Genomic DNA, 116746 nt, shown 5'->3' on the forward strand with positions numbered 1-116746 from the left:
TTTATTTGACAGACAGAGCACAAGTAGGCAGAGAGGCAGGCAGAGAGAGAGAGAAGGAAGCAGGCTTCCCGCAGGGCAGAGAGCCCGATGCGGGGCTCGATCCCAGGACCCTGGGATCACGACCTGAGCCAAAGGCAGAGGCTTTAACCCACTGAGCCACTCAGGCACCCCTCCCCCCCCCTTTTTTTTAAGATTTTATTTACTTATTTGACACAGAGAGACGCAGGAAGAAAGGGAACCCAAGCACAGGGGAGTGGGAGAGGGAAAAGCAGGCTTCCCACTGAGCAGGGAGCCCGATACATGGCTTGATCCCAGGAGTCTGGGATCATGACGTGAGCTAAAGGCAGAGCTTAACAACTGAGTCACCCAGGCGCCCTGAGGGAGAGAAAGAAATCTTAAACAGGCTCCAAGCACAGCACAGAGGCCAACACAGGGCTCATTCTCACAAACCTGAGATCATGACCTGAGCCGAAATCAAGAGTCGATTGCTTAAAAAAAAAAAAAAGTCAGATGCTTAACAGACTCAGCGACCCAGGAGCCACCAAAGAAATAAAGTTTATTTATTTAATAATAAATATTATTTAATAAAATAAAATAAAGTTCAGATTCTTAAAATAAAGTTCAGATTCTTAAAAAAAAAAATCGTTCCAAACTTCTTTGCCTTTCAGGAATACACTAACAAGATTTTTTACTGAACTCCACTTGTCTTCAATACTCAAATGCCTTTAGAGATCCCTGATTTTTTCCCAATAATAGGTAGGATTTACTGAAGTCTGAGAAACCGCTAAACACTCTGCATAAGCCTACTAAGTTCCCTAAGCAAAAGGTACCACTTAGGGAGTGTGTTAGAAAAGTAAAGGATTGGGACGCCTGGGTGGCTCAGTGGGTTAAGCCTCGGCTCAGGTCCTGATCCAGGTCCTGATCTCAGGGTCCTGGGATCCAGCCGCGCATCAGGCTCTCCGCTCTGTGGGGAGCCTGCTTCCCCCTCCCCCTCTGCCTGCCTCTCTGCCTACTTGTGATGTCTCTCTCTCTCTCTGTCAAATAAATTAAAAAAAAAAAAAAAAAGGTTTTTTTTAAAAAAAAAAAAAAGAAAGAAAAGTAAAGGATCTTGGTACAAAGCCCTGGACATGAACCAGAGCCTGTTTTTCAGTGTTATGATTTCATTCATTCTTTCATTCATTCAACACGTGTTTATGAAGCATCCCTGTACTGGTGTCTGTGTTAGCTACCAGTGGTACAGCCTTAAAGAACTCAGACTCAGAATCCCAGTCTAAGAGGGGCGCCTGGGTGGCTCAGTTCAGCAACTGTCTTCGGCTCAGGTGATGATCCCAGGATCCCTGCGCCCAGATTGAGTCCTATGGGGCTCTGTGCTCAGTGAGGAGTCTGCTTATCTCTCTCCCCCTGTCCCTCCCCCTGCTCTCTTGCTGTCTCTCTCTCAGATAAACAAACAAACAAGAAAACACCTCAGGCTCCCAATCCCAGTCTAACAGAGATCAACAATAAACAAGCGAAGAAACACACAAGATAAATACAATGTGTGAAGAGAGCTGTTCTGTACATGACACCATGTACAGCATGGTGTAACAGAGGCTTATTTTAGATGTGGTTGGCAGGGAAGTTTTTTTGAGGTGACATTCAAGCTGAGATAGAAGAATGAAGAAGCTATAACTGTAGAAAGTTGGGGGTGGGGGGGGGGCGGAGGAAAGCACTCCAAGGCTGAGTAAACAGCAAGTCCAAGTACCCTGAAGCAAAAAGCTTCAGACAAAGTAACCTGATAAATCCTAAGAACAAGTGGATGTTGTCAGGCAACTAGACAGATAAGACTTGGTTGGGGAGCCTGGCTGGGTCAGTCAGTAGAGCATGCAACTCTTGATCTCTGGGTTGTGAGTTCAATCCCCATGTTGGGGGTAGAGTTTACGTAATGGAAAAAAAAAAAAAAGACTGGGAAAGCAGACGGGGGTCACATTAGATCCGAACTTGGTAAGTTAGTGTTTAAATTTTATTCTACGAGCAATGAGAAGCCACTGTAGAGCCTTTAAATAAGAGAAGAAAATGACATCTGAATTATGGGTTTTTTTTCCAAAGATTTCATTTATTTATTTAACAGAGAGATCACAAGTAGGCAGAGAGAGAGTGGGAAGCAGGCTCCTGCTGAGCAGAGAGCCTGATGCAGGGCTTGATCCCACATCATGACCCGAGCCGAAGGCAGAGGCTTAAGCCACTGAGCCACCCAGGCACCCCTGAATTATGGTTTTTTAAAAAAGATTTATTTATAGGGGCGCCTGAGTGGCTCAGTGGGTTAAGGCCTCTGCCTTTGGCTCAGGTCATGATCCAAAGGTCCTGGGATTGAGTCCCACATCGGGCTCTCTGCTCAGAAGGGGGCCTGCTTCCTCCTCTCTCTCTGCCTGCCTGTGATCTCTGCATGTCAAGTAAATAAATAAAATCTTTTTTTTTAAAGATTTTATTTATTTATTTATTTATTTATTTGACAGAGAGAGATCACAAGTAGGCAGAGAGAGTGAGAGGGAAGCAGGCTCCCTGCTGAGCAGAGAGCCCGACGCGGGACTCGATCCCAGGACCCTGAGATCATGACCTGAGCTGAAGGCAGCGGCTTAAACCACTGAGCCACCCAGGCGCCCCTAAATAAATAAAATCTTAAAAAAAGAAAGATTTAGGGGCGCCTGGGTGGCTCAGTGGGTTAAAGCCTCCGCCTTTCGCTCAGGTCGTGATCTCAGGGTCCTGGGATCGAGCCCCACATTGGGCTCTCTGCTCAGTGGGGAGCATGCTTCCTCCTCTCTCTCTGCCTGCCTCTCTGCCTCCTTGTGATCTCTGTCAAATAAATAAAATATTTTTTTAAAAAAGATTTATTTATATACAGGGCACCTGGGTGGCTCCCTGCTCAGTGGGGAGTCTGCTTATCCCTCTCCCTCTGCCTCTCCCCCCCCCATGCTTTCTCACAAGGGCACTTTCTCTCTCTCAAATAAATAAATAAATAAATAAAATATTTAAAAAAAAAAGATTTATTTATGGGGGGAGGGGCAGAGTGAGAAGGAAAGAGAAAATCTTGAGCAGACTCCCCACTAAGCAGGGAGCCCATAAGGGGCTGATCCTGTGACCCTGAGATTATGATCAGAGTGGAAATCAAGAGTGGGAAACTCAACCAACTGAGCCATGTAGGCACCCCTGAATTATATTTAAAAGATCACCCTAGGTGCTGTATGGAAAATGGGTTAGAGAGCACCCAGAAAGACAGCAAGATGATAAATTAAAATGTGGTTGCAGTAATTTAGCTGAGAGATGGAGGTAAAAAAAGATTAGGTTATAGTGGTAGAGATGGAGAGCGGTAAATAGATTCATGATATACTTAGTAGGTAGAACCGAGTTCTGGATTTTATGAAGAGGATGAATCCTTGTTGTTTTTAACTAGGGGATGCTATTTAGTATGCTGGGGAAGATTGTGGGGAAAAACAGGTTAGGCTTTTTCTTTTAAAGATTTTATTTGACACAGAGAGAGAGATCGAGATCACAAATAGGCAAAGAAGCAGGCAGAGAGAGGGAGAAGCAGGCTTTCCGCTGAGCAGAGAGCCCAATGCGGGGCTCAATCCCAGGACTCTGAGATCATGATCCAAGCTGAAGGCAGAGGCTTAACCCACTGAGCCACCCAGGCGCCCCAACAGGTTAGGTTGATAAAATCAAGAGGTCCAGTTTAGATATACTATATCTGATACGCCAGGGAGACCTCCAAAGGGAGAGGTCTAAGAAGTAGTTGAATATATGACATAGGAACTCAGAGGACAGACCTACCCTACTGTGGAATTATACATTTAAAGATTATTGGGGCGCCTGGGCGGCTCAGTGGGTTAAGCCGCTGCCTTCAGCCCGGGTCATGGTCTCAGGGTCCTGGGATCGAGCCCCGCATCGGGCTCTCTGCTCAGCGGTGAGCCTGTTTCCCTCTCTCTCTCTCTGCCTGCCTCTCTGTCTACTTGTGATCTCTCTTTCTGGCAAATAAAAAAAAAAAAAATTAAAAAAAGATTATTAACATTTAGGTGGTATTTGATCTTGAAGAGATTATCTACATAAGGAGAGAACAGTTAGTTAAAGAGTGTCTAGAAATGAGCTCTGAAATATCTCAGCATTTATAAGTACTATAAGGGAGGAGTCAGCTATGGAGAAGAATCTCTGAAACAGGAGAAAAATCATCAGTGTGGTGTCACACAGGCCAGTGAGAAAAGTGTTTCATGAAAGACAGAGGGCCATCCATGTGGAAGGATACTAACAGGTAAAAAGAGTTAATTATAGAGAAGTGTTTATTGAATTTTGCAACATGTGGATCACTATCATCCCTGGCAAGGCATCTTTTAAGAGGAGAAGGGTGGACAGATTAAGGTGGATTTAAGAGGAAATTGAGGTGAGGAAACGGAGACCTCTAGTGTAGACAACTTGTTTTAGTTTTCTTGTAAAGAAGAATGAAGGGGCGCCTGAGTGGCTCAGTGGGCTAAAGCCTCTGCTTTCAGCTCAGGTCATGATTCCAGGGTCCTGGGATCGAGCCCTGCATTGGGCTCTCTGCTCAGTGGGGAGCCTGCTTCCTCCTCTCTCTCTGCCTGCCTCTTTGCCCACTTGTGATCTCTGTCAAATAAAATCTTAAAAAAAAAAAAAAGAATGAAGAAATGAGATGAACGGATAAAAGTTTTGTTTATTTTGAAGATGGTTGTGTCTCAGTAGAAGTAACTGAATATACAGCAAGGAAAAATCCTTGAGAAGACATTCGGGGGTTGGGTATCCACAGCTCTAGAGGAGGGGTCTGCCCTTTGATAGGGACAAAGACACATCTTTTGTGGTATCAGGAAGAAAGACAGAGAGGATGGGTACAAATACAAGCAGGCTGGAGGCTTTCCATCTAGATGAGAGTGTTCCTCTCTGATGATTTGTATTTTCTCAAAGAAAATAGGAAAATTAGTTATGGTGAAGTGAGAGAAGGTGTAAGAGTTTGAAGAGAGAAAGCATGAAATACACTATCTCTGGAAGTGGGGAAGTGGGAAAGTGAATTTACTAGTGAGATTCAGTAAGATTGCCAGAAAAGTCCAATGCACTTTTGAGGTTTGTGGTCAAGAATTTAAAGTGAAAGCCTCAGTTCTTTTAAAGAAAGTGAATTGTTGGGTCCACTTAGAATTGGGGTTTTATCAAGTGAGTACAATGGAGAAAGAGAAAAACAAGAATTGTATTTGTAAGCAATCATAACATCTAAGCCTGGTGACCGATGTTATGAATATAAGAATGTGAAAGTGAAAAAGTAATACATTTAATGATCTGAAGGTTTTGAGGAAGTCAAAAATATCAGAGTTACTATTGTTCAGACAGTTGAGATGCTTAAAAGGAGATCTTAGAGACGGTATAGTTACTAGCAATAGCAAACACTGGATAACTATGAGGAGGGTTAGGTGGATACTATAGGATGGAAGGGAAAATTGTTGGAGGTGAAGAATTAACAGAATATCCGGCAGTCATCCAAATAGATGTTGAATGATGAGCAGAAGTAAAGATGGAAAGAAGACAAAGAGCCATGAGCTAGTATTAATAATGGAAGGAATGATCCATCAAAAGGTCCATGGATGACAGTAACTTGGAAGGGTATTAAGGGATATGGCTGGGGTACTTCAAAGTTACAGGGCTTTTTTTTTTTTTTTTAAACCAATAGTGGGGTTTTTTGTCTTTTTTTTTTTTTTTTAGATTTTTATTTATTTGACAGGGATTACAAGCAGGCAGAGAGGCAGGCAGAGAGAGAGGAGGAGGAAGAAGGCTCCCTGCTGAGCAGAGAGCCCGATGTGGGGCTCGATCCCAGCACCCTGGGATCATGACCTGAGCCGAAGGCAGAGGTTTTAACCAACTGAGCCACCCACGTGCCCCCAAAGTTAGAGTTTGAAGTAAGAAGGATACTGTCCATTGTTTGATTCCCTATAGATATTTTAACATTGTAATTTTAAAGTATCTTAATCTGTTCACAAAGTGTTGAGTGCTAGTGGATTATTTTATTTTATTTGAGAGAGAGAGGGAGAGAAGCACAAGCAGGGGGAAGGGCAGAGGGTGAGGGTGAGGGAGAAGCACACTCCCCGCCCAGCAGGGAGCCCAACGCGTGGCTCGATCCTAGGACCCTTGGGATCATGACCGGAGCTAAAGGCAGATGCCCCAGTACTAGCGGAATTAAAGAAAATGTTATATTCCTTCTGTGATTTGTGTTTGTAAATTACTAGTCTATACACACGCATGTACACAATTAAAACTTTTCTTTTTGAACAAAGAGTGCACTAATTTAGCCTATTCCGAAGTTTATATTGCTAAAACAAACCTGTACTCCAGTGAGGTTCCAAAATGAAATAAAAAAGACTGTGTGTGAAATCGGTAAGATTTTATTTCTCTACTTTAGTTGGCCCAGCACAAGGTAGAGTAGGTAGTAAGCACAAGTAATTTATGTTTTTGAACCGGAGAACATCTGTTCCTTTCGGGCAAGAATACCGGCAGGCAGCTCTTGGGGGGTAATCAAGAAAAGAAAAGGGTCCTCTAACATCTCTCCCCAGGAGCTGATAGGGCCCTGGCTATCAGGGAAAATTGCTCTGGCGAACCCATTCAAATTTCTCACAGCAAATCACAGTGGCCTACAGCCAACTCCTTTTCCGCTCATTGGCCAACTGGAAACTTCAGCCCCTCCCCCTATGCCTCCCTCCTCTCATCCGGAAGCCAATCGGAAAGATTAGCGCTCCGTAACTTAGTGTCATCAAGTACCGTACTTGCAATTGGCTATTGGAGCTACCGATCGAGAAGTAGGCGGGGCCATACCAGCTGGTCTATATAAGAGGAGGACAAAGGCGGCGAGCCGCCTGTGTCATCCGCCATCTTGTGCGAAGCAAGGTGGCCTCCACGTTCCCTGAGCGTCTTCTCCGCTTCTGCCTCGACCGCCCCTTGGTCACAGACATGTCTCGGGACCGGTTCCGGAGCCGTGGCGGTGGCGGTGGCGGCTTCCACCGGCGCGGAGGAGGCGGCGGTCGCGGCGGCCTCCACGACTTCCGCTCCCCGCCACCCGGCATGGGCCTCAATCAGAACCGTGGACCCATGGGGCCCGGCCCGGGCCAGGGTGGCCCCAAGCCCCCGATCCCACCACCGCCTCCGCATCAGCAACAGCAGCAGCCACCGCCGCAACAACCGCCACCACAGCAGCCACCGCCGCTTCAGCCGCCACCGCATCAGCCGCCGCATCAGCAGCCGCCGCCGCCACAGGACTCGTCCAAGCCCGTCGTTCCTCAGGGACCCGGCCCGGCTCCCGGAGTGGGCAACGCTCCGCCGGCCTCCGGCCCGGCACCGCCTGCCACTCCTCCGACCTCCGGGGCCCCTCCGGGGCCGGGCCCCACCCCGACCCCACCGCCCGCTGTCACCTCGGCGCCCCCCGGGGCGCCCCCGCCCGCGCCGCCGAGCAGCGGGGTCCCCACCACCCCGCCTCAGACCGGGGGCCCGCCGCCTCCACCCACAGGGGGCCCGGGCCCCGGGCCTAAGCAGGGCCCAGTACCCGGAGGCCCGAAAGGCGGCAAAATGCCAGGCGGGCCGAAGCCCGGCGGTGGCCCGGGCCTAAGCACTCCTGGGGGCCACCCGAAGCCGCCGCACCGAGGCGGCGGGGAGCCCCGCGGAGGTCGGCAGCACCACCCGCCCTACCACCAGCAGCATCACCAGGGGCCCCCGCCTGGCGGGCCAGGCGGCCGCAGCGAGGAGAAGATCTCCGACTCAGAGGTCAGTGTCTCGCAGAGCTACGCGTCGGTTTCTCTAAGATGGCGGCGGCCCCCTCCTCTTTCCCTTCCCGGCCTCCATTTTGTCGGAGACCGGAAGGCGCGTGCGCGCGGGCTGCGGAGGGCGGGGCCGCTGCCGGAGCGAGGGGCGGAAGGCGTGGGTCTTCTTCCTGGCCCCGGGCTGAGGACCAAGGGTGGGTGGCCTGAGGAGGCAGCCATGAGAAGCTGTGCTGGGCCCTGTTAAAGCTAGAGGATCCTGGGGACGGGGTAGAGCGTGAAATGCAGGGTTGGCCAGGTGGGGGGAGACCTTAAAAGCGCAGGCACAGAGGTACGGGCGATAGCAGGATTTTTATCACATCCTTTTTCCACTTAATAGTTGATGACCATTTTAACTTAATGCGTGCTACGATTTAGGTTTGCCAGGAATACTTAACATATACAGCTAATGTTGATTGTGTAGAGTCGAGTTTGGAGAGGGCTATAGGTCTATTCTCGAGTGTTCTGAATGGTTTGGGCTATTTGATGTTTGGATAGCTAATAAAACGTTGGAAATTCCTCAGATACGGATTCTTGACTTTGACTTTAAAAGGAACGGAAAAGCAACCCGATTGGTGGTATTACCCGGTCTGGGAACAGCGAACATTATTATTGGATTTTTCTATTTGGTAAGGCCACTGGTTTCTGAAAATTTCCTTCCTTTTTCATTAGGGATTTAAAGCCAACTTGTCTCTCTTGAGGAGGCCTGGAGAGAAAACTTACACCCAGCGTTGTCGGTTGTTTGTTGGGAATCTACCCGCTGATATCACAGAGGATGAATTCAAAAGACTTTTCGCTAAATATGGAGAACCAGGAGAAGTTTTTATCAATAAAGGCAAAGGATTTGGGTTTATTAAACTCGTGAGTTCTTTTTTCTCTTTTTAATGTGGATTTAGAGGAGTTTTTCCTTGTTTTTTGCTACTACAAACTCTAGTGTTCAAGCCAACAGCAGTAATTTGGTTTTTAAAATTTTCATCGTTTTTTACAAAAAAGGTGCAGCTGTTGTATTGTGAATAATTGTTGGTACTAAAAAAGAGAGGAGTGGGTGGGTAAGACCTTTACCTACCCTGGGTGGTGTCAGGGAGAGCTGCCTGCGGATCTTGAGCTGAGCTGGAGAAAGGGAATGGGAGTTAAGCTTTTGACAGTTTTAGAGTGGGTGTTAACTGATGTTGAAGTTATATTAACATGACTATGTCTGATACTTTCAGGAATCTAGGGCATTGGCTGAAATTGCCAAAGCTGAACTTGACGATACACCCATGAGAGGTAGACAGCTTCGGGTTCGTTTTGCCACACATGCTGCCGCCCTCTCCGTTCGAAATCTTTCACCTTACGTTTCCAATGAACTGTTGGAAGAAGCCTTTAGCCAATTTGGTCCTATTGAAAGGGCTGTTGTAATTGTGGATGATCGTGGGAGGTCTACAGGGAAAGGCATTGTTGAATTTGCATCTAAACCAGCAGCAAGAAAAGCCTTTGAAAGATGCAGTGAAGGTGTTTTCTTACTGACAACGTAAGTTCATATGCTTATACTAATTTTTATTTATTAACTTGGATGAATAAGTTGGGATAAAACTGAAAGCAGTTAAGATGGAACCATTTCTGTTACTAGAACTCCTCGTCCAGTCATTGTGGAACCACTTGAACAATTAGATGATGAAGATGGCCTTCCTGAAAAACTTGCACAGAAGAATCCAATGTATCAAAAGTAAGATTGATTTAATCTGAGTAATTTTTAATTGCAAATAAGAACTTGTAGTAATTTTTTCAGTTTCGCTTAGAGAATGAGAAATTCTTTGAAATGCATGTGCTTGATAGAAATATAAGGGTCAGGAAGTTTAGAGGTTTTGAAGCAGAGATAGTCAAATGCTTAATGTTTGTTGCTGAGATAGGTATGTTTTATATGCAGTTTTGTTTGGCCTTTGAACAACTGCATGATGAATACCTATCTTTTTAAGGATTAAAAAAAATAGTACTTGAGGGATTCCTGGGTGGCTCATTTGGTTAAGCTGCTGCCTTTGGCTCAGGTCATGATCCCGGGGTTCTGGGATCAAGTCCCGCATCGGGCTCCTTGTCCAGCAGGGAGTCTGCTTCTCTCTCTGCCTCTGCCTGCCCCTCTGCCTGCTTGTGCTCTCTCTCTGACAAATAAATAAAATCTTAAAAAAAAAAAAATCCTGAATAGGAATTTGGTTAGAGGAAATAAAAGTCGGAAATGAGGAAGTTGGGATTTATCTCCCAGGATTTGTTGTCCTGGGATCTGTTACTTAGTATTTGTGAAGATTTGTTTATTAGCACGGCTGGGTGCATGTGTGTGGTATGGCGGCGGGTGGGGGTAGGAGGAGAGAATCTTAAGTAGACTTTTGCTGAGGCAGGGCTCACTCTCATGGCCTGAGCCAAAATCAAGAGTCAAAATGAGCCAGCCAGCTGCCCCTGGAACATGCCATTTTTAATTTAGGCTATTTTACATGAACCAAGGGGGCCATTGCCTTTTGGGATTTCTTACATGTGATAGGCCCCGGGGGACATCTGTGTTTTTAGGGCAATCAGGTAGCAACTCTTGTGTGTGTCCACAAACTGGTTCATGTTTAAATACTGTCAGGGAGAGAGAAACACCTCCTCGTTTTGCCCAACATGGCACATTTGAGTATGAATATTCTCAGCGATGGAAATCCCTGGATGAAATGGAAAAACAGCAAAGGGAACAAGTTGAAAAAAACATGAAAGATGCAAAAGACAAATTGGAAAGTGAAATGGAAGATGCCTATCATGAGCATCAGGCAAATCTTTTGCGCCAAGGTAAAAGACCCTTTTGTGTAAATTTCACTGATAGGATCAGTTGATTTTTTAATTTTTTTTATAGTCCTGTTGACGTGAATTCAAAACAATTTTCTAATGTTCAGATCTGATGAGACGCCAGGAAGAATTAAGACGCATGGAAGAACTTCACAATCAAGAAATGCAGAAACGTAAAGAAATGCAACTAAGGTAAAATTTTGTTAAGCTAAGAATACTAAGCCTTTGCTTCTGGATTAACATTCAGAGGAAAAGATGGGCCTAAATTTTGCAGGCGAGTCTAATGGACTACAGAGAGGTTACATACTGTGTCAGTGTTGGTTTAACACAAAGTTGGAGTAGAATGTAAGGTTTTGATTGAAGACGTCTGTTTTCTTTGCCAGAATGCTTCTAAGTCTATTCTACACTCCACGCTTTCATGTATGTTTGCTGTAATCTGGACTTCGTAAAGCTCTGAGGCACATTACTAGTTTTCTTTAAATTGGCTTTTAAAAGATGCGTAGTATGACACTTTAGTTTAAATGCTTGATGAATATTTCCAGGCAAGAAGAAGAACGACGTAGAAGGGAAGAAGAGATGATGATTCGTCAGCGTGAAATGGAAGAACAAATGAGACGCCAAAGAGAGGAAAGTTATAGCCGGATGGGCTACATGGATCCAGTAAGTAAAATTCTTTTGAAATGTAATTAGAGTTGTCTACAAAACTTGGAGGTACCTAAAATGAAACTTTACTCAAATAATGACATTTTATTACACGGCCCTTTATACAAGTGTGTTATTATGATTAATACATTTTTAAGTTTTATTTTCTTGGATGGGCCTAAAGATTTCACTGGTTGGGAAGAAGCCTTACAGGTTTTCTGATAATTGAGTTCTCAACATTTGGTTTAAGAATATTGGTTTTACATGTAGTCTTAATCTATTTTTAAGTTTTAGAAATTTTTTAAGTGTAGTACAGGTGTATGAGAGGGTTTATTTTTTTCTTGCAGAGAGAAAGAGACATGAGAATGGGTGGTGGAGGAGCAATGAACATGGGAGGTAAGCAGGAAAATCAAATTAGCAATACCATTAGAGAGCAGTGTCCTGGTTGAGTCGTAACCAGCATTTTTGTTTCCTAGATCCCTATGGTTCAGGAGGCCAGAAATTTCCACCTCTAGGTGGTGGAGGTGGCATAGGTTATGAAGCTAATCCTGGAGTCCCACCAGCAACTATGAGTGGTTCCATGATGGGAAGCGACATGGTAATGTATCCTGTATGACGTAGTACGAAGGAAATTCTCATTTTTCACAACTTACGTGTGTGTGTTTTGTTTTTTGTTTTTTGTTGTTTTTTTCTTTTTTAAGTAGGTAACTGGACCTCTTTTTAGTTCCCTTATCACGTAATTCATAATATCGAGGAGTACTTTGGCAACATAGAAGAACTCAGTGTGTGGTAACCTAAACAGAAATGGTTGCCACCAAGAAGTCAATGCTGTCAGTAGTATGTTGGAGTTCTCTTTGGCAATAAGTAGACATAGGTGCTTTCTATTATATTGCTTGTATACTTTTGCACTCTAGCACATGGCAAATCCAAATTCTAAATGTTAGATGATGTACCTGATTATTCTACATCCAAATGAGAGTAATCAAATGGCAAACTGTCATTCATTAAGCTGATATTTGCCATAAGTATGAATCAGACTTGTAGTTCATAGTTCCAGGCATGTTCTAGTGATGTGTAGGACTTTGATCTATATTTGGTGTGGTTTCTACCCATGAAAAGGGAGTTGTTCACTGTTTTGACTCGTCGTTTCCCACTTGTTGGGCCTGTCAGTAGGTGCACCTTCTAAAATAAACTGACATCTCTATTTTGCTACAGGATAGCAAAAATCATTGACAATTTTAAGCATACTAGTTGTGTGCATTTGATCTGAACCTTCTTGATGCTTTCATATTTTAACTGTACAGATAGCCTGTCAGGATGCTTTAGAACCACCAAGTGAGTTAGTCTGAGTTGCTGTGTTAGGGCTTTACAAATCGTAGGAAAATTGAATATTGGATTTAGAGGTGGGTTTAGAGAAGAGTGCATTTTCACAACTGAACTGAATCTGATTGGTTCACCTGCAAACTTTTGGCAAAGGAGGGAAGCTTCAGCACGAAGCTCATTAGATTTATTTTACATATAGGAGTATAAGGATTTAGTATGGGGCCTAGTCTATTTAAAATCTACATAAGGTTTTTTGAGAATTAGAAATATAAATACCTGGTTGGGTTAAAACATAGTGTTACTAGCTTTCTTTAAGTTAAATTTTAAAAATACTGTGGGTAACATTTTGGTTTACATGCTTTTTTAAAAGGTAGATTGTAGGTCTGTATCAGATTTGTAAAACTAATTTGACGTGATGTTCCCACAGTTAAGGTTCTTTGTATGTCCTTTGTAACAGGTAGGGTTTTAAGATGATGCAATAACATAATCGTGAAACCCCAAAATTTTCCTAGAGCTTTTGAGATACACAGCATAATGTGCTAAAACCCTGAAATTTTTAGGATTTTGAGAAATAGTTTAGAGGGTTGAGGTTTAGTTCTATAGTATTTACTGGGAAACCTATTGGAAATATGTATAGGAACAGTTAAACCCTGATGCTCCCCCCCTCCCCCCTGCATTTTTGGAGTGATGCTCTCAGTAATTTATTTTGAATGGAATTTGAAAGATAGTTGAGGCTTCTGTGCTTTGCATATCTATAGGGTTTTTCTGTTTGGGGAATATAGATTTCTCAGATTAGAAGTACTTAAAACTAGGTGGAATCATGAAATCCTGCTTTATTGCAGTTACTTGAGCTTGGTGTTTAGGTTGTTGGAGAGAAAGCCAAAACGTGGAATCATAGCTAACCAGTGGACTTTCAAAGACCTGAAGAAAAAGCTGGGCTGGTGTGGGGGGTGGGCTTGTATATTCAATCAATTTGCAGCAGTACAGACTACTGTGAACATAATTGTCTCTGGTTACGTAGTGATGGTTCTGAAGGTGGTATACCTGTGAAATATGGCAACACTAATGAAGTTACTGTGCCGGTTAAGTGACTAAATCTGTTAGTCTTTTATGCTTTTCTTTTTGTAGTCTGGTAGCATTTTATTAAAACTTTGAACCTTTTAAGTTTTCTGCAAGTTAGCAGATGTGTCTTAAGATCTTGAAAAGCACAAGGTTTCTTATGCAGCTCATGCCACTAACTGGTGAGTAGGTCTTTGTCACTTCATTAAGTGCATTGAATCTGTCTGGTTGGGCTTGTTAGGCTTACTTGGAAAATAAATTTCCTGTTCAGACCTTGAAAGTGAGAAGTTTGCAAGCTTTTTCAGTGGGTTAATCTGATGTGAAATTTCTTAAAACTCATTTTGGAATGGGTTTTCACATCTGCACTAATTCTTAAATTTTTTAGCACTACAGGGAAGACCTATTCTTTGAAACAGGTGTATGAGAATGGCTCAAGTGGGAACATACCACAAGGCATGTATTATCGTAAACTAATTTTCAAATTACCCTTTTTTCCTTTCTATGTTCCCGGTACCTGTGGATCGACTCATTGGTGATTGTATCGACGAACGTTGACTACGGAACCTTCTAAAATATTTACTTAACACACATGGACATCAACTACATATAATGAACTGTTAATTTACTGTTCCAATAGCGTACTGAGCGCTTTGGGCAGGGAGGTGCGGGACCTGTGGGTGGACAGGGTCCTAGAGGAATGGGGCCTGGAACTCCAGCAGGATATGGTAGAGGGAGAGAAGAGTATGAAGGCCCAAACAAAAAGCCCCGATTTTAGATGTGATACCTAGGTTTTCATTCCAGTTTGTTTTTGTCTTTTCTTGTTTAGATACCAATCTTTTAAATTCTTGCATTTTAGTAAGAAAGCTACCTTTTTATGGATGTTAGCAGTTTATTGACCTAATATTTGTAAATGGTCTGTTTGGGCAGGTAAAATTATGTAATGCAGTGTTTCAAACGGGAATTTTTTTTCTTTTTATTTCCTTTTTTTTTTAACTGTATAATGTCCCTCAAGTTATGGCAGTGTACCTTGTGCCACTGAATTTCCAAAGTGTACGAATTTTTTTTTTACTGTGCTTCAAATAAATAGAAAAAATAGTTATAATATTGATCTTCAACTTTGCCATTCATGCTTCTATGCACATTAGGCTAGGTATTCCACTTTGAAAGCATGAGCGTGTCTAGGCCTTCAAATGGCACGTGCCATTTCTGGGAAATGTATCTGTAGGCTAAGTATTGCTTTCTACAAACAAGTACCCCCCTTGTTTTAAAAAGAAGAAATGCATATTGAAGTAGTTTCATGATTTGATTTGTTTGGCATTATAGGAAGCAAGCTGGTGCTAAGTATTTTTAAATGGTTATGTAAGCAAGCTGAACTGTAAATCTTCCTTCGGGAATGTGTATTAAGATGATGGAATGGGTGAAAGACTATTGGTAGGGAGAGAAAGTGGGTATGACTAAATGGATCTTTATGGCCCTATGATCTATCCTTTCCTTGAAAGTTTCTGAAGACAAAGTGGAAAGATCATTCTGTTGCATTTCTCCATTCTTGTTTTTAAAAGAACAAGTCCCAAGCCCTACATATGGCTTGTATTGAACTTTCACATTTGAATTAAAGATTGTTAAACATGAAGCCTTTTCATGTATTACTTCAAGTGATTTATGAAGATGGGGTTTAGTCTGAAAAATGCAACTGGAAAGTAAGAAGCGTAGTAGCCATAAAGTAGCTTTAGCTATGTATGCATTTGTACTCTGTAACTTTTACATCTCCCTGTGCTACTGCTGGTGGGCAAAATCTGTAGGACTGTAACAATCTACTTGTTCTCTTGTCTAAGAACTAGTGGTGACTGTTAATGACAAATAGGGTTGCAGATAACAATTCTTACTGTAAAATATTTGTTAACCTGTTTTTCCATAGTTTACTTTCGATGTAGCACTAATTCTGGAGAGAGTTGCTTATGCTACACAGTACAAATAGCCCTTCTTCCCACCATAAAGTTTTGGAGTGTTTCGATGGTGTTGTCAGTTGATTGTCAACTTCATTGAATCTCCTTCCATTAGGAAAGACGTTTTGACTTTTATTAAAGTAGATCGTTACTGTTGTCTGTTAGTATAATGGGAACCTGTTTTCCCAGTGCATATATGTTAGCAGAGGAACAGTTTCCTAAAAGTAGGTAAAGTAATTGAACAGTTTGGCTTGTTCTTAGTTACGTTTCCATTCAAATTTGTACATTACAGAGCTCTCACTATGGAATGTGTCTTCCTCTTTTTCACCTCTGTTCTTGGTGCTAATTGGCAAAAGTAAAATTCTAAATCAAACCTTGGTTAAAATGCTGAAGTTTAGTATTGTGCCTGAGTACAAAGGGAAACTTATTGTTGAAACAGTTGAGCACTTTCTGCATAGGAAGCTGGATAATACTAAAAGTAAAACACTAGTGGAATATAATTATAGGCGTGTCACCCAGTTCTGCTTGTGTGACTGACAGGTACATGGTGTGCTAATTAAGGAAGAGTCTCCTTAGAAAATCATCATTTCTTCACCAAGACACTTGGAAATGGGTAGTAGTTCTACCACTATTCTATCAATAAGGAAGTTTTGTCCTAAGTCATCAATTGGTGATATGTATGAGGTTATCTGTATGGAAACAAGGGTGTGGATTTGAAAGGAGTCCATTACAATCTGAATTGTATGGTAGGGACTCCACTGATAATAAAATAAGGGGTGTTCATGGGACACCCACAGAGGGTGAACTTGAATGTGTGTGGGCGGGGGCTGGTGGGGGAAGTGGGAAAATCTGCCTATAAAATTAATGTTTCAGTTTATTTTTCAGATTACATGCCTTTCTTTATAAGGGATGCTGGCACAGACCCCTAAAATAAGCTTTTGTTAGTACTATACCTTTGAAGAGTGGTGAAGGATGCTAATGGATAATCTCCTGAAAGTTGTGGCTTTTATCGCCTTACTGTGGGCTGTAGAATTGCTAAACATTGTTTAGCAAATAATGTTGCTTAGTTCCAACTAAGTTTTGCCCTTCATCACTGAAACCGCAGTGTACTAAAGGTTGTAAGCTACTCAAATAGACTTTCAATAAGTCTTAGAATGCATATGACAGTTTTTAGACTAATGTGAATTTAAATCATCTTAAAAAGGAATTTCCTAAATGCTGATAATGAAATGTGGGGTGGGAAAGGGAGTGTAGTACCTTTGAAGTATTTTAGTCATTTTTCTCATTTAAAGTAACCACCTGCCCCCATTTCCTCTCCTCCACTTTCTCTCATAATTTTGTGTTAAGAGGAACACTGATCGTTTTAAGCTTATTACGCCTAATCTTAAAAAACTGCATTCTCTAAGAGACCCCTGTGTATTTAGTAGGTACCTTCTAAGATTGACCCAATGGCTCACATTCAGTGAAACCCTAATCCTCTTGGCTTAGAACACTAATTAAACTCCTAAGTAGAAGTACTATAAACCCCACCACTCTTTATAGATGTATTATACCACTAATATAAACATGATAATTTGGGAAATTGTAACGGTACGCCTGTGCAATTTTTTATAAGTGGCATATTATGGCAGACAAAAATTTAGATACTTGGCTTTTCTTGGGCGCCACTATGTTGTGGCGGAATGTTTTCTGGTGTTCTTGGACTGCAATTATGCACTATTAAAGTAGTGGCCTGCTACATAACTGCGTTTAGCCAGCATTTCTGCAGTGCGTAACTGTGAGGAACGTAGTACCGCAAATGGCAATGGACATTAGGACCCGGATGTAGTATTCCTGCTTGCTCCAAGATTCTCATTGCCGACTGCATACAGGTAGGTAACAAGCAATATAATCTAACTTGGTGACTTGCTATGTACTTTTATTCCGTGGGCATTCTGACATCACACTTCCGACAATGAAATTACAGTGCAGCACCTAACACTTGTATGGTAAAGCTAGTTTCTATCAAAACTGCGTGGGTTTGGGCTTAGAGCTGTAATTTGTCAGGCAGAATTCAGTGCTGTTGCAGTTCTCAGATAAAAAGTGCAAACTTGATTCTTTGGTATGTCTGATTCAGTTGCGTGGTTTCCTTTAGTTGCATTGTAACTGAAGAGAACCTGGAGCATATCAGTGGTGTGGGGGAGAGGGAATCAAACCATACTTGGGAAGTAGAGTGCTTTTAAGCATCTTGACACGACGGTATAGCATGTGATACTGAGTCTCTGTTGTAGCAAACTGACCTCATAGGTCAGCAATATCGATTTCAGAATGCAATCTCGGTAATTTCTGTAGGTTGAGTGAATTAAGACAAAGTACAGTTTTTTTTTTGTCATGTGATTTAATTTTTTTTTTTTAATGGGCTTCATGGGAATACCTTTGTTACTAATGTGGGCTTAGGTGGGAATCTAATGTGTATAGTTCAAGTTACGTGACTTATCTAAATATGTCTCTGCTCTAAACCTGGGGGAAAGTGGTGTGGCATGTTGATTTGCCTGCAGTTGAATACATGGTTGGGAATCATTTCCCAATCTAAGCCTTCGTCGTATTCTGTAGGATAACTGCACATGTTCAGAGTAGCTTTTCGAATTTGTCCCTTATTAGCTTTAGGGATGTGATGTTATATAATCCAAAATGTTCACCCAAGAAAAAGAAAAAAGTCTTCAAAAGCACCTTCTTTTGTTGCTTAGGACTTAAGCTTTGTAAACTTTGCATCAACTGTTGTTCCAGACCTCAATTCAACTTAACTTTGGTCTCTGAGCTGGTTTTTAGATAGCATGCATGAGAAACAGCTATCATGTATAATGCTTTCTGTTCTGTAACTGGAAAGTTCGGTTTACTTTGCATAAATGCCGGTGAAAACTCTTCATGACTATGAGAATTTTCTTCGACTCTATCACGAAAAATGGCTTGTTCTTTGGCAAGCAATTCACAAGGTGGGGACAAATTGGTACTTAATATGTAGTCTGTTCAAGCAAATAACTTGACTCTCCTGTTAAAAAAGCAAATGGTGACTAGTTTAGTTCTATATTGATAGTACAATGCAGTGCAAACATAATGCTCAGTATTAGTGACCAGAGTGTCACTAAATTGACATAAAACCCTGATGGGGTTTTCCTGTGGCATAATTCATTAAATCGGTGGCCAACACTTGCTGCCGTGATTTAGTGATTCGAGTGCTTAGAAATAAAAGCTCAGGTTTATTTCCTAACAGCCAGTAACAATTTTGAGAGAACGTACTTGTTATAATCTATGGACTTGAGGAATGTTACTGGGGAGGGCGGTTAATTTTGCTTCATTTCTGCTTATTTCAAGATGAATAGGTTTTTGCACTTTGAAATGAGAAACCTGTGACTTAAGTCGATTCTTACTAGTTTCGATTTGTATGTAGCTATAATTTGTGAATCTTAGTGTAGAGGGTCTCACTCACTCAAAAAGCTGGGAATAAATGGGTTGCAGTAACAACACTATACCGAGGTGCTTGCATTGTATTTCATAGTCTTTTCTTGTTACAAACCAAAATTATTCTTTTTAATGAGAATGGTCTAAGGTTCAGAGGTGTGATGCCAGAATGCATTTTCGTACTGTTAGGCCCTTGGAACAGATACCGGTGCTTTCTGAAAGATGAAAGAAATGGAATGGGTGCTCTTCACACAGGTTGCAAAACCTACAAAGAATGCATAATAGTCTCATTTTTTCCCCTAGAGAAGAGATGCGTGTGACTAGTTTTGGACTCTTAACCTAAATGGGGGTTGCATGTCTCCTATTGTTAATCATTGTCAGCTGCAGTGACATGATCCACAGTCCTGCATTTACTGCCTTTCCCTTAATGATTTTGGACAGGTTTGAGAGAGCCAGGATGTTTGTTCTGGGCCTTTATTTGGTTTTGGCTTTAGCTGATAATGTTTCAGTGTTCTGTCAGCTAGTGCAGTTCTCAAATGGCTGCCTATTAGGGAAAGAATTCTGAGGATTTGACTGTTCCTAATCATCTGTCATTGCTGCTAGATAATGATTGGCAATTTTTAAGACTCAACTGTGGAAATCTCACAGTTGGTAAACCATCAACCATAAAAATGTTGCTTTTGAACACCAGTGCTGAAAAGATTTTATTTGGAGGGTGAGAAGGGGGCTGGATGCAGGATAGGATAATCTGGAGAATGGGGGAGAATGCAAACGATATAGTATCCCTTATGGATGGTACATGTGCAACAGGGAGCTCTTTTTTTTTTTTTTTTAATCCCCTTGGCAGTAACTGATAATCAGGGAGGAAGAAAAACCTGGAACTTGAATTAAGGCTGATCTTTCTGGTTTTTGTGCACCGTGGCCCTGCCAGGCATATATAGTGAAGGTGAATGTCTTCTCCCTCAGAAAAACTCAGGTTCCTTGCTGTCCCGAATAAGGCCTAGCTTCCCTGCCCTAACTGAAAACTCAGTGAGGACTTGGAGGGAAAGAACGAGGCAAATACAGAGGATTGCAGGATAACAACTGCATTGTTGTGTACTGTGGATGGGGGAGGGCACTCTTGGAGGACTCCTGCAGCAGGTGGTCAGCCCACCTGAGACCGGAAGACAATACTTGAATGGGGAGCAGGGTACGTGCTTTTATATGAAAAGAGAGCTGATGTTAAAACTCATTTGGTAAGGTAAACGTTGTCACATACCTTCACATAAGGGATAGTATATTTTGGGTTGCAGTCAAACTTGATTGTGCTCAGACTGGTGAAAATAGCAGATAGGCTTTTGTATTTTAAATAAGATACAGTTTTTATTCTTTGAATTGAGCTGTCTACTTTATTACTTTACATAAAAATAATTTTAGATTTTTTCCCCCCATCAAGTTTCTTCCTGTTTTCTTTTTTGTTTTTTTTTCCTTTTTTCTTTTTTTTTTTTTTTTGGTTTTTTTTTTTTTTAATGCTGTAACTTGCCCCTAATCTTTGTCTCTGGAATTTTACTCTCTAAATTTTAAAGTTAACTAGCATTTTCAAACCTTTATACCCTTGTCTTTTATATTAACTTTCTCTTATTATTCTTTAGGTAAGAATGATTGAGGTTGGCTGATACTGGAGTACTCACTCACTTGAAGTAAGTTTCCTTAGAAGTCCTAACCTGTAGAAGACTTTTGAATGTGGTTTGTTAACGACGGTTAAGTAATGTGATTTAGCTGTGTGGGGTGAAACATGTTTGATTTTTTTTTTTAAGAACTTATTTATTGGGGCGCCTGGGTGGCTCAGTGGGTTAAAGCCTCTGCCTTTGGCTCAGGTCATGATCTCAGGGGCTCTCTGCTCTGCGGGGAGCCTGCTTCCTCCTCTCTCTCTGCCTGCCTCCCCACCTGCTTGTGGTTTCTCTCTGTCAAATAAATAAAATATTAAAAAAAAAAACCAAACTTTTATTTATTTATTTGACAGACACACAGCAAGAGAGGGAACACAAGTGGGGTAGGGGGGAGTGGGAGAGGGAGAAGCAGGCTCCCTGCTGAGTAGGGAGCCCAATGTGGGGCTTGATCCCAGGAGCCTGGGATCATGATCTGAGCGGGCAGCCGCTTAACGGCTGAGCTACCCAGGTGCCCCAGATGTGTTTGATTTTTAAGATGTTTACTTCTCCTGAGATAAAACCCATGGGTTTTTATTTTTGAAAACAACATGCAGGGGGCATCTGGGTGGCTTAGTCAAGTGTCTGCCCACGGTTCAGGTCATGATCCTGGGGTCCTGAGTTCAAGCCCTGCATCAGGCTCTCTCTGCCAGCTTCTCTTTCTCGCTCTACCTCACCCTGCTTATGTTCTCTTATGCGCTCATGCTGTCTCTCAAGTAAATCTTTAAAAAGAAATGGGTGTGTGAGCTAAAATAGTGGGGACTATTTTATTTTTAAGTGTCAGATGATAGAAGAATTGACAAGGTACATGGATGAAGCTGTGTTGTATACCTGAAACTAATAGACAGTTGTATGTCTTATGTTTCAGTTTTAAGCAAAGATACAGGATTGGGGCACTTCGGTGGTTTGATTGGTTAAACATCTGCCTTTGACTTGAGTCATGATCTCAGGGTCCTGGGATTGAGCCCCGCATTGGGCTCCCTCCTCAGTGGGGAGCCTGCTTCTCCCTCTTCTGCTTGCTGCTCCCCCTGCTTGTACGTTCTCTGTGCCAGATAAATAAATCCAAAAATAATAGAGATACAAGATTATGTAAAGGGAAACCAGCTTGAATTAGTGGAGAAATGCCATATTTTTAGAACTCTAAATTCCACTCCTGACCCATTCAGAATCTCCCTTAAGATTCTCTTAGTGGGGTGCCTGGGTGGCTCAGGCCACCCGGGTGGCTCTGCCTACAGCTCAGGTCATGATCCCAGCGTCCTGGGATCGAGCCCCACATCGGGCTCTCTGCTTGGCAGGGAGCCTGCTCCACCCACACCCTCCACCGCCACCCCACCCCCATCTCTGCCTGCCTCTCCTACTTGTGATCTCTCTCTCTCATAAAAAAGAAAATTCTCTTTTACTTACCCAGCCAATAGTAGAGAACAGGCCAGTCTTGGGTAGGAGGAAAAATCTTTAGTGTGTGTGAGGAAATTTAGAAGACTATAACTGTAGTGTGGACCAGGTTTTTTCTAAGCAATAACAGAGCAAAACAAAAGAAAAAAACCACGGATTGGGAGGGCCCAAAAATGTGCCTCTTGGTGATACTGAGAATAAGATGTACACACTATAGTTAATGAAAATGTAGTATGCTATGCATGTTATTTTAATAAGATTATATTTTTAATGATAGGTGGATAAGCTATTAGTCTCAAGACGACATCACACAACGTGAACCAAGAAGGAAAGCCACAGCCTGTTAGACTGAGGAACTGTCTAGGTAAGTTGAAAGTTTCTTACTCTGTAAACTCCTTCAGAAGAACTCTTGGGTGTTACAGACATAACTACTTGTGTGTGAATATTTAATTTTAACTTACTCTTGTGTTAAAACTATGTAGGAAGTAATGTTGTTTTTATACTACTAAAAATATTTACAGTCCTTTTAACAGCCCTCTTGAGGCTGTAGGCCTTGGTGTTGGTTTGCCTCAACCCTCAGAAAAACAGGGACTGTAGGGACGCCTGGGTGGCTCAGTCGTTAAGCGGCTGCCTCTGCCTTGGGTCATGATTCTAGGGTCCTGGGATCGAGTCCCGTATTGACCCCCATCTCAGGCTCCTCCTCAGTGGGAAGCCTGCTTCTCCATCTCCCACTCCCCCTGCTTCATTTCCCTCTTTCGCCGTGTTTCTCTCTGTCAAATAAATAAAATCTTTTAAGGGGGGGGAGTGCACCTGGGTGGCTCAGTCATGAAACATCTGCCTTCAGCTCAGGTCAAGATCTCAGGGTCCTGGGGTCAAGCCCCACATCGGGCTCCCTGCTCAGTGGGAGGCCTACTTCTCCCTCTCCCACTACTGCTTGTGTTCCCTCTCTCTGTCTCTGTCAAATAAATAAAGTCTTAAAAAAAAAAAAAAAAGGAAAGAAAAGGGACTTTAGTTTTCTGTAGGAGTTTGTATGTCTGTTTGCCTCCATACATAGAACTGTGCAAAAGAGGGTTTGGAAAATTGGAAATGGCCCGTTTTTTAACCAAATACTTAAAAGATGGGGTCATCTAGAGTTGATGGTGTCCTAGAATGGTTGGCAGTTTTAAAGGGCAACTCAATTCTGCTGTTGTAGCTGGGAAAGCAGTCATAGACTGTATGTAAACTAAGGGACAGGGCTGCGTGCCAAGAGTTTACAAAAAAGTAGTAGGTAGACAGTAGCCTGTTGTCTCATCATCTAATACAAATGGATATATAGTTAGATTATAGCTCAGTTAAAGGGCTGTCATAATCATTTAAGAGTAAGGTAGAAATAGCATTAAGTAATTGACTGGATTTTAAACCTAGGGGGAGGTGCCAGGTAGTGGAGTGTCTTAAGAGATCTTTCTCAGTGGTTGGAACTAAAGTTCTAATAAATGGAATTAAATGTGAATCAACTAGCTGGTGACAAAGGCTGGTGGTAAAATAATCTGCATCTTAATCCTTAACTATATAGTACTTAATGATCTTTAAGTACTGTTAATACCCCATTTCTTGATTAGTATTACTTTGATATTAAAAAGTTTACTTGGTTGGTGCTAAACGGTGAGTGTTTGACAATTCTGATTCTTAACGTCTTTTGGAGTAATTGTTTCTTTTAATTGGCAGGATCAGGTGAACTCTGTCCAGAAAACCAATGAAGAACAGGGCAAAGAGGAATGAGCAGCCTAATTGTTAATAAAGACATTTTTAAATCAGATTGTGCTTTTATTTGTTTTGGTTTTTCTGTTTAAGTAGGACTTTTTGTTTCTAATATTCTTTATATGTCATCACCTTGTTTTTAGGTGACATGGGCATGGAACATGGTCATTCAGGACTCGGGCTTTCTGGCTGAGCTGCTTCAACATTAATTACTGATCAGCCTGATGGCCCTTCTTGGCTCTTGTCCTAACAACTGATTAAGCCATCAATATTTTAAAATTGCCTTGATTCTTTATAGGTTTTATTCCTAAAATCATGTAATGAATACAGGAATTATAACTACATGCCCCTCCTTGATTGGGTTTCAGGCATAATACCATTTTGTATCCCGCTTTTGTATTCCCCCAAAGAATTTTCGGATGACGGTTATAGAGTACTGACATGACTTCACAAAGAAGCACAGACAGAATTAGAATTACATCTTGCCAAATAATCATGTTTGGGTTACCCTGAGTAGCAATTTCTTGAAGTTAAAATGAATTGGAATTTCATACGCAGTGTGAACTATGAGTAGATTCTTTGACTAGAAGTGGAAGGGCAGGATTGTTGGAATTGACTGTAAAATCTGCTTAATAAAGAATTTTGGAAGTAAAATCTGCTTTTCTCTATTTTGTTGAAACTTGACAAGGTTAGTCAAAGGGTTGTTTGGCACCAGCTTAATTAAGCATTTGTTCAGGAAAAGGTATGATGCACATGTATAAAAAGGTAGTTCTGTTGCTTTGTTTCTGTGGGCCACGTTACTTATAGTGCAGAATTTCAAAAAGCACTAATCTGTTAGCTTGCTATAATTAAATAGAGGAAGCTCAGAATTTAGAACATCTTGCTCAGTGTTACTTGAGAAAGCACAAAGGAAGAGAGTTGAAAGCCAAAGCAGTCACTGCTCCCATGGGATTTGCTTTGAAAACCTGTGCAAGAGGAAGCCTAGCACTTAAAAAAAACTACCAAGAGGTTGAGCATGAAAAAGACTGGGAAGAAATTCAAGGTTCATACGGAAAAAAAAAAAAATCCCATGTTCATGGATTTAAACTTAGCAGTTGGAGCTCCTTGGTGGCTCACTTGGTTAAGGGTCTGCCTTCAGCTGGGGTCATAATCTCTGTGCTGTGAGATACCAGGGTTAGTCAAGTCAAACTTAAACGTGGCAGCTGCCTTCCCTCAGAGTAAGCATCCCAAGAAACCCTGATGGAAGCTGTATGATGTGGTCTCTCTGACCTAGGTTTGTCACTTCGGCACTTGGTAGAAACAGTCACAGTCCCAGTGAGATTAATGGGGAGGGGAAATACCCCCCACCCCTCAATGGAAGGAGTGTGAGAATTTGCAGGTACAGTTTTGGGGTTTTTGTTTCTTTACTTTAGTATGTATGTATTTCTTTTGAAGATTTTATTTGATCTCAAGTAGGCAGAGAGCCTGATAACGGGGTTGGACCCCAGGACCCTGAGATCATGACTAGAACCAAAGACAGGCTTAACCCACTGAGCCACCCAGGCACCCCTATTTTTTAAAAGTGCAGATAATGTTTTGAGACCACTAGAGTCTTGAAATTCGTAGGCTAGTTATTTGTTCATTTTTTTTCATTTATCAGCAATGCACTTGATTTAGCCAAAAGGACAAACATTTATTTGCAAGACATTTTGTCTATTTTGTGCCAGATACATACTTAAAATGGAGATAACAGAGATGAAAAGATGTCCTGTCCTCAAGATGTTCTGGTGGGGAGGTCTGCGTAGGTGTAAAGGGGGAGAAACAATATTATTTGTTATGTAGGTCACATAAGTTAAATGTCACAACCATTCACTAGTCCTAGACATACGCTGAAGCATGGAAATGGAATGATCTATGTAAGTAGTAGGCAGTTGGGTATTTTTTTACTTTTCTCAGCTCTATGCCCAACAGAGGGCTTGAACTCATGACCCCAAGATTAGGATCTCATGCTCAGCTGACAGCCAGCCAGATCCCCTGGGGTATTATTTTGGATGGAGACTTAACAAGCAATGCACTCAGCAATAACACATGTAAGGGGTAAAAGGAAACAGGCTTAGATGGGAAAGTTGAAGTTGACAGAACAGGTCTCAGCCAATCCATGAAATGGCCCTTCAGAGTTGTCGGAAATTGATGTAAGGTGCTGAGCCTTTTTGTCCCACTGGATATTGACTGTCTCTAGTGGAATGCGGGGAAGGGTGGGCATAACTCAGAAGAGGCCTCTCTTTGAACTGAGGACAATTCCCAGAAAGGGATGGAGTTTTGAGCCTATAGGAAAGTTGGTGGAGCAAGGGACTCAATTCTGAAATTCTGTCTGGTGGCATACCAGAATCCAAACCCCCGTATGTTCACAGGAAACTCAGGGAAGAACTAGTGTGCTTGTAATATGTATTTGGGGCTCATCAGCCTATAGGTAACAGTTGAAGTCATGCGCTCAAGTAAGATTGTCTAGGGAGCATATACAAGATCAAGAATCTGAGGATGCACCTCTGAGAACACTAGGACTCTGGTACTAAGAGTTTATGAAAGAGGGTGTCTGGGTGGCTCAGTTCTTAAGTGTCTGCCTTCAGCTCAGGTCATGATCCCAGGGTCTTGGGATCCAGCCCTGCATCGGGCTCCCTGCTCAGCTGGGAAGCCTGCTTCTCTCTCTCCCACTCCCCTCCCTCTCTCATTGTGTCTCTTTGTTAGATAGATGATAGTTCATGAAAGAGGGTTGCCTGGGTGGCTCCGGTTATGATCCCAGGGTCCTCAAATAAATAAAATCTTAAAAAACAAAAAACCGGGTGCCTGGGTGGCTCAGTGGATTAAGCCACTGCCTTTGGCTCAGGTCATGATCTCAGGGTCCTGGGATCGAGCCCCGCGTCGGGCTCTCTGCTCCGCAGGGAGCCTGCTTCCTCCTCTCTCTTTGCCTGCCTCTCTGCCTACTTGTGATCTCTCTCTGTCAAATAAATAAATAAAATCTTTAAAAAAAAAACAAACAAAAAAAACCAAAAAACCTCATGAAAGAGACTAAGGACAGGCAAGAAGTTACTCTGTAAAACGGAAGTTTGGAGCTTTGGAGGCAGAGGAAAGCATTAGAGTCTAGAGTGCAAGTAGCTGGATCACTGTTGGCAGGAGGATTTTCTATTTCTCTGAAACCAGAGGGAGGAATAGGGAGGGCATTTGGTGTTACCCTGCTGTTTGCTGTGCTGTGAGTAAAAAAAACCCGTCTTGGGCTGTCTGCCTGGCTTCAGTCGGTGGGGCATGCGACTTGATCTTGGGGTTTTGAGTTCAAGCCCTCTGTTGGGCATAGAGCTTACTTTATTTTTTAATTTTGGGGGGAAGATTTTATTTATTTGATGGAGAGTACAAACATGTGGAGCAGCAGGGAGAGGGAGAAGCAGGCTCCCGCTGAGCAGAGAGCCTGAGTGGGGCTTGATCCCAGGACCCTGAGTTGATGACCCGAGCCAAAGGGGACACCTAACTGATAGAGCCACCACGGCACCACTAGAGCTTACTTTGAAAAAAACTTCTTGAGTGTCTTATTCGGATCCATTGAGTTTCAATTTTAGCACATACGGAATTTTGGCAAGCTCCTGAGCTTGTTTGGTTAGTCATCTTTCTTCTGTGAGATATGCCATCCTCTAAGATTTGAGTTATCTCTCTCTTTTTTAAAGATTTCATTTATTCACTTGATAGAGCGAGAGAACACAAGTAGGGGGGAAGTAACAGAGGCAGAGGGAGAAGCAGGCTCCCCACTGAGCAGGGAGCTCAATGTGGGGCTCAGTCCCAGGACCCTGGGATCATGATCATGATCATGACCTGAGCTGAAGCCAGATGCTTAACTCACTGAGCCACCCAGGTGTCCCTAAAGTTCATTTCTTCAGGCACTATATTGAAGTTTGCTTTTTCAACCAGTTCGACAATCTTTATTTTTCAGTTGGCGTCTACTTTAGGCCATATGTTTAATACAATTACCAATATGGTTAGACTTAAGTCTCCTATCTTACATGTTTTCTATTTGTTCTGTTTCCTTTTCCCTCTTTTCCTGCTATCCTTTGGCTACATTGAATATTTTTAGTATTCCATTTTACTCCTTCTGTTGACTTATTATTTCTCTCAGTTTGTCTTAGTGGTTGCCCTGGAGCTTTAGTATGTGCCTTGAACTTACCGCTCCTTACCATCAAATATATGCCTCTTCACAGAGAGGTTAGAACCTTAAGACAAATTTTCCCCATCCTTTGTGTTATTGTCATATTTTATTTCTACTTGTGTTATAACCCCTAGAAAAATACGATTTTTGCCTAAATACTCAAATATATTTTAAACAAATCTGAAAATTAGGGAAAATTACATCTATATGTATATATAGCTTTTCCCCAAGAGCTAATTCTAGTGTTTGCCGGATGCCCCAGGTGTGTAACAAGGTTCTTCCGTTTTGGATAGACAGAATGCCAGTGTTTCCCAGGTCTGTGGAAGCTCTAGGTTCGTCTTACAGTTCCTTGGCTGTTCAATTTTAAATAGTTGTTCTTTGACTGACCTGATGGAGTCTCATTCTATATGTGCACCGTTTAGTGTTCTGCCAAGAATGCAAAAGAAGCTTTATACAGTGGCGCCTGTGTGGCTCAGTAGTTAAGTGTCTGCCTTTGGCTCAGGTCATGATCCCAGGGTCCTGGGATTGAATGTTGGGCTCCCTGCTTGGCCGGAAGGCCCGATTCTCCCTCTCCAACTCCCCCTGCTTGTGTTCCCCTCTCTCATTGTGTCTTTCTCAAATAAATAAATAAAATATTTTTTTAAAAAAGCCTTACACAGATTTCTTTCCTTGCATAGCTCCCTCCATTCTAGTAGTCTGTTCCACAGATTCCAGCTGCTTCAGCCTCTTCAAACACCCATCTCTTCTCAATGCAGCAAGACCATCACGCTCTGCTTGGGGCCTCCTTCCTATGCAGAGAATTGAATAATGCCTCCAGGCAAATGGCTGTGACAAGCACTTACCTCATTTATTACTCTTTTCTCATGGATCACAGTACTGCATAGTCTGTTTTCCAGTTTGTTTTGCACTGACTTGTATCCCTCCCAAATTCATATATTGAAGTCTTATCTTCCAGTACATACAAGAATGTGACTGTATTTGGGAGACAGGGCCTTTAAACAGGTAATTAGGTCATAAGTTTGGGCTCTAAACCAGTAAGACTGGTGGCCTTATAAGAAGGGGAAGAGATACAAAGGTCATATGCAAAGGCCATGTGAGAACACAGTAAAACAATGCTATTGGCAAGCCAAAAAAGTAGACCTCAGAAGAAATCTAACCTCCTGACGCCTTGGTCTTGGACTTCTGGCCTCCAGAATTATGAGAAAATTAATTTGTGGTATTTTAGCCATCCAATCTGGTATCTTACGAAGGCAGCCCTAGCAAACTAATGCATAATGTCCAATCAATAGTCATTTAATACACTTTGTGTAGTTCTCTGGTTGTTTACAGAGGGAGGACAGATCTGGTACTAGTTCTTTGAGCTGGAAGCTGAATCCAACAGATTTGTTTTACCAGAGGACAGAACAAGTTGGACAAAATATTCACACACGTCTGTTTTACACTGGAGAACACGATGAATATTTTAAAAAACAGCTTTATTAAAGTATAACTGATACATAACAAGCTCATATACTTAAAGTGTAAATTTGATAAGATTTGACATGAAATCATCACCACAATTGAGTTAACGAAGGTGTCCATCCCACCCCCAGAATCTTTCTTGAGCCCATTAGTCGTCTGATTACTGCCCTTTCCCTTATCAATCTGCAGGCAACCCCTGGTCCGCTTTTCTCCTTAGTTCACTTTCCCCACTCCTTTACTTCTTCCCAGGAGCTTCTCCCAAATGAACTACATACATCCAAGCCCTTGTCTCAGGCTCTGCTTCTATGGAAACAAAACAAAACAAAAGAAAAAACTAAGAAACTCACCCATTCTGTCTCTAAGGAGTGTGATTTGGATATGTAACAGATGTTCTTGTCAGTATACCTGAATGTCTATGGAGTTCCTAGTATGTGAGACTCACTAATTCAGCCAACATGTAACTGCTTGATTGAAATATAATTAAGACACAATGAAATGTACATATATGAAGTATATAACTTGGTGCGTTTTGGTAGTGTGTGATCATGCGTGAAACCATAGCTGCATCGAAATAATAAACATATATATTACCTCCCAGAGTTCCTATTGCTTCTTTGTAACGCAGCCTTTTCTCCTCACTCAGGAAACCACTGGGATGCTTTCTGTCACTCTATATTAGTTTGCCTTTTCTTTTTTTTTTTTTTAGTTTGCCTTTTCTAAAATTTTATATAAATGAAGTAATACAGAATTTACCTTTTTTTGGCCCAGCTTCTTTCATTCAACAAAATTATTGAGATTCATTCATGTAGTTTTGAGTATCAATAGTTGGTTCCTTTTTACTGTTGAGTTGTATTCCATTGTATGGATATGTTTATGCATTTACTTGATGGGTGTGATAGTTAATTTTATGTGTCAGTTTGGGCTAAGAGATGCTTAGAGAGCTGGTAAAAAACATTACTTTTTGGCATGTCTGTGAAGATGTTTCCAGAATAGATTAGCATTTGAATTGGTGGACTGAGTAAAAAGATCACCCTCATCAGTGCAGTTGGGGATCAGTCCAATCTGTTGAGGACATGAACAGAAGCCTCTATTCAGAGAAGGCAGAGGAAGGGTGAATTTGCCCTCTGCTTGAGTAGACATACACTCTTGCCCTTGGAGCTCCTCTTGGTTCTTCAGACTCAGATTGGGACATTCATCATCAGCTCCCCTAGGTTTCAGGCCTTTTGGACATGGACTGAATCAGATCACCGGGTTCCCCGATTCCCCAGTTAGCAGAAGGCAGATGGTAGGACTTCTCAGCTGCCATAATTATGTGAGTCAATTCCTATAATCTCATGTATATTAATATAAATATTATTAAATTAATACATTGAATATTAATATATAAAATATTAATAATAAATTATATTATGTCTGTATCTCCTATTGGTTATATTTCTCTGGAGAACTGTGACTAATTCAGTGGGCATTTGGATTGTTTCCAGTTTGGGGTATTATAATAAAGCTGCTATGAATATTTGTGTACAAGTCTTTGTGTGGACAGAGGCTTTCATTTCCCTTAGGTAATAACTTAGGAGCAGAATAGCAGGTCATATGGTAGATATATGTTACTTTTTTTTTTTTTTTTGAGAGAATGAGAGAGAGAGAGCATGAGAGAGGAGAGGTCAGTGGGAGAAGCAGACTCCCTGCCGAGCAGGGAGCCCAACGTGGGACTCGATCTGGGACTCCAGGATCACGACCTGAGCTGAAGGCAGTTGCTTAACCAACTGAGCCACCCAGGCACCCCTATATGTTACATTTTTAAAGAAACAGACTGTTTTCCAAAGTGCCCATACCATCTTTTAGCCTCACCGGCAGTGTATGAGAAGGCTAGTTGCTCCACATCCTTGCTGACATGTAAATTTTGCTAGTCTTTTTAGTGTTACGTGTTCTAGTAGATTGTATAGTCGTATAACTTTGAGGTCTTAATTTGCATTTTCCTAATAACTAATAATGTTTAGTATCTTTTCATGTACTTATTTGACATCAATATCTCTTCTTTGGGGAAGTATCTGAATCTTTTGCAAAGTAAAAAAAATCAGATTGTCTTCTTATTAAACTGTAAGAATTCTGGGGTGCCTCGTGGCTGAGTCAGTTTGTGTCTGTCTTCAGCTGTTCCCTCTGCCTGCCACTCCCCCTGCTTGTGCTTGCTCTCTTTCTCTGTAAATAAAATCTTAAAATAAAAAATAAATTGTAAGAATTCTTTATATATTGTAGCTACAAATTTTTGTTGGTTCTGTTTGGCAAATATCCTCCAATGTGTGGCATAGTTTTTCATAACAGTCTTTTGAAGAGCAAAAGTTTTTAACTTTGATTACATGCAATTTATTATTTTTTCTTTTATAGTTTGTGCTTTTCGTGTCTTATTTAAGAAATCTTTGCTGGCGGGGCGCCTGGGTGGCTCAGTGGGTTAAAGCCTCTGCTTTCAGCTCGGGTTATGATCTCAGGGTCCTGGGATCGAGCCCCACATCAGGCTCTCTGCTCTGCAGAGAGACTGCTTCCCTTTCTCTCTCTCTGCCTACTTGTGATCTCTGTCTGTCACATAAATAAATAAAATCTTTTAAAAAAAAAAAAAAAAGAAAAGAAATCTTTGCCGGGGCTCCTAGTAGATCAGTCAGTTGAGTGTCTGACTCTTCATCTCAGCCCAGGTCTTGACCCTGGGGTCATGAGTTCAGGCCCTGCCCTCATGCTGGACTCCATGCTGGGTGTGGAACGTACTTTAAAAACAATGGAATACTATGCAGCCATCAAAAGAAATGAAATCTTGCCATTTGCAATGACGTGGATGGAAGTAGAGGGTATTATGCTGAGTGAAATAAGTCAATGAGAGAAAGACAATTATCATATGATCTCCCTGATGAGAGGAATTTGAGAGGCAATGTGGGGGTTTGGGAGGAAGGGAAGGAAAAAATGAAACAAGATGGGATCGGGAGGGAGACAAGCCATAAGAGACTCTTAATCTCACAAAACAACTGAGGGTTGCTGCGGGGAGGGAGGTAGGGAGAGGGTGGTTGGGTTATGGACATTGAGGGAGGGTATGTGCTATGTTGAGTGTTGAGAAGTGTGTAAGCCTGACCATTCACAGACCTGTACCCCTGGGGCTGATAATACATTATATGTTAATAAAAAATTAAATAAAAAATAAAAACGAGAGCAACAACAAAAGAAAAACAAAACAAAAGTTCTCAAAACTTTTAAATTGTCTTCCTTTCCATCCAACTTGTTCATCTTTTTGCGGCACATCTTCCTAGTCCATGAACTTGCAGGTTTTAAAATCTATTTATAGCACAGCTTTATATAAATGTAACACTGTTGTAATCTTATATATATATATATATTTTTTTTTTAAAGATTTTGTTTATTCATTTGACAGAGAGAGACACAGTGAGAGAGGGAACACAAGCATGGGGAGTGGGAGAGGGAGAAGCAGGCTTCCCACTAAGCAGAGAGCCGGATGCGGGGCTTGATCCCATGACCCTGGGATCATGACCTGAGCCAGAGGTGGCCTATTAACCAACTGAGCCACCCAGGCGCCCCTGTAATCTTATATATTTGATCTGATTCTTTTTGGGGGAGAGCTCTTCCATCTTTTATTTTAAAAAAGCTTTTATTCTATTTTATTTTATTTTAGAGTGAGAGGGCACATACACATGTGCATAGGGGGAAGGGCAGGGGAAGAGAATCTTCAAGCAGATCTCCCAAGCGTGGAGGCTGACACAGGGTTCAGTCGCAGGACCCATGAGATCATGACTCAAATCAAAACCAAGAGTCCCACGCTCAACCAATTGAGCCACCCAGGGGTCCTGTGAGGTCTTTCATCTTTCAGATTCCTGTCATATGTTGCTTCCTGTCCTTTACATCTTCCTGACTATTGGGCCTTTTCACCTCACCATCCTTCACTTTCTCTCATTACTCATTTTGTTTCCTTCTCTTTTGAGCCTAAATTTCCTCAGGATCCATGTAGGATCCGTGTAGGATCCACAGGCTGCTTGCAGTTCTTCTCTTCTACCATTTTCTTTTTCTTCCCTGGGCAAAGCTGTTCATCCTTTTGAAAAGTAGCCACTGTGGTCATTTCCTAACCCCCTTCTATCTTGTGGGTCTCCATCCTCACTTAATACCCTTCCTCTTTCTTCTTCTCTCCTCCCCCCCTTTTCTTGTTTTTTGGGTTTTGTTTTTGTTTTTCTTATCATGTCTTGTTTTACACAGTCATTACTGGAGCCTGGTTTCTTGATAAGATGCTCTAAGAAGTGGCTTACAGAACCACAAAATATCATCTCATCCATCTAGTTCCTTTTGGTTATGAGGAAACTGAGACCCAGAAAATATACCAGGTGCCAACCAACAAGTTGCTATACTTGGTGTTTGCACAGAGTACATTTCTTCAGCTCATGTTCAGACAAGCTGGTTAGAGCAGAAAGAACACAATGAATTTAGAAGTTGTGCTCTACCATAGTGATTCCCAAAGGTGACTGTGCCTCACAATCACCCGAGGAGCTTTTACAACTATGGTTTCATTAGCTTTTCCCAAGACTTACTGAATCAGAGCCTCCAGGGGTAGGGCAGACGGGACTCCATCTGAATAGCTTATGCCTTGCCAGGTTTGGGAACTGATCTTCTAGGGCAATAAAAGAAAGAGGTGAAAGGGGCACCTGGGTGGCTTAGTCAGTTAAGTGTCTGCCTTTGATTCAGGTCATGATCCCAGGGTCCTGGGGTCGAGCCCCACATCAGGCTCCCTGCTCTGTTGAAGCCTGCTTCTCCCTCTCCCACTCCCCCTGCTTGTGTTCCCTCTTTCGCTGTGTGTGTTTCTGTCAAATAAATAAATAAAATCTTAGAAAAAAAAAGAGAAGAGAAAAATTTTACTTGCCTCTAAAGTAAAATTCTCTTGCTAAAAAATGAATTTGGCAAGCTCATGTGAAGACAGTGGCAACTCAGGTTGTGATTAAAAAGTAGATGACAGGGGCGCCTGGGTGGCTCAGTGGGTTAAAGCCTCTGCCTTCGGCTCAGGTCATGATCCCAGAGTCCTGGGATCGAGCCCCACATCAGGCTCTCTGCTCTGCAGGGAGCCTGCTTCCTCCTCTCTCTCTGCCTGCCTCTCTGCCTAGTTGTGATTTCTCTCTGTCAAATAAATAAAAAATATTAAAAAAAAAAAAAGTAGATGACATTTGTTGAGTCCTTATAATGTACTTAGCAAAAAACCTTCTCACACATCAATCCATTTAATCCTTATAAAAACATTATGAGTTAGGGTCCTATATTATCTGTGTTTTATAGATAAGGAAACAGAAATCTGAAAAGATGAAGTAAATCACCCTGGTTCACATAGTTGTCAAGCGGAAAGGAGGATGACCCAGAGCGGGCCAGAGTTAATGTTGGAGATTTTTCTAGAACTTTTGTATCCTTTATCTGGAAACCTTTAGAATTTGATCCATCCTTCTGAATATGTATTAATAGGATTAAGTTCTATTCCTTTTTTTTGAAGGATTTTATTTTTTAAGTAATCTCTACACCCAACTTCAGGCTCAAACTCAAACCCTCAGATCAAGAGTCACATACTCTACTGACTGAGCCAGCCAGACTCCCCAAGTTCTCTTCCTGCGTCACTTAGAGTGGTGCTTAAATTCCATAACTCATATTGAAGTTTATATTCTTTAAATATGTAGATTACATGTGAAATGTGGTTTAAAAGTATGGGTTTTTTTTTTTTTAAGATTTTATTTATTTATTTTAGAGAAAGCGAGAGACAGAGCAGGAGCAGGAGGAGGAACATAGGGAGAAGCAGCCTCCCCGTTGAGCAGGGAGCCTGATGCAGGGCTCCATCCCAGGACCCTGGGATCATGACGGGAGCCAAAGGCAGACGCTTAACAACTGAGCCACCCAGGCACCCCAGCCACTCTTGATCTTAAGGCATGAGTTTGAGCCTCATGTTGGGTGTAGAGATTACTTGAATAAAAGTAAAAAAGAAAAGAAAACAGAAAAAGGGCTGCTTTGATTTAGCATGCTGAAGGTGAAGAACACCTGCTAAGTGTTTGCTTCTGCCAAGAGGTTGTTCTCTCTGTGGAGAACTTCTTGTTTCTTACCAAGAGAACTTCTATTGGCTCTTAGAGGTTTGCCTCAAGGGTCACCATTTTTTTTTTTTTAAGATTTTTTTTTTTTTTTTGGACAGATCACAAGTACGCAGAGAGGTAGGTAGAGAGAAGGGAAGAAGCAGGCTCCCTGCTGAGCAAAGAGCCTGATGCAGGGCTTGATCCCAGGACCCTGAGATCATGACCTGAGCCGAAGGCAGAGGCTTTAACCCACTGAGCCACCCAGGTGCCCCCAGCATATCGAATTTGTTTTGTGGGGGCACCTTGGTGGCTCAGCCCATTAAGCATCTGCCTTTGGCTCAGGTCATGATCCCATGATCTTGGGATCGAGTCCCGTATGGGTCTCCTTGCTCAGTGGGGAGCCTGCTTCCCCCTCTACCTGCTGATCCCCCGATTGTGTTGTCTCTCTCTCTGACAAACAAATAAAATTTTTTTACAAGATTTTATTTATTTATTTGACAGAGATCACAAGTAGGCAGAGAGAGAGGAGGAAGCAGGCTCCCTGCTGAGCAGAGAGGCTGATGTGGGGCTCGATCCCAGGACTCTGAGATCATGACCTGAGCCAAAAGCAGATGCTTAACTGACTGAGCCACCCAGGAGCCCCCAAATAAATAAAATCTTTAAAAAAGTTTGTTTTGAGGTGACCAAATTATACTTGTCTTACTACCCATAGCCTAGTACAGTAGCAGGTATTTGTAAGCCCTAAAATATATATATATATATTTAAGTGAAATTCAGAGGAAATCAGAACACAAACTGGAGAGCAGATCAATTCAAATAATAGAGTAGTATGGAGCCATTTGTATAGGGATGGAATGTTCTCTGTTATTTAGCTCTGAAGAAGGTACTTTCTGCATATGGTGACAAGGTTTTGTGTAGTACCACTTGTTTAAGGTGGACAATCTCTAGCACTATTTTAAAAAAAGATCTATTTATTTTAGAAAAACAGAGAGAGAGCACGAGTAGGGGGATGGACAGAGGGAGAGAATCCTCCAGCAGACTCCAAGCTGAATGTGGAGCCCAATGTGGGGCTCAATCCTATGACCCATGAGATCATGACTTAAGCCAAAACCAAGAGTCCGACACTTAATCGATTGAGCCACCCGGTGCCCTTAGCACACTTTTAAAGAACTCATTCCAAATATGAAGATTAAAAAGACCTCCCCTTATGCCCAGGATGGAGCAACAGGAACCAGATTTACCTGACTGCCTAAAACAAAAATAAAATAAAACAAAAACAAAAACAAAAAATAAAGGAAAATTCAGGCAGCATATCAGAAGTAATGGTTTTCAAAGCCCTGGACGTCAGGCAATGAAGGACAAGAGTTGCTGAGAAATGAGAAACAAAGGAGGAGAAGCTCCTAATTGTCCCAGCACATTGCCTTGGAAGAGTTTCCAGCCTCTGGTGCAGGAAGAGGAGCCAAGCAGAGGTCAGCGAACTGTGAGGTACGGGAGACGCAGCTGAGCATCCCAGATGTCTAGAAAAAGAAAGACAGCCTTACCCAGAGAGACAACCCCAGACACTCGATAAAACGAACTGAAGCAGATAGTCCTTTAGTGTGATGTTTTAGGTCTACCTGGCTAGGAGTTAGGCTGTGTTTACTGTTTCATGCAGCTGTGGTATTAGAGGCTGAAATTCCCTTGGTGTCCTTGTTTTCTTTCCCTTGCTGTCTTGGGTATTTCTAGAGACTCCTTAAGTAGGGTCTGGGTTTGCAGTCCTTTCAGCTGTAATCCTCTGCTATTACACGGGAACACTACTGAGGTGGTGGTGAGGTATGGGGGCAAAGGAGGCATTCTGTAGTCCTATGATTAGGTCTCAGTCAGTGAGCCTGGGTTGGGTATTTTCCTTCCCCTAAGTCGGTTAAGCCTTGGCAAAACCCTAGTCAATTAGGTTCTGGCAAAATGGTTTCCCTTGAGGGCAGGCCTTGTTAGTGAGAACAGAAGGATCTGGAAGAATTTCAGAATGGTTACTTTCCCCCTCCTCCTGCTGGAAGCACAAGAGAGATTTTTCTCTAGTCTTCTCTTTGAGAACCAGTGGGATCCCAGAGGTAAAACTCACAAAAGCATGGAACCTCCCCATAAGAGCAGGAGGGTGGGCCCCTGGAGTTTTGAACTCTCAAGCTTGTCCACAGTTTGAAGTGTTCTACAGGTGCCGGCTTCAGCGGCAGGCTGCTCCTCCCAGGCTTCTGCTCTGTGACTTTCTCTGTCTCCTGTCACATTCTCCAATATGGGGGCAGCAGTTTGCCCTCTGACTCCAACTTTCTGATGGATCTAAGAAGAGCTGTTGACTATCAGTACGTTGAGCTTTGTCTTGCTGTGGGGACATGAGTATTGCTTTCTAAACTCTGTGCGTTAGCCTGGAAACTCTGGATGTTTGTAGAGGTCTCCCTCAAATATTCAGCAGAGTACTAATCAGCTCTTGTGTGTGAAGAATCTTCCTGAGGTCAAGATACAACCATTAGGGGGCGCCTGGGTGGCTCAGTGGGTTAAGCCTCTGCCTTCGGCTCAGGTCATAATCTTAGGGTCCTGGGATGGAGCCCCGCATCTGCTCCCTGCTCAGCAGGGAGGCTGCTTCCCCCTCCCTCTCTGCCTGCCTCTCTGCCTACTTGTGATCTCTGTCTGTTAAAAAAAAAAAAAAAAAGAAAAAGATAACAACCGTTAGAATGGGTTAGAGAACAGTGCCTCGCACTCACAGAGGACTGAAAATAGTGCCAGGTCCCACCAGCCGGACTAGAAAATCATAATTTTCACTGGGAGAACACTCAGGAAGGTCTTGCCTCAGTCTGATTAGCCCTAGACTGAGCACCGCTTCAGACCACCAAGCCAATTATGAAAACAAGGACAAAAAGGATCAAACTATCTACAAGTAACTTAACTGAATCAGAACAAAGATCAACGAGGTTGAAGAAAGTACAAGAATATGCGGTGCCCAACAAAGTAGATTCACAATTTCTGCCATTCAGTTGATGATTAGTAGGTATGCAAAAGAGGAAAATATGACCCAGTTTGCAAAAAAAAAAAAAATAATAATAATCTTCAATGAAATGCACGCACACATAGAGCTCACATAGATTATAATTTTAAATCCTAAAAGCAACTTATCCTGGTGGATTCTGTTTTCTTTCTTTGACCAAAAAGAAGTGTTCTGGGACTTGCCTGAGGCTGCCATGCTAATAGGTGCCAGAGTTATGATCCAAACCCTGTCCAGCGGGCCCCAGAGCTGGAGCTCCTTGCGCTACGTGGGGCTGTTCCCTACCATCGCCGCCCTCGGGTCCATTCTGCAGGAGAGCGGACACAAGAAGGCATACTGTCCTCTTGTTTGACTTCAGCTGGGAATGTGTGTGTCTACACATGTCCATATGCCCTCAAAGGACTGTGAAAAAGCTGAAGTATTGATTTTTTTTTCACTCTTTTGAATTTTTTATTTTTATTTTTTATCAACATATAATGTATTATTACCCCCAGGGGTACAGGTCTGTGCATCTTCAGGCTTACACACTTCACAGCACTCACCATAGAACATACCCTCCCTAGTGTCCATAACCCAACCATCCCCTCTCTCCCCCACTCCTCCTGGGCAACTCTCAGTTTGTTTTGTGAGATTAAGAGTCTCTTATGGTTTCTCTCCCCCATCCCTACCCCAATCCCATTGAAGTGTTGATTTTTGAATTATAAATAAATTTTAAGGAGTAGGTAAATTGGCAAATATGGTCTCCGTGAATAGTCTTTAATCTTTAAAGTATCTTTATGCCATCATCATTTAAGAATTATTTTATTCATTTATTTATTTGAGAGGGAACACATGAGTGGGGGTGAGGAGCAGAGAAGGGAGGAGGGAGAGGAGAAGAAAAGTCTCAGCTAAGCTGGAAGACTGACTCCATCCCAGGCCCCTGAGATCATGACCTGAGCTGAAGGCAGACACTTAACTGACTGAGCCATCCAGGTGCCCCTATGCCAGTGTCGTTTTGTTTTTTTTTTTTAAATATTTTATTTATTCGACAGAGAAATCACAACTAGGCAGAGAGGAGGAAGCAGGCTCTCCACGGAGCAGAGAGCCGGACGTGGGGCTCGATCCCAGGATCCTGGGATCATGACCTGAGCCGAAAGCAGAGGCTTTAACCCACTGAGCCACCCAGGTGCCCCGCCAGTGTCGTTTTTGAAGGGTATTTTTTTTTTTTAAAGATTTCATTTATTTATTTGACAGAGAGAGATCACAAGTAGATAGAGCGGCAGGCAGAGAGAGAGAGAGAGAGAAGGAAGCAGGCTCCCTGCTGAGCAGAGAGCCCGACGCGGGACTTGATCCCAGGACCCCGAGACCATGACCTGAGCCGAAGGCAGCGACTTAACCCACTGAGCCACCCAGGTGCCCCTGAAGGGTATTTTTTACTGGATGTAGTATTCTAGGTTGTCGGTTACTATTTTTAAAAGATTTATTTATTTACTTTTAGAGATGGGGGAGGGATAGGAGAGAATTTTTCAAGCACACTCCATGATGAGCGAGGAGCCCAGTGCTGGGGCTGAGGGGGATGGTGGTAGAGCTTCATCCCAGGACCCTGAGATCATGACCTGAGCCAAAATCAAGAGTCTCTGGCTTAACTGACTGAGCCACTCAGGTGCCCCAGAAAGTTTGATTTCTTGAATCTCTGAATTAATGTCTTTCTTCATTAGAAAAATTCTCAGGAGGCACCTGAGGGGCTCAGTCAGTTAAACATCTGACTTCAGCTCAGGTCATGATCTCAGGGTCTTGGGATTGAGCCCCATGTCAGGCCCCTTGCTCAGCAGGGAGTCTGCTTCTCTCGCTGTCTCTGCCCCTCCGCACCCCTTCCCACACGTTCTCTGTTTCTCTCTCAAATAAATAAAATCCTTACAAAAATTAAATGTATTGGTGGACAAATATTTTTCTTATATCATTAATTTAAAGTGAATTAAACGGGTGGCTGTCAGTTAAGTGTCTCCTTTGGCTCAGGTCATGATCCCAGGGTCCTGGGATAGAGCCCCTCATTGGGCTCAGTGGGGAGCCTGCTCCTCACCCCGCCCCCCCACCTGCCTCTCTGCCTACTTGTGATCTCTGTCAAATAAATAAATAAAATCTTTAAAAAAAAATCCCCAGGGTGCCTGGGTGACTCAGTGGGTTAAAGCCTCTGCCCTTGGCTTGGGTCATGATCCCAGGGTCCTGGAATCGAGCCCTGCATCAGGCTCTCTGCTCAGCCGGGAGCCTGCTTCCTCCTCTCTCTATGCCTGCCTCTCTGCCTACTTGTGATCTCTGTCAAATAAATAAAATAAAATAAATCTTAAAAAAAAATCCTCTATGACTAGGATGACTAATTTATTGCCCATCATGGACAATAGTGTCCTTCCTGGGACACTTACAGTAATACTTAAGTTATTAGTAGTAACTATAAGTACTAACCTCAGGACAATGGGCATAAACTGGACTGCCCAAGCCACCATGCTATATGACTACTTTATGTCTTTTATTTTTCTCTCCTATTTTTAGAATATTCTTTTAGGGGTGCCTGGCTGGCTTATCAGTAGAGTATGCAACTCTGCATCTTGGGGTTGTGAGTTTTTGCCCCACATTAGCAGTAGAGATGACTTTAAAAAAATATTCTTTTAAAATTGAGACATAATTTACATACAACCAAACTTAGTGTTTTTTAGTATATTCACAAGACTGTACAACCATCATTACTATCCAATTCTGGAACATTTTTTCCATCATCCCAAAGGAAACTCTACATTGTCATTCCCCATTCCTTTCTGTTCCCAGTCCCTGGCAATCACTAATCCACTCTGTTTTTTTGGGTTTCCTTATTCTGGACATTTCATTTAAATGGAATCATAGAATATGTGACCTTTTGTGTCTGGCTTTTTTCACTTAGCATGTTTTCAAGATTCATCCATGTTCTAGCATGTACCAATATTTCATTTCCTTCTATGGCTGAATAATATCCCATAGTATGGATATACCAATTTTATCTGTTTATCAGCTGATTTGGGTTGTTTTCCACTTTTTAGCAATTACGAATAGTGATGCTATGAACATTCATATACAAGTTTCTGTGTGAACTATGTGTTTTCAGTTCTTTGGGATCTATACCTAGAAGTACGATTCCTCATGGTAACTTTTTTTTTTTAACATTTTATTTGATTATTTGACATAGAGAGATCACAAATAGGCAGAGAGGCAGGCAGAGAGAGAGGAGGAAGCAGGCTCCCTGCCGAGCAGAGAGCCCGATGCGGGGCTCGATCCCAGGACCCTGAGATCATGACCTGAGCTGAAGGCAGAGGCTTTAACCCACTGAGCCACCCAGGTGCCCCCCTCATGGTAACTTTTTAACGTTTTTAAGAACTGACAAACTTTTCCACAGTGGCTATACTATTTTATATTCTCACCAGCAATGTATGAGGGTTCTAATTTCTCACATTTATATTTTTAATTTTTTGACTATGGCCCATCTAGTGGGTCTAAAGTAATTCATTGTGATTTTAAAAAACAGTTCTTGGGGTGCCTGGGTGGTTCAGTTGGTTAAGCATCTGCTTTTGACTCAGGTCATGATTCCACAGTCCTGGGATCAAGCCCCACATCCCCTGCTCAGTGGAGAGCCTGCTTCTCCATCTCCTTCCTGCATGTGCTGTCTGTCAATATCTCGTTCTTTCTCTCTCTCTCAAATAAATAAAACCTTTGAAAAAAAAAACATGTAGTCCCTTAATGACTAATGACATTGAGCCTCTTTTCTTATGGTGATCAACTATTTGTGCATCTTCTTTGAAAACATGCTTATTCAAGTCCTTAGCTCATTTTAAAATTTATTTTTAATTTAAAATTTTTTATTTTTAAATATTTTATTTATTTATTTATTTGAAAGGCAGAGATCACAAGTAGGCAGAGAGGCAAGCATAGAGAGAGAAGAAAGCAGGCTCCCTGCCGAGCAGAGAGCCCGATGCGGGGCTCGATCTGGGATCATGACCTGAGCCGAAGGCAGAGGCTTAACCCACTGAGCCACCCAGGCGCCCCTTTAATTTTATTTTTTTAGAAGATTTTATTTATTTATTTGACAGACAGAGGCACAGCGAGAGAGGGAACACGAGCAGGGGGAGTGGGAGAGGAAGAAGCAGGCTTCCCGCTGAGCAAGGTATCCGATGTGGGGCTCGATCCCAGGACCCTGGGATCATGACCTGAGCCAAAGGCAGATGCCTAATGACTAAGCCACCCTCATTTTTTTAAAAAAGATTATATTTAGTTATTTGAGAGAGAAATAGACACAAGTAGGGGAAAGGAGAAGGGTCAGAAGGAGAGGGACAAGAAGACTCCCATCAAGCAGGGAACCTGATGTGGGGTTCCATCCCAGGACCCCGAGATCATGACCTGAGCCAAAGTCAGATGCTTAGCCAAATGTCCCACCCAGGCACCCCTCAAATCCATTGCTCATTTTAAAACTGGACTGTCTCTTTGTTGTTGAATTGTAAGGATTCTTTTTTTTTAAGTTTTTATTTATTTAGGCTATCTCGACACCCAAAATGTGGCTTGAACTCATAACCCCAAGATCAAGAGTCCCATGCTCTTCCAACTGAGCCAGCCAGATGCTTCAAAAATTCTTTACATATTCTGGATAATGTATCTTTATTGGATACGATTTGCAAATATTTTCTTCCATTCTGTGGTTGTCTTTCTCTTGAATTTTTATCTATTTTTCTGTGCTTTCTTCAGCATGGTTTCTTCTGATCTACTTTTCAGAACACTAATTTTCTCTAGGTCTTATCTAAACTGCTGTTACTCATTTATCCGGTTCCTAATTTTACTTACAGTATTTTTCTAGAGGGCAGAAGAAGGGGGAAAGGGAGAAAATCTCAAGCAGACTCCCTACTTAGTGCTGAGCCTGACTCGGGGCTTGATCTCTTGACCCTGAGATCATGACATGAGTGGAAACCAAGATCGGTCACTCAACTGACTGAGCCACCCAGGCGCCCCTCCCCCATTTCTGTTGTTTGTACCTGCTTTCTCTTTTTTTTCTTTTAAGACTTTCTTATTTGACAGACAGAGATCACAAGTAGGCAGAGAGGTAGGCAGAGAGAGAGGGGGAAGCAGGCTCCCTGCTGAGCAAAGAGCCTGATGTGGGCCTCCATCCCAGGACTCTGGGACCATGATCTGAGTCGAAGGCAGATTTTGACCTACTGAGTCACCCAGGCACCCTGTACCTGCTTTCTTTCCTGCTGTCCTGCATCCTCATGTATCTGTTTATGCTTGTATGTTGATAATTGTATTGTAAAGTTATTTGTAGAAATAACTTTTGTATTAGAAAAGCTTTCCAAGGATTTTTGTTTGCATTTGCTAGGTACCTAGGGTACTAAAGTTGGGCTTTGGGATGTTAATTCAATTCCCTTTAATCCAACTTCAGTCTTGACTTGGTGCTTGGCTTCAGGATATTCAAGGTCTGGTTAACCTGCAGTACCCTCTTACTCTTAGGCTGTATCCCTTTGCCATTCCAGCTATAAGATTAGGGGTTTTATTATCTTCTCACTCTTGGTAGGCTCTGGACTCCAAATTTTGTCTTCTTCGCCTTGGAAAGGTGTCAAAAAATTACTCTTAGCTCTTTTTGATTAGCATTTGTACACTGGAGCATGACTGATATCAAATGTTAAGTTCAAACTCTTCACATTTTTGCCCTGAGTTCAGTCTTGGCCTGGTATTTCCTCAGCAATTTGATCCTTTCAGGAAGATTAAAAAAAATGTTATATTTGGTCTTTTTAGTTGTTTTCAGCTGGAATAATGATCCAAATTTCCAGATTCACAATTAACAGAAGCTGAAGTCAGCGACATATGTTTAATTTAAAAAAAAAAATTTTTTTTAAAGATTTTATTTGAGAGAGTGTGTATGTACACAAGCAGGGGGCGTGGTAGGCAGAGGGAGAGGGACAAGCAGACTCCCTGTCGAGCAGGGAGCCAGATGTGGGACTCGATCCCAGGACCCTGAGATCGTGACCTGAGTCAAAGTCAGACACTTAACCAACTGTTCCACCCAGGTGCTCCTAAAAATCTATACTTTTAAAAAATAATTTCCTTGTCATTGAGTTATAGATCAATTGCACTGTGATCAAATAATATTGTCTAGATGATACCAATTCTTTGAAATTTGTTGAAACTTGATTTATGTCCCAGTGGTCAATTTTTGTAAATGTTCCATGTGTGCTTGAGAATATGTGTGCTCTAATTTTGGGTGGAGGTTTGATTTCTATGTATTGACTCAAACCTCCTGTTGGCATTCTTTAAATCATTTGTAACTTTCATTTTTGTCTGTTAGTTTTTCTTTAAAGATTTTATTTACTTATTTGATAGAAGGAAACAGTGTGAGAAAGAGAGAGATCTTGTGATCATGAGTGGGGGGAAGGGCAGAGGGAGAGGGAGGAGCAGACTCCTCACTGAGCAGGGAGTCCAATGTGGGTCTCAATCCCAGGACTGCAGATTAGTGACCCGAGCCAAAGGCAGATGCTTAACTACTGAGCCACCCAGGTGCCCCAATTATATCCTATAATTGGGATATGTGTGTTTAATTCTCTAAGTACAATGGTGGATTTGTTAATTTCTTCCAGCAAATGTATGTTTTTGCTTCAAATATTTTAAAGCTATGTTGTTTGGAATGTGTAAGTTTAGAATTGTTCTTTCTAGATGCAGCAACTGGGAGGTGGATATTAAGGAGAGCACATGGGGATGCCTGGGTGGCTCAGTGGGTTAAAGCCTCTGCCTTCAGCTCAGGTCATGATCTCAGGGTCCTGGGATCGAGCCCTGCATCGAGCCCTGCATAGGGCTCTGTGCTCAGCAGGGAGCCTGCTTCCTACCCTCTCTCTCTCTCTCTGCCTGCCTCTCTGCCTACTTGTGATCTCTGTCAAATAAGTAAATAAATAAATCTTTAAAAAAAAAAAAAAGAGCACATGATGTAATGAGCTGCATATTACGGAAGTCTAATGAAACACTGACCTCTACTGCTGAAACCAATAATACATTATATGTTAATTAATCAAATTTAAATTTAAAAAGTTGTCCTTTCTGATACACTGAATTTATGATCTTTTTTTTTTTTTTTAAAAAGATTGATTTATTTATTTTAGAGAGAGAGTGAGCACACCAGGAGGGGCAGAGGGAGAGGCAGAAACTTTAGCAGACTCCTTGCTGTTCTTGGATCCTGATGTGGGGCTTAATTTCTCGACCTGGAGATCATGACCTGAGTGGAAAGTAAGAGTCAGAGGCTTAACCAACTGGACATCCCAGGGGCCCCTGAATTTATGATCATCTTTTTTGGGGTTTTTTTTTTTTTTGGTCATAAAACTTATTTTTAGGATATTAGTGTAGTATGACAGCTCTTATTTTTTTTTTAACGATTTTTTATTTATTTTAGAGAGAGTGCAAGTGCAAGGGTGGGGGTGGAGGAGGGGCAGAAGGAGAGGGAGAGAGAGAATCCCAAACAGACTCCATGCTAAGCATAGAGCCCAATGTGGGGCTTGATCCTAGGACCCTGAGATCATGACCTGAGCCGAAATGAAAAGTTGAACGCTCAAACAGGTGCCCCACTATGGCAACTTTTAGACTGTGTTTGCTAATTGTATCCTTTTCACCTTTCTAAGTTCAACCTGTTTGGATCTTTGTTTTAGACATCTCTCTTCTGAACAGAATATAACAAATTGGTTTTTTATATCCACTATGACAATTTCTCCCCCCTTTTAAAATTTAAATTCAAATTAGTTAACATATAATGTATTATTAATTTCAGGGTAGAATTTAGTGATTCATCAGTTGCATATAACACCCAGTGCTCATTACATCAAATTACCCCCTTATGTCCATCACCCAATTCCCTTATCTCTCCACCCTCCTCCCCTCTAGCAACCCCATTTGTTCTCTATAGTTTCTTATGGTTTGTCTCCATCTCCTTTTTTATCTTATTTTATTTTTCCTTCCCTTCCCCTATGTTCTTCAGTTTTGTTTCTTTAATTCCACATAAGAATGAAATTATATGATATTTTTCTTTCTCCAACTGACTTACTTCAATTAGCATAATACACTCTAGTTCCAGACACATCATTACAAATGGCAAGATTTCATTCCTTGTGATGGCTGCATAATAGTCCATTGTATATATATATACTACATTTTATTTATCCATTCATCTGTTGATGGACATCTGAGCTCTTTCCATCATTTGGTTATTGTGAACATTGCTGCTATAAATATTGAGGTGCATATGCCCCTTGGAATCATTATGTTTGTATCCTTTGGAGAAATACCTAGTAGTGCAATTGCTGGGTCATAGGGCAGTTCTATTTTTAACTTTTTGAGGAACCTCCATACTGTTTTCCAGAGTGGCTGCACCAGTTTGCATTCCAACCAACAGTGCAAGAGGGTTCCCCTTTCTCCACATCTTCACCAAAATCTGTTGTTTCCTAAGTTGTTGGTTTTAGCCATTCTTACCAGATCCACTGTGACAATCTCTTTTTTTTTTTTTTTAATGTTTAACTTTTTTTTTTCATTTTATTTATTTTTTCAGTGTACCAGTATTCATTCTTTTTGCACAACACCCAGTGCTCCATGCAAAACGTGCCCTCCCCATTACCCACCACCTGTTCCCCCAACCTCCCACCCCTGACCCTTCAAAACCCTCAGGTTGCCCCAGCCTCCCACCCCTGACCCTTCAAAACCCTCAGGTTGTTTTTCAGAGTCCATAGTCTCTTATGGTTCGCCTCCCCTCCCCAATGTCCATAGCCCGCTCCCCCTCTCCCAATCCCACCTCCCCCCAGCAACCCCCAGTTTGTTTTGTGAGATTAAGAGTCATTTATGGTTTGTCTCCCTCCCAATCCCATCTTGTTTCATTTACTTTTCTCCTATCCCCCTACCCCCCCATGTTGCTTCTCCATGTCCTCATATCAGGGAGATCATATGATAGTTGTCTTTCTCCGATTGACTTATTTCACTAAGCATGATACGCTCTAGTTCCATCCACATCATCGCAAATGGCATGATTTCATTTCTTTTGATGGCTGCATAGTATTCCATTGTGTATATATACCACATCTTCTTTATCCATTCATCTGTTGATGGACATCTAGGTTCTTTCCATAGTCTGGCTATTGTAGACATTGCTGCTATAAACATTCGGGTACACGTGCCCCTTCAGATCACTATGTTTGTATCTTTAGGGTAAATACCCAGTAGTGCAATTGCTGGGTCATAGGGTAGTTCTATTTTCAACATTTTGAGGAACCTCCATGCTGTTTTCCAGAGTGGTTGCACCAGCTTGCATTCCCACCAACAGTGGAGGAGGGTTCCCCTTTCTCCACATCCTCGCCAGCATCTGTCATTTCCTGACTTGTTAATTTTAGCCATTCTGACTGGTGTGAGGTGATATCTCATTGTGGTTTTGATTTGTATTTCCCTGATGCCGAGTGACGTGGAGCACTTTTTCATGTGTCTGTTGGCCATCTGGATGTCTTCTTTGCAGAAATGTCTGTTCATGTCCTCTGCCCATTTCTTGATTGGATTGTTTGTTCTTTGGGTGTTGAGTTTGCTAAGTTCCTTATAGATTTTGGATACTAGACCTTTATCTGATATGTCGTTTGCAAATATCTTCTCCCATTCTGTCAGTTGTCTTTTGGTTTTGTTAACTGTTTCCTTTGCTGTGCAAAAGCTTTTGATCTTGATGAAATCCCAATAGTTCATTTTTGCCCTTGCTTCCCTTGCCTTTGCCGTTGTTCCTAGGAAGATGTTGCTACGGCTGAGGTCGAAGAGGTTGCTGCCTGCATTCTCCTCAAGGATTTTGATGGATTCCTTTCTCACATTGAGGTCCTTCATCCATTTGGAGTCTATTTTCGTGTGTGGTGTAAGGAAGTGGTCCAATTTCATTTTTCTGCATGTGGCTGTCCAATTTTCCCAGCACCATTTATTGAAGAGGCTGTCTTTTTTCCACTGGACATTCTTTCCTGCTTTGTCGAAGATTAGTTGACCATAGAGTTGAGGGTCGATTTCTGGGCTCTCTATTCTGTTCCACTGATCTATGTGTCTGTTTTTGTGCCAGTACCATGCTGTCTTGATGATGACAGCTTTGTAATAGAGCTTGAAGTCCGGAATTGTGATGCCACCAACTTTGGCTTTGTTCTTCAATATTCCTTTGGCTATTCGAGGTCTTTTCTGGTTCCATATAAATTTTAGGATTATTTGTTCCATTTCTTTGAAAAAAATGGATGGTATTTTGATAGGGATTGCATTAAATGTGTAGATTGCTTTAGGTAGCATAGACATTTTCACAATATTTATTCTTCCAATCCAGGAGCATGGAACATTTTTCCATTTTTTTGTGTCTTCCTCAATTTCTTTCATGAGTACTTTATAATTTTCTGTGTATAGATTCTTAGTCTCTTTGGTTAGGTTTATTCCTAGGTATCTTATAGATTTGGGTACAATTGTAAATGGGATTGACTCCTTAATTTCTCTTTCTTCAGTCTTGTTGTTGGTGTACAGAAATGCAACTGATTTCTGTGCATTGATTTTATATCCTGACACTTTACTGAATTCCTGTACAAGTTCTAGCAGTTTTGGAGTGGAGTCTTTTGGGTTTTCCACATATAGTATCATATCATCTGCGAAGAGTGATAGTTTGACTTCTTCTTTACCAATTTGGATGCCTTTAATTTCTTTTTGTTGTCTGATTGCTGAGGCTAGGACTTCTAGTACTATGTTGAATAGCAGTGGTGATAATGGACATCCCTGCCGTGTTCCTGACCTTAACAGAAAAGCTTTCAGTTTTTCTCCATTGAGAATGATATTTGCGGTGGGTTTTTCATAGATGGCTTTGATAATATTGAGGTATGTGCCCTCTATCCCCACACTTTGAAGAGTTTTGATCAGGAAGGGATGCTGTACTTTGTCAAATGCTTTTTCAGCATCTATTGAGAGTATCATATGGTTCTTGTTCTTTCTTTTATTAATGTGTTCTATCACATTGATTGATTTGCGGATGTTGAACCAACCCTGCAGCCCTGGAATAAATCCCACTTGATCGTGGTGAATAATCCTTTTAATGTACTGTTGAATCCTATTGGCTAGTATTTTGGCGAGAATTTTTGCATCTGTGTTCATCAAGGATATTGGTCTGTAGTTCTCTTTTTTGGTGGGATCCTTGTCTGGTTTTGGGATCAAGGTGATGCTGGCCTCATAAAATGAGTTTGGAAGTTTTCCTTCCGTTTCTATTTTTTGGAACAGTTTCAAGAGAATAGGAATTAGTTCTTCTTTAAATGTTTGGTAGAATTCCCCTGGGAAGCCGTCTGGCCCTGGGCTTTTGTTTGTTTGGAGATTTTTGATGACTGTTTCAATCTCCTTACTGGTTATGGGCCTGTTCAGGTTTTCTATTTCTTCCTGGTTCAGTTGTGGTAGTTTATATGTCTCTAGGAATGCATCCATTTCTTCCAGATTGTCCAATTTGTTGGCGTAGAGTTGCTCATAGTATGTTCTTATAATTGTCTGTATTTCTTTGGTGTTAGTTGTGATTTCTCCTCTTTCATTCATGATTTTATTGATTTGGGTCCTTTCTCTTTTCTTTTTGATGAGTCTGGCCAGGGGTTTATCAATCTTATTGATTCTTTCAAAGAACCAGCTCCTAGTTTCATTGATTTTTTCTATTGTTTTTTTGGTTTCTATTTCATTGATTTCTGCTCTGATCTTTATGATTTCTCTTCTCCTGCTGGGTTTAGGGTTTCTTTCTTGTTCTTTCTCCAGCTCCTTTACGTGTAGGGTTAGGTTGTGTACTTGAGACCTTTCTTGTTTCTTGAGAAAGGCTTGTACCGCTATATATTTTCCTCTCAGGACTGCCTTTGCTGTGTCCCACAGATTTTGAACTGTTGTGTTTTCATTATCATTTGTTTCCATGAATTTTTTCAATTCTTCTTTAATTTCCTGGTTAACCCATTCATTCTTTAGAAGGATGCTGTTTAGTCTCCATGTATTTGGGTTCTTTCCAGCTTTCCTCTTGTGATTGAGTTCTAGCTTCAGAGCATTGTGGTCTGAAAATATGCAGGGAATAATCCTAATCTTTTGATACCGGTTGAGACCTGATTTGTGACCCAGGATGTGATCTATTCTGGAGAAGATTCCATGTGCACTAGAGAAGAATGTGTATTCTGTTGCTTTGGGATGAAATGTTCTGAATATATCTGTGATGTCCATCTGGTCCAGTGTGTCATTTAAGGCCTTTATTTCCTTGTTGATCTTTTGCTTGGATGATCTGTCCATTTCAGTGAGGGGAGTGTTAAAGTCCCCTACTATTATTGTATTATTATTGATGTGTTTCTTTGATTTTGTTATTAATTGGTTGATATAGTTGGCTGCTCCCACGTTAGGGGCATAGATATTTAAAATTGTTAGATCTTCTTGTTGGACAGACCCTTTGAGTAGGATATAGTGTCCTTCCTCATCTCTTATTATAGTCTTTGGCTTAAAATCTAATTGATCTGGTATAAGGATTGCCACCCCAGCTTTCTTCTGATGCCCATTAGCATGGTAAATTGTTTTCCACCCCCTCACTTTAAATCTGGAGGTGTCTTCGCGTCTAAAATGAGTTTCTTGTAGGCAACATACTGATGGGTTTTGTTTTTTTATCCATTCTGATACCCTGTGTCTTTTGATTGGGGCATTTAGCCCATTAACATTCAGGGTAACTATTGAGAGATATGAATTTAGTGCCATTATTAGCCTATAAGGTGACTGTTACTGTATATTGTCTCTGTACCTTTCTGATCTACTACTTTTAGGCTCTCTCTTTGCTTAGAGGACTCCTTTCAATATTTCCTGTAGAGCTGGTTTGGTGTTTGCAAATTCTTTCAGTTTTTGTTTGTCCTGGAAGCTTTTTATCTCTCCTTCTATTTTCAATGATAGCCTAGCTGGATAGAGTATTCTTGGCTGCATGTTTTTCTCGTTGAGTGCTCTGAATATATCATGCCAGCTCTTTCTGGCCTGCCAGGTCTCTGTGGATAAGTCTGCCACCAATCTAATATTTTTACCATTGTATGTTACAGACTTCTTTTCTCGGGCTGCTTTCAGGATTTTCTCTTTGTCACTAAGACTTGTAAATTTTACTATTAGGTGACGGGGTGTGGACCTATTCTTGTTGACTTTGAGGGGGGTTCTCTGCATCTCCTGGATTTTGATGCTTGTTCCCTTTGCCATATTAGGGAAATTCTCTCCAATGATTCTCTCCAATAGACCTTCTGCTCCCCTCTCTGTTTCTTCTTCTTCTGGAATCCCAATTATTCTAATGTTGTTTCGTCTTATGGTGTCACTTATCTCTCGAATTCTCCCCTCATGGTCCAGTAGCTGTTTGTCCCTCTTTTGCTCGGCTTCCTTATTCTCTGTCATTTGGTCTTCTATATCACTAATTCTTTCTTCTGCCTCATTTATCCTAGCAGTGAGAGCCTCCATTTTTGATTGCACCTCATTAATAGCTTTTTTGATTTCAACTTGGTTAGATTTTAGTTCTTTAATTTCTCCAGAAAGGGCTTTAATATCTCCAGAGAGGGTTTCTCTAATATCTTCCATGCCTTTTTCGAGCCCGGCTAGAATGTTCAGAATCGTCATTCTGAACTCTTGATCTGACATATTACTCATGTCTGTGTTGATTAGGTCCCTAGCCTTCGGTACTGTCTCTTGTTCTTTTGTTTGTGGTGATTTTTTCCGCCTTGTCATTTTGTCCAGATAAGAGAATATGAAGGAGCAAATAAACTACTAAAAGGGTGGCAAAGACCCCAGAAAAATGCGCTGTAACCAAATCAGAAGAGACCCCAAATTGTGGGGGGGAGAAAGGGGATAAAAACAGCTTCTGAAAAAAAAAGAAAAAAAAAAGAAAGAAAGAAAAAAATTTAAAAAATAAAACAAATAAAAAAAAATAAAAAAGATTTAAAAAAAATTTTTAGCAGAAGAAGAAAAAAGAAAAAAGAAAAAAAAATTGAAAAAAGAAAAAAAAATTGAAGTAGCCGCAAGACTAAAGAATCATGGGGAGAAAGCCATGAGTTCCATGCTTTGCTTTCTCCTCCTCTGGAATTGCTCTGCTGTCTTAGGAATTGAATCTGCTTTCTCCTTGATAGATGAACTTCGTCCTGGCTGGATATTTTGTTGATCTTCTGGGGGAGGGGCCTGTTGTAGTGACTCTCAAGTGTCTTTGCCCGAGGCGGGATTGCACCGCCCTTACCGGCGGCCGGACTAAGTAATCGGCTCGGGTTCGCTTTTGGGAGCTTCTGTTCCCTGAGCGCTTTCCGTAGAGTTCCGGAGGACGGGAATGAAAATGGCGGCCTCCCAGTCTCCGGCCCGGAGGAGCCGAGAGCCTGGGGCCCCACTCCTCAGTGCGCCCCCAGAGGACAGCACCCAATCACTCCCGTATCCCCAGCCTCTAGCCGCGCTCCGAGCTCACCCAGCCCGCGACCAGTTCAAGGTAACCCCGAGCTGAGAGTTTAGTCCTCGGCTCTGTCTCTCCAGCCGGCTTCTCCGTTCTAATACCTGTGAGCTCTGCAACACTCCGACACCCCCGATCCTTCTGTGACCCTGCGGGGCCTGGGGCCACGCTGGCCGCGCGTGGGCTTCACCCCGGTTTAGCCCCTGGAGCAATGTCCCTCAGTGGAACAGACTTTTAAAAGTCCTGATTTTGTGCTCCGTTGCTCCGCCGCTTGCCGGGAGCCGGCCCCTCCCCCCGCGGTCTATCTTCCCGTCGTTTTAGATTCCCTTCTCTGCCAGTCCTACCTTTCAGAAAGTGGTTGATTTTCTGTTTCTAGAGTTGCTGTTCTTCTTCTCTTCGCTCTCCCGTTGGATTTGTAGGTGTTTGCAATGTTTAGATAAGCTATCGAGCTGATCTCCTGCTACCTGATGTAGTCTCAGGCTGCTACTTCTCCGCCATCTTGACTCCTCCCCCGACAATCTCTTTTAACGGACAAGTTAAATTCATTTAGAATTATTATAATTATTGATATATTCATATGTTTATGCCAGTTTACTCATCACATAAATTTGTTTAACTTAACCTCCCTGTTTTCTGTCTTGTTTTTATTTTGCAATGATTTAAAAAAAAAAATAATTTATTTATTTGACAGACAGAGATCACAAGTAGGCAGAGAGGCAGGCAGAGAGAGAGGGGCTGCTAAGCAGAGAGCCTAATGCGGGGCTCGATCCCAGGACCTTGGGATCATGACCTGAGCGGAAGGCAGAGGCTTTAACCCACTGAGCCACCCAGGCGCCCCTGCAATGATTTTTTTATTTTTTATTTTTTAAAAGATTTTATTTATTTATTTGACAGATGGAGATCACAAGTAGGCAGAGAAGCAGGTAGAGAGAGAGGATGAAGCAGGCTCCCTGCTGAGCAGAGAGCCCGATGCGGGGCTTGATCCCAGGACCCTGGGATCATGACCTGAGCTGAAGGTAGAGGCTTTAACCCACTGAGCCACCCAGGCGCCCCGCAATGATTTTTTTAAAATTCCACATTTTTCCTCTGCTGGTTTTTAAGTTATATATTCTTATTATTTTAGTAGTTTCCCCTGATGTATTAGTATGCATACTTAGAGTGTAAAGTTAGTCAATATTTTAACCCAGTCCCACAATTAAACCATGGACCTAGGACACTTTTGTAATCTGATTGCCCCTCTCAATAACACAGTATTGCTGCCTGGTCTTACCTTTTTTGACCAAAGGAATTAGAAATTATTAATAATAGTATTTGTTTAGGGGTGCCTGGGTGGCTCAGTGGGTTGAGCCTCTGCCTTTGGCTCAGGTCATGATCTCAGGGTCCTGGGATCAAGCTGCACACTGGGTTCTTTGCTCAGTGGGGAGCCTGCTTCCTCCTGCCCCTCTGCCTGCCTCTCTGCCTACTTGTGATTTCTCTCTCTGTCAAATAAATAAATAAAATCTTTAAAAAATAATAGTATTTGTTTAAATATACTTGCATATTTACCAATTTCTTTGTTTACCATTATTACTTGCACTGAGAATTTTTTGAAATTGTTTTTTTCCTTTTTCCTAAGGTATATTCCTTAGTAATTTGTTTTTTTTAATTTTTAAAATTTTTTATTTTTATTTTTTTCTGGGTTTTTTAAAAAAGATTTTATTTGAGACAGAGAGTGAGAGAGAGCATGAGCAGGGTGGTTGGGGGGAGGGCAGAGGGAGAAGAAGAAGCAGACTCCCCACTGAGCAGAAGGCCTGATTCTGTGTGGGGTTTTTTGTTGTTGTTGTTGTTGTTTTAGATTTTATTCATTTATTTGACAGAGAGAGAGATCACAAGTAGGCAGGCAGAGAGGGAGGGGGAAGCAGACTGTCCGCTGAGCAGAGAGCCCAATGCGGGGCTCAATCCCAGGACCCTGAGATCATGACCTGAGCCAAAGGCAAAGGCTCAACCCACTGAGCCACCCAGGTGACCCCTGATTCTGGTCTTAATCCCAGGACCCTGGGATCAACCTGAGCCGAAGGCAGATGCTTAACTGACTGAGCCATTCAGGTGCCCCTTAGTAATTTCTTTAGTGAAGACCTCTCAGTGATGAACTCTTTGATTTTTCTAAAAAAAAGTTTGTCTTTGCATTATTAAAAAAATAGATTCTCTGGCTACAGAAATTTGGGTTGATAATAATTTTCTCTTGGTGCTTAAAAACAGTATTCCATTTGTCCTCTGTGCATTGTTGTCATTGAGAAATCTGCTATCAATGTGTCATTCCTTTGTACCTGAACTTTTTCATTCTGGTCTTTTTCTTTTTTTAAAAAAAATTCTGTATGACACTATAGTTTGGATGTAGGTTTCTGTTTTTTATTTTTTCTTTATAGAGAGAGAGTGAGAATGAGAGGGGCAGGGGCAGAGGGAGAGGGAGAGAATCTCAACCAGGCTTCATGCTTAGCACAGAGCCCATGTGGGGCTTGACCCCACAACCCTGAGATCACGACCCAAGCCAAAATCAAGAGTCAGATGCTTAACCAACTGAGCCACCCATATCCTCCAGATGTAGGTGTATTTTTATCAAACTTCTTGATATATATATTTGTATTTCCTAATTTATAGTTTTAACAGTTCCAATAAAATATCAGCCATTATCTCTTCTATTATATTGGCTCTTCTTCATTCTCTGATTTTTTCCCTTTTGAGACTTTGGTTAGATTATGTTAGACATTTTCATTCTATACTTCATTTCTCATTTTTTTACCATTATGAGACATCTCCTCATATCTGTTATATTTTGTTGCCTTTGCTTTTGGTGTCAAATCTCGAAAAAAAAAAAAAAAAAAAGAATTGCCAAGACCAATGTCAAGGAGGTTACCACCTATGTTTTCTTCAAGGAGTTTTATCACTTCAGGTTTTACTTTCAAGTCTTAAATCATTTTGAGTTGACTTTTGTGTATGTAAAGTGTGTGTATGTTATAGGATCTAAGTGTTTTATAGTGGGAGGTCCCAATTTTTACCTACCAAAATAGGTCTTAGGAATCATTTGGCATGGTGTTGTTTCTGTAGCTAACTTAGATCTTAATCATTACCCTGCCGAACTGTTCTTTTTTTCAGAGACACAGATACCATAAGATATTTTTCTGACATCCTTGTCAACTGTTGTGGCTTGCTGAATCAAAGCAGCTGAATTTAATAGAAGTTCAATGTCCTTTCCTTCAAGAATTAACTCATCTTTTGGGGCGCCTAGGTGGCTCAGTGGTTTAAGCTGCTGCCTTCGGCTCAGGTCATGATCTCAGGGTCCTGGGATCGAGTCCCACATCGGGCTCTCTGCTCAGCAGGGAGCCTGCTTCCCTCTCACTCTCTCTGTCTGCCTCTCTGCCTACTTACGATCTCTGTCTGTCAAATAAATAAATAAAATCTTTAAAAACAAAAAAGAATTAACTCATCTTTCTGGGCTTGAGATAGTGGACAAGGAACACCTGGTCTCATTTGAAACCTCAGGATTATTTTTCACCCATAAAAATCTCAGATTTCAACAAAAGACTGGTTCTCCTGAATAATAAGCTTGATAGGGAAATAGGCATAAACAATCTGATATTGTAATGGAAGCTCAGTGTGATCCCCTAGGATCATGTTCTGTTAATGAAAATCATGGGAATAGCAACCAGTTTCTGTTTCCTCAGAATTTGTCAGAGTCTCTTCCTTTTCTTTTCAAGGAGATTGAGTTCTCCATGATGTGATTGAAGTCCCTCTGAAGGGTTCTTCTGGGGCCCTGCACCATAACTGTGTGTTCTTTCAGAGTAATGTTGACACTTTCTTGAATGTTGACAGTCTGAAGAGTCTTCAGTCTTGTAACGGATGTGGGAAAGAATTATAAAGTCTATCTTGTAAGGCATTTTTAATCAACCCTTTCTAGCATTTATATATCTCTTTCTCTAATCTGGGAAATTAAAAACAGTTTTTCTAAAAATCTGTACATAATTTCAACCTTACAAAAAGTTGGAATAAGAATAATACAAAGAAGGGGCACCTGGGTGGCTCAGTGGGTTAAGGCCTCTGCCTCGGCTTAGGTCATGATCCCAGGGTCCTCGGATCGAGCCCCGCATCGGGCTCTCTGCTCAGCAGGGAGCCTGCTTCCCTTCCTCTCTTTCTGCCTGCCTCTCTGCCTACTTGTGATCTCTGTCAAATAAATAAATAAAATCTTAAAAAAAAATAATACAAAGAATATCCATATAGCATCATTTAATGAGTGTCACCTACTGATAACATTTTACTCCATTTACTTGATCATGAGTGCTCTCTTTCTGGGCATACAGGTATATATTACACATGTAATACTAGTTCTTAGAAAAGAACTGCTTGATTGTAGTGCTATTTTGGAAAATTATTTACCCCCCCCCAACCCGTTTCTGGAATTTATTTTTATTTTTATTTTTTAGATTTTATTTATTTGTCAGAGAGAGAGAAAGAGCACAAGCAGGCAAAGTGGCAGGCAGAGGCAGAGAGAGAAGCAGGCTCCCCACTGAGCAAGGAGCCCAATGGGGGACTCAATCCCAGAATCCTGGGATTATGACCTGAGCTGAAGGCAGTGGCTTAACTGACTGAGCCACCCAGGCATCCCTGGAATTTATTTTATAGAGTCCCTTATAACCACCATTCTACTTTCTGTCTCTGTGATTATGACTACTCTGACGACCTCACATACATAGAATTATACAGTATTTGTTTTGCAGTGACTGGCTTATTTCACTTAGCACAATGTCTTCAAGTTTCATCTATGTTGTAGCATGTGTCAGAATTTCTTCCCTCTAAGTCTAATAATATTTCATTGTATATATTTACCACATTTTGCTTATCTCTTCATCTATTGATGGACACTTTGGTTCCTTCCATGTTTTAGCTATAAACATGAGTATAAAGGCATCTCTTCAAGATCCAGCTTTTAGTTCTTTTGTGTGTATACCCAGAAGTCAGAACTCTTAACCAGCTGAACCATCTAGGTGCCCCAAATGAGCTGAGTCTTAATTGTGGCCTAACACACAGTCTATCTTGGAGAACATGTACTTGAGCAAAATGTGTATTTTATTGTTGGGTAGAGTGTTCTGTATATGCCTATTAAATACAGTTCTGACCTACTGTGTTGTTCAAATCCTCTACTTCTTCTCTTCTGTATGGTTGTTCTATCCATTATGGAGAGTAGGATATTGAAGTTCCCATCTGTTATTGTAGAACCATTTCTCCCTTTAGTTTTGTCAATTTTTGCTTCACAAATATTGTTATGTTGTCATTATGTGCAAAAATGTTTACCATTATATCTTCTTGCTGTATTTGACATTTCCATTAATATATGTGCTTGTCTCTTGTAATTTTTAAATTAAAAATGTTAGTTTATTTATTTATTTATTCATTCATTTTTTTAAAGTAAACTCTACACCTAATGGTGGGCTTGAACTCATGACCCCATAGATCAAGAGTCATATGCTCCACTGACTGAACTAGCCAGGTTCCCCTCTTATAAACTTTTTCATTTAAACTCTATTCTGTCTGATATTGTATAGCCACCACTGTTCTGTTTTTGTTGTTATTTGCATAGAATATATTTTCCCATTTTCCCACTTTCAACCTGTGTCTTTGAATCTAAAATAAGGTTTTTTTTTGACAGCATATAGTTGCATATTTTTTAAAAAGCCATTCTGCCAGAGCACCTGGGTGGCTCAGTCAATTAAGCATCCAGCTCTTGATTTTGGCTCAGGTCATGGTCTCAGAGTTATGGGATTGAACCCCACGCTGGGCTCTGTGCTCAGTGTGGAGTCTTGTCTGTCTCTATCGGCTCTTCCCCCTGCTTTTACTCTCTCTCTCAAATAAATAAATAAACAAAATCATAAAGAAAAAGAAATGCCATTCTGGGGCACCTGGGTTCTGCAGTTGGTTAAGCATCTAACTCTTGGTTTCAGCTCAGGTTGTGATCTCAGGTTTGTGAGATTGAGCCCCATGTTGGCTCCATGTTCAGAACAGAATCTACTTGGGATTCTCCCTTCCTCTCCCCCTCACACTTTTGCCTGTGCACGCTCTCTCTCTCTCTCTCTCTCAAAAATAAATAAATAAACAAATAAATCTTTTTAAAAAGGTATTAAAAAGAAAAAGCCATCCTGCCAATCTCTGTCTTTTTGTGGGAGAATTTAACCCATTTATATTTAATCTAGAAAACCACTTCCAGCTTGCTCACTTCCCTTCCCATCTTCCTAGAAAATCTGGTCTGTGTAAACAGGAAGTAGAATCAAGAGTCAACATCATTTCCTAGAAATAATGTAAGAATGGATGAGATCATGTAAATAAAAAAAAACTTACTTTTTCTTTTTCTCCTTTTTAATGTTCCTAGTAGATGGTAAGCACTCAACAAAATGGTACTTAAGGGATGCCTGGGTGGCTCAGTCAGTTAAGCTGCTGAATCTTGAATTCAGTTCAGATCATGATCTTGGGGTTGTGAGATCAAGGCCCACATTGGGCTCTATGCTCAGTGGGGAGTCTGCTTGAGATTCTCTCTTTCCCTTTCCTGCCCCTCCCCCAAACATGGCATTCTCACATGATCTCTCTCTAAAACAAGTAATTAAATCTTAAATAAATAAATAAATAAATAAAATAGTACTTAATACTGATAACTGTAAGTTAGAATTGCAAATGTTCTAATTCCTCTGCCCCATTTTTGATTAATGGAACTCATTTGGCAAAAATCAAAATCATCTCAAATCCAACTCTCCATCTAATCCAAACATATTGACTGCTGTATTTAGATTCTGTTTATTAATCTCTAGGGATCCTTCTCTGCTGCCCAGCAACCACACACTCTTTCTTTAATCTATTAAAATCTATTTCATGTCATATCCTCTTTCTTCAAATGTCTAATGCTTTCTCTTTCATCTTCATTTTCAGCAGATAACCTTGCTTCCTATTTCACTGAGAAAACAGAAGCACTCAGAAAGTAAGTTCCACAAGCTTCTACAGTCATATCTCCTGACCTACCTACATCTGTACCTGTATATTTCTTTCCTTCTATTACAACAGATGAAATGTCCATATTTCTAGCAAAGGCCAACTCCTCCATTTGTGAACTAGATCCCCTCTCCTCTCAAAGACATGACTCCAGAATCTTTTCTACACATTATCTAACACTTTCAAAGTCAGTATAAATTTGACCTATTTGCTTAGTTATGGTTTATCAGCCCTCACTAGAATGCAAGCTCCATGTAAGGTCAGATTTTAGTCTGTTCAAGGATATATTCCCAATAGCTATCTGGCACATATTAGGTATACTCAGTAAATATTTTTGTGCTTCTATTTTATAATATTGTGTAGTATTTTAAGTTTATACTTCCAGAATAGAATGAAAAAGAAAGAAAATGCATACCAGTTAGAAATGAATAAATTGTCCTTATTTGCAGATGACAAGGTCCATGTAGAAAATCTCAGAGATTTTTGCCAAGAAAACTTCCTAGAACAAAGTGAGTTTGGCAGATTTGCAGGGTATAAAATAAATACACAAAACCCAATAGTATTTCTTTATATGAACAATGAAAATGTGGAAACCAAAATGAAAAACAGTACCATCTACAATGTCTCAAACATAAAATGGATTTTTCTCTCTCTCCCTCTCCCTTCCTCCCTTTGTTCCTCTCCTTCTCTTTCTTTCTTTTTCATTTTCTTTCCTTCCTTCCCCCACCACTCGCCTAATTGCTCTGTCTAGGACTCCTAGTACAATCTTGAGTAGGAGTGATGAAAGTAGGCATTCTTACCTTGTCTGAACTTAAGGGGAAAGCTCTTAAGCTTTCCATTAAGTGTAATGTTAGCTCTGTGTGTGTGTGTGTGTGTGTGTGTGTGTGTGTGTGTGTGTGTGTGTTTTAATAAATGCTTTCTGTCATGTTAAGGAAGTTCCCTTCTATTTCTAGTTTGCTGAATATCTGTGTCTAACCAATTGCTTTTGACAAAGATGTAGAGTAAGTTCAATGGAGGAAGGATAGCCTTTCAAAAAATGATGCTGGAGCAATTAGATATCCATAAGGGGAAAAAAAGAATTAAACAAAAACCTAGGGGGCACCTAGGTGGCTCAGTTGGTTAAGTGGCTGTCTTTGGCTCAGGTCATGCTGCAGGTCCTGGAATTGAGCCCCACATTGGGCTCCCTGCTCAGTGGGGAGTGACACCAAAAGCACAATCCATAAATGGAAAAATTAAGGACTAATATTTACATATATAAAGAATTCTCAAAGTTCAACAATAAAAACAATCAAATTTGAAAACGAGCCAAAGAATGAAGAAATGGGGCACCTGGGTGGCTCAGTGGGTTAAGCCTCTGCCTTTGGCTCAGGTCAAGATTCCAGGGTCCTGGGAACGAGCCCCGCATTGGGCTCCTTGCTCAGTGGGAAGTTTGCTTCTCCCTCTCCCACTCCCTCTGCTTGTGTTCCCTCTCTGGCTGTGTCTCTCTCTGTCAAACAAATAAACTCTTAAAAAAAAAATGAAGAGATATTTCATCTTGGAAAATACACAGATGACAAATAGCCACATGCAAATGTTTTCAACATCATTACCCTTAGGGATATGCAAATTAAAATGAGATAGAACTACACATATGTAAGAATGGCTAAAAACAAAGTTGTGACAACACCAAATGCTGCTGAGGATGCAGAGAAACTGGATTATTTATACATCGCTGGTGGGACTATGAAATGGTATAGTTACTTTGGAAAAGTTTGGCTTTCTTTCTTTCTTTCTTTCTAAAAATATTTATTTATTTCACCAAGGGAGAGCATGAGAGAGATCACAAGTAGAGGGAGGGGTAGAGGGAGAAACAAACTCCCTGCTGAGCAGGAATCCTGATGGCGGGACCCTATCCCAGAACCTGAGATCATGACCTGAGCTGAAATGCTTAACTGACTGAGCCACCCAGGTGCCCCAAGCTTGACAGTTTCTTATAAAACTAATTGTGTAATTGCCATTACACAATTACCATACAATTCTGTATTCTTGGGCATTTAGACTAGAACAATGAAAACTTATTCCCTGCCTCCAGGTTCTGAGAAGATGGCAAAGGTCTTAGAGCTTTGTGACATCTTCCCAAGATGTCACTTGGGAAGAAATGCGAGATAAAATGAGAAAATGGAGAGAAGAAAACTCATGAAACAGTGAGCAAATTGTGGAAGTTTAGAATAATTAATTAATGAATATGGATCTAAGCTTGGAGATGATATTTGGGTCATACATGAGCAAGTGATGATTGCAGCCCTAGACTATGGTTGAGATGATTTGGCATTGTTTTGTCTTCAGGAATTGAGAAGACAGTTCCCTGGCAGTCACGGAGTCAAGAGACTAACTGGCATGAGATTTGAAGCCATGGAAAGATATGATGATGCTATACAATTAAATGGTAAAATTTTACAAGAAGATCCAACTAACACTGCTGCAAGAAAGCCTGATTGTCATTTGAAAAGCCCAGGGGAAAAATGTTGAGGCCATTTGGGAACTGAATGAGTATCTGGAACAAATTGCTGGGGACCAAGAAGCCTGGTATGAACTTGCAAAACTGTATCAATGAACATGACTATGCTAAGGCAACCTTTTGTTTAGAGGAGCTAATGATGGCTAATCCACACAATCACTTATATTGTCAGCAGTATGCTGAAGTTAAATATACCCGAGGTGGACTTGAAAACCTCGAACTTTCAAGAAAGTATTTTGCAGAGGCACTGAAACTGAGCAACAGAAATATGAGAGCTTTGTTTGGGCTTTTCATGTCAGCAAGTCATATTGCTTCTATTCCAAAAGCAAGTGCGAAAACAAAAAAGGACAACATGAAATACGCTAGTTGGGCAGCTGGTCAAATAAACAGAGCTTATCAGTTTGCAGGTCAAAGCAAGAAGGAAAACAAATACTCTCTTAAGTCAGTCAAAGACATGTTGGAAACACTGCAGATCACCCAGTCTTAAGGTTTCAAGCTCTTTCACATTACATTTCCCAACTGCACAATTAAACTTATTGGCCTGTGAATTATTTACTAAATGCCTAGTGCTACTTATAGACTAATTTTTTTTAAGAGGATCATTGTAAAGAATGTTTATATAAACTTAAAAATGCCTTTTATTGCTAAGCAGGAATATGGAGAAAGTCCATGGAAGAGAGATTTAACAAGATTCATATTGATTATACATTATTCTCTTCATATAACTTCTTTTAAACTGCAACCTGGTATAGAACTCCCATAAAAAATCATGTGATTTATTAAACTTGAAAAAAAATGAAAACTTATGCTCACACAAAAACATGTATACAGATGTCCTCAGTGGCTTTATTTCTAGTAATCCAAAACAGGAAAAAATCTGAATGTCCTTCAATGCATGGATTGTTAAACTGTGGTACATTAATAATGCTACTTGGGTAAATAGGAACAAACTGTTGATACACAAAGCAACTTGGACAGATTTTAAGGATATTATGCCAAATGAAAAAAGTCAACCCAAAAGGCTACATACTGTATGATTACAATCATTCTTGAAATGACAAAATTATGGAGATGGTAAATAGATTAGTAGTTGTTAATGTTTAGGAAGAGGAGAAGGGGAGTGGAAGGTGGATGTTATTATAAAAGAATGTCATACAGATTGTTGTATTGATGGAACTGTTTTGTATCTTGATTATAGTGGTGACTACAAGAGTCTATACATGATAATACTGCATACACCCAAGTGCATGTAAAACTGGTACACCTAAATAAGAGATTGTATCAGTGTTTGATTTCCCATTGTGATACTGTATCATAGTTATGCAAGATGTTACCAGAGGGGAAAACTGGGTGAATGATATGTGTGATCTCTATTATTTCCTACAACTTGATATGAATCTACAATTACCTAAATATAGTCTAATTTAAAAATAATATATAAGGTTGATAGTTGGTAGGTTTCTGATATTTTTGGGAACAGTGCTTCTAATATTCTAATTATTGGCTAGGTCTATATGTATATATTAATACTAATATTACTTATATTTTGATAAGAAATAGCTTTTTATTCTAATTTTACCTATGTTTTAAAATCAGGTACAAGGGGCACCTGGGTGGCTCAGTTGGTTAAATGTCTGACTCTTGACCTCAGCTCAGGTCTTATCTCAGGCTTTTGAGTTCAAGCCCACATTGGGCTCCATGTTGGATGTGAAGCCTACTTAAAAAAAATAAAAAATAAAATAAAATAAAATAAAATCAGGTACAAATGTTTTACTTATTGATATTACTTTCTTAACTTGATATATTTTATAGTTTTAAATATTGAAACACCTTTACATTCCTGGCATAAACACCCATGGGTAATAGTTCATCATTTAAAATACTTCTCATTATAGAAAACCTCACATACAAAAGTGAGTAAAAATACAGTGAGTCCCTATGTACATACCACCTAAATTCAACAACTATGAAATCATGGCCAATTTTGTTTCATCTCAGCCCTCATATACTCCTCCTCCTCCACCAAAGTATTTTGAAGTCCCAGATTTCATATAATTTCATCTACTAAGAGGCAGTGACTTTTTAAAACACACATAAGCACAATGTCACTATTATACCCTCATAAGAATTCTTTAATATTATCAAATATCCAGTGTTCCCATTTGTTTAAAGTGGGATCCAAACAAGTTTCACATACTACAATCTGTTGACATGACTCCGACTTCTCTTTTAAGCTACAGAATCTTTTGTTGTATCTTACTTTCTCCTTGTAAGTTTTTGTTAAACTGTTGTTTATTCTGTACAGTCTTCCAGGATTTGGATTTTGCTGGTTACATCCTAATGATGTTTAATATGTTTCTCTGACCTGTGTCTTTTCAGAAATGAGCAGTTAGATCTAGGTTTTTAAAAAAAAAAATTTTTTTTTAAGATTTTATTTATTTATTTGACAGAGAGAGATCACAAGTAGACAGAGGCAGGCAAAGAGAGTGAGAGGGAAGCAGGCTCCCTGCCGAGCAGAGAGCCCGATGCGGGACTCGATCCCAGGACCCTGAGATTATGACCCGAGCTGAAGGCAGCGGCTTAAACCACTGAGCCACCCAGGTGCCCTAAAAAAATTTTTTTTAAAGAAGTTTCATTTTTTTTTCTTAAAGATTTTATTTATTTATTTGACAGAGACAGTGAGAGAGGGAACGCAAGCAGGGGTAATGGGAGAGGGAGAAGCAGGCCTCCCGCCAAGCAGAGATCCCAATGCAGGGCTCGATTCCAGGACCCTGGGATCATGACCTGAGCCAAAGGTGGGATCATGACCTGAGCCAAAGGTGGATGCTTAACAACGTAGTCACCCAGGTGCCCCTTAATTTTTTTTTTTTTTTAAGGCAAAAGATTCATTTGATGTGAAGAGAAACCAGAGTATTAGATCTAGGGTCTTGATGAAATTAAAGATTGAATTATTTTGGCAAGATTACTTCATGGGTGGTTCTATATCGACCAGGAGACTGAAACCACATGAGTTATTTGAATTCTAGAGCTAAGAAGGCACAGTGAGCACTAAGGTGCTATAGAAGCAGCAATTCCAGAGTTTCTACCACCTCTAGTACTAGGAGTGGGTGGGTGGGGGCACAGGAAGAGGAGAGGTTGGAATTCTTAATCCTTAAAAGCCTGGAAGAATCCTGTGGAATTAAAATTCAGACCTCGGAGGGGATGCACTACTCAGCTGGTGCTATGCTTCCCATCGGGAAGTATAGAATGCCTGGCTTCCTGTAGTGACAGTAGCAGCCACAGATGATCACTGCCTAGATCTACTAATTCAAAAGAGTGGGATTCTAATTTTATTATTCCTTCTTGATACTTGATAAAACTATCAACCTTCATGTTAATGCCCCTCCAATCAATCTAATTGTCTGAACCACATTCTCTAGTAGATGACTCAGGTCCAGGGATCATGGAAACAAACTTCCATAGGTTTGCATATTGATGATAGTTTGCCTGTGGTTTTTATACTTGAAAGTCAATTTCGTGGGGCACTTATGTGGCTCAGTTAAATGTCTGTCTTCGGCTCATGATTCCAGCATCCTGGGATCAAGGACTCCCTGCTCAGCAGGGAGCCTGCTTCTCCCTCTGCCTGCCACTCCCCATACTTGTGCTCTCTCTCCAATAAATAAATAAAAGATCTAAAAAACAGGATGACTGGGTGGCTCAGTTGGTTAAGCGACTGCCTTTGACTCAAGTCATGGTCCTGGAGTACCAGGATCAAGTCCTGCATCAGGCTCCCTGCTCAGTGGGGAGTCTGCTTTTCCCTCTGACTCTCCCTCCTCTCGTGCTCTCTCTCATTCTCTCACAAATAAATAAAATCTTAAAAATCTAAAAAATAAAAAGTCAATTTCTTTGGATATAAAATCCTGAGTAAGTCTGTCACTTCTTCGTATTCTGGTATAGAATGTCATTATGAAAAACTATGAAAATCATCAGATTTACCTTCCCTTAGAAGTGTCTTGGCTTTTTGGCCTGGATTCTCAAAGGAATTTTTTTCTTTAAACAATAGAAGTATTTCTCACCATCACTCTTCTGGGTCACATGCCTAGGAACACACTTTATCTTTTCAATATATAGTCTTTCTTTGTTTTAAAGATTTATTTGAGAGAGAGCTAGTGAGCATGTGAGTGGGAGGAGGGATCGGGGGTTGGGAGAGCTGAATTCCAAAAGCTTGAGATTCTCTCCAAAAGCAAGTGTGAAAACAAAAAGGGACAACATGAAATATGCTAGTTGGGCTGACTCTCCACTTAGCACAAAGCCCAACTTGGGACTTGATTCCATGATCCTGAACTGAAACCAAGAGTCTGAAGCTCAACCAACTGAGCCACCCCTAGGCTCCAATACATAAAGTCTTTCTAATTTCAGGGAAGCTCCCTTGAATTACAGTGTGTTGGTCAGGGTCCAGTAAAGTCAGAGAAGCCATATTGGTTATTTGAGCAGAGGGAATATGAAAACAAATTAAGTATAGAGTTAAGTGAGTTACTGAAAGAATAAAAACACCAAAATGTCGTAGAAGTAGTGGCTTAAATTCTCAGGAATGAGAAAACAAAAAAGGAGACAGGAGTTCATGAAACTGAGTCAGACCTCTGAGGAAGGATCCTGGTGCTGGTTTGAGCTTGGGCCTAAGACCCAGATCACTGAAGAGGGGCTGCTGGTGTCTCACGGTGGGGGCATGATGAAAGTGGCTCTGTAAGTGTTGTGAAAATTGCAGCTGGAATGAGTTCCTGCTAGGGAAAGAGGTGATGCTTCCAGAATGAAGTAACATTTCTGAAATGATGCTCACAACCACAAGCAGACATAAAGCCCAGGATAGCAGACAGGAAGGAACAAATCCTTTCTCCCTCATGCTTGCAGCTGTCCTCTACTGTCCCCTATTGGTACAGGCTAACAAAGACCCAGCCAAAACTGTGGTTTGGATGTCTATGAGCTGAGAAATAGTCCAAATGACTGGCATTTGGTTTTAAGTATTTGTTCTTTTCTATTGCTTTGGATTACTGTATAGTTTCTAAATATTCTTTTCCATTGCCTCAATTTCTTCTCTGAAGATTCCTTTTATATGGGTATCAAGTCTTCTATATTTTGTAACACTTTTTCTTGAATCCTTTTTAAGTCTCTTGTTATGATGGAAAACATTTTCTTCCTTTCTATGCTCCTCTTCTTAGGAATTTATTAGTTGTGTCTTACTTATTTTGAATCCCTTCTAGTTTAGTTTTCTTTTTTTTTCTTTTTTTAAAAGTAGGCTCCATGCCCAGTGTGGAGCCCAGCACAGGGCCTGAAATCACAGCCCTGAGATTGAGACCTGAGCCAAAATCAAATTGGATACTTAATCAACGGAGCCACCCAGGTACTCAAGTTTTTTTTTTTTTTTTAAAGATTTTATTTATTTCACAGACAGAGATCACAAGTCAGGCAGAGATCACAAGTAGGCAGAGAGGCAGGCAGTGAGAGAGGGGGAAGCAGGCTAACTGTCAGGCAGAGAGCCCAATTCAGGGCTTGATCCCAGGACCCTGGGATCATGACCCCAGCTGAAGGCAGAGGCTTTAACCCACTGAGCCACCCAGGCGCTCCCTGGGTTTTCAGTTTTAAAGTGGTTTTTTTTTCCCTTTATTTTCTAATACTTCACTGAATTGTCACTGACCTTTTAAAATATTTCATCCACTAATCCGAGCCTTTCTAATTCATTTCTAGCTTTCATAGTTTTCTTAAATTCTTATAACTTGGTTTAAAACACTTAATTTTGGTATTTTGTAAAGATAACTCTGTTCTCTATTTTTGTTTTAAATTCTACAATTCTGTTGTTCACGTCAATGTGAAATACATTTTCCTATCCTTTTAGGAGGTAGAAAGGATAAAAATAACTTTTCTGGCCTCAAGGCTCATAAAATTCTATTATTTTCACAAAATGACCTCATTTTTTGAGATTTTGCTGCTTCTGTCTCTCCTGCATTTGTCCATACATTATCTTTCTTTTGTCCTTACTATCCCTGTCCTGATCAATTTTGTGTCTCTAGCCAGCAGTTTCTCCTTAATTGAGCTGTTTGGGAATAAAGCTTGTATTTGCTAGCTTCAAGAGTTCATAAGGAACAACAACAAAAAAGAATTCATAAGGACCTAGACTACTCCAACATCTTCAGAATTTAGCACAGTCCCCTCTAATTCACCAGCTAACTGACATCTGTAGGGGCCTTCTTTTTCGGCTGCTGTTTTCTAATTAGCCTGTCATGCTTTCTAGTGGAAACCTGTTGATTTAGGGGATCTCAAAGGTATCCGTTGTACCACTGCTTTTTCTCTGTGGCTTTCTAAACAGCCAGCCAGTACCATTCAGTTCTTAGAGTTTGTCATTACCTAAACTTATTTTGGGACCATGGGGATTCATTGTCATCGAGATTTGTTGTAGGTGTTGTGCATGATTTCTGCCTCAATGGATTTGGGGAAATCAAAAAACTATACTGCTATCTCTGTGATCTTCTATTTTCTTTTTCTTTCTTTTTTTTTTTTTTAAGATTTTACTTATTTGAAAGAGATCACAAGTAGGCAGAGAGGCAGGCTGAGAGAGGGGGAAGTAGGTTCCCTGCCGAGCAGAGAGCCCAATGCAGGGCTTGATCCCAGGACCCCGAGACCATGACCTGAGCTGAAAGCAGAGGCTTAAGTCACTGAGCCACCCAGGCGCCCTGATGTGATCTTCTATTTTTTTTTTTTAAAGATTTTATTTATTTATTTGACAGAGAGAGAGATCTCAAATAGGCAGAGAGGCAGGCAGAGAGAGAGGAGGAAGCAGGCTCCCTGCGGAGCAGAGAGCCCGATGCGGGGCTCGATCCCAGGACCCTGAGATCATGACCTGAGTCGAAGGCAGCGGCTTAATCCACTGAGCCACCCAGGCGCCCCAATGTGATCTTCTATTTTTTAATGTACTTCTGATAGTTAATCTTTTATTTGGAAAGATTTTTCTTTTTTTTTTTTTTTTTTAAAGCTTTTATTTGGCAGAGAGAGAGAGGGAACACAAGCAGGGGGAGAGGGAGGGGGGAGGGAGAAGCAGGCCTCCTGTTGAGTAGGGAGGCCGATGTGGTGCTAGATTCCAGAACCGTGGGATCATGACCTGAGCCAAGGCAGATGCTTAATGACTGACCCACCCAGGTGCTATTTGGGAGTATTTCTGATAATAGTTTGTATAAGTTAGTAGAGCATGGTGATTGAGAGCATGGGCTTTGGAGTCATACCGCCTGGATACAAATCCTGCATTCACCATTTACTGTGCGATCCATAACCTTTATGTCTTTATTTTCTGTGTAAAAGAACAGGTTGTTGAGAGATCTAAATTAAACATTGTATGTAAGGCACTGAACAAAATACTATATTACATAGTAGGTATTCAACCACGATAGCTGTTTTAATTACTATAGTTTTCTTTTTCAAGCTCAGGACTTATGTTTCTGACTTTATAGGGGAAAAAAGTAAAAAGCAAAATTTGAATATTTAAAAGAAAAAAACCGCAACCTCTTGACATTAATTCCTGGTTCCATGACAATATAGAAACCACAAATGCAAACAGTTGGAAAATAATGAAAATGAGAAAAACACATGGTAGACAAAAGGTGACTTCAGAGGAGAGTTCATAGTACCAAGCACTTTCATTACAAAATAGAAAAGAATGAAAACACACACAAGAAGCACTCAATACTAGTGGTTAACTAACTGCCTTCTATTTTCTTTTCTTAATAAAAGGTAAAGTAGAAACCAATGAATTAAAAAAAAAAAAGAGAGAGTAAAATGATAGTACCAAATGTTGGTAAGGATGTGTGGAACAGAGACACTCAGATAATGGTGGGAAAGAAAAAAATTTACAACAGAGGTTTAATTAAAGTGGAAGATGAACATAGCCTTTAAGCATCAAGTCTACTTCTAGGTAAGTACCATACAGCACTTTCCCAACCGGTATGTCAGGGATAGGTGGTTGGGTAAGGCCTTTACTGGCCACAGCTTCCAAAGTTTCATATTTTATCTTAGTGGAGCCTGTATTCTTTTCTTTTTACCATCTATCTACATAAAGAACTGGTAGGCAACCTCTTCTAGGTAGGCAATCTTTCTTGGATCACAACATTAGAAAGCTGAGTTTTCTAGGGAGCCAGGGCCATATTTTATTCTTTGCTGGGTCTCCAGCAGCTAGAAGTGTCTGGTATACAGTACTTGCTCAAAAATATTTGTTGAATGTACAAATGCATACCACATATAGAAATGTTCATTGGAGTATTATAAAAGTACAAAATCAAAGAGTATATGTCCATTTAAACAGAGAAAGGATGAGTATCTATATTCATATAATAGGATATTATTCAGCAGCTAAAATAAATGAAATCCAAGTATAAATTTCAAAGACAACATTGAGTGAAAAAAGCAAATTTCTTAAAGGTATGAACAATGCAACCTAGAGTTTTATATAAAGCTTATAAATACAAAACAAGGCTATCTTTTAAGTACAAAATTAAACATGCATGAGCCATCAAAAGAAATGAAATCTTGCCATTTGCAACGACATGGATGGAACTGAGTGAAGTAAGTCAATCAGAGAAAGACAATTATCATATGGTCTCCCTGATATGAGGAATTTGAGAGGCAATGTGGGGGGTTTGGGGGATACGAAAGGAAAAAATGAAACAAGATGGGATGGGGGGGGAGACAAACCATAAGAGACTCTTAATCTCACAAAACAAACTGAGGGTTGTCGGGGGGGTGGGGTGGTAGTGGTTGGGTTTTGGACATTGGGGAGGGTATGTGCTATGCTGAGTGTTGTGAAGTGTGTAAGCCTGACCATTCACAGACCTATACCCCTGGGGCTAATAATACATTATATGTTAATAAAAAAAAAACTAAATAAAAAAAATAAATTAAACATGGAAAGAAGCACAACAAAAATCATTGCTTCTGGGGAAAACAGAAGACGAATGCTATCAGTAAAAGATTTGCAAGAGAGCTTCATCTTGCTCTGTAATATTTTATTTCTGAAATAAAAACTGGAGCATTAGTAAAATGTTAGGATTTAATAGGATTAAATGTTACTTGATATGCTCTTTGTATTTGTTAAAATCAACCATAATATCTTAAAAAGGTAGGACTGATAAATCTAAGAATGTGTATGAAAAACAAGTAAATAAACCACTGGTTGGCTAATCAAGAAAGCAAGCATGTATACAGAAATCAATGAAGAAACTTAGTATACAGAAAATATCAGAAGAATACTTTCTATACCTTTAAGTAAATACATTTTTTAAAAAGCCCAAATAAAATGGATGCTCTTTCTAGAAAAATTATAAGTAAGAATTGAGGAGAAAGAAACAGAAAGGGAGAAGTGGCAGAGAAATATTCCTAAAACAAACAAGATCCCAGGCCCAGATACATCTGCCATTAAATTCTTACCAGTCTCTGAGAGACAGATTTCCCTTTATCACCTGAACCTTTCTAAAGTATAATGATAGAAAAAGAGTCTTTGGGGGGGGGGGGCATTATTCAGTTATATATTCACAAAGTATATTAAGAATTCATATTGCGGGGTGCCCGTGTGGCTCAGTGGGTTATAGCCTCTGCCTTGGGCTCAGGTTGTGACCCTGGGGTCCTGGGATCAAGCCCCACGTCGGGCTCTCTGCTCATCAGGGAGCCTGCTTCCCCATCTCTTTCTCTGCCTGCCTCTGACTACTTGTGATCCCTGTCTGTCAAATAAATAAAAATTAAAAAAAAAAATCTTAAAAAAAAATTCATATTGCATCATCTATTTGTGTCAACCAAAACCAGTCATGTTTAAACATGACAGTTCACAGGAAAAGGAAATATAAATAGCTCAAGTAGATACCCAACCTTATCACTTTTTTAAAAGATTTTATTTAATCATTTGTCAGAGAGAGAGAGCGCACAAACAGGGGAAGCGGCAGGCAGAGGGAAAAACAGGCTCCCTGCTGAGCAAGGAGGCTGATGCAGGACTCAATCCCAGGACACTGGCATCATGACCTGAGGTGAAGGCAGACTGAGCCACCCAGGCACCCCTACCCAACCTTATTCTTTTTTTTTTTTTTTTTTAAGATTTTATTTATTTGACAGAGAGAGAGAGATCACAAGTAGAGACAGAGAAGGGGAAGCAGGCTCCCTGCTGAGCAGAGAACCCGATGCGGGGCTCAATCCCTGGACCCTGAGACCATGACCTGAACCCAAGGCAGAGGCTTAACCCACTGAGCCACCGAGGCATCCCCCCAACCTTATTCTTAAGTGAAAATACAAAATTCCACTGGGATTTTTACCAGACTGGCAAAGATCAAAATGTTTCAGAACACTGTTTATAAAGATTCAAGGAAATAGGCAATCCCACACATAGGTGGTAGAACTATAAATGGGCATACTTCTTATAGAAAGCAATTTGCCAGCATCTATCAAGAATAAAAATGCATAAATCTTCTGACCTAGTAATTCTAATTAAAAATTTTATCTTACAGTAACTCACTCATGTGGAATTACATACAAGGTTATTATTATTTTTTTTTTAAGATTTTTTTATTTATTTATTTGACAGAGAGATCACAAGTAGGCAGAGAGGCAGGCAGAGAGAGGGAAGCAGGCTCCCTGCTGAGCAGAGAGCCCGATGTGGGACTCGATCCCAGGACCCTGAGATCATGACCTGAGCCGAAGGCAGCGGCTTAACCCACTGAGCCACCCAGGCGCCCCCAAGGTTATTATTTTTTAAGAAAGATTTTATTTATTTGACAGAGAGGGCACAAGCAGGGAGAGCGGCAGGCAGAGGGAAAAAGAGAAGCAGACTACCCCCACCCCCCACCACTGAGCAGGAAGCCCAATGTGGGGCTTGATCCCAGGACCCTGGGTTCATGACCAGAGCCAAAGGCAGATGGTTAACTGATTGAGCCACCCAGGCGCCCCTGTACAAGGTTATTAAATGCAGCATTATTTATAATAGCAAAATACTGGAAAGAATTAAAGTGTTTATTGTTAGGGACTGCTCAAATATATTATGGTACATTCATACAATGAAATTTTATGCAGTTGTAAAAAAATCAAGAAACTCTTTATGCATGGGTATAGGACAATCTCAAAAATATGTTTAGTGGACAAGTTGAAGAACAGTGTGGACTGCAGAGTACTATTGATGAAAAAAATCTCCAGGAGGATATTTGAGGAACAAACACTACAGGGAGGGGGAATGGGTACTAAAAAGGGAAAGGAGACTTTTCTCTTTTCAGTCTGTTTCTTGAATTTTGAATCAAGTGAATGTTACATGTTCTGATGAAAAAAAATATTTTTCTTAGGAGATAAAATTTTGAACTAAAACAAACATTCCAGCAGAAATAACAAAATTCTTTTAGGTAAATTCAAACTAGCAAGTATTATGTTTCTTTCATCTGATGGATAAACTTTTCCACAATGCCATTGAGTCTTTCAGGTTCCATCAGTTTATTTACCAATTCCTGCTCAATAGCTATTAGAGCTAGACCGCTAAGCTTCTCTTGTCCCAAGGTATGACATAAATATGTTTTAAGACGGGGCAGTGTAGAAAATGAATTTTCAGCACTTGAAGTAACTGGCCAAGACAAAGCAGTATATAATAACTTTGATATGCAAGGAATATTATTGTGAAGACCATGCTGGATAAACAAACAGCCAAGATTGATGAAGTTGATACGATCATAATCTATGACAAAATTAAGCTTTGCATATTGCCGATAAAATCTAAGTTCTGGGATGATGTCTGCATCAAGTTTATAAAATTCTTGGACATGTTTGGCTGTTGTTTCATTTAATGGTTCATTCCACTTAAATAACAGTTCTGAAATTTGCTTTATCTTGCAATAATCAAACTCTGAAAAACATAGCTTTAAATTATTTAATATAGTATCTAATCCTTGGTAATAAATATTAATTTTATATTGTTCTTCTGTTGAAGTAGGAAAAAACATACTATCTGAATTGTCAAGATCTACTGTTTTCTGAATTTTTCTTCTTTTCTGAAAAGAAGGTCTTTCAACTTCAAAACCTTTATTGGTTATTTTTTGACATATTTCCTCTGCTCCATCCCAGATAGTTTTGAAATAGGCATCATTTCTTTCGGATGATAAACATTCCAAAATTGCTTCTATTTTTGAAGACAATGAAAAAATATCTATGGTTTCACTTTGAAGCTCTTTGGAAAGAATTCCTGTAACACTTAACACTCGATAAAGAAATTTCAAACAAAAGATAAATTCAAATTTGGAAACCAGTATTAACAAATCACTCAATTCATCAGCCAAACTTGTATTTGAAGAATGGCTTGATACAATTTCCAATGTTTCAATAATCTCTGGAAGGCCTTCAATCACAGACAGTAATATATGATCATGGACTGTCCAACATGATTGTGATGTATGTTTCTTGCATGTTTTGTTTTGACTTAGCTTAAAAATGTTTTGAAACTTTGTAGACATTTCCCCAGACATATGAATACTGTTGAACAAAGAGTTGAGAGTATTTAGAGCACTTCGGAGTTCTTTCACTTCTTTACAAAACGTAATTACTGTTAAATCCAAAAAATGCGCATAACAATGTAAGTACAAAGCTCTTGGCTCTTCTTTCTTGAATTCTGCTGCAATTTTATTAAATTGTCCCCTCAAATTAGTGGTACTATCATAGGCCTGGCCACATATCTTATTCAAATCAACTCCAATTTGCTGCAGGTAAGTTTTGATAGTCCCATGTAAGTCAGTCCCAGTCATCTCTTCAACATCTATGAAACCCAAGAATCTTTCTTTAATTAAGACAGCCTTTAACATTTTTTGTGGGTATCTTACACAAATCGAAAGCTGTTTTTTAGTGGCACTATCAGTTGTCTCATCACATATTATTGAAAAGGCTGAGGAGGCATTGATTTCATTCACAATATCTTGAAGCATTTCAGTCTTTATTATTTCAATAATATCATTTTGAATTTGTGTACTATTATAGAAGTCAACTTGTAAATTCGTAAGTCGAAATATTTCTTCTCCTTTATCTTTTGCTCTGATTTCTAACAGTTCTAAAAAATTGCCTTTATTCACAGATGAAATCGATTGGTCATTTCCTCTTAATGGTAAACACTGCTTCCCAAGAAATAAAATATTTTCAATTATAAGCCTTAGGTATTTTTTATTTCCTTCAATCTGTTTTGAATGAATAGATAAATTATCATTGACGGCTTCATCAAAAAATTGGTACTCCCTCCAATACTGCAATGACTTCAAATGCATCTCACTTTTTTCATGCTTTCTGAATTTTTCTAGAGTCTTTTTCCAATTAGAAATTCCTTGGGCTGTAAATGATTCTCCTCCACAATTAAAATTTTTTTGGCAGAACAACTGGCATGAATAACAGAATGTCACATCCTTTTTAATATTGTTTTTCAAATGCTGGAAATTTGAACACCAAGATTTTTTAATGTTTTGTGACTTATCTTTAATTTTTTGTACTCTGGATATAAATTTTGGGTGACATAGTCCATCACTTATTTTCATAGATTTCATATTGTATGAAGCATCTTGGTCTGACACTTGATCTTTTTGTACTTCTACACTGGAGTCAACCGTAGGCTGACTGGGTATTGATGAAGATGGTGAAAGGCTTGGCTGTTCAACACTACTAGTAGCAACACCACTACTTGATTCACTGGGTAAACTCTTAGAAATTTTAGGGAGAAAAAAAGAAAAGCATTTGTTTGAACAGTTTTCAAATGATTAAAAATATCATACATATCTATTCTAACAACACAGTAAAATGAATGGGTGAGTTACAATATGAGCTCCACTAGGGGGAAACATTAACAATTATTTATAATATAAAGTTGCAATCTAGATTTAGCATTAAATGTTCAAAGAATCTTTTGGTATGTAATTGTAATAAAAATAATTTTTATTGCTCATATGACCTAGAATATTGAAAAAGGTAATGAAGAACCCAGAGGAAAAACTGTGACTAATAATACTTCTGTTTAAATATTCTTATTAATAATTTGAGGTCAAACCTGACATTTGGGAAATTGAATGTGAATACCAAAAGATGTTTCTTGCTCAACTTTTTTGAGCTCTTGGATAAAAACAGGAATGAATATGCTTGTATATATATATATATATATATATATGGACACACACACACATATATATATGCACAAAATATGCTTAAAAAAGAAAAGACAGTGTCAAAAATATTAAGGACAAAACTTACATCTACAATGACATTTGCTGTTACTGAAGATACTGTATCTGCTAAAATAAAAGAATTATCATCAATTCAAGATCTTATGTGCTATAAAATATATGCTATAAAATAGCATCATAAACTACAATTGCTTATTTCATATCAGACAACAAAAACAACCTTAGAATACAGATAGATTCATCAAGGATGGGAAAACAGTGTGTATGTCAAGTATCTTTCCTATCAATTTTACCTTGTAAGACATCAGAGTTCATGATGGGTAGGGAAACACGAGCATCTGCCAATGACACTATATTGCTTATAATTGGAGTTGTATCTTTCTTTGGAGAAAAGGTATCCATTGAGGCATCATGTACCATGGAAACATTTACTGAAAAAAATAAAAAGATTTCTCAGAGCATCTGCCAATGACACTATATTGCTTATAATTGGAGTTGTATCTTTCTTTGGAGAAAAGGTATCCATTGAGGCATCATGTACCATGGAAACATTTACTGAAAAAAATAAAAAGATTTCTCAAAAACCAAGCAGAATCAATCAATCAGAAAGCATTGTTTAAAACAAATGTTTCAACAAACAATGCAAAAATCTAATAGCCTGGGGCACCTGGGTGGCTCAGTGGGTTAAGTGTCTGCCTTTAGCTTGAGTCACGATCCTGGGGTTCTGGGACTGACCCCACATCTGGCTCCCTACTTGGTGGGGAGCCTGCTTCTCCCTCTCCTTCTGCTGCTCACCCTATTTGTACACACCCTCTTTCTTGGTCAAATAAGTAAATAAACAAAATCTTAAAATCTAATAGCTTTAGGTATTGCTGGATATTGGAGTACGGCTTAAGGATGGCCAGGTTCTTTAGGATAACACATTAATAACCTTAGACTGGTAACTTATATTTTCCATTTTTTAACCTAATTACCTTTGCATACAAGTTCTCAGAAATTACCCACAAAGAAAGAGATTCCTTTAGAATTTCCCAATGGGTATCATTTTTCATCATTTAAAAAAAGATTTTATTTATTTTAAAGCAATCTCTATACCCAACATGGTCTCAAACTCATAACCTCTACGACTGAGCCAGCCAGGTGCCCTAATGGGTATCATTTCTAACTCCTTCAAGATGCATAACCCTCAACAAGAATGGAGCTAGACTGGTGTCTAAGCTAGTATTGCAAAGATTTCTATAATGAGCCAGTTTATATGATGTACAAGCCCATGGCATTATTTACTTTAAGGCCATACAGGACCAATGGTCCTATATGAGGCTCTTTGATGGAATACAAAGTTGGCCTTGGCCTTGGGTTACTTGTGCTTTTCTATTAGTGAACTTCCAAGTATTTCCAACTAGTTCTATTTCCTGTAAAAAAATGTGGCTAGTAACCTTGTTTTTACAAACCAGGGTTAAGTACAAAATTCTGTATTTTAACACAAAAATCTTTACAAATAAGCATTAAATCTCTGGTTGTGAAGTAGGCTTCCTTTTATATAAACTACCAGAGGGGCGCCTGGGTGGCTCAGTCGTTAAGCATCTGCCTTTGGCTCAGGTCATGATCCCAGAGTCCTGGGATCAGGTTCTCTGCTTGGTGGGAAGCCTGCTTCTTCCTCTCCCACTCTCCCTGCGGTGTTCCCTTCTCTTGCTGTGTCTCTCTGTCAAATAAATAAATGAAATCTTCAAAACAAAACAAAAAACTACTGGAAAACTTTTTAAAAAATGTAGGCTCCTTGCCCAATGTGGGGCTTGAACTCATGACCCTGAGATTAAGAGTTACATGCTCATGCCAGTCAGGCACACCTGGAAAACATTTTTTTGCAATGAATTTTGCATTGTTTTGACTCTTACGTCAGTTTAATTTCAAGATGAATCAAGGTTATAAAGGAAAGCAGTAATATTTTTCAACATTTTCTAAACCTCTGATAACTGCTAAACAAGTATTACCTGTAGATGATTCCATCTTAGTTTTATTGTAAGCAGAGAAACAATTAATAGAACAAAAAAGGTCTGTTTTCCCCAAGTCACTGGTGGTCTCAATCATTTCATCTGAGGGCTTCAATGATTTGCAAGGAACAGATGTAAGTGTTTTGGTTGGTTTCTGTTTAGAGATTAAAGTAATATTCATATTCCTGGTATAGGACATATATTCTTAACAAACAAAAATATACTCATCATTACTGCTCTTAGTTATAACATGACAAGTGATGATAATAAAGCCACATTTTTATACTTTCTTAAAAACCAGAAAAAAATAATGAGCACTGGGTATTATATGCAACTGATGAATCACTAAACTCCACCCTTAAACTAATAATACCCTAATATATTAACTAACTTGAATTAAAAAGAAGAGAAAAAAAATGCACTACAGATCACAGTGACAAAAATGAAAGAAACAGAGTCAATAAATCACTATTTGTGTTATTTATCAGATATATATTAGTAGCGGCGGTAATATATATGCAAGCAATGAAGAAAGAGGTCACAGAATATGTTCATCACTCCAGGCAATCAAAGCCAACTGGATAAACGAAAGTCTTACAATCATATCTCTTTCCTCAATTCCACTTTGAATATTAACTCAGGAAAGCCTTCCATTGGTACTGAGGAGAAGCCAGAAAATAGCTGTGGGAATCACTGTTTTTCTAGGCTAACTTCATGGTAAATATTACAAGCATATTGTAAGAAAGTACCATATAAGCAGAAAAATACATAGAATATACTGCATTCAGGGGGCGCCTGGCTGGCTCAGTGGGTTAAAGCTTCTGCCTTGTGCTCAGGTCATGATCCCGGAGGGCTGGGATCGAGCCCCACATCGGGCTCTCTGCTCAGTGGGGAGCTTGCTTCCTCCTCTCTCTGCCTGCCTCTCTGCCTGCTTGTGATCTCTGTCTGTCAAATAAATAAATAAAATCTTAAAAAAAAAAATTCTTTCAGTTAAAAAAAAAAATAATATAGTGCATTCAGGAAACAGTAAGTGTTCAAAGGTAAATGATAAATGATATAAACTGTGAGATGTACCATCTATTGTTTCTACTGAAAACAGGAACCATCATTCCTGGACTTAAGGCAATGGTGAGCAAAAAACTGCTTTTGGGGCATAAGTACAAGGACAAATGAAAATATCTTATGTAGGGGCTACTGGGTGGCTCAGTCTGTTAAGTGTCTGCCTTCAGCTCAGGTCATGATCCCAAGATCCTAGGACTGAGTCCCACATCAAGGTCCCTGCTCAGCAGGGAGTCGGCTTCTTCCTGTCGTGCCCCCATTCTCTTTCTCAAATAAATAAATGCTCAAAAAAAAAAAAAAAAAGAATACAGATTTTCTTCTGTGAAAAACAGGGTATCGGCAAAGGAACGATGAAACAAAAAACAGAGCATAACTCTGAAAATTCTTTTATACTTTACTAGTATGACTTTTTATATTTTGAGAAGCCCTGGGGGGCCTGGGTGGCTCAGCCGGTTAAATATCTGCCTTCAGCTCAAGTCATGATCCCAGAATTCTGGGATCGAGCCCCACATGAGGCTCCCTGCTCAGCGAACAGTCTGCTTCTCCCTCTCCCTCTGCCCTTTTCCCTCCACTCATGCTGTCTCTTTCTCTAATAAATAAAATCTTTAAAAAAAAAAAAAAAAGATGTGGCTAACAAATGACCTATTTGAGTTGTTCAGACCTGATGAGAATCTTATCTCCAACTGCATGATTTTAAGGAAGAATTTATGGAGTAGAAATGGGTCTCAAAGCATCATCTGAACAAGTAAGACAACTTCAACCCCACCTCATGAAAGGGGCTCAGACCATTAACTGCATTAATCTCATTTATTTTATTTTAAAGATTTTATTTATTTTTCAGAGAGAGCACAAAGCAGGGGGAGCAGCAGGTGGAAAGGGAGAAGCAGACTTCCTGCTCAGCAGGGAGTCTGATTTGGGCCTCGATCCCAGGATTCTGGGATCATGACCTGAGCTGAAGGCAGATGCTCAACTGACTGAGCCACCCAGGCATCCCTGCATTAATCTCATTTAGTCCACCAAAGCAGGACCCAGCTTCTCTGCTCTTGGAACCTCCCACCCCAGGCTCTCCTACCAGAAATAGGGGATTATTTCTCATTCAGAAAAGCATGTGACATTCTGGGTTCATTTTAACCTTGCTTAGGTATAAGAAAACATAGAATTAAAAACACTTTGTGGTTGAATCTTACTGATCAGTATGCCATTATTTCTACTACATATATACATTTTTAGATTTATTTATTTATTTGAGACACACACACACACACATTCAGTGAGAGAGGGAGCACAAGCAGGGTGAGCAGGAGAGGGAGAAACAGGCCTCCCGCCGAGCGGGAAGCCCGATGCGGGGCTCGTTCCCAGGACTCTGGGATCATGACCTGAGCTGAAGGCAGATACTTAGGACTGAGCCACCCAGGTGCTCCCCTGCTATCTTTATTTGCAGTTTATAAACAACCTTTTATGTGCTTGGCTTTTCTTGAAAGCCAGATCATCCTGAGATTCTTGAGGAAAATCTCCATACAGCATTTATCATGAATTGTTATGTAAGAGAAACTGTCAGAAGTCTTTTATTTAATCTTCTTCACTATCCTACCAACTGAAACTATTCCCAATGGTACTAAAATCTAATCACCACATTTTCCTAAAGTGGGACCATCCACAAGTGAACTAATGGAAGAGACTCAGTCTTGGATGTTTCATTTGAGTCCCATGTAGTCAAATTCAAATGGAGTGGGTTTTTTTTGTTTTTGTTTTTAAGATTTTTATTTATTTGACAGAGAGACAGTTAGAGAGGAAACACAAGCAGGGGGAGTGGGAGAGGGAGAAGCAGGCCTCCCGTTGAGCAGGAGGTTAGATCCCAGAACCCTGGGATCATGAGCTGAGCTGAAGGCAGCCACCTAACGATGGAGCCACTCAGGTGCCCCAAATAGAGTGGTTCTTACTTCATGCAACATATATTCCTATTTGCTTATATGCTAGAATACTCAGAACTACTTTTTTTTCACTATATTATTTACTTGAGTGAGTGAGTCTGCGACTGCATTGGGTGGGCAAGGGAGAGGGACAAGCAACTTTGCACTGAGCAGAGTGAGATTCATGTGGGGCTTGATCTCATAACTGACTGAGCCACCCAGGCACCCCACTCTTTGAACTATTAGAGTAATGAGACTGTCCTTTCATCTGAAGCATAAGAAATGGGCTAGAGACAGTTTAACAGGAAGCCCCACAGTTCTCAAGACAGACCGTGATGAGATTGTTGGAGTGAAACTGAAAATAGGCATTACTACAAAGACAGTGTTTCACATACAGGTATTTTACTTCATATTGAATCTAGGATTTTAAAAAATTCAGTAAAACTCTAATATTTAAGCAAAATAATCAGAATCCCTAAAAGTTAAAAAAAATGCAACTTACAACAGTAGTCTTCTGACACATGCTGCACTTGGTTAAAACGCTGTTAGTGCATATTTTAACAAATGCTTTTCTTTTTTCTTCATATGATGAAAGACAAGATTGGCTGCAAAAATTCTTGCTAGAGGTATTATCTTCTAGCTGGACACTGATCACATCCTTTAGATTTAAGATGTCTCTAAAAAGAAAAACAAGAGTACCATTAAACACTTTTATAAGTTAAAGCACTCCTTCAAGTAACCCTATCCCATTTCATCCACCTTCAGACTGTGCAACAGCACTGACATCATCCTTGAAATAAGAAAACCTGAGGGGCGCCTGGGTGGCTCAGTGGCTTAAGCCGCTGCCTTCGGCTCGGGTCATGATCTCAGGGTCCTGGGATCGAGTCCCGCATCGGGCTCTCTGCTCAGCAGTGAGCCTGCTTCCCTCTCTCTCTCTCTGCCTGCCTCTGTCTACTTGTGATCTCTCTCTGTCAAATAAATAGATAAAAAATCTTTAAAAAAAAAAAAAAAAAAAGAAAACCTGAATTTGGCATTTAGTTCCAGGACTTACATTACATATTGATGGGTGAGTCATGTATACTCCCAAATGTTGATCCCCTCATCTATAAAGTAGGGGTACACAACTGATAGCACAGTTTTGAGGTTTACCTAGTTTATATTAGTTAGTGCTAGTGATAACAGAATGATGATGAGAAGTCACATATTCATACCTGACCAACTCTGTAATCTACAAGACAGAGGATATCATAATATGGTCTGAAAAACTCCAGGGATCCTCCAGATACTTTGAGGGGTCCACCAAAACAAAATTATTTTGTTAAGATATTATTTGTCCAAAAAAAAAAGCCTTTTTCCCTATGTTAATATTTGAACTGATGGTGCAAAATCAACCCCGGGCCGCTGCAATTCCACTCCTAGATATGTACCCCAAAGAACTGAAGATAAGTACTCAAAAAAGTGTAAATACACTATTTCAAAAAGCTAACATATAGGGGCATTGGGTTGGCTCAGTTGGTAAAGCACGTAACTCTTGATCTCAGGGTTTTGATTTCAAGTCCCAAGCCTGGAGCTTACTTAAAAAAGAAAAAAAAAACCAAAAAAACAAAACTAAAAAAAAAGCTAAAAGATGGAAACAGCCCAAATGTTCACCAATGAACGGATAAACAAACTGTGCTATATCCATACAATGGAGTATTACTTAGCTACAAAAAAAGGAATGAAGTGCTGCTCTACATGCTATAATACGTATAAACCTCAGATAAACCTTGAAAACATTATGCTAAAAGATGGACACAAACGGTTGTATGCTATAGGATTCCATTAACATGAAATATCCAGAATAGATAAATCCATAAATAGAATGCAGATTGGTGGCTACCAGGGGCTAGAGAGAGAGACCTCTGGGGAGAAATTGCCTACTGGATACACTGGAGTAACAGAAATGTTCTGAACTAGACACTGTGAGTGTACTACTACTGATGTGGCTTTTTGTTATGTGAATTTCACCTCAATACATTGGAAGAAAAAAAAAATGATGCTGGGTCAAACGCCAGAGCCTTAGCACAAATTAAGGCAGTTGAACCACAATGTCCTAGTATGTGTTACTCAATGCCACACATTTGCTGTAAAAATCATTTCCTTTATTAAACTTCATCCTTGACAACCTCTTTTTAGTATTCTGTGTGATATGGGACACAAGCATTAAGTACTTCTCTTGCACACTAAAGTATGATGGTTGTCTCAACGTAAATCTCGTGTGGGAATGTTGAGTTACAACCTGAGGTCGCTACTTTTTTTCACAGAATGCATTTTTACTTGCAAGAACAAACTATTATCCAGAGTGGGTAGCTGGCAAGTATTTTCTCAAAAATTGAAGTAACATTGTTACTTCAAGATAAACAACTGGCAGTATTCATTGCCAATGATAAAAGTTGAGCTTTTGTTGAAAATCAGAATTTATGAATATTTGCCATCTCCAACTTGATTGCTTCCCAATAGTTAAGCTTTCCTGATAAGATTAGTGGTGATTTTCTGGTGTGTGTTTAACAAATATGATTTTTAAAATACTGTATAAAGAAATATGCCAACAGGGGCGCCTGGGTGGCTCAGTTGGTTGAGTGTCTGCCTTCAGCTCAGGTCATGATCCCAGGGTTCTGGGATCAAGCCCTATATCAGGCTCTCTGCTCAGTGAGGAGCCTGCTTCTTCCTCTGGCTGCTCATGTTCATGTGCTCCCTCTCTCTCGGCCTCTCTGAGTTCTCTAATAAAATCTTAAAAAAAAAAAAGGAAAAGAAAAGAAATATGCCAACATTTGGAAGATCTACATAACTCAGTGAACCAGTATTTTCCAAATTATGATAGCATGTAACAAAAATCATTCATTCATGGGTTAAAAAAAACATTCAAAAGAGAAAAGACTGATGTATTTTAACCTAATAGTACAAAAAAATCCAAGGTTTCAATTTTTACATTGTAACTAACCTTTAAGTACTACCTGTTTTCTGGTAGAGTATCAAAGAGCACCCACAAAATCTAAATGGCTATTGAAAAACACTCTTCCTTTTTCCAAATACATATTTGTAGTACCAGATTTTTTTCATACTTCAGCCAAAACAACATTTTCCAATAAACTGAACACAGAGGCAGATGTGAAAACCCAGTCAGACACTGAAGTGGTTTGCAAAACTGATAAATAATGCTTAATGTATATGGCTATTTTTCATTAAAAATATTTATGTCAATAAGCACTGCGTTATTTTTTTTTTAAAGATTTTATTTATTTGACAGACAGAGATCACAAGTAGGCAGAGAGGCAGGCAGAGAGAGAGGAGGAAGCAGGCTTCTCGCCGAGCAGAGAGCCCGATGTGGGGCTCAATCCCAGGACCCCGGGATTATGACCTGAGTCAAAGGCAGAGGCTTTAACCCACTGAGCTACCCAGGCATCCCTGAGTTATTATTTTTAAATGAGTTAATAATTAGCTTAAAAATTTCTCAGTTTTAATTTCTAACATAGTATGTATTGGTAGTTAGAACCTACTACATCAACTAAAGCTTGCTGGCTCTTCGAAGATTTCCAAGAGTGTAAAGGGGTCCAGAGACCAGAAACGTTTGAGAACTGCCATATCTGGCTACTTAGAACCCTCAGAATATCAATCTTTCAGGATAATAGTTTTCCAGATGAAATATTCCTAAAATCAACACTATTTTAACACTTCAACACTTATAAATTTTCAGTGTATTATGATTTTCCTCCTTCTTAAATAGACGGCACCAAAGATAACAGGTTCATTTCATTAACATGAATCAATTGTTTACTGGTTTAAAATACAGCTCTAAATGCAGTATCTGAATTGTGCTATCCTTCTACTTCATTTGACAAAAGTTTTTCTAGGATTCACTGTGTACCAGCTAGTGTTTAGGCACGGGGAATATAAAGGTGAGTATGACCTGGTTCCTAATCTCAAGAGGTTCATAGTCTAGGGGCGCCTGGGTGGCTCAGGCAGTTAGGTGTCTGCCTTTGGCTCAGGTCATTATCCTGGGGTCCTGGGATTAAGCCCTGCATCCAGCTCCCTGCTTGGCAGAGAGCCTGCTTCTCCCTCTCCCTCTGCCCTTCCCCCTGCTCCTTCTCCCTCTCAAATAAACAAAGAAAATCTTAAAAGAAAAAAAAAAAGGTTCATAGTCTAACTGGGACAGTATCAATTCTTTCCTTAAAAACATTAATTTTATGATTAATGCTGTGGGAATTATGAACACTACTAAAACACAAATCATGGAACAATGACTCTGAGTGGGTGGGGGAGTTAGTGAGAGGAGAGGAAAAAATGGTGCGGGAACAGACAAAAGGTAAAGATATTTCAGGAAGACCTTTAAAACAGAAAAAAATTAGCAGATGGAAAGGGAGATAGAAGAAATTGCATCGGCAGAAGCATGAAGTCTGAAAATACTTACTGATATCTACTGCTACCAGTATACTAGATTCCTGGTTTCTAATCTATGGAGTTATTACAAATAAAAAATTAAAAAATGAATTTTCTTAATAGTACCTAAAATTAGCTTAAACAAACTCTAAGCACAGGACTGAACAACTTTCCTACATGTAAGTGTTATATAGTCTTAGTGCACCAGGATATTCTGAACTCTGTTGATAGCTATCAGAATCTCTGGTTGGTTTCAACTAGGATACTAAAGTGCAGAAATGACACTTCTTAAATACATTGCTCCCAAAAGAGGTCTTACCTTTCCAACATGATTTAAAATGCCATTTCAAAGATAACTCTTATCTGGTTCATGAAACAGAATAAATACTGCATTAACTGAAAAGATTTTAAATCATTGCTATGAAAGAAACCTCAATGCTAACTGATAATTAGCTAAAATCCTGAGAACTATGGCAGCACCTGGCTGGCTCAGTTGTTGGGGTCTGCCTTCAGCTTGGGTCATGATCCCAGGATCCTGGGATCGAGCCCCGAATTGGGCTCCCTCCTCGGTGGGAGGCCTGCTTCTCTCTCTCCTACTCCCCCTGCTTGTGTTCCCTTTCTTGCTGTGTCTCTCTCTGTCAAATAAGTAAATAAAATCTTAAAAAAAAAAAAATCTCGAGAACTATGTATTAATATAAGATGCTAATAAATATGGAAGAAAAAAAATTTTCTAAAAAAGCAGCACAGGTTACTTTGAACAACAGATGGTCTCTCTGAGCCTAAGCATTACTACCAACTTTCTACCAACCTATACAATAGTATTTTGTATCCAAAAAATTTGTATTCCAAAGGAAGTAAAACCTTTTTCATTATTTTTGCTCATATTGGATTTCTCCATCTTAGAAAATGACTTACACACTATATCTTTCCTGTTTCAGCCTTTTCAATCTGTCTGGGAGATCTGCTGAAGATGGATAATGGGTAAACTCCAAACACAGTAACATGATACCTTAACTTCTCAGGACCTCAGTTTCCTCAAAACCAAAAGAAAATGTTTGGACTGGATGATCTCTAAGGTCCCTCCAGTTTTATGATTCTGCAGAGAAAGAAAGCAGACTGAAGAGAGTGCCTTATAGCCCTTAGCAAAAAGGAAAAAAGACATAGTATTGAAGGGTTGAAAAAACACAAGAGAAAGATTGAGTTTCAAGCAGTAAGACTAGAAGCAACAGATAATACCCAACGCAGCAGCCAAACAAAGAGCTGAAGCAACCAATAAAAAGGGTTTGTGAGTTTGTTAAGAGAATAACAATGATAATTAACTTTTATTGAGGTCTTATTATATGCCAGTATTGTTCTGATCACTTGAATCTATTATTTAATGCTCATAATTCTTATGTGCATTGAATAAAACAAATGGGAATACTAAGAAGTTCTCAATGTTTGACTTTAGCATATAGATGTATCATCTGGGAACAAATGCAATCTGATTCAGTAGGCCTGAGTAAGGCCTGAGATTCTGTATTTTTATTTAATAAGCTCCCAAATGATACTGATACAACTCCTATGAGTTGCACAATATAAAAGTAAATGGAGGAAGCAAGATTTAAATTATGGCAATCTGATTCCAAAATAAGACATATGAAAGGAATTTATTATATTTACAAACAAAACCAGTGGCTTATGTGTTTTTTGTTCTGAAACAAAAATATTTAAAATTTAGCAATAGCATTTAATGAGTACTTAACAAACCAAAATTATGCTACAATAGGTGTCTCAAAGCACACTGATCCTTTATACATCTCAGGGTAGAGTTCGAAGTTTTTGTGTGTGTCTGTTTTTTTAAAGATTTTATTCATTTGAGAGCCAGAGAGCAGGAATGGGGTGGGGGAAGCAGAGGGAGAAGGACAAGCAGGCTCCTTGTGGAGCAGGCAGCCTGATGCAGGACTCAATCCCAGGACCCCGAGATCATTACCTGAGCTGAAGGCAGACGCTTAACAACTGAGCCACCCAGGCACCCCTCAAAGTCTTGGGAGATTTTCCACTAATTCATTATAAAGTTACTACTACTTCCTATATAATTATATATCTCTGTCAAATAAGTAACTATACACACACACACACACACACACACACACTTATATATATAGTTATACTATAATAATACTATAATAGCAATACAAACCCTAACAGTAGCTCACTGAAATCTTGAAGAAATTACACCCATCCCTGTTTACCTATGACTATTCAATTTTGCAAAAGAATCAAATAACTTCATTTACCATTACGAGAAACATTATTTTATAATGTTATACCCTGGCTACTTTATACCTTGGAAGATCCAAATTATTCTATGATTAATGTGATAGTGGTTTGCACCCTATACAGTTAAATGATAAAATAAAATGGGTATATAATAATCCCATTTATTGAGAATTTCAAATGAAAAGAGTAGGAAAGTCAGTTTTAGTAGTCACATTATATTTAAAGCTGAAGAGAAACAGAACTCCTTATGTTTTAATTTCCATAAATCTCTCAACAAAAAAAGTATGTCTGAAGAATCTAACAGAGGAACTGAAAGCAGAAGCAGCTTCCTTTCACTAAATCAAGGTGATACTTCTTCAGAAAAAATGAAAATACGGGCGTCTGGGTAGCTCAGATGATTAAGCATCTGCCTTTGGTTCAGGTCATGATCCCAGGATTTTGCGATCAAGCCCCACATCGGGCTCCCTGCTCAGCGGGGAGCCTGCTTCTCCCTCTCCCTCTGCTGTTCCCCCTGCTTGTGCTCTCTCGCTGTCAAATAACTAAAATCTTAAAAGAAAAAAAAAGAAAAGAAAAAATGAAAATGTAGACAGTTCCAACCAAGACTCTGATCAAAATCTATGTAGGGAAGTAAAAGGGACATAATTTAGAATTATATACTTTGAGCAGTTTGAACAAGTTCTCCTGGGAAGAGCTGGTGAATTGGCAGATGAAATGTATTCAGTGATGCACAGCGTGGAGCAGAAAAGCTGAGTAGAACCTTTCCTCTGATAAGCAGTTTGCCCCTTCTGAAGAATTTTTTTACAACCACAACAGGAAACCTGAATAGCTGTGGTTGAAACTGAAGGAAGCATTTTATTCATGCCAGATGATGTCAGGGAAAGCTGAATGCCTGCAGTCAACTGTGGAGCTATAAACACAAAACAGGAAGGAAAAAAATTAGTATTTATGTAAAATTAAGCATGCATTCTTTTATTTTTCTTTTAGAGGTTATTTCTGGACTCGAAACCCCAAAGAAACAATGCACTATTCAAAGACATTCTAAAAAAGCAGAATAAACTGGCTATTACACTGGTTAGAATAATATGGTAATTTAAGTAATTCTATTACCACTGTCTGAAAATGTAGTGTTTATTTTCAGTTCATTCTCCTGAGTTTTAGGCTGCTGGGCTTGACAATACTCCTAAAAAAAAAAAAAAAGGAAAGAAAGAAAGAAAAAGAAAATAATGACTTCTATATGCATAAAACAACTAGTTATTCTATAGAAAATAATAATAAATTATGTTTAAATTTGTGCAGTGAACTGTATAACTGAACTGAACCACAGGTGAGCACTCCCCTTTTTGGTGACCTTTGGCTGACACATTATATTCTATACATTCTATATATTATATTCTATCATATCTAGATGTGACTTTAGTAATTTTTGTTCACGTAGTCTTTCCATAAGCTACCACAAATAGAGCAGACACACTCAATAGTGACACCGATTTTACCTTAGTTCTAATAAATAACAGCTAATGGTCTTCATAAAGACGTTAAACACAAAAGTTGTTGGAGAGGGCTGAATGAGTCTTAGTGAGGACTTTTCAGAGAGCAGCAGACACTCTAAACATGATCTATGTGTTTCAATGTTCATAGATTTGAAGAAGCAACCAATACTTCCTAGATGGACAATATTCCCCAGTGTCACCAACTCAATGGGAGTCATATCCTTACTTAATACTGATTTACTTTAGGCTATTTCTAAACAGAATACCAGAAATAAATTAAAGTTGAATTTACTTTTTGCTTCCTTAGAAATTTCAGCTAGTTCATACATAAACATTTTAAGGAAATGTGGCATTACATACAGAATATTAACAGCTTGAGTCAGTCTATCATTTACAGGTTCTTTAGCATATAGTACATCTAAAGAAGTTTATGAATAAACATGGAACTGATTTGGGCAAAATAATTATAAAGAAAAAAATTCTAAGAATTCATAATGTACTGAGTAGAGTCAGGAGCATAATAACATTTAATCAGTCATTCATATTGTTTCAAGTTAAGAAAAATGAAAACAAAAATATGTTAACCTTGGCTAGGCCCATAATATCCTAAGCAATCCTTTTATTAATCCAAAACCCAATTCCAAACATCCATTTTTTGCTCAGATCATATTCTTCCATATAGTTGTGATGGCACTTCATGCCATATACCCTGCATTATTTGACCAACTGCTTAGGGGAAGATAAAGATTGTGGGTTTTCAGCCAGCAAACCAGCATCTGCATAACTGAAATGCATACTTAAATGCTGCTCTACAAAAAAGAAAATAAAGTAGGATGTTTACCTGAGCATTTTCAGGTTCCGTCTTAATTTCATCTAGCTGTCCCAGTTGTGGTGTCCCTGCTTTGTCACATTTACCATCTATCGGTGATTCTTTCATCTTGGTGTTTGATGCAAAGGAATCCTCCTGTTCCAAACTAATGAATTTCTTCTTGGGGAACAGTATCTAGGTTCCTAAAATATGAATTGATGGGAGAGTCTTATTTTAAAATTAGCCCTTTTAAATATGGTAACTTCTGGAAGCAGAAAGGGTCTTTAGACAGCTTGGACTTAAGGTTCCTTCACAGTGCAACACTGGCTTTGTTCCCTTCATCCATTACTCCCCAACATAGCTTTGTTATATAATTCTTTGGTAGACCTATCTACACACTTTCTTCTGGGACTAGTTTTCTCCACTTCTATTCTCCCAGGCCTGCCTAGAGCATAAGCACACCAAACCTACAAGTTTACTTTTAACTTAAATAGTCTTAGAAAACATAGTCTTCTATCCAAGGTTAATCCAAGTTAGCACAAGGTTAAACCTGTGCTAACTACCTCTCCTCTGCCACTGCCCTCTTAAAGAGCCCATTATTATCTATATGCTCTTCAACTCCTCTTTCCCTTATTGGTTCATCACATATAAACACTTAAATACATTCAAGGATCCAACTTTTAAAGCTACTGCCTTCTCTCTGGCCACTCCCTTCCCTTACCCTTGAACCTTTGTTTCCTTGAATCCTATGACTCCAAGGCCCATATCTCCTCCTATCTCTTTGCCAGTCTTCTTCTCAAACATTTATTTCACCTGCTTCTAAAATACTTGTGTTCTGGGGTGCCTGGGTGGCTTAGTTCTTAGTTAAGCATCTTCCTTCGGCTCAAGTCATGATCCTGGGGTCCTGGGACAGAGCTCTGACTCAAGCTCTCTGTTCTACTTGTCCCCCACCCCCAGCTCGCACTCTCTCTCAAATAAATAAATCTTTAAAACAATAAAAATAGGGGCGCCTGGGGGGCTCAGTGGGTTAAGCCACTGCCTTCGGCTCAGGTCATGATCTCAGGGTCCTGGGATCGAGTCCCACATCGGGCTCTCTGCCCGGCGGGGAGCCTGCTTCTCTCTCTCTCTCTCTGCCTGCTTCTCTGCCTACTTTTGATCTCTCTCTCACGCTGTCAAATAAATAAATAAAATCTTTAAAAAAAAAACAATAAAAATATTTGTTTCTCCAAAGCACAATTCCATGGGACTCTTTCTCACTTGTTCCTTGGGCATAACCTTGGATTCAACCATCATTTATAGGCTGATTTCCATCTATATTTCTGAGCTCCAGCCCATATACCTAATTGCCTACTAAATATCTCCACTCGTCCCTCAAATTCAAGAGACTTAAAACTATATTCTTGGGGCGCCTGGGTGGCTCAGTGGGTTAAAGCCTCTGTCTTCAGCTCAGGTCATGGTCTCAGGGTCCTGGGATCGAGCCCCGCATCGGGCTCTCTGCTCAGCGAGCAGCCTGCTTTCCTCTCTCTCTGTCTGCCTACTTGTGATCTCTCTCTGTCGAATAAACATTTAAAACAAAACAAAACAAAACAAAAAAACAACTATATTCTTATATAAATCCCAAAGCCTGCTTTACACGTTTCCTTTCTTGGTAAAATCAACTATCCTATATAACCATCTCCCAAACCAAAAAACTAGGGGTAATCCTAAGTTCCTCTTCCCTTAAAGTTCCCACATCTAATCACCAAAGTGGGTCAATATAAACCTTCTAAATATGTTTTGAATCTATTTTCCATTTACACCTCATGCCTGCCCCTTCTCCCGCATTAATGGATTCCTTTTTGGTAACTAGGTAAGATAGTAAAATCCAAAAATCAAAATAAAGAAGATTGCTGCACATTTGGGCTTAAAAAATAATTCCATTTTATAGCTTTTGAGGAACTACAAGTGACTTTTTATTTTTTTTAAAGATTTTTATTTATTTGAGAGAGAGCCCGTGTGTGCACAGCAGGTGGGAGGAAAAGAGGTAGAGGGAGAAGTAGGCCTCCTGCTGAGCAGGGAGCTGAGCTGAGCTGGGCTTGATCCCAGGACCCTGAGATCATGCTTAACCATCTGAGCCAGCCAGGTGTCTCCTTCAACTGCCTTTTGATTGCTCAGCCCCAGTGCCCCTATTTCCAGGGTAGACTGGTTCTCTCTATCTTCTTTTCTCTCATCTTTGATCCTTTCCCCACTTTTCTGGTAGCTTTTACTGAAAGTCCCTATTCTAGAGCAGAAAACTAATGAGTAAGGCCTGTGAAGTGCAATAAAAGCTCTATGGCCTCTGCCCAGCCCATGTGAGCATTACACACAACCAGCAAAGCAATTAACTACTAGACTGTCATTCACCTGAAAGAAAATATGCAAGTCTAAAAATCAATAAAACAAAGCATCTATGAGCTTTTGCATCTTGGAGTCCCTTCAAATATGTCAGTTATCACACCAATAGGCAAATAATGGAAAACACCTTGAAAGTGTAATTAATTAATCTAAAATATGTTTCTGAAGCAGGGAAAACAGTAAATAACATTTTTTTAGCTATCAGAAAAACAAAAAGAGCAAGAAACATATATGAAATACAAATTCAGTACTTCTCTTTCCAACTTCTTTCCAATGTGAAAGATTCACATTAGAGTAAAATAAGCCCTAGAAACCTCTTTTTAAAAAATTTTTTTTATTTTTAAAGAATTTATTTATTTGACAGACAGGGATCACAAGTAGGCAGAAAGGCAGGCAGAGAGAGAGAGAGGAGGAAGTAGGCTCCCCACTGAGCAGAGAACCCGAGGTGGGACTCAATCCCAGGACCCTGAGACCATGACCTGAGCTGAAGGCAGAGGCTTAACCCACTGAGCCACCCAGATCCCCCATTTTTTTTTTTTTTTTTAAGATTTTATTTTGGGTGTGCCTGGTTGGCTCATTGGAGAAGCATGAGTGGGGCTTGAACTCATGACCCTAAGATCAAAAGTTGCATGCTCCTCCAACTGAGCCAGGTAGGTGCTCTGAAACCTCTCTTTAATATAGTCTATCACTAGTCTTTTTTTTTTTTTTTTTTAGATTTTATTTATTTATTTGTCAGAGAGAGAGCGAGAATGAGCACAGGCAGACAGAGTGGCAGGCAGAGACAGAGAGAGAGAGAGTGAGCACAGGCAGACAGAGTGGCAGGCAGAGACAGAGAGAGAAGCAGGCTCCCCGCCCAGCACGGAGCCCGATGTGGGACTCGATCCCAGGACGCTGGGATCATGACCTGAGCCGAAGGCAGCCGCTTAACCAACTGAGCCACCCAGGCGTCCCAGTCTATCACTAGTCTTACCTGGGGATAAACCATGTATGTCGCAGAGTAGTAATAGTCCTAGGATAAATGTGGCACATGTTCCTGCTAGTTAATACTACTTGGTAATAACCAATTAAAACATTTTAATTTAAACCAAAGAGGATTACATCATGAAGCAGAAAACCAAATTCACATTTTAAAAAAAATTTTTATTTATTTATTTGACAGAGAGAGAGAGAGCACAAGCAGGGGGAGCGGCAGGCAGAGGGAAAGGGAGAAGCAGGCTTCCTGCTCAGTCAGTTAAGTGTCTATCTCGGGCTCAAGTCATGATCTCAGGGTCCTTGGATTGAGTCCCACATTGTTCAGCAGGGAGCCTGCTTTTCCCTCTGCCTGCTGTGGCTACTGTTAAGCTCTCAATGTCTCTCTCCCTCTCACAAATAAATAGAGTCTTAAAAAAAAAAAAAAAAAGACTACTAAGTCTAGGGGTGCCTGGTTGGCTCAGTCCAGTTGCCAGAGCACAAAACACCTGATGTCAGGGGTCATGAGTTCAAGCTCTATACTGGGTGTATAGACAACTTAAAAAAAAAAAAAAAAAAGAAGAAGAAGAAGAAGAAGAGATGATAAATCCAGGCACAACAGATAAATTAACTGGCTTTACCCCTGAACACACCTGACAGGACAGAGTAGAGGAAAAAGGCCAAGCAGAAAACAGCAGCACACTGAGCTAAGGAGATGGGAGTTCTGGTGGCCAAAGCATGAAGGACAGGAACAAAGGTTCCACAAAGCAGAACCAAGGAGAAATAAGCCTCCCAATTTGCATACAAATATCCTCCTCCTCCACTTATTAGCTGACTTCCAAATGTACATCTACAGAGTATGACACTAAAAAATCTATCAGAAAACAGCAGGTTGAGTCTAAAGAACTGAAGAGATTTTAGTAGCTTTGCAGAACTAGTAACAAAGTTGAAATTTAAGTCCAGCAAAGGTAGAGGGGATTTGGTAAAGATCTGGACTTGCAGTTGAGATTCTAGGGGACCACTCCCTAGAAGAAAGGGCAAACCAAAATAAATCAGCCCTAAAAAGGGGTAACACTAACCCTCAAAAGGATCAATACAATCTGTTGCGGGGGGGAATATATATATATATATATATATAGTCGGTTAGAACTATCTGACTGCCTACAGGAAAACAGCCCTTGCTGGAGGAAGTGCACCTAGAGTCTTTAAATTTTTTCATCCATAATACAATAAAAATTTATGGGTACATCTCAACAAAAAACCCCAAATAAGACTGACTGAAAACCAATGAAAAGAAAAGAGAGAAAAGAAAAAAGATAAAGGAACAGACCTATAGGTAACTCATATTGGTATTATCAGGCTAGGACATTTGAGAAAATAGAGAAAAAGATGGAGAAGTTTAGGAGAGTCCTGGAATAATTAAAAAAAAAAAGTCATGGAAATTCGAGAATTGTAAAATAAAATTCGGAAATTATGAATAAATACATTTTATATCAATAGTATGAAGTAGTTCAGATTGATACATAAAAGGATAAACATATTTATAAGATAAGTAGTATGTGGAACAAGGCTAAAAGGTCTAACACAGATGCAAATAGTCTCAGAATAAGAGAAAACAGACAATCCAACAGAAGCAATATTTGAAGAACTGTTGGCTAGACAATTTCCCCAAAATGAAGAAAAATATCAAACCACACAAATTCAAGAAGTTCTATGTGTAACAAATAAGGTAAATATAAAAGGGAAACACAACTACCCAAGTCATAGTCACACTTGTGAAAACTGAAGTTAAAAAAAAAAAAATCTTAAAAGCAGCTGAAGAAGAAAGACTTAACATACAGGAGAACAAAAATTAGAAAAAAGACTGTTCTCTTCTCAGAAACAATGAAGGCCAGAAGTCAATGGAGTATCTTTAAGGAGCTGGGGGTGGGGGGATGGAAACCTACTTAAAATTCTCTAGTCAGTAAAAATATCCATCAAATATATGTTGAAATTTTCTTTTTTTTTTAATATTTTATTTATTTGACAGAGAGAAATCACAACTAGGCAGAGAGGCAGGCAGAGAGAGAGGAGGAAGCAGGCTCCCTGCGGAGCAGAGAGCCCGATGCGGGGCTCGATCCCAGGACCCTGGGATCATGACCTGAGCCGAAGGCAGAGGCTTTAACCCACTGAGCCACCCAGGCGCCCCATAATATCCTTCAAATATAAAGGTGAAGGGGTGCCTGGGTGTCTCAGGCAGTTAAGGGTCTGCCTTCGGCTCAGGTCATGATCCAGGGTCCTGAGATGAGCCCACATCTGGCTCCCTGCTCCGCGGAGAGTCTGCTTCTACTTCTCCCTCTGCCTGCCACTCTACCTACTTGTGCTCTCTCTCTGTCAAATAAATAAATAAAATCTTAAAAAAAAAAAAAAGGTGAAATCAGGGATTTTCAGATAAATGAAAATGAGAATTTATCACAAACAAACCTATACTGTAGAAATGCTAAAGAATATTCTTTAAGTTAAAGTGAAATACTCAGTGGAAATCTGGTATAAAAACTGGAAAGGGAAAAGTAAACAAACTGCTTTTATTTGTAGACAGCATGATGGTGTACATAGAAAACCCTAAGGAATATCTTCTCCCCACCCAGTAAAATAATCGAATAAGTGAACTTAGAAGGACCACAGGATAATACAACATCAACATTTAAAAACTTCATCTCACTACTTCACCATTGTTCTAGAAGTTCTAGTCAGGTTAATAACGCAAGAAAAGAAATCTTGAAAAGGAAGAAGTAAAACTGTCATTATTTATAGATGACATGTTGTAAACATTTAAAATCCAGAAGGATCTCCAAGTAATTACTGCAATTATTAAGTGAATTTAGGAAGGTCAATATTAAAAAATCATTTTTTTACTAGGACAATTAAATAAAGCTGAGCTCCCCTGCTAGAACCTCCAAACAAGCTCTCAAGGTCCATTTACTGATTTTATTTATTTATTTGACAGAGATCACAAGTAGGCAGAGAGGAAAGGAGAGAGAGGGGGAAGCAGGCTTCCTGCCAAGCAGAGAGCCTGATGCAGGGCTCGATCCCAGGACCCTGGGATCATGACCTGAGCCGAAGGCAGAGGCTTTAACCCACTGAGCCACCCAGGCACCTCTATTTTTATTTTTTAAGATTTTATTTCTGGGGCGCCTGGGTGGCTCAGTAGGTTAAGCCCCTGCCTTCAGCTTGGATCGTGGTCTCAAGGCCCACATGGGGCTCTCTGCTCAGCAGGCAGCCTGCTTCCCTCTCTCCCTCTGCCTACCTGTGATCTCTCTGTGTCAAATAAATAAAATCTAAAAAAAATTTTTTTTAAAAAGGAAGATTTTATTTCTTCATTTGTCAGAGAGAGAGAGATTGAGCAAATGAGTGCACAAGCAGGGAGAGCAGCAGGCAGTGAAGCAAGCTAAACTCCCCACCAAGCAGGGAGCGGGATGTGGGATTTGATCCCATGACCCCGGGATCATGACTCGAGCCAGGCCATAGGCATAGGCACTTAGCCGACTGAACTACACAGGTGTCCCCCAAAATAAAAACTTTATAACAACGATTTCTAAAGCATCACAAAACATCAAATATATGAAGGTATCTCATGAAATATGTCCAAATCTCTACACTAAAAACAAAACAGTGCTGAGAGAAATCAAGGAAGATATAAATAACATAGCACACTCTTTGACTTAATACTGTTAAATGAGTTTTCCCCAAAATTGAGCTACAGATCAAAATCTCAGTTTTTGCGGAATTTTCAAAGTGATTCCAATGTATATGGAATGTATACACAATCTAGAATAGCTAAAACAACCTCAAAAAAGAAAGTTGAAGGACTTTCTATAAAGCTACAGTAATTAATATAGTGTGGTAATGGTTACAAGAAAAATAAAGGGAGCAATGTGTCCACAAGCTGATATACTCTTTTTACTTCTTTGCATTACAGCCACTTCCTCATTACACTTTGCAAAAATACGTTTTATACCACTTGTGTTCTGCAAGCTCTTTTACTGGTTTGACAGAAAGACTGGAGGCACAAGGCTAAGTGCTTTTCAAGCCAAATTAAAACCTCCACGCTTAGTTCTATAGGCAGTGGGGAGCCACTATTTATGAAGCGCCTACATACTACAATTAGAGGGATAATCAGGATGTCCCAACACTCTGTAATACTCTGCTAGCACAGGATAATTGTAACAATATAAACATATGCAAGGTACAAAGCAGAAATGAGGGAAGAGAAAATGGTCACAGTCTTCTAGAAGATAAAATCTGAGCTAAGTTTTAAAGGGCCTACAGAGCAATGATGAAAGGTATTCCAGGTTGGAGAGAGAGCATGCTTACCCTTGTAAATCAGTAGCTTTTGCGGTTCAGCAAGGGTTTCATTCGTGTTTTTTTAGTTACTTTAAAAACAATAAAATCATGAGATAAACAGTTAATTGTGTCATATACCAAATGTTAATTATTTGGAGACGTCCAAAGCATTAATTTGTGCTATATTAACACTGACTTTCAGAAAACAGCTTTTCCTGCCCCCAGGTGAATGCAGTTCAATTCTCTATACCCGTGTCACTGAGGAGGAAGGTTACAGCTTTTCACCTATCCTTTTTGGATTCTGACTTGTGTATGTTCACTCACCCGGAGGCAAATTCTCTATTTTGGCAAGGGTATCTACTGTTGCCTCAGCCTGAGAGTTACAGGGCAAACTGTTGAGTCCTGATACTGCCAGGGCTAAATGTAATATAGTTCTTGTTATAAATTTTAAAGGCTTCTCGTCTTGTGTATTTGCCATGAAGAATACCAGTTACTGTCATGTGTTATCAAATGGTCCAACTCTTACTGAAACCGCACCTGAGAAAGCTGGAAGGTACCATTTGCAAAAACTAGTCCATGCAAACCAAGATACTATCAATCCTGGGCACTAAAGCAATATATGAAATAAAGCGATAAATTAATCCCAATTCAAGTTAATCCCAATTTCAAGTCCGAATTTTTCGAGTCAAACTTTTGTACTATTTAATCTTTTAGCTGAGATTCTGTACACATCTAACTGGAAAAGGACTTCCATGATTTTTTTTTTTTTTTAAGTTGTTTGTAAAAACAGTACTGCTTAATGAAGGAGAACTACACGTATGACCAGATGAACGTTTTAAGAAGCGGCCGCGGATAAAGACCAAAGGCTTGAACTCCCAGTAACGGCGCAGGGGCAGCAGGCGACAAGAAACGCTGGAAACGCGGGGCACGGATTCCCCGACTCTGCGCACACGGTTAAAGGAGACGGCAACCACGCAATCCTGGGGCCTGACCCCGAGCCCCCGACCCTCACATGGTAGAATCCGCCCTCAGGGACCCATCTTTAGGACCCCGGCCCGACTAGACGCTTCATCCTCCCTCCGACAGGCGAAACTTTCTGCCCCTTTCCGGTAAGGCACAGGAATCAATACCGACACTACGGCCACTTAAGGGGGCTTACTAATTTCTCTCAGAGACGCTGGCCACACGAGGATTCTCAAAGGAACTTCGACGCCAAACGGTCACGCAGACCCCGCCCCTTTCCCGCCGTGCTCTGCGGCCGAGCATGCGCATTGCAGCGCAGCGCCGCGCGCCGGGGTGGGCGGGAGGAGAGACCCGCGTTCCCTTAGCTACAGAGGGCGGGGGAGAGCTCGTGGTGCTGCCTAGGTTCTCATCTTTGAAGTCATCTTGGTTGGCCCCAAATTTGGACCCTTGAAGGCTAGGGCAACGTCGGGATGGATTCAGAGTTCAGGTGGGGCCGTTGGATTTACTGGATTCGATGGGTCTATTGGCAATTTATGTAAATCCCAATTTCTTCACCCCCCCTTTCTTTTTTAAAAAGATTTTATTTATTTGACGGAGTGAGAACAGGACAGCAAGAGGGAACACAAGCAGGGGGAGTGGGAGAAGGAGAAGCAGGCTTCCTGTTTGAGCAGAGCCCAACGCAGGGCTCCATCCCAGCACCCTGGGATCATGACCCGAGCTGAAGGCAGACGCTTAAGCACTGGGCCTCCCAGGCGCCCCAATTTCTTCATCCTTGAAACAGGATTTATTAGCGTGCCTTTGCCATAGGCATGTGGAGATTGGAAAGGCAATGCTGGTAGTTCCAGGTACACAGTAAATTCACAGTAAAAGGAATTATCTGCAGTGATATTGAGGGGGTTCAGGCCTTTTCTATTTTGGGGCGCTCTTTTATATTAAAAAAAAATCCCAGAAGAGTGCAAAAATCATGGTTTATTTTAAATGTTGCTTAACACTTTCAACACCTAAAAAAGTATAGGATCAAATAATTGTGCTATTCCTAAAATCATAATAGGATTATAGAAGATATATAGAGTTGAATGCTGAATTTATTGCAATCTTGTCTTTGACCATACTTTTTGAGATATTATCAAAAGTCTGTGCCCAGACCAAAAGGCCCTCCTGACCCCTGCTTCTATGGTCCCTAAATGTCCTCTGCAGTTAACCTCAAATTCAGATCCTTAGGTGATTCTGAATACTACATTGGTAACTGAACTTAATTTCTTCAATGGTTATTCTTACCTTCCTAATATAATATACATTTGTTATATATATAGTATATAATATATACTAATTAAGTTCATTTTATTTATTATTATTTATATCATTTTATTTATTCTCTGTTCCCATTGTTCCCTTTCCGTGCCTTCTTTTGGCTAATTTGAACATTTTCTAGTATTCCATTTTAACTATTGTGTTTATGACCATATCTATTAGCATAATTTTTTAGTAGTTACTCTAGTGATTGCGATAAACATAATTTACTTTTCATAGTCCACTTAGAATCAGTATTTTACTAGTTCAAGTGGAATGTAGAAATATTATCCCCAAATAAGTCCCTTTATGCTCTCTCCACCCTTTTGTTATAGTTTTTTATGTATTAGAATCATAAACCCCATCAGGCAGTGTTAGTAACTTTTACTGTCAATAGTAAATGTTTTTAAAAGAACTCAAGAGAATAATGTATTATATTTTCTCAGATATTTACCATTTCTATTCTTCTTTCATTTTTTTTAAACGTTTTTTTTAAATATTTTATTTATTTATTTGACAGAGAGAGATCACAAGTAGATAGAGAGGCAGGCAGAGAGAGAGAGAGGGAAGCAGGCTCCCTGCTGAGCAGAGAGCCCGATGCGGGACTCGATTGCAGGACCCTGAGATCATGACCTGAGCCGAAGGCAGTGGCTTAACCCACTGAGCCACCCAAGCGCCCCTCTTCTTTCATTCTTGATGGTTCCTTTTTCCTTCATGTATCATTCCTCTTCTATCTGAAGAACTTCCTTTAGCAATTCTTTTAGAGCAAGACTGTTGCCAAGAAATTCTTTTGGTTTTCCTTCTCGAATAATGTCTTTATTTTGCCTCCACTCCTGAAGAATATTTTCACTGGATATAGAAGTGTATTTCTTGATAGGGTAGGAGATAAAAATCCAGTGAGGTGCTGAGTATCAAGTGACCGTCACTGACCTAATCACAATACCTGGAAGATGGAGTACTCTGATTCCAGTCTAGGTCATATAATATCAATTTTGATGCCTTCCCTCCCTGATCGATCCGTTTATGATGTCCAACTCTCGGAACTTCCAAATTATATAAGCCAGTAGATTCTCTCTCTCTTTTTTAGTTTTATTTATTTATTTTAGAGAGGGGGCAGTGAACGTGAGTTGGGGAGAGGACAGGAAGAGGGAAAGTGAGAGAGAGAATCCTCAAGCAGACTCCCCTCTGAGTGTGGATCCCAGGACCCTGAGCTCATGACTTGAGCCGAAATCAAATCGGCCACCTAACTGACTGAGACACCCAGGTACCCCAACCAATAGATTGTCTTTGTACTTAACCTACTTTGATTTGGTTTTCTGTCACTTGCAGCCAAAGTCTTGTCCAGTAAATGTATCCATGAGCAACTGCTGACAACAAATGTGTCTTATTTTCTAAGTTAACATGAGTTCGTCTAAGCAAGATAAAGCAGTTGAGTCTTTAAGATGTGTAGATACTTGTTTCTAATAAATGAATGACTTATACAAATAAAAGATATCATTGAGAGATAAACCCCAGCCTTTGTGTAACAACTACAGAGAACTGGAACACTGAGTGCACATCCCTGCTTCTGATAATAGGACCAAGAAAAAAAATGATAAAAAAAGATTGAATTTTTGTCCCAGGTGAGGACCAGCACTGACTGTGCAAACTGCTTATTCATGGGGCAGTTACCTAATTTTTGAGACATTAATTTGTATTGTTGTATACTTCTCCTCCCTTGCATCTTTTTCAGAGGGATTTTAGTAGGACCTAAAGCAGAAGCTATTAGAAGTCAAGAGCTGTCTTACGTTTTGTAAAAATTCAACCTGATTGAAAAGATTATGAAACTATCCAGGGAGTGAGAGAGAGAGAGAGAGTGTGTGTGGGGGCGGGGGGTCGGGGGTTAAGGAGACAGGGAAGTGCCTTAGAGAAAACCAAGGAAGAAAAGATTTCAGAAGGAGGTGCCTGGGTGGCTCAGACAGTTAAGCATCTGCCTTTGGCTCAAATCAGGATCGTAGGGTCCTGGGATTGAGTCCCACATCCAGCTCCCTGCTTTGCAGCTCCCTGTTTCTCCCTCTGTCCCTGCTTCTCCCTCTCCCTCTGCCTGCTGCTCCCCCTGCTTGTGCTTTCTCTCTGTCAAATAAATAAAATCTTTTAAAAAATGAAAAAAAAAAAGATTTCAGAAGGCTAGGAAGGGGGCAAAGGTCTATAGCTGTGTGATTTGAGGGAACCTGCACCATGTTCTTTGACAGCACTGTGGGGAGAGTGCTGGACCGTGAGCATAAGGAGTTTTATCCTCGATGAAGGTGCTCATGCCCTAAGCCATGGGTCCTGTTGAGAACATGCAGACTGAGGCAATGGCCATCTCTGTGGTAACCAATCTGGACTATTGAGCCAATCGCTGCAGTGCCTCCCTGATGCTTTAATGGTGGATAAGACCCACCTTGGGACATATACATACCTCTGGTGGAATTCTTCTTGGGAATGCCAACAATGACATTAAGTTTTCTGCCAGCGTGAGACTTCGGATTTGGATTTAAGTTCATTATGAGAAAATAAATGTTATTTTCTCCGTATCTGAATATGCCCTAGAATTCATCCCTGTTACTTCTGGATGAAGCATCAGACCCCAACTTAGTTCCCTGACTTATCACTTTTGAATAAGTATCTGAAGAGAGAGGCCCAACACAGTCACACCATAGTCCTAAAATTCCCCAGAAGCTCATCCATAATCAATGGCATTCATACCCTTAGGAAAACACCTAAATATTAAGAATATCCTGCTTTGGGCGCAAGGGTAGGAGTTCAGAAAGAATGAGAATTAATCCCACAACTTTATTCTTTGTATTCTGTATGTCCCATAAAAGGCTTCTTATATATTCCCCATCAACTATAATCTGTATCTCTTTTATAGTGGAGAAAAAGCCCCATAAATTTATTGAAGAAAATCAAGAGTCAAAGAATGATCCAAATAGTATGAGATTTCACCAAATAGTTAGTGCACAGCTAATTGCCAATAACCACCTGCAGTAGAGAGAATAAGAGTGAGTCATAAGTCTGTTTGTCTTCTTGATGAGCCCTTTTCCCTCCTCAAGTTCTTTAAGCTAAAGAAAAATTTTATTCTTATTTTTAAAGAAAGATTTATGTATTTATTTGTCAGAGAGAGAGAGAGAACATTCACAGGCAGGGGAATGTCAGGAGGCAGAGGGAGAGGGAGAAGCAAGCTCTCCACTGAGCAAGGTGATCCTAGGACCCTTGGATCATGACTTGAGCCGAAGGCAGACACTTAGCCAACTAAGCCACCCAGACATCCCTAAGCTAAAGAAAATTTTTTAAAAGCACCCAAATTATGTATAAAATCCTGTCTCAGGACAATTATTTGAAAAAAATATATGTATATACACTTTTTTTTCTGGTTATCAAACACAAATTAAAATGAAACTTTCTGTGTAGGTCTTTCTCTGCGTCTCTGTCTGACGTATACTTTCTGTTTCTGGAACTGTAGGTCTTTGTCTCTCACAACTCATCTCCTCGTACTTAGCACAATACTGGGAAGGGAGTCACTTGATAAATGTTTGTTTAATGAATGGATATGTGCATGTATCCTTTCTGCTTCAGAATATCTTTGTTTCTATTTCTCATTTTCACATCCTGGTGGATGGCGGTTTTATTCCAAGAGATAGGGAACACAGGAAGGGGGAGGCTGAGCAACAGAAGGAGAGGGGCACTGGAACAAATAATGGGTTCAATTTCATTTTTTTAGAAGATTTTATTTATTTGAGAGAAGAGCGTGTGACAGAGAGAGTGCAACCACAAAGGCAGAGGCAGAGGAAGAAGCAGACTCCCCACTGAGTAGGGAGCCCAGTATGGAGCTCAATCCCAGGACCCTGGGATCATGACCCGAGCTAAAGGCAGATGCTTAACCAACTGAGTCACCCAGGCACACCAGACACACCTGGGTTCAGTTTTAGATATGTTGAGTCTCAGATGCTGTGGAATACACAAAGGGAAATATTTAATGGGCAACTGGCTAACAGTTCAGAAGAAATATCTGGGAAGGAGTTGTGGTTTTTTTTTTAATTTGACAGATCATAAGTAGATCATAAGTAGGCAGAGAGGAAGGCAGAGAGAGAGGACGGGAAGCAGGCTCCCTGCTGAGCAGAGACCCCGATGTGGGGCTTGATCCCAGAACCCTGGGATCATGACCTGAGTTGAAGGCAGAGGCTTTAACCCACTGAGCCCCCCAGGCCCCCCAGGAGTTGTGGTTTTTCACACAGAGTTGATGGTTATAGCCATAGAAGTGGTTGGTGAGAGTATACTCATTGTGGGTAGAATGAGGTGAAAAGAAGGCCAAAGAGGGAAACCTTGAGGAACATTGATAATTAATCAATTAGCATAGATATGGAAACATAAGAAAGGGACTAAAAAAGAAATGGCTAAGGCTATAGGAGGAAAACTTGAAGAATATGGTATCACAAAGCCAAGTGTTAGGGTTTAAGAGAGGATGAGGTCAGGGCACCTGTGTGGCTGAGTCAGTTAAGGGTCTTTGTTTTCGGCTCAGGTCGTGATCTCAGGGTCATGATCTCATGGTTGTGAGATTGAGCCCCTTGTCAGGCTCCGTGCTTAGGATGCAGTCTCCTTGAGGGACTCTATCTCTGCCCCTCCCCCCTGCTTATGCATGTGTGTACCCTCTCACTCTTTTTCTCAAACAAATAAATAAAAATCTTAAAAGAAAAGAGGCAATGAGGTCAATAGTAGCAATGTCATTGATTGATGAAATAAGGACTGATAAATAGCCATAGGATTTAGCAACAAAGTCATTAGTGAATTCACCAAGAGTGATTCCTGTAGAAGGCAGAAGCCAGACAGCAGTGGATTGAGGAGTGGGTGTGATAGGAAGAAATGAAAACTGGGAGTGTGGTCAGCTCTTCTAAGAGGCATGTGGCTGTGACAAAGAGACTCTCCTTCATAATTAGAGGAAAGAAAGAATGGTAGGTTTAATTGCAGAAAACACTGCGTTTGGTGCCAGGAACTGAGGAAGTTCTTATTTAACTGCTTGTATTTTCTCTATGAAAATAAGAGGTCAGGGGGCGCCTGGGTGGCTCAGTGGGTTAAAGCCTCTGCCTTTAGCTCAGGTCATGATCCCAGGGTCCTGGGATCGAGCCCCGCATCAGGCTCTCTGCTCTGCGGGGAGCCTGTTTCCTCCTCTCTCTCTGCCTGCCTCTCTGCCTACTTGTGATCTCTGTCTGTCAAATAAATAAATAAAATCTTTAAAAAAAAAAAAAAGAAAATAAGAGGTCAGGTCATCTGCTGTGAGTGAAGTGACAGGGTCAGAGATTTGAAGAGAAAGGAGAAACTCTGAATGGTCATTGTGAAGAATGGAAGAGAGAACTGACAAAAGAGGCATGGGAGGGTTTCTAGACAATATCATTAGTCCAGGAGGCTGAGGAAATTGAATTTATATTTGTGCCAGCTTGGTAGGCTCTATGACTTTTTTCTAAAAAAGATTTTATTTATTTATTTGAAAGAGAATGAGAGACACATGAGAGGGGGCAGGGTCAGAGGGAGAGGTAGACTCACCATTGATCAGGGAGCCCAATGTAGGACTCGATCCCAGGACCCCAGGATCATGACCTGAGCCAAAGGCAGTTGCTTAACCAACTGAGCCACTCAGGTGGCCGGCTCTGTGACTTTTATTAACAATAATAAGCCGTCCAGGTGTGAGCATGGAGAAGTAGGAACAACATAGTGTTCATAGGAGAGAGCTGAGAATATTGGTAAGTGACTAGTAGAAAATATAAAAGGAAGAGAAGATAGCAGAGGCAAATAAATAGAATGAAAGTACACTGATCAAAGAACCAGAGGTCTCTATAAAATAGAAGTGGAGCTTGAGAGGGAGAAATTGAGTGAGAAAACAGAAAAGGTAGAAGCCCATAGTCAGAAAGTGGGATATCTGGGTATATTATCTCTGAGGTGGAGCAATTTTAGGCAAGCAAAGGGTTCAAGATGTGTCATTGGAATGGGGAAGTTCAAGTAGAAAGGGGAAAAGTTCACTGAAATTGAGAAGCTAAATAAACTGAGAGACCAAGGTGTTAGACGTGTCCATGGGAAAGGTTAATTCATGGCAGAAGAGGAAAACAGTGAGCCAGCAGCTAAATTCTTCCATCAATGTTAAAGAGTGACTAGGAGATGAGTAGGTGTCAGTAATAAGAAGGGGTACTCAAATAAAGCCTGGTGAAATAAGCTTTAAAGGAACATAAATTTTTAATTAAGTGCAGCAAAGGGGAGCATAGGGGATACAGACCCAACTTTAAATCCTAAGGCAGATAGTATAGGAGACTGAGCATCCTTCACTTGAGAGCGGCAAGTGAAGTAGTTATCATTAGAAATAGACAGAGCCAGGGGCACTTGGGTGGTTCAGTGGGTTAAAGCCTTGTATTTTCTCTATGAAAATAAGAGGTCAGGGGGCGCCTGGGTGGCTCAGTGGGTTAAAGCCTCTGCCTTTAGCTCAGGTCATGATCTCAGGGTCCTGGGATTGAGCCCCGCATCGGGCTCTCTGCTCAGCAGGGAGCCTGCTTCCTCTTCTCTCTCTCTCTGCCTGCTGCTCTGCCTACTTGTGATCTCTGTCAAGTAAATAAATAAAATCTTAAAAAAAAAAAAAAGAAATAGACACAGCGAGGAGACCACAGTGGAGCACATTGAAATGAAAAAAAAAAAAAAAACACAACACACACACACACAACCCCCCCCCCCAACCAAAACTGAATCCACACAATATTTGGGTCCAAATGCTACCTCTATCACTTATAACTTTGGCAGAAGCCAGGGAATCTGCGTAACTAATCTTGGAGCCCTCTCATTTGTTTGTAATCAGCATTTCCCTGGCAATATGATCTCTTGATAGCTACAGTCAAGTGAAGAGACCATCTCTCCTCACATTTGTGTTACACTCTATTGGAGGGGTCCCCAAGTAAGATTAAGATCTGTCACAAATTCTAGTAAAAACTGGTATTTCAAGTTTTGATTTTTGCTTTCTTGCGTGTTCTCAAGACCTCATTCTTCCCCTGTCTCTCCCTTTCTTTAGACATGACAGTGTTGGAGCTGAGGCTGAATCAAATCCAAGTGGCAGATGCTGTACTTGTTCAGCTGCCTCTCCTCTGTTCCTGATGCTTCATAACTGCACCAGGCTTGTCCTGATGGCTTATTCTTTCCCTTCACCTCAGTTCTCTTCCAGAAGTCCCTTGGCAAACAGACTTCTTGGCTGTCCTATCAATTAGGTAGGCCTGGAGAATATGTCTAGATCCTAGCCATGGGGACATTTTAGGTTTAATCTGGTTTCCCCGCCTTGTGAAAAAGCTTTGGAATTAGAACTGGTGTGAGGTTTCCATGATACTTGGTTACAAACATCTAGGCAATTACATAATATTCTACTATGCCTGGTAAGTAACAGATGCACAGGTTGGGTTAACTTTTCTTTGTTTTTGGCTCCCAGAGCATCCCTTCTGCTATATTCACCACGCTGTAGACTAATTATCTGTTTGGTTGTGTGTCCTTCTCAGAAATTGTGACACAATTTCCAAAATTCTTTCAACCAACCCCTTGCTCTAGTCTCCCATTTATTACTTCCCCTTCTTCCTAAAAAGTAGTAGTTAAAACACATTCTCTACTTTGTGCCTTATAACTCAGTATTTTTCACGTCTAGGAGGCTTTTTTGCCTGGAGGATCCTCAACAGCTATTTGTTGTTTAATGTCCAATTTACAAAATCATATTTCTTTTTTTAAAAGATATTTATTTGGGGGGGAGGAAAGGGCAGAGGGAGAGGGAGAATTTGATCTTAAGCAGACTCCCCGCTGAGTGCAGAGCCCAACATGGAGCTCCATCCCATGACCCTGATATCATGACCTGAGCCGAAACAGAAGTCAGATGCTTTAACTGACTGAACCACCATGCACCCCAAAATCATATTTTTAATAAATGAAGTGTTGAAATAATTTTTTCATGATTATTTAACATGTAATACACTTTGATTAGCTTAATTACCTTAAACAATTTAAGCTGGCATTACAAATTTAATATGGCTGATACTTTTGAATATCTCATATGCCTTAAACATCAGCAAACTACGCACAAATTAAAAATTTACAAAATCAACTACATTTGTATCTAAACCTAGTCAATGGCATGGGTTGACTATTACTGCATTATCTTTGTACAGCTTTTATACCTCTTAATATTATACCTATATTTACTTTGGTATCTTCTTAAGGTTTAGTAGTAGCATTTTGATTATTTTCTAGGATTTCAGAAATCTTATCAAATCCAGTAGGAAAAGAAATACAACTTTAGGTCAGTTGAAGTTCCAGAATCTGTGATATCAACTAATTCTCTCTTGGTTAGGATATAAAACCTAGTTTTGTTGGGGTACCTGGGTGACTCAGTGGGTTAAAGCCTCTGCCTTTGGCTTGGGTCCTAGTCTCAGAGTCCTGGGATCGAGCCCCGCAGCGGGGAGCCTGCTTCCTCCTCTCTCTACCTGACTCTCTGCTTACTTGTGATCTCTGTCTGTCAGATAAATAAATAAAATCTTTAAAAAAAACAAACCTAGTTTTGTTGTCCAAGGGAATTTAGACCATTTGTTAAACCTTTTGTAATAGTAAAAGGTTTTTTTAAAAAAGATTTCATTTATTCATTTGTCACAGAGAGATATCACAAGCAGGCAGAGAGGCAGGCAGAGAGAGAGGGGCAGCAGGCTCCCTGTTGAGCAGAGAGTCCAATGCGGGGCTCAATCCCAGGACCCTGAGATCATGACCTGAGCTGAAGGCAGAGGCTTAACCCACTGAGCCACCCAGGTGCCCCTGTAATAAAAAAAGTTTTTAAGTACTACAGGATTTGTAATTCTCTGTCTTCTTTATGGCTTTTAATTTTTGAAACTTAGTGTCTATCTTGGAAATGATGTAAGCTCTAAGTTTTGCATGATGAATAGTCCCTAATCAATCATCTTGCCATTATATAATGTCAATCTGCTTAAAAACTTATGTATTTCTTACCAGTATTTTGTTATAATTAGTAGGGTCATTTAGTTGTTTTATCTCCCGAGAGATGGAAGATTGAATTACCCTTCTCATTCTCAGAATATCTGTTCAACTCTATTTTTACCTGCTTATTGTAAATCTGGTGCTGAATAATTGACAGACTCCCCTTCAATCTAGCTGTGATAATTCTGCAAAATTACTAGTGTTGATGGCTCCTTCCTCCTACCTTTTGGTTCCTTTTTATCCACTTGCTCATATATGAAACATAAATACAGGCAAACTATATGTGGATATATTTATTTACTTTTGAAAGATTTTATTTATTTGCCAGAGAGACAGAGAAAGAGAGAGAGAGAAAGAGAGCACAAGCAGGGGGAGTGGCAGGCAGAGGGAAAAGCAGGCTCCCCAGTGAGCAGGGAGCCAGATGTGGGACTTGATTCCAGAACCCTGGATCATGACCTGAGCCGAAGGCAGATGCTTAACCAACTGAACCACCCAGGCATCCATATATGTGGCTATATTTAAATCAACACACCCTACCCCCTTTACAGAAGAAAAAACACAAATGTTCACCCATACCTGTAAACTTAAAGACACACATATAACTCATTATTAAACATATACTGCATTCATCCTTCTATTGTATTAAATTTTTTTGTTTGTTTAAAGCTATATTTTTTGTTTACTTCTCTCATTTCAGTCTTAGTATGAATGCATAGATTTTGTAGATTTGACTTATTCCAATTCACTCTATGACATTTTATTTTATTTTTTTATTTTTATTTTATTTTTTTAAAAGATTTTGTTTATTTATTTGACAGACAGAGATCACAAGCAGGCAGAGAGGCAGGCAGAGAGAGAGGAGGAAACAGGCTCCCCGCCAAGCAGAGAGCCCGATGCGGGGCTTGATCCCAGGACCCCGAGATCATGACCTGAGCCGAATGCAAAGGCTTTAACCCAGTGAGCCACCCAGGTGCCCCTGACTATGACATTTTAAAATTAAATTATTTCAGCTTCACCGGTGGGTACATCTCTAGGCTTTGTCCTTTTAGCTCTGCCCCTGACATCCTCGAAACATCCCTTCTTTCTTGTTATAACAGAATGTGCTTAAGTCATACTAATTTTTTTCTTCTATCCCATATAATCAGCTACTCTGCAATGAGTTCCAGATAAAAATTTTGGTGGATAAAACCACTAAAAATAAAATTTAGATGTTAGGGATATACATGAGAGTAAATGTGGAGCCAAAATGTTAGAGCTGCTATTAGACCTCTTTTAATAGTGACAAACTTGGAAAAGAAATTCAAGGTGATGACCTTGCAGTGCTCCTTTCCATTTGAACATGTTATGTTACTGAATCATACTTTTTTTTTAAACTATATGGTTCCATTGAGCACTAATGTTGTCCCATGCATTGACATTTATTATCTTGTTCTACAAATTATTTTGCTTTCAATAGAAATCTTTGGACATCTATATATTTTTTTAGTTCTTGCATCTGAATTATAAACTGTTAAAGCTGGAAAAGCCTTTAGAAACCTTATTGTGTAATCCACGCTGATTACAGATATACCAGACATTTGTCAGTTTGGGCTGTCTAGCACCCAACTCTCCCCTTGTTTATAAGCATCCTAATCTCCATTCTCCACTGTGAGGACAATTTCTCTGTTTGTTTCCCCTCACAGTAGAAATAGAGAGGGATATATTCTTCCCATATTTTCTTCCTGATATGGCCAGTAGCAAAGCATGTAACCAAAACTTGGCCAATCAGAGATCATTCTTAGAACTTTGAATCCTGTTCAAGTGATGTTGTGACAGAGATTGTCAAATATTCGTCAAACCCCATTTTCTTATCCTCCTGGGCACACAGATATGCTATATTTTCCTTGAAGTTAGATGCAGTTATGTGACTCAAGTTCTGGACAATGGAACATAGATGGAAACAATGCTCAACATGTAGGCCTGACCTATATAAACATCCCAAATATGATCTTTGCCCTCTCTTTCCTCAACCATTGGCTGAATGGAGAAGACTCCACAGAGACAGAAGAGAACAGGAACACAAAATGGAAGAATTATGGGTCCCTGAGACAATACCTGGAGGAGAGCTGCCCAGAAAAGCCTCTAGACTTGGAGCACCCATGTTGGACTACTGTGTGAAACAGAAATAAACTTTCACAGTGTAGAACCTCTATTATTTGGGAGGTTATCTTAGTATTTAGCTTACCCAGACGTGAAGACAGAATGTTTGGCATAAAATTGACTTTAGCAATATCTGTGACATGGATCAAGCTATTCTTGCTGACGGATCTTGGGAGGTCCTTCATTTTGTCTCTTGTCTATACCTTTTCTTAGAGCTTCTCATAATTTTGTAAGCTACCATATTTCCCTTTTTAGTTTAAAACAACCAGAGCTTGGGTGTCTGGTTGGCTTAGTCATTAGAGAATGTGACTCTTGATCTTGGGGTCATAAATCAAGTCCCATGTTGGGTGTGGAGCCACCTCAAAAGAAGAGGAGGAAGAAAGAAGAAAAAGGAGGAAGAGGAGGAGGAAGAGGGGAAAAGAGGGGGGAGAAGGAGGGAGAGGAAGTGAGGGAGTAAAGAGGGAGGGAGGGGAGGGGGGAGGAGAAGAAGAAGAAGAAGAGGAGTACACTTACCTTGATGAGTACTGAGTAATATATGGAACTGCTGAATTACTATATTGTACACCTGAAAATAACATAGCACTGTATATTAGCTATACTGGAATTAAAATAAAAAAAAAAACAATCAGATCCAGTTTCTGTTGCTTATAATCAAGAATGTAGACTCCTTCATCAGGTAAGAGACTGAAGTCTTAGGTGGTAAGTGATTTGCCCTACGGCACAACTCCTAAGTGGCAGACCTAGGATTACTAACTTGACTTTTTGTATCTCCTGATTCAGTGTTCTTTCCATTGTACTAAAGGGAGTTTGAAGGGGTCCAATAATTAGAATTCCTCTTCCCCACTAACTTTTAAACAAATTGAGAAATGAGATTCAGGAAATGGCAAATAAAGGTGTATAGCACCTTCATTAATGGAAAAGGCTAGTTTGGAAGATAGAGACTCCTCACATGGCAGTCCTGCCCCTGTGCGACTTAAGGCAGAAAAGAGCCAAGGAAACTAGTTCCCTGTTGACAACCAGCTTCCATGTAGAAAGAATAGCAGAAGAGACTGGACTGCACAAAATTTCTCCTTCCAAACTCTTCATTTAGAGAAGTCACGGCCTCAGCAGGGGAAGAATGAGAGGGTGAGCAGAAGTTAGTATTTTAATGTTAATGATTGACGCCTTACATTAAAAAAAAAAAGGGACATAGGATATATATCTTAATAATCAGATATTCTGGCTGCTAGAAATATTTTATTTCTGATAATACATTATTGTATAAAACATTGAAACAAAGTCCTATAATATTCTACCCATCGCAGATAAGTGTTAACTGTTTGATGTGTATCCTCTCTTATGGCCATGCTAAATCTCCTAAAACTGAGATTTTGTGGTATCAAAGTATTAACCTGTGTGACGCATCCTGTGTCATGCCTGGTACAGAAGGAAGTCATTTGCTTCTTTCCTTTCTTCTTCCTTAGTGCACCAGAGCCTTCTCTAGTCTGAGAATCTATGACAAGCGTTGAGCTGGGCTATGCAACCATAGAGTCCAAGGAGTAACCATAGAGTCCATAGTCTCCAGGGTGCTCACACACTTACACCTGCCAGAACTGCCAAAGAGCTGTAGTCAGGAGTCCTAAGCCCGTAGCAGAGGCCCTTGGAGCAAGAGCTGGTCATCCAGGCCAGGCCCACGGTCTTTCTTATTCTCTGATCTAGGGGTCTAGACCTTCACCAGGGCCAGGGCATAGGCTGCCCCTTGGGTTAGCACGCCATCCTGTAAATCTCTCTTTCTGAGCTAGGGGCCTGTCCCCTCCTTCTGAGCCTCTCAGAGGAGAATCAGACACAGGGCTGGGCCCTACGGGGCATTTAGAGGACTGCTGCGTTCACATGGTGGCCCCTCCCACCCTTAGCACCTCCTGGAACTGTGTGAGGCTGACTCAGGCCTCAGGGATGTCTAAGCCAGTTTTCTCCTCTCTGGGTTTCTGGGGTTAGCAGGAGATGAGTGTGGGGAGCTAGGGATGCAGCTGGAGAGTGTGAAGGTAGAAGAGACTGTACTGACTGCAGGATTCCTAAGCCTGACTCCGCCTCTGACTCAGCTCAGGTGTCTTCCCTCCTGCAGGGAGTCTCTCCTGAAAGCCACCTCTCTTCCTCCCCCACCCAGTTACTCATGCCTTCTAATTCTTGTTGATAGTCTTTCCATGTCTGCTGCCCTTCTAGCACATGAACTTTAAAAGCTAAGGTTTAACTCATTCATCTCTATGTCTCTAGTGCCTAGTACCAGCTCTGGCTCAATAATCCCTGGTAACTTAAGGCACCGTGATTGAGAAAAGGAAGGGTGGTACCCCACAGCTGAATTATATAAGTGGGGGTGAGGACAGAAGAAGGAGAAGGGACTCCCTGCCTAGGGCTCAGCCAGGATTTATGATCACAACCTTTCTGGAGGCAGAGTTGTCCACTGTCAAAGGAGCTGCTAGGGAGGAGTTAACTCTGTCTTGAAAGGTGTGCAGAGACTGAAGATTTCCTCTGCAGTGCTGTAACCGGGATTCAAGAACAGTGCAAGCCTCAGGCTATATTACCACTAAAGGGCTTTCCACCTCTGAAATATGAGATCATGGGAGGATACAGGGCTGGTACCAGAAAGCTACAGTGCTCATAAACCTGCCTGTCTATCTAGACTTGGTCAAGGTCATCTGGAGGCCACTCGGAATAATGGCACGGCCTAATCAACCCCCAACTCCTATTGCTTTTTTGTGCACACACACCCATATTTACAGTAATTTAAATCACATAAAACTTACTTAAACTCCTGCCTGTATATGCACATTGCTATAAATGTTTATCTTCATATATTTTTCACAGATAAGCATGTTAAAACCTAACCTCATCACTAAATAAACACTCACTGGCCCAAATTTATACACACTTCCTCCACTGCCCGCAGGCCCAGGGAAGCTATGGGCTTCCTCTTCTTGGGATTGGCCAGGCAATTCTGAGAATGGGAGAGGCACAGAAAGCTTGGCCTGCCTATGATGGATAGAATTAATCACAAAAGAAGAAAAGACTGAGGTGCCTGGGTGGTTCAGTTGGTTAAGTGTACACTTTTGGCTCAGGTCCTGATCTCGGGGCCCTGGGATCGAGTCCTGAGTCGGGCTCCCTGCTTCCCCTCTTCTCACTTGTGCTCTCTCTCACTGTCTCTGTCTGTCTCTCTCAAATCAATAAAATCTCTAAATTTAAAAAAAAGACCGAAATTCACTAGAAAGTTAGCAATTTACATTTTACCTTGCACAGTCTTTCCAGGAATGTCATTAGTTGGCTCTGACAGTCTTGGCCATGTGTAACATTCTTGGTTTTTAGTTTCTGTCATAGTATTGCAGATGAGAAGGCCAAAGCTGGTTTGATTCTCTTTCCTTTGTAAGTAGATGTTCATTTTCATGTTTCGGTTAGGATTTTCTGCACTTACTACTCATCTACCTGCACTGTGCTCTTGAGCTGGAGAGCTGCCTATCACTTCCCAGCAACTCTGGCTTTGACTTGGCAGCACCTCATAACCAAATATGTCACTTTTACTGTGGGATTATAATTAGATGGAATACAACACTATTCTCTCCTCACCACACCCTCCCCTCGCCTCAGTGCTGTTACACATGGTTGTGTGGACAAGAGCCTCTAATGGTATGGACTCAGAGTTTTACGTGGCACTTTTGAGCCCGGCAATGTAAGACTTATGTGTGCTTCCTCCATACTCCCAGGAAGATGGGTGTGCGAGCCCACTGGGTTTCAGTGATGGAGGAACAAGATGGGACAATCCCCTGTTCATAAATGGTGATGTAGAAGCACAACCGCTAATGACCGAGAGCATGTGCCTTGAATGGTGATATGGACGATGAACTTGAGCTTGTTTTTTATTTTATTTTTTAAAGATTTTATTTATTTATTTGAGTGAGAGTGCATAAGTAAAGGGGGGAAGGGCAGAGGGAGAACAGGCTCCCTGCTGAGGAGGGAACCTGATGTGGGGCTTAATCATAGAACCCTGGGCTCATGACCTGAGCCAATAGCAGATGCTTTACTGACTGAGCCACCCAGGTGCCCCTAAACTTTAGTTTATTTGAGGTAGAGTTTTGGGGTTTCTTTGTTATAAAAATAGTCTTTAACATCCAGGGATTTAAAAAAATATATCATCTATAACTTTATCAGAGGAAAATAATTAAAATACTCTAATTAGTTTTCAAGGTAGAAGAAAGGGAGAGGAAAAGAAAGAATGATCATAAATCTGTACTGTAAACATGTCATAATATTGCAACTGGGAATTTGAGATATAAGGATACAATAGGGATTCTTGAAACAAAACATAGGAGAACCCAGAGGGAATTGCTAATAACTGAAAACCAAAAGATGTAAACTAGTTTAGTGTGTCAGTTTTCTATTGTAGCAAACCACTCCAAAGCATTGTGGCTTAAAGCAACAATTTGTTATTTCTCATGATTCTGTGATTGGTTGAGCCCAGCTGGGGAGTTCTTCTACCCCACAGTCTGTTGACTTTTTCAGCTAGGAATCTGGCTGGCATACTTAAGATAACTTCACCCATATCCCTGGGACTTTGACAGGGGAGCCCAGGGACGTCTCTCCTTCTCTCTACGTGGTCTTTCTAACACGATGGTCACAACTGTTTACATGATGGTGCCTCCAAGAAAGCAAAGGCAGAGCTTCCAGTTCTTAGAGCCTACGCCTATGACTGTCACACTATCACTCCCCTGCAATTTGTTGGTCAAAGTAAGTTGACAGGGCAGCCCAGATTCAAGTGGCAGGGAAACTGACTCCACTTCTTGCTAGTAGAAACCTCATACACATACAGAGAGGAGGAATTGCTGGTGACCATCTTTGGAAACCATCTCTTACAGTTTGCCTTCTGGACATAACAACTGATGTCTTTTCCCAATCAAAATAAACTCATCTTCTCAACCGAAAGTCTCAAATCATTATGGCATTGGATCAAAGTCCAGGATCTCACCATCTAAATCAGGCCTATGAAGAAGAAACTATTCCTCTAGTATACTCATTGACTGCCTTTGCTCAGGTGTAACTTTTTCAATCCAAA

General features: G+C 40.4%; 2 protein-coding genes and 1 pseudogene across 6 annotated transcripts; 2 read left to right on the forward strand and 1 right to left on the reverse strand.

Annotated features, from left to right (window-relative positions):
• Nucleotides 1–6832: 6832 nt before the first annotated feature.
• SFPQ (splicing factor proline and glutamine rich) lies at nucleotides 6833–62435 on the forward strand. 4 transcript variants are annotated; one of them, XM_045979325.1, is made up of 13 exons: nucleotides 6833–7773; nucleotides 8478–8666; nucleotides 9014–9315; nucleotides 9415–9510; nucleotides 10402–10598; nucleotides 10703–10787; nucleotides 11138–11255; nucleotides 11585–11633; nucleotides 11714–11835; nucleotides 20632–20679; nucleotides 22355–22441; nucleotides 59940–59988; nucleotides 62325–62434. In XM_045979325.1, the coding sequence occupies exons 1-10, from the start codon at nucleotides 6967–6969 to the stop codon at nucleotides 20653–20655; spliced, it is 1989 nt and encodes a 662-aa protein (XP_045835281.1). In that variant the 5' UTR covers nucleotides 6833–6966; the 3' UTR covers nucleotides 20656–20679; nucleotides 22355–22441; nucleotides 59940–59988; nucleotides 62325–62434. The 4 variants fall into 4 exon arrangements, with proteins under 4 accessions (XP_045835281.1, XP_045835282.1, XP_045835280.1 ...); XM_045979326.1 differs by lacking the exon at nucleotides 59940–59988 and having other exon boundaries at nucleotides 62325–62435; XM_045979324.1 differs by lacking the exons at nucleotides 59940–59988; nucleotides 62325–62434 and adding an exon at nucleotides 23782–24468.
• Nucleotides 38733–62983, forward strand: LOC123925829 (annotated as a pseudogene).
• Nucleotides 62984–73575: 10592 nt separating this feature from the next.
• On the reverse strand, nucleotides 73576–99268 carry ZMYM1 (zinc finger MYM-type containing 1). 2 transcript variants are annotated; one of them, XM_046021581.1, is made up of 9 exons: nucleotides 98296–99268; nucleotides 90655–90824; nucleotides 89431–89503; nucleotides 88981–89230; nucleotides 82148–82322; nucleotides 78677–78830; nucleotides 76979–77116; nucleotides 76753–76793; nucleotides 73576–76208 (listed from the first exon to the last, which is right to left on the reverse strand). In XM_046021581.1, exons 2-9 carry the CDS (start codon nucleotides 90748–90750, stop codon nucleotides 73908–73910), a joined length of 3228 nt encoding a protein of 1075 aa, XP_045877537.1. In that variant the 5' UTR covers nucleotides 90751–90824; nucleotides 98296–99268; the 3' UTR covers nucleotides 73576–73907. The 2 variants fall into 2 exon arrangements, with proteins under 2 accessions (XP_045877537.1, XP_045877528.1); XM_046021572.1 differs by lacking the exons at nucleotides 78677–78830; nucleotides 82148–82322; nucleotides 88981–89230; ... (1 more) ...; nucleotides 90655–90824; nucleotides 98296–99268 and having other exon boundaries at nucleotides 76753–76790; nucleotides 76979–77221.
• Between the last annotated feature and the right edge of the window lie 17478 nt (nucleotides 99269–116746).

The sequence above is a fragment of the Meles meles genome, chromosome 1, assembly GCF_922984935.1.
Source record: "Meles meles chromosome 1, mMelMel3.1 paternal haplotype, whole genome shotgun sequence".
NCBI lineage: Eukaryota > Metazoa > Chordata > Mammalia > Carnivora > Mustelidae > Meles > Meles meles.

Coding starts and splice junctions, on each gene's coding strand:
- SFPQ (XM_045979316.1), top strand. CDS start 6,967: ATGTCTCGGGACCGGTTCCGGAGCCGTGGCGGTGGCGGTGGCGGCTTC. Junction 9,511..10,401: donor AAGAATCCAATGTATCAAAA/GTAAGATTGATT, acceptor AAATACTGTCAG/GGAGAGAGAAACACCTCCTC. Junction 10,788..11,137: donor CGTAAAGAAATGCAACTAAG/GTAAAATTTTGT, acceptor GAATATTTCCAG/GCAAGAAGAAGAACGACGTA.
- ZMYM1 (XM_046021581.1), bottom strand. CDS start 90,750: ATGAAAGAATCACCGATAGATGGTAAATGTGACAAAGCAGGGACACCA. Junction 89,231..89,430: donor CACTACATTTTCAGACAGTG/GTAATAGAATTA, acceptor TTGTGTTTATAG/CTCCACAGTTGACTGCAGGC. Junction 76,794..76,978: donor GAACTCTGATGTCTTACAAG/GTAAAATTGATA, acceptor CTTTTATTTTAG/CAGATACAGTATCTTCAGTA.